The sequence below is a fragment of the Uranotaenia lowii genome, chromosome 2 (assembly GCF_029784155.1).
Source record: "Uranotaenia lowii strain MFRU-FL chromosome 2, ASM2978415v1, whole genome shotgun sequence".
Classification (NCBI taxonomy): Eukaryota; Metazoa; Arthropoda; class Insecta; order Diptera; family Culicidae; genus Uranotaenia; species Uranotaenia lowii.
The window spans coordinates 350,519,253-350,663,431 of NC_073692.1; the positions used below are offsets into that span (position 1 = coordinate 350,519,253).

At 39.4% G+C, this 144,179-nt stretch overlaps 10 protein-coding genes and 1 long non-coding RNA gene across 15 annotated transcripts in view; 4 read left to right on the forward strand and 7 right to left on the reverse strand.

The window, feature by feature from the left end:
- The first annotated feature begins 20,417 nt into the window (after positions 1 to 20,417).
- Positions 20,418 to 55,737, forward strand: LOC129741761 (ubiquitin carboxyl-terminal hydrolase-like). 4 transcript variants are annotated; one of them, XM_055733546.1, is made up of 5 exons: positions 20,418 to 20,548; positions 20,618 to 20,735; positions 20,819 to 21,035; positions 54,897 to 55,037; positions 55,096 to 55,737. In XM_055733546.1, exons 4-5 carry the CDS (start codon positions 54,993 to 54,995, stop codon positions 55,606 to 55,608), a joined length of 558 nt encoding a protein of 185 aa, XP_055589521.1. In that variant the 5' UTR covers positions 20,418 to 20,548; positions 20,618 to 20,735; positions 20,819 to 21,035; positions 54,897 to 54,992; the 3' UTR covers positions 55,609 to 55,737. The 4 variants fall into 4 exon arrangements, with proteins under 4 accessions (XP_055589521.1, XP_055589520.1, XP_055589522.1 ...); XM_055733545.1 differs by lacking the exon at positions 20,418 to 20,548 and having other exon boundaries at positions 20,566 to 20,735; XM_055733547.1 differs by lacking the exons at positions 20,418 to 20,548; positions 20,618 to 20,735; positions 20,819 to 21,035 and adding exons at positions 53,794 to 54,500; positions 54,601 to 54,756.
- Positions 30,821 to 32,642, forward strand: LOC129741759 (sphingolipid delta(4)-desaturase DES1-like). The gene has a single exon (XM_055733542.1). It carries the CDS (start codon positions 31,174 to 31,176, stop codon positions 32,137 to 32,139), a length of 966 nt encoding a protein of 321 aa, XP_055589517.1. The 5' UTR covers positions 30,821 to 31,173; the 3' UTR covers positions 32,140 to 32,642.
- Positions 38,219 to 44,358, reverse strand: LOC129743063 (uncharacterized). Its single transcript, XM_055735004.1, has 2 exons — positions 44,259 to 44,358; positions 38,219 to 44,199 (listed from the first exon to the last, which is right to left on the reverse strand). The coding sequence occupies exon 2, from the start codon at positions 43,841 to 43,843 to the stop codon at positions 38,219 to 38,221; it is 5,625 nt and encodes a 1,874-aa protein (XP_055590979.1). The 5' UTR covers positions 43,844 to 44,199; positions 44,259 to 44,358.
- On the reverse strand, positions 52,905 to 54,388 carry LOC129741760 (ubiquitin carboxyl-terminal hydrolase). The gene is made up of 3 exons (XM_055733543.1): positions 54,135 to 54,388; positions 53,930 to 54,070; positions 52,905 to 53,649 (listed from the first exon to the last, which is right to left on the reverse strand). The coding sequence occupies exons 1-3, from the start codon at positions 54,174 to 54,176 to the stop codon at positions 53,140 to 53,142; spliced, it is 693 nt and encodes a 230-aa protein (XP_055589518.1). The 5' UTR covers positions 54,177 to 54,388; the 3' UTR covers positions 52,905 to 53,139.
- LOC129741758 (glucose dehydrogenase [FAD, quinone]-like) lies at positions 55,662 to 57,886 on the reverse strand. Its single transcript, XM_055733540.1, has 2 exons — positions 57,477 to 57,886; positions 55,662 to 57,417 (listed from the first exon to the last, which is right to left on the reverse strand). The coding sequence occupies exons 1-2, from the start codon at positions 57,756 to 57,758 to the stop codon at positions 55,981 to 55,983; spliced, it is 1,719 nt and encodes a 572-aa protein (XP_055589515.1). The 5' UTR covers positions 57,759 to 57,886; the 3' UTR covers positions 55,662 to 55,980.
- A 784-nt stretch (positions 57,887 to 58,670) lies between these two features.
- LOC129745257 (sphingolipid delta(4)-desaturase DES1-like) lies at positions 58,671 to 89,326 on the forward strand. The gene is made up of 2 exons (XM_055738212.1): positions 58,671 to 59,952; positions 88,286 to 89,326. The coding sequence occupies exon 1, from the start codon at positions 58,940 to 58,942 to the stop codon at positions 59,903 to 59,905; it is 966 nt and encodes a 321-aa protein (XP_055594187.1). The 5' UTR covers positions 58,671 to 58,939; the 3' UTR covers positions 59,906 to 59,952; positions 88,286 to 89,326.
- LOC129745258 (uncharacterized) lies at positions 75,361 to 76,301 on the reverse strand. The gene is made up of 4 exons (XR_008737106.1): positions 76,175 to 76,301; positions 76,050 to 76,104; positions 75,520 to 75,684; positions 75,361 to 75,462 (listed from the first exon to the last, which is right to left on the reverse strand). It is a non-coding gene; the product is annotated as an uncharacterized LOC129745258 (long non-coding RNA).
- On the reverse strand, positions 88,806 to 91,171 carry LOC129745256 (zinc finger protein 235-like). Of its 2 annotated transcripts, XM_055738210.1 has the most exons (5): positions 91,052 to 91,171; positions 90,811 to 90,949; positions 90,012 to 90,658; positions 89,664 to 89,954; positions 88,806 to 89,559 (listed from the first exon to the last, which is right to left on the reverse strand). In XM_055738210.1, the coding sequence occupies exons 1-5, from the start codon at positions 91,165 to 91,167 to the stop codon at positions 89,373 to 89,375; spliced, it is 1,380 nt and encodes a 459-aa protein (XP_055594185.1). In that variant the 5' UTR covers positions 91,168 to 91,171; the 3' UTR covers positions 88,806 to 89,372. The 2 variants fall into 2 exon arrangements, with proteins under 2 accessions (XP_055594185.1, XP_055594186.1); XM_055738211.1 differs by having other exon boundaries at positions 88,807 to 89,559; positions 90,811 to 91,079.
- Positions 91,172 to 94,950: 3,779 nt separating this feature from the next.
- LOC129745212 (peptide chain release factor 1-like, mitochondrial) lies at positions 94,951 to 96,517 on the forward strand. The gene is made up of 2 exons (XM_055738147.1): positions 94,951 to 95,547; positions 95,613 to 96,517. Exons 1-2 carry the CDS (start codon positions 95,116 to 95,118, stop codon positions 96,468 to 96,470), a joined length of 1,290 nt encoding a protein of 429 aa, XP_055594122.1. The 5' UTR covers positions 94,951 to 95,115; the 3' UTR covers positions 96,471 to 96,517.
- A 67-nt stretch (positions 96,518 to 96,584) lies between these two features.
- Positions 96,585 to 97,379, reverse strand: LOC129745213 (exosome complex component RRP41). The gene has a single exon (XM_055738148.1). It carries the CDS (start codon positions 97,346 to 97,348, stop codon positions 96,611 to 96,613), a length of 738 nt encoding a protein of 245 aa, XP_055594123.1. The 5' UTR covers positions 97,349 to 97,379; the 3' UTR covers positions 96,585 to 96,610.
- Positions 97,380 to 117,807: 20,428 nt separating this feature from the next.
- The window catches only part of LOC129746387 (centrosomal protein of 83 kDa), a 59,453-nt gene continuing 33,081 nt past the window's right edge, over positions 117,808 to 144,179 (reverse strand). The window contains exons 2-5 of the mRNA XM_055740023.1: positions 120,997 to 121,139; positions 118,640 to 120,925; positions 118,431 to 118,577; positions 117,808 to 118,369 (exon numbers count right to left, since the gene is read on the reverse strand). Coding sequence (XP_055595998.1) covers positions 118,115 to 118,369; positions 118,431 to 118,577; positions 118,640 to 120,925; positions 120,997 to 121,139 — 2,831 coding nt within the window. The 3' untranslated portion in view covers positions 117,808 to 118,114. The remainder of the gene's footprint in view (positions 118,370 to 118,430; positions 118,578 to 118,639; positions 120,926 to 120,996; positions 121,140 to 144,179) is intronic.

Genomic DNA, 144,179 nt, shown 5'->3' on the forward strand with positions numbered 1-144,179 from the left:
GTCGACTGCAGCGGCCGGCTGCTCGAAAGATTCAAGCGGTACCATCGGATTCGGGAACATCGTTTGAGTTCGATTACTTGGAGATTCGGAACCGTCGCTTTGGAGATTATGTTCGTTCTGATTCGGAAAACCTAGGAAGTCGTTCGTTTCGTCGGGATCTGTTCTGGCGGAACCTTTCGGGGGCGTTCTGTTGAGCGGCATCTTTCCTTCGGTTCAAATCCGGTTCGAAACAGGACCAATGTTCGGGCGGTGAACAAAATGCGGGTGGACTGTATAAGGTTGGAATTGGCGTGGGCGTCGGATGATCGGATCGGAAAATTCTTCAGACGGATGCGGGTCGAATTGTTTTTGGTTTCCTTTTAACGGGAAGGACGGTTCCACTTTGGACTAAATAAAACTGGTAATCTAACTCAAACAACTTAACTTTATTAATAAGAGAAATACGAGATTTCGATGTTGATCGTATGCACATTTTTCTCTAACTGACCGTTAATTTTCACTCGTGTTGCCAGTATTTTTCAACGGTCATTTATGTTGACTTCTTCCGTGCTGGCAGATTGTCAGAAACGGAACAGAAGGGATATCTCCAAGGCGGGGTTCTTTCATCGTTGTTGTGGTCCTTGATAGTAAACGACGTCCTGAACAAACTTGTATCCATGGGATTCGAAGTTATTGGCTTTTCAGACGGCGTAGACACCTATTATAGTTCGGGGAAAACATCAGAATGTATTTTCTAATAGAATGCAAACTGCACTCAACTACGCACTATTTTGGTGCAGGGAAGAGGTACTGAACAAAAACTCTTCCAAAACAACTTTATAGCCTTCACTACGAGACGGAAATTATACTAAAACCTCTAACATTAGATGGGGAAGTGTTAAACTTCGAATCTCAAGTGAAGTATTTAGGCATAGTACTGGACTCAAAACTATCATGGAACCCTCAAATTATGCAAATTACGGCCCAGAAATTACTAGCGAAGCTGCAAAGACTAGCAACGCTATCTATAGGTGTGGCAATCCTTTCAACTATACCCAAGCTTTTCGAAAGCATTGTCTATGACCAGATGTACCCATGGATCGAAACAAAAATTTCAGATGTTCAACATGGCTTCCTTAAAAGGCGGTCAACCGTCACGAATTTAACGGAGATTGTCTCAAGAGTCTCACAATGGATGATGGAAGGTCTACAAGTCGATGCTCTATACACCGACATGTCCAAAGCCTTCGATGTGATCAACATAGACGCACTTCTGTCGGCGCTGTGCAAAAATGTAATAAGCGGCACTTGCCTACAATGGATTCGCTCATACTTAATCGAAAGAACGCAATACGTTAAGCTGGAGAACGTGAGATCCAGGACTTACTCGGTAAACAGTGGTGTACCACAAGGGAGTCACTTGGGACCCTTTTTTTCACCACTGTTATGAACGAGTTTCCTGGAGTGCTGTCTGATGTGTTCGTGCTTGTGTATGCCGATGATTTAAAGATGTTTCTGCCAATTCGTCACCCAAAAGATTGCACGACTCTGCAAAATGCTCTATACAGGTTTACGAAATGCTGCAGCAGATTTGGATTAAAAGTCAACGACTCTAAATGCAATGTGGTTACTTTTTCTCGGAAAATGAGCAACATCATGTACGAATACCGCCTAGGAAATGATTTGATTGCTGCACGGCAAGCTTCAATAAAAGAGTTGGGAGTTGAGTTGGACTCAGAGCTAAACTTTTCGAAGCACATAGAACAAGTTGTAGCAAAGGCTAATTCAATGTTCGGAATGGTTAGCAGAATTAGTCAAGAGTTGAGTGATCCCTATACGATTGTATCAATTTACGTCGGATTGGTTCGGACCGCAATGGAGTACGCGATTTTTTGACGTCCATACTTTAACATTCATATCAACGGACTAGAGAGAGTTCAAAAGAAGTTCCTGAGATACGCCTTGAGAAACCTTGGATGGCAAGCAGAAAGGCCGGAGTATCAAGTGTTGTGCATGCTGGTAGGATTAGACTCCCTGGAAACCCGCAGAAAATCGATTGACGCAGTGTTTTTTTAAAGATCTGACCAGTGGAAGATGTTATTCACCGTATTTAACATCTCAAATATGTTATAACGAAGGCCGCAGTAGTTTGCGTAGCGTAAGGCCATTCCAATTAGCTAAACGGATTCAAAATAATGCTAGAAATGAGCCTATGTACCGAATCATGACACTTTATAATGCAAACGTTGATATTATTAAATTAAATATGGCCAGAGAACAAATCAAGATTAGAAGTAAGCAGTGTTAATTTATATTAATTATTCGTGTTGTTCATAATATTAATTATACTCTAGATTAAGATAAAGGGCTGAAGCCTAGGATCTAAATAAATGAATAAATAATATAATTGGCACTAAGCGAAGCACAGCGAATGAGGCTTTAAATGCACTACTTAATATTCTGCATGTCTCTATATCAATTCATTGAGTAAGAAGCAGAATGTAGATGGTGTCCACGATGAAATTGTCACACTATGAAATTGCTCTAATTTTTTAACCGTTGGGTGGAATTTAATGAAAATTTGGATAATTTTTTTTCATAGTGCATTGTTTACATCCTGCAAGTTTTAAAATCCTGTGATCAAAACTCGCGAAAATAAAATCGAAAGAACAGCTCGTGTGTGATAAAATATTGCGCATTCATCACGAGAACAAAGATCTCTCGCATCGTTTTATCGCTAAAACGACGGAAATCGCGAATTCCACGGTGTGGCGAGTGATTAAGCGGTTCGAGGAACGATTGACCACCGAAGTGAAGGAAAAAGTATTCCGTACAACACCAAAATCGCTAGCAGATCGTGGCCTAGAGATAGCATACTTGTCTTCTAAGCCAACGTTCATGAGATCGAATCCCGGTCGTGACATAACCTGGCACACATAATATGATGAAGGTTAGCGGTTTAGCATTAGCGAAATGCTAGCCGGGTATACCTTGGAATTGTACGCCTCAATGATACAGCACATGCATGTTGATGGATGTTTTGAAGAGAACTTAGATTGCACTTGGAGATCCTACCTAGTTATGTGTGTGCTCGTAGTGCTACCTGTAAACAACTGCAACTTCAACCAATAGTGCAGGGGTATCAAGAAGCATAGCAAAGTAAAAATTATAACGCGGAGTAGATCAACTTAATGGTCGCAGTGGACAACAGGAAAAAAACACCAAAAATCACAACCACGTAGTGGGCCTTCACCCAAAAACCGAACGCCTCCGTTCGGGATGTGGCTAAGAAGCTGTACAAGCTGAAGTTTTGTCCAGAAGGCCAAAACTAAGGCTGGTCTTCGAACGTTCAAGGTATAAAAGGCCCATAATCGCGACGAGAAGCAGAACAAGTCCGTCAAAACCCGTGCCAGGAAGTTGTACCTCAACATGTTGACGAAAGTTGAGTGTTGAATCATGGCCGACTTCAAACAGATTCCCGGCAACCTGTTTTTCACGGGCAAGGATAAGTTTAGCGTTCCGGAACATGTCCGCTCTCAGAAGATGTCCAAATTAGCGAATAAATTCCTGGTTTCGCAAGCCATCTACACTTGCGGGAAGCGGAGTGCACCTTTCGTGGCCCAGGACAGGTGTACATGAAGAGTGGCTCCAGAAGTGGCTGCTTCCTTTCCTGAAGGCCCACAACGTCCCAACAGTCTTCTGGCCGGATTTGGTCTCATGCCACTACTCCAAGGACGTGCTGGGGTGGTATGCGGACAATAACGTCAATTTTGTGCCGAAAATGTTCAACCCTCCCAACACTCCGGAGATCCGCCCCATCGAGAAGTACTGGGCGATTGAAGCAGCACCTTCTTAAACGACCTAAGATAGGAAAGACAGTCGAGACAGTCAAGAAAGTATGGGTTTACATGCAAAAAACGGTTGATTCACAGGTTGTACAGAATCTTATGACCGGGGTTATGGCCAAGGTGCGGGCATTTGCGTATGGACTGTAAATAAAATACGAGTAAAGTGGTAAAATGAAGTTTAGTAGTTATTTTTAAATCCCTAAAAATTTGATGGCAATCCGATAAAAACTCGAATTTTGCGAATCAATTTTGTGTGGCAATTGCATCGGGGACACCCTTTAGTGCCCTGAGACTTTCCAAATAAAAAATTCTCTACGAGAGTGATCTTACAGGACACCCCAAAATCCTAAAGAAATTTAAAACAAATTTAAATGAAATTCCTCCGAAAATGCCGTGATAATAAAGTCTCTACGCACTCATTCATCGAATTCACAGCCGCATACGACACGATCGACCGCAATGGAAAATCATGTACGAGAACAGCTTGTCCGGAAAGCTGACCAGATTGATAAAGGAAACGATTGTTGGAACCCAGTGTTGTGTCAGGTTTCGGGTGAAACATCGAGGCATTCCGTTCGGGCATTCGATTCGCACAGGTGTTTTTCGATGAGCGGGCGAAATGCGGGGCACAATTTTCAACAGATTCAGCCAACTTGTTTGATTTGTCGATGACTTAGACACAGTCGGCAGATTATCTGCGGCGATGGAGGAGATCAGCCGTAAACTGGAACTCACTGGTGACTGTAGACAGCCGTGAGATCCGGAGGCGAATGGTCAGCGGAAATCGTGTCTAGTATGGATTCCACAAGCAACTTCATTTGAGAAGACTTAGCCTTTGCCCGCCTCCCACACAAGTACACCTGGAGATCAACGAACCAAACGCAATCACAGATCGACCACGTTTTGATTGACAGCCAGCAATTCTCGGACATCATCGATGTCAGATCCTGTCGAGGCGCCAACATCGAGTCAGACCACTATCTGGTGATGGTGAAGAAACCGACGCCCGCCTCGGTTAAATATCGCACGACTGAAGCAACCTGAGGTCGCGGTACACGCAATCGCTCGAAGCAGCGCTGCCCGCAGAGGGCGAGCTTGGTGAAGCCCCTTTCGAGGACTGTTGGGATACCATCAAGACAGCCATCAACAGTGCTGCGGAGAATATCATCGGTCATGTGGAACGAACTCGACGGAACGACTGAACTCATTAAAATGGGCCCGGGCAAGTTGGCCGATTGCATACACCAATTGATGGTCCGGACCTGGGACATAAAATAGCTACCGGAGGAGTGGAAGGAGGGGGTAATATGACCCATCTACAAGAAGGGCGACAAACTGGACTGTGAGAACTACCGAGCGATCACTGTCTTGAATGCATATTGTCTATCTCGACTCACTGGTGACCGCAGACAATGACACCAGCCATGAGATCCGGCGGCAAATGATCAGCTGAAGTCGTGCCTAGTATGGACTCCACAAGCAACTTCATCCGAGAAGACTTAGCCCTCGTCCTAACTGTAACCTGTGTATAATGTTCTTTAGACCGGTTGTCCTCTACGGGCATGAAACATGGATATTGCTCGAGGGAGGACCTGCGTACACTCGGAGTATTCGAGCGACGAGTGTTAAGAACCATTTTTGGCGATGTGCAGAAGATCAGAGTGTGAAGGCAAAGGATGAATAACGTACTATCGCTACTCTACGACGAACCCAGTATCCAGAAGTTGGCGAAGACTGGACTGCCTTTCTGAGGTCATATTGGGTTCTAGCTGAAAATAAGGTGAACCGTTGAAAGGAAAACCGGTGTTCATGGGAATGGAGGCTTCTAAATTTTTCCATACTATTACCATTAGTAAGTAAAAAACCTCTTTAAACGAGAAACAAGAACTTCTCCATGTACAAGAGGAATTGTTGTAGAAAAAACGAGTCAGGCGAAGCTGGACTATCGAGCTCAATAATTAACAACAATAAACCAAGACACTTTAAAACGTACAGCGATTACCAGGCGATCCGTTATAGCGTAGAAGGTCGAAATGCTGTGGTTACATTACAAGACAGCCAGCAGCGACACAAACTTCCCCCCTACGTAACAAATTCCTTTCAGATTTACACCTAATAGACAGTATAAAATCCCACAGAAAAAGGATTCTTCGCCGTTTGGTAAAAGTCATTTGGCATCCCGATCAGGACAGCATATCAAAATAATAACCCAAACGTATCTCACCGAGATATTTACATCTGATTCAGTTATAATTACCTAAGTACTCAAAATTTTTGATTTTAAGATTCTCCAATCTGAATTATATCTTATTCTGATTGACAGACTTGAATGGGGTTGAGTTCATTTTGAATGATAGATTTTTTTTTTGGATTGTCCTAAAATAAAATGATTATATCATATTTTGATATACGTGCAACTTTTTATGAAACACGGACATCGAAGACAACGGCCCAAACCGTGCATTAATGAATTTCGCTCAACAGATCCATAACATTGAATCCAATTTTCGGGAAACCAAAAATGGAGCATGGTTTTAGCATATAATGTGGTTTATTGACATTCCACTAGAAATTTTGCTCGAAGCACTCATATCTTGATAAGTTATAATTTTGATAGATTTTGTTCTGCCCAATATCAAACTATGCTATCTGAACGAGATATAATCTTGAAAGGAGCATATCTAAAATTGATATAATTTAGCTATGCTCGCATAGATTTTTTGATATAATTTAAGATATTTTAACATCCTACGAGTACTGAATAATAACTCATTTAGATAGGAAATAGTTTTATTCAAAGCTCTAGGAAGGCACATTGTTTCTAATTTTACCCAAAATTTATTATAAGTCAATTTTGTCTTTATTTTGGTATTTAGTAAGATTTTATCCAAGCATGCCAAAAGTAAAAGCATCATCTTTTATTTTATGCCAAACGACCATTAAGCCATACGTCCACAATCTATATACTTATATAAAAATGAATTTCTGTCTGTCTGTCTGTCTTTCTGTCTGTTCCCTCACTCCCCTGTTCCCCACTCAAAAACTACTGAACCGATTTACGTAAAACTTGACAGATGGGGGTATTGGAGGCCGGGGAAGGTTCCTATAATGGTTTGGGACCCCTCCCCCTAACAGGAAGGGGGAGAGGGGCCTCCCAAACAAAAGACAATTTTTTGCATAACTCGAAAACCAATCAAGCAAATGGTATCAAATTTGGCATTGGGTGGTATTTGGGAACGAGGAATATTTCAATGAATATTAAGTACCCCTCCCTCCTCTCAGTGGGGTGATAGGAAGGGGGGAGGGGAACTACCTTACAATTTTTCATATAACTCGAAAACTAATCAAGATATTGGAACCAAATTTGGGATGGGAAGGTATTTTGATTCAAAAAATATTTCAATGATTATTTGAGACCCCTCCCTCTTTGCAGTTGAAAGGGGGAGGGGCTTCTTTCATAGTTTTTTACATAACTCAAAAGCTAATAAAGCAAATGGAACCAAATTTGGCATGGGAACATATTTGGATACGAAAAATATTTCTACGATTATTTGAGACCCATCCCTTTTACCAGTAGGTAGATATAAAGGGGGGAGGGGCCTTCTTTTTAATTTTTTACATAACTTAAAAACTAATCAAGCAAATGGAACCAAAATTAGCATGGGCGGATATTTGGGAACGTGACATGTTCTAATGATTGTTTGAGACCCCTTTCTTCTTCCAGCGGGTAGAAATGAAAGGGGGAGGGAAATTTCATATAATTTTTATTGCATAACTCAAGAACTGCAACAGCAAATGGAACCAAATTTGGCATGGAACGATATTTGGGTACGAGAAATACTTCTATGAATATTTGGTATCCCTTACACCTTCAAAGAGGTGGATGAAAAGGGAGAGAACCCTCCCCTTACAATTTTCAGTATAACTGGAGAGTTGATCGAGCAAATTGAACCATATCTACCATATCATGTGAGGGAATTTAGATACGAGAGATAACCCACCTTTTTTCAGCGGAAAGATATAAAGCGGGAAAGAGGGGCTTCCATACAATTTTTTGCATAACTCAAGAATTAATCGAGCAAATGAAACCATATTTGGCATCAAAAAGTATTTGAGTACCCTTTCTTGCAGTTAGATGATAGAATTGGGAATATATATAGGAACCTACAGACAGATTAAATTATCAGATCTTTAACACAAATTTATAGAGTAAGATTCAGAATATTTGTTTAAGTTATCTTTGTGTTGCAATTCGAAACTCCAGCTGCAGCTCTCATTTTGTAGTGGTTGCTTATGAAATATGTTAAAATTTGATTTAAAATAATGCCAACAAAACAATAAATTTGAATAATTTTTTAAAATTATCATTTGATTATGAAAGGTGTAGTAAAACACACCGGGTCAGCTAGTGCCATAATAAAGATAAGAAGGTTACTCAGCTTTTCAATGAAAAAAAACTCCAGGAATTCTAAAGTTAAACCATTTGAAAAAATAGTTAAAGATCCAACACCAGGGAAAGTGGTTCAGTTTAACAATAAAAGTCAAAGTTCCTAAGACAACCCAAAAACCCCATTTTTTTTCGATAATTCTAACATTAACCCAATAAAACCTCTAGGTAAATTTAATAGAAATCCAACTTACCTGATCCTCGACAAAGGGCGTATAAGACTCTTGCTGCTTTTGTGGTTGTTCTTGTTGTTCCAGGCAGCCTAATGAAGATTCGTCTCTAGCGACTCCACCTTCGTCCCGATACCGTTGTCTATCCTGCTGTGGAGCAGTGTGTTTTGAACCTTCTTCTTCAACCGAATTTCTAGCACTTAACGTTGGACTATCAATAGGGCTTTTCTGGTTTTCATTCGCGTTAGTTTCTGTTGGTTCGCCGTTTTGGCTCCCGTTTTGATCGGGTTCGTTTTGAATATCGTCTTGCTTCCGCTCGTCGTGTTGCGTTGCTCCAGCGTCGTACTTAGGTGACGAACTTCCTTCAGTGGCCGCCGTGTCGTCTGCCGTGGCAGTGGCTCACACGAAGAGTTGGCTATCTCACTAGCGCGTTTCACAAGGGAGGGTTTTTGTTTGTAAATGCAACCTCTCCCTACTCGATGATTCGATTCACGCTCAAACGTATTGATTCGAGTAGAGCGTTAAACTTGTTTTTATTACTTTTCAAGCTATCCTTTCCTTTGGAGATTTAGTACTGATTGACGACGATGAAGGAAATCATAGATCCGTGGACAGTACAGTACAATAGAGTTAAGTTTCGAGCAACATATTGAAAAATATGTCACGAGGACAACACGAGAGACAATCACAACAGATACGCATTCCAAGGAGGCAAGCAAGGGAGAGAAAGAAAAGAATGAGACAATTTGAAATATTTTCAGGATAAATTTGATGGTGCTTATAATAATAATCCCCCCTTTCTTAGACCATTCAAAGACGTCTCCTAGTTAATCTAGATCCGATTTTAACTCTAAAGGAAAAAGGTATGTAAGACCCGACCCTCTGATAATCTATTTAAACCGCTCTAGAGATCAGATCAGGCTCATGTAACAATTTTAAGAGAGAGTAATGGAAGCCAGCCTAACAAAGACATGAATGGTTACTTTTGATGAAATATTTTCAACATAAACCTAATTTAACTTCAGCCGATCTGGGCGACATGTAAAATGTCATTTTGTTTACGTCAATGCAGCAATGTAAGGAATCTATCATGGTATCGACATAATTTATACAATAAAGAAGGACTTCGATAAATCTTTCATAACTTGAACAATTGGTGAGAAAATTCCATAAAGAATGCATCATCCTTAAAGCACTACTTAAAGGATGAAAATCCCGGAAAAATAAGAAAATGCCACAGTGTTGCAAATCTTTCGCAAATTACTGTTCAAACTGTATATGTGAAGGGTATCCAATTCTATTCGTTTAGTAAATCAGTTCAACAAATGAATAAGCGAATTGATCTTTTTCAATCCACACCAACTTGCACTTTTGCCAGCCTGGTTAAGCGGATACTTGTCCATTTTTACTGAAAAAGAACGCTATGGCGGATAATGCCATTATCATTCGATCTAACAACACCCTAATGGCCCCCCAATACAGAGCAGAAACAATGGCGGAAGATACTTACCCACTCGCGGTAGCGGAGCGAAGGCGTTGTGTAGTACCTCGACACAGGCGCCAGTGGAGCGGTTTTCCAGGAACCGTACAGCTTGAAAGGAAACGGACACGGGACAATCCGTGCACCACAGGCGGAACAAATCGAGAAGTTGGTTGGAGGAAGGAGGCGTCCTCAATGAAACCTCGCGTTCGATTGCGCTGGCTGTCAAATTCGGAGCATCCGCTTTGCTCGTTTGCACACTTGGATATTTTTTCCACCGGAGAAAACACAGTCTCAGGGACGAGTTGAACAATCCGGGGTTGAGGTTCCTGGCCACCGAGAAACAAAAAGCCCGTACGAGAAGCAAGTTCTATCTGCTGCGAAGCCCGTCGAATTTCGGAGCCACTTTACGGCAGTTTTCCGCGAGGATTTTTCTTCTTTTTGCATAAATGAGTTACGCCACAGCATAAAAACATGGGGAACTCACGCGCGAGTAGTATGAACAGAGATGCCAATCTCAATCAAATTTGTATTAATTTGTTGAAAAGAATTTCTAATTTCTTTTTTTTTTAATAAAAAATCTAATTTTAGAAGTCCAAGAATATTTCTGCTAATTTTTATTTTTAAACTGCGACCCAGAGATGGGTCTTGACTCAAACATTCAGTAAGCGAAACTTTTTTTTTGTAGAGAAATGAATCCAACTGTGTTAGATGAAATTTTAGGGACTAGATAAGAGAAAATCGATGTTGAAAAAATTTCTGATAACTTAATTTCTTTTGAAAAAAAGTAATTTTTTTTAAACCAAAGAAAAATGTTTTCAACTTCAGAAATGGTTTCTCTAAATATAGACTTCAGCCTTCGATCAAAAATATTTTGAAACTAAAACTGAAAACTAATAGAGTATTTTTTTTCACCTGGTGGCAACCCAGGGGCAACCTATAGGTTCGCTCTAACTGCTGTCATCGTGCTCATTTATTGCTCGAGAGGCAACCTAGGTTCGCTCGAAAAAGGGACGGAGTCGCCCTGAGAAAAAAGTCAGTTTTGCGAGAAGCTCACCAATACTCTCAACGTTGTTGTCAAAACATTAAACAGCTGTTTTTGGCTGAAAACAAAACAGTTGAAATAATGAACGGGCAAATGATTATTGCCGCGATTTTGAACCTCTCAGCCAAGCAAAATCGTACTATCTGCAGTCCAGTGCAATCCGGACACGAAAAACGGCAATCCGGATGTGAAGAACCGAATGAAGGAATCCAGAAGGGAGGACAAAATGACAGCTGCATGTAAACATTGCGCTCGTTCTCACGCACACCTACGTATGAAATAACTCGAAACCCGAAACTCGCTTTTTTATTCTGACGGTTCCAGAGCCAAATCCGGAATCAAAAAAAAATACGCCATAAAATTCGAATAAAGTTTAACGGTCAGGCAAACCTGTATACATATCTCAGGTGGCGATGAAAATCCCGTGCTAACTGTTAGTAAACGTTTTTTTTACCTACTTGGTTTAAAATCCCTGAGAAAAAAGGAAAAAAAAAAGTAAACGTTTTTTTATAAACATTGTAACCATGACAATTCGTGACGTCAGTTGCATTCTCAACAAACAACCATCATCGCTGTACCAGCGAAAACTAGAGAAAAAAATCATTTCCAACTGCTGTTTATGATTCTCGCCTAGGATACATAAACATCCTAGCAAGTGACGTAGGCTTTGTTTACCTTTTTACTTTTTGAATAACGAGTTCTGGAATAGTGTGCGTGTTGGTTCGTCACCTTTCTTTGTACCTCATTGAGGTCAGTCAGATGCATTTGGCAGCACTTGATGAGTTACCTTTGTGAGGTTTGCAGGGGTGCCAGGTGGTTTCGTCAAAAATCAGGACAACGCGAAGTTAAAGTCAGGATTTTTCAGGACATCTCTCAGGCCGATGACATAGTGAGTGCGATGCTATGCGAATAGGCGGAAAATTTACGGACGCCGCCTATGCGAACTATAGAGCGGCGGAACAAACTGACATCTGCTTCGCCGCGTTCAGTATGTCAGGTTTAAGCGATTCACATACATTTTCATCAAATGTGGTTCACCGCATTGAATTGTATTCGCCGCATCACATCGCATCGCACTCACTATGTCATCGGCCTTTCTGATCGGATTTCTGCTTAGATTGCATAAATAAAGGCGTAATACATGTGCTGTAAACGCCTTGATTTATGCAACAACAATACGCAGCTTGTTCAGTCCCACTGTGCAATAAGATCTATCATTGTTGTACAGCTACATTAGCCTACGTCTTTTCGGAAATTCAAGTTTATCTCGTTTCGGTTAAATATTGTATCGGATAAATTTCGATTCCGGAACGCGCCAAGAACAGCATAAGCACCGGGTTTTCGAAAAAGGACCACCACAAAGGGAAATACCGGTGGGGCCAATTCGCAGTAGGTGACCCAAAGAGCATCTGGAATACGCCATATTGTTTCGCTGCTTCAATTGAACTAGTGACAAAAAACTTGCATGCAAGTTGAAAGTTGGATTGTTGTTGACAACGCTTATCACACAATCAATGCACTACTGGGGTAGGTAACAGGTGACTGTTACCACTTTACTTAGCTTATTTTTAATAGCTAAATCGTGCAAAACTTTCACACTTCTTTAGTGTTGAAACACTAAACAAGGATGGCTTCGGCCAGCGGAGGTCCCCCGCGTGGACCTTTAGGTAGTAGATTCCCATCCTTCATGGACAAAAACAACGAATTTGGACGCCTCATTATACTTCAAATGACTGGAGTTGACGGACACATTCTGCCTAAAAACCCGTTTATCATCGGGGAGTCAGTTGAGAAAGCAGTAGGTTACGTTGAATCGGCACACAGTGAAGCTCAAGGGACGAAATATATAATCAAGACAAGAAAACAAGATCAAGTTGACAAGCTGTTAACTCTTAAACTTCTCCTTGACGGAACAAAAATTATTGTCCAATACCACCCTACACTGAATTCATGTAAATGTGTCATTTCATCATATGACCTAGTTGAAATGAAAGAAGATGAAATCCAGGAACAGCTCAGTAACCAACAAGTTTCGGAAGTTCGCAGAATCAAGCGTGTACAAGATGGTTTGAAGATAAACACTCCCACACTTATACTCACTTTTAAACAGACAACATATCCCGAGTACGTTAAAGTAGGATTACTACGTATAGCAACCAGAACGTATTATCCCAACCCAATGCTTTGTTACGGATGCTTCGAATATGGTCATTCTTCAAAACACTGCAAAGGGCCGAAACGTTGCTACAACTGTTCCACAGAACACCCCATGGAGGAACAGAATGAAACCGAAAGCTCTAACGAATCAACCAGTTGTAAAAACCCTCAGTTCTGTCGCAACTGCAAAGGTGAACATAGGCCAGGAAACAGAAAATGCGAAGTATACATAAAAGAAGCCAACATAGTTAAAATCCGTATCGATTCCAACATTACATACGCCGAAGCTCGAAAACGAGTCGAGAGTGGACTCAACAGTTTTGCTCAAGCTACAGCTCAAAGCCGATTAGATTCGTTCAAATTGGGCGAATTGATTAAGGAGAATAACAGAAAAGATGAACTTATCGCAAGTTTAGTTGCACGAGGCAAGCAACAATCTGCACAGATTGAAAGACTTCTTGACGAAATCCAAAATCTAAGGCAAGATCTGAACGAACATTACGGAAACAACAAAATACAAACGATATCAAACGACAATCAAGAACAAAGATATAGGAGTCGATCACGCACCGTTAATCCTAATAAAGCTGACCAAAGAAGTGAGTATAAACGAAATAGAGGAATCTCACAGAGGCGTATAGCTACATCGATCAGCCCCCCGCTGAAAAAGACTTCACACATGGCTAAACAAGACCTAGACAGCAGAGAGACGGTCCCCCAGCAAACGGAAATGTACACTTCTGATACGGAAAACACTGAATCATCTTCTAGAATTCCTCATGTCGCACCAAACCGCAAACACTAACAACGAGCAATGTAAATACAAATTCCGTCAACCCGTTTCTGTCTGCGCATCTACATCCGACAATTCGCACAAACCTAGAAAACCTCAACAACTACAATCGGAAGCGCTTAAGGAAAGAAAATCCATCCGGGACGTCTTACCCCAACCCGTAGATGGTACTTCTTCCAAAAAAGCCAACCAAAACCGATTACTGGAAACATCTAAGCATAGCCCAATTCCGACCCCGACCAGGGAAGTGCCAGGCAGTCCTGAAGATCCTCTGGCGGTTGTCCGAATTGGGCAACCTGCCATCTCACAGGCAAGTAGCATATTTTCACATCTATCAGAACAACATACCAGTGCACTCAATTTTTCAGACTCGCTCATCGATGACAATCAACAACAGATCAACTCGAGTTCAGCATCGAACCTCCTCTACGGTATTCCAACGCAGAACGATTCCATCCAACATAGTCCTAAACGTCGATTGTGCCTGCAGTGGAACATCAATGGACTGGCAAATAACCTCAACGATCTCGCGCTTCTCACCTACCAAAATTCTCCAATGGTACTAGCACTCCAGGAGACACACACAAGACCCAACGAAAATCTTAATTCCTGGCTCGGAGGACGTTACGTTTGGTATACGAAACATGGATCGAATAGATGGCAGAATGCAAGTCTCGCCGTATTAAAAAACGTACCCCATTCGGAACTAATATTGGACACAACTTTATTGGCCACAGCTGTTAAATTGGCCACCAAAAACATAACAATTGTTTCGGTTTATATTCCCACATCAACTCATCAAACTAATTTTGAACAAACGTTCCGACACTTATTATCACAGCTGACCAAACCCTACCTTATACTGGGTGATTTAAATGCACACCACTCGGAATGGGGATCCCCCAGAAACGATAATAGGGGAATTTTGATAATTCGAACCATCGAAGAAGATAATGCTGTTATCCTGAATGATCCACTTTTCACCGAGGAAATCAAACCAGTCACATCGACGTTTCTATTGCTTCTTTTGATATACTGAACACCATTCGATGGGAAATTAGCCGGGACTCTCTAGGCAGCGATCACAATCCTATTGAAATCAGAACCAACGAATCAATCCCATCTACCAGCCGACGTCAAAGATGGATTTACAATGTAGCCGACTGGGAGAATTTCGAGTATGACGTTATGGATTTGCTAAATCCTGATCAAAACTACTCAATAATGGAGTTCACTAAACGGATCCAGGAAGCGGCAACAGCAAACATTCCTCGAACCAGTAGTAAACCTGGCTCTAAAGCCGTCCATTGGTGGAACAAAGAAGTTGAAAAGGCCATCAAAACTCGTAGGAAAGCTCTGAGAAAATTACAAAAAACGTCAAGAGATGATCCAAGACGCACGGAATTTCTTGAACGTTTCAAAAACGCAAGAATTGCAGCCCGAAAATTAATGCAGGAATCCAAACGAAAATCTTGGGAAGAATTTTTAGACGGGATCAGTCCAGAAAGCTCCATTTCTGAATTGTGGCGACGAGTCAACTGTCTAAGTGGGAAAAAACGTACACGAGGCATAACCTTGCAAGTCGATAATGAGCTGACCGATGATGCTCCAACTATTGCGAACGAATTTGGGAAATACTTCCAATCGCTGTCTTCTATCGATAACTACAGTGAACAATTCTTAAAACTTAAAAAGAAAATCGAATTCCAAATCAGCCCATTTCAAATCGCTAGTAACTCCGATGTAGATTTCAATCAACCATTCAATATTCAAGAGCTCTACTACGCCTTAGATCACGTCAAAGGACAATCAACAGGGTCAGATCTTATCGGGTATCCAATGCTTAAACGACTTCCATACACCGGGAAAAAAGTGCTTTTGAACTGTATTAACCAGATATGGATAACTGGATCTTTCCCCAACGAATGGCGCCAAAGCACCGTAATACCCATTCCAAAGAATGGTCAGGATCATGCGAGGGTAGATGGGTATCGTCCTATTAGTCTAACCAGCTGCGTCGGCAAAATAGCAGAGCGTATGGTCAATAGAAGATTAACTACCGTACTAGAAGAAAACGACTTGCTTGACAACCGTCAGTTTGCATTCCGGAAAGGCCGAGGATGTGGAACGTATCTCGCCTGTCTAGGGGAAGTCTTAGATGACGCGAGAGAATCGGGTCACCATATCGATATGGGCATTCTTGATCTGTCTAAAGCATATAACCGCGTCTGGAGAGATGCTATTCTAAAGCAACTAAGCCAATGGGGACTAAATGGGCGTTTATGTGTATTCATAGAAAATTTTCTTTTCAATCGTACCTTTCAAGTGGCAATTGGCGACTCACTTTCGCAATCATTTTGCGAAGAGACTGGAGTTCCCCAAGGATCAGTCCTTTCAGTAACCGTGTTCTTAATAGCTATGAATAACATTTTCAACAAATTACCTAAGGATATGTACGCTTTTGCTTACGCTGACGATATACTGCTTATCACAGCTGGTCAATCGTACGCCAGAACTCGCAGCAAACTTCAGAACGCTATCCGCTCTGTATCAAAATGGGCAGATGAGATTGGTTTTGTAATATCGGCCGATAAAAGTTGTATTTTTCATTGCTGTAATTCAAATCACAAAGCACATAACCGTACAGTGAAGATAAAACAAAATGTAATACCATTTAAAAGAGCTGTTAAAATTCTAGGTGTGACGTTCGACAGAAATCTAAGCTTTAAAAGGCATTTCGAAATCGTAAAAGAAGAGTGCCAAAGCCGAATAAGACTGTTGTCAGTAATAGGCAGTAGGCACAAAAACAATAACCGGCATACAATAATTCGCGTTGGAAACAGCATAGTAACATCGAAGCTTTTTTATGGTATCGAAATTACTTGTCGTGGATTTGACCTCCTTATCTCTACACTTGCGCCTACCTACAATTCTATTGTCAAGAAGGCATCAGGACATATGCCAAGCTCCCCTACCAACTCTTGCATGATCGAAGCAGGATGCATACCGTTTGTTCTGAAAGCAGCAATAACTTTAACCAATCGTACTATCGGATTTTTAGAGAAAACAAGTGGTAATGAAGCACACCTACAAGAATACACAAACAAAATACTTATGAAACACTTTACAACAAGCTTACCGAATATTGCCGAGATACCAAACATACGACATCGACGTTGGAATCATCCCACACCTAAAATCGATTGGAGTGTGAAAGAAAAAGTGCGTGCTGGCGATAATCAGCACAAAGTTCAAATGATTTTCAACGAACTAGTAAATCGCAAATATAAGGACCACGAGAAAATTTACACCGATGGATCGAAATCTACGAATGGGGTCGGCGCTGGAGTTTATTCTACCAGTAACGCAATATCTGTCAAACTTGAAAACTTTTGTTCTGTATTCTCAGCTGAAGTTGCCGCTTTGTATATCGCTGTGGATTCAATTCCGAATGATGCTTTAAAGGAATTTGTCATATTTACTGATTCGGCTAGCGCACTGAAAGCATTGGAATCCGGTAGATCGACACATCCTTGGGTGATCGCACTCGACTCAAAAGACCTTTCAAAAATAACATTCTGTTGGGTCCCAGGACATAGTGGAATTACGGGTAATGAAGAAGCCGACAAATTAGCTGGAACTGGCCATGAACATGATTTCTGGAGAAGAGATATCCCCGGGGACGATTTAAAACGATGGATAGAAAATGTAGCGAAGCATTTCTGGGAATCATCTTGGAACCAAGAGAGAAATTTATTTCTAAGGAAAATCAAAGGGTCAACTTCGAGATGGCAAGATCGTGGCGAAAGAAATGAGCAGCGTGTACTTTCAAGAATGCGTGTGGGTCATACGAGACTAACCCACAGTCATTATACAGGACCAAACCAACGACCGGAATGTGAAACTTGCGGTTCCTATCTAACTATCGAACATATACTAGCGGAATGTCCAGTTTATGAGTCTCAACGTACAGCGAATAATCTGCCCGTCGGAGTGCGTAACATCCTGGGAAACGAAGAGGAGATCGAGAACAATTTGTTAGAGTTTTTGCGAGTAACAGAATTATTTAAGCTTATTTAATGTACCATTTTGTATCAATCTTATATTTTGTTATTATCCTTTCAAAAGAGGCGAATGAACTAATTATTTAAAGCCTCTATAAATAAATCAATCAATCAATCAATCAATACGCAGCTTGTTGGCTGGCCGGTAGTTCATATCGAAAAACATCATTCAAATACCATCTGAACCGAAAATAACCATATGTTAAGGTGCATTTACAGTTCTTTCGAACGTGAAAATGAAAAAACTTATATTCTTCAAAAACTCGACTATGCTGCATTTCATGGCTGCGAAACTAGGTGGAATAGATGCGGAATGGTTGAACGATTATTTTTGAACTGATTTGCTTGTTCAAAACCCTTTAACATTAATTTTATTTCAATTCCCCCGATTTTCACTGCGGAATATTTTTTCCGCGTTCACTGACATTCCGCTCGAAGTGTAAACGCACTGAGCGAACGTGAAAACGGAAAACGAACAAGAATGGTGAATATAAATTCCGCGTTCATTTTCACGTCCGAATGGCAATGTGCATTCTGAAAAAAATTTCACCGATGACGGAAAAATTTTTGCTTCATAAAAATTAGTTTTTTAATTTGTAAGCAGATTTGAAGGCAATTAAAGGCTTAAAATACTACGAGTTTGAAATGAAACGCATACGATTTTTTTTTTAACTTTAAAAACCGCTTGGGCATCATTTAATTGTACCTGTTGGAAGAGTTTCTCGACGAATAAATGTACCTGTTGGAAGAGCTTCTCAACGAATAAATGTAAATGAAGATCATCGAATGGCCAGATTCCATTGAAATAAAAAAAAAATTAGATTCCGCTTTGTTCAAATGTGTGCTTTAGAAAAGGTATGGAAATAATTATAAAAATTTATGAAATCATTCAAAAATAATGTGTTTTAAGGAGAACTGAAAAGCAGAAAAATTAACAAACAAAAGAGTACTGATGCATTTTAATTAAACAAAAACCTTTTCAATTGTTTCACTAACTAAAAGTAATTTAGAAATATTTGTTTGTCAATTTTTAACAAGAACCAAAAATGGCTATTTTGTAGAAGTTATATTCATAACGTCCTTTCCATAAATTTTTCAAAAGAAACGAATCGCTAAAGCTCGTTACTCCTTGATCGATAAATACTTTTTGGGAGTACTTTAAATTCATAAAATTTAATTTAAATTCATTGTATTCAAAGATAAGAACTTTGGGATTATTTTATTAAATCAATCGTTTTCAAAGCTGAATATGTTTTGAAGAAAAACAATATGTTTTTTTGAGAAATTTGAATTTAAATTTGAGCATTGGTTAGACAAGTATCGATCAAAACATTGGTTGAATGATCTGTCATTTACCGATCGAAACCAATTTCTACCTGCAGTTGAACAAACCTCTTACGAATTTTGAAGATTTGACCGATTTGACATTTCACTGCGGAATATTTTTTCACTGTGGTGAGTTCACGTTCACGTTCGAGTTCACAAGAACTGTAAACCGGGCTTTAAATGTGATTAACTATTTTATAACCTATTTATTCGATTTTCTTATAGTTTTACTGAAAATTCGATCATATTTACGAGGTTTTATGAAAATCAGGATAAATCATGACATTTTAGGGACAAATTTTCAAAAATCATCACAACTCGAGGTTTTTTGAAAAATCAGGACGGTCTCTCGAAAATCAGGCCAAATCCTGATAAATCAGGACACCTGGCACCTCTGGAGGTTTGTGACAGAGGTGCCAGGTGTCCTGATTTTTCAGGAATTGTCCTGATTTTCGAGAGACCGTCCTGATTTTTCAAAAACTCTCGAGTTGTCCTGATTTTTTAAAATTTGTCCCTAAAATGTCCTGATTTTCAAAAGAACTTCTTAAATGTGATTGAATTTGTAGTTAAACTATGAGAAAATAGAATTAATAGGTTATAAAATAGTAAAACTAATTTAACAGATGATAATTTTCGGTTCAGATGATCTTCAAATGGTTTGTTTTTTCGATATGAACTACCGGCCAGCCAACAAGCTGTGTACTGTTGTTGCATAAATTAAGGCGTTTACAGCACCTGAATTGCGCCTTTATTTATGCAATCTAAGCAGAAATCCTTATTATTTTCATGAATCAAGAGGTGTCCCGGAAAAACTTCGCGTTGTCCTGATTTTTGACAAAACCACATGTGATCAAGGTGTGTATATATTCAGGAGGTGTTACCGAATATCGAATTCCCGATTCAGCCATTTTGGCTATGCAGGCTATGCAACTATACGGAACTCATGAAATTTGTTTACCAACAAACCACCGAAAAGCTGAGCAAAAAATAAACAAACTCATTGAGAGCCCCGCTCACTCCTTGCCTACTTACTGTGAAAGTTGGAGAACCTAGTGTATCAAAAGACCTTGCATGTGATGACCAGGGCTTATAGATTAGGGTGGTGTAAAATGCCAAATAGCCCAATCAGCCATGCTGTGACATATTGTTTACAAAACAAGAAGGAATCAAAGTGCATCAAGCACGCAGGTATCACGGTTTTAGATTATTGAGTGACGGAATAATATCGGTTCAGTGACAGTGAGTATTTAAAATTTGTTTTGGTTTCGTGAATTTTTCAGTAAATTTCTACATCTTTCTCCCCTACAGCGGAATCCGAGGAAAGTCTATTCCTCCTGTGGCTCTCCTGTGCAGTAACAAAAAGATGCGTGGCCACCACAATTTAGGTACAATGGGCAACATAATTAACAGGATAAGCAACACCACGGTAAGAATAAGATATTCCGATTTCCTTTTGCCGTATTAAGTTAAGTTTTTTTTTCTTCCTGGGCAACAACGATGCTGCTGCAGCAACAAAGTGCAAACACCAAACCGATTGTGTTTAGTCAGACATGCAATCAGTTGATGACGCCGCGAACACCCAACACGACTGGCGGTGCCCTGCAGGCCCAGAATGTAAGGCGAAGTTCCAGGCTTTTTAGCAACAACAACTATTCAGTGAAGGAGAACACCAAGAATGAATCGTCGCATACAACGTTTCCGATTTCCGTGAAGTATACCGAATCAGGTGGGTAGTAAGCTTATTTCATAATTTGGTTGTACCTCTGTCCGCGGTTTTCACATCAGCGGTATAGTGTTTGGCGGTATGCTATTTTGGCGGTTTACCATTTGGCAAAAGGACCTAAAACGCGGCATGACATTTGGCGGTTTGGTCGATTTGGCGGTTTACCATTTGGCAAATGGTCTTGTTTTGCGGTGTTATATTTTGCGGTACAAGTCTTTCCGCGGTTTGTCTTTTTGGCGATATGCAACATTTCGCGGTAAGATATTTGCTCAGAAATATAATGAGCAAATGTTGTACCCAAATCTTTTTTCTGGTTTCGAGACGTAAAGCGTACATACATCATTATAGTTCGAACACGCGCAGCGTGAGGAGGCGGCCTCTTGGTTTTGATCTAGGAAGGCTCCGTGTATCTAGGTTTACCCAAAGCTAGGGACAATCCCCTAGTCCGGTCCGCAACGCGAAGCGTAAGGACCATACTTCACCCTAGTTCGAACGCGCAGCGTGAGGAGGCGGCCTCTTGGTTTTGATCTACGTTTCTGAGACGACTCCGTTTTTCTAGGTCTACTGAATACCTAGAAAGGCCCCGTGTTTCTAGGTTTACCCAAAGCTAGGGACAATCCCCTAGCTCGGTCCGCAACGCGAAGCGTAAGGACCATACTTCACCCTAGTTCGAACGCGCAGCGTGAGGAGGCGGCCTCTTAGTTTTGAACTACGTTTCTGAGTCGGCCTCGTTTTTTTAGGTTTACTGAAAACCTAGGAAGGCCCCGTGTTTCTAGGTTTACCCAAAGCTAGGGACAATCCCCTAGCCCGGTCCGCAACGCGAAGCGTAAGGACCATACTTCACCCTAGTTCGAACGCGCAGCGTGAGGAGGCGGCCTCTTAGTTTTGAACTACGTTTCTGAGTCGGCCCCGTTTTTTTTAGGTTTACTGAAAACCTAGGAAGGCCCCGTGTTTCTAGGTTTACCCAAAGCTAGGGACGATCCTCGTAATTATATGATCCATGTATCTTGGCAGGACTTTTCAACATTTGAAACAGACCGCGAAGTGACTCAGTTGCCAACTATCCATACCGCCAAATAGTCTTATTCGCAAATTGGGAGACCGCGTAATGTTACAAACCGCTGAAAGGCAAACCGCCAAAAGGGCCATATGCCAAATGAGAAACCGCCAAGTGTTACAAACCGCCAAATGGTAAACCGCCAAACAGGTTCATACGCGAAATGTCATACCGCCAAAACGAATACCGCGAAATGGTTTACCGGGAGCTGTGATACAATCAAATTATGGATTCAACCCGTGAATCGGTTAGAATTCTGACGAGAAATCCAACCGATTTCCGACGAATTCAGTGCCCTGGTGAAACAACTTTCCTGACGACGATAAGTTTTTGCGAGTGAGCTGTCAAAACAACCGGGTCGTTTCAAGACGGAAATCGGTTAGATTTCCTACCAAAATCAGATGGTTTTCCCTTCAAAATTTGACGGTTTTCCGATCGAAATCGGACAAAAAATCCGAACGCTTTGCCCTGTTGTTTTTGTTGTTTTTCTGTTCTGATGTCAATTTTTGTTCGGATTAAAATTGCAAAAAAAACAACAAAATAATTTTTGTATATAATTTTAATAAGTTTTTTTGTGGCAATAAAAAATATATATGAAATACAATATATAATGTATTCTAATTGACGGGCGATTTGTTTGCGAGCTCCATATCTGGTCACTCCGTAGACTGTCGTCATTACAGTTTGTTTGATAACTTCGCGTTGAATAAATCGTTCCAAAATTTTCGCTACTTTTATATTGTTTTCGGCATGTTTGGCTCTACTTTCTCCAACCAGTGCAGCAACAGCGCTATAAAAGTCTTGTGGCTTTTCAGCGGGACCGAGATTCACGCTAATAGCGTCAAATCAGTCTGGGCCTAACGGTTTCTTTTCATGGAAAACCATTAGAAATCGGGCTTCGGGTAATAGGGTAATCGCGTCCTCGAAAATGTATATTTTGTGGAAGCCAGAATACCCGTTTGCGGAAATGATTGGCTAGCGAAAGTCTATAACGAGCATCGCACCACAAACTGTACATATCACCCTGCTTTCGTTCGTAGATTTTCTTGCGCAACATATCCAATTTGTCATAATTAGACATTTCGTTCCGTGGTTTCAACTCTTCTATCTGTGGTAGAGAACTTAATGGCTCAGGAACATCCAGTTTAGCATTACCACCATCATTGAAAACTTTCAGCATTACATTTAACATTCCTTAGTTTATTCTCCACGGAATACTGCCTAATTGGTTCAATGAATCTAAAGTTGGGTACATGTCTTGTTTTTTAACATTGGCAATCCTTTTTTTCCTGTACCCACCATTCTCTGGTGTCCTCCACGGCTGAGGAGGGCACAACATCGGAACTAAGTTGACATCGAATTTCAGAGTGTCCTGTTGTGATTTACGGAACAGCTTGACCAGCACTGGATGGGGCTCAATTTGTTTTTTTAGCAATTTTAGCCTCATAGCGGCACAACGAATAGAACGCAGGGTCATTTTTTATCTGTCGATTGACATGCATCACTCATCAACACTGAAATAAACTGTGTTCTTTAAAAGATACGAAACGTGTGCTATGATTTTTTTTTCAATTTGATTCTTTATTAAGTTTTTTGAATATATAAAATTATTGAAAAATTGACTTTTTGAACCTTATTCTGCAAGTTACGTGACATAAATCGCCAAATTTTATTCCTATTTCTCACTTTTTATGCGTTGCAGACTAGAAATGTCAGACCCAGATCGGTAGCGATTGTTCCATCGGACCGTTTATTGCCAAAAATAACAGTTTTCATTATACGATAAGGTGCGGATTTAATGCGATATCAATCAATTTTTCTATCTTGCTTTCGTTGTCCAAAAATATGTTTCGTTTTCGCACGAGTTCGCCAAAAACGGTAACCGATTTTGGACCAAAACACTGTTTTGAAAACAGTATCCTCTTTGAACCGATTTTCATCCCTTTTCCGATCTAGGGAGTTTTGGATGGTTTCTGTGATAGATTTAACGGAAGTTGAGGCTCGGAATATTAACCTTCCCATGCCGTTCGGGTCAATATGACCCGAAGCGCACATTTAAAATCTCTTTATCATCATTCCAATATACTGAAGAACTAGGAATTTTGACAGACCAAGTATGTTCTATGAAAATAATGATCAAATTAACGTCAAAAAATTGAAATTTGAGTTTTGAAAATCGGTTCATTGGGAAATGAAATACAGCTGAGCAAAGCAAAAATTGGATAACGTTTTTTTGAAGTTAGATTTTTTTCTACCGGAAGATCTGAGATAGCAGTCAAAACTTTCATTGGACCCCAACATATCTATACACTGTCGGATAGATGGATTCTTGACGATTTTAAACATCAACGAAACACTTAAATACAGAAAAGCTGTTAAAAGTTATGAGCATTTTAAAAATAAAATTAATTTTTCGGACTTTTTACTTTCTGAACCAGTTTCTGATAACTTGGTAATACATATCGACTTTATTTTAAAATTTTGAGTAAAATGAACAAATTACCTACACAATGAATATAATATCATCAAAATCGGTTAACATTTACAGCCAGGAGAACGAAATCAAACTACAACTCAAAATTTCCCCGAAACGGATATTTTGCGAACGGCATGTGAAGGTTAATAAAACGCGATAAAACTCGTAATCAATCGGAGTACAAAGTAAAGCACGCGGTACATTTTTATTGAAACTTCTTTGATGTATATGTATGTGTAAGGTAATAAAAACGAATACAATGCAAAGGCATGGTTGCCAGATAAAATAAAGTGTGATCAGTCAATGAGGGGAGTTACACTCTCAACACTCCTCCTTAAGTCCCGCTCGTTGACAACTGCTTCAATCCCATCATTGTAGAGAACATGGTGATCTTCGTTGGACCCAACGCCTTAGTCAAGGCATCAGCTAACATCTTTTCAGAGCACAGGTACCTTAGTTGGATGATATTTCGGTCACAGAGATCTCGCACAAACATCTCCTTTGTTTCGATGTGCTTGGACCTTTTGCTTATTCTTTCTGATCGGGCAAATGCTATGCACGATTGGTTGTCCTCATGGATGATCGTCGATCCTGTCTGCGCAATACCAAAATCAACCAGGAGACGTCGGAGCCAAAGAGTTTCCTGTGCCGCCTCGCAAAGTGCTATATATTCTGACTCCATTGAAGACAAAGACACAACGTTTTGCTGTCTGCTCATCCAGGAAATAGCGGCACCGTTCAACATAAAAACGAAACCAGAAGTTGATTTTCTTGTCGCGTGGTCGCCGGCCCAATCAGCGTCCACGTACCCTGCCAACTCCAGTGAATTACCATGATACTGAAGTTTCCAGTCCACTGTTCCTAAGAGATAACGAACCACTCTCTTTGCTGCTTGATAATCAGCTGTCGTTGGCTTACTAACTTTGCGACCTAAGATAGCGACAGCAGCCGCAATGTCAGGGCGTGCATTCACCGCGATATAGAGGAGAGCGCCAACCAAACTACGATAGGTTCCGTCTTCCTCCAACGATTCGCCAACAACGTCACCACGAGCGTATTCTTCATCCATTGGAGTTTTCGAAGATTTAGCTTCGCCCAAACCAAATCGTTTTGCCGTTTGACGAATGTAACTACTCAGACTCAAGCTGTAAGCACCATTAACACGTTCTACTTCTAGTCCAAGAAAGTATTTCAATACTCCAAGAGCAGTTATCTCAAAGTGTTTATTTAACTCACTGTGCACTGTGTCTATTTCAAGCTCATCTTCACAGCCCACCACTATGTCGTCAACATAAAGAACCACGTAAACTGTTTTTCCATTTCGGACCATTGTGTACATACAAGGATCTGCTGAGCTGGGTTTAAATCCAATTTCCTTCAACACTACATCAAACTGCTGATTCCAGCATCTGGCTGATTGTTTGAGCCCATATATACTTTTATGAAGACGACATACTAAGTTTTCCTTTCCTGGTTCCGAAAAACCAGGGGGCTGCCTCATATACACTTCTTCACTTAGTTTACCGTTCAAATAGGCGGTCTTAACATCCATATGTTTTAACACTATCCCACGACTGCTAGCCACGGCAAGAAGAGCACGTAGTGTCGCTTGTTTAGCGACCGGGGCATATACATCTTCGAAATCCACACCTTGCTTCTGCGCGTAACCCTGAGCTACTAGGCGTGCTTTATATTTCACTGTTTCACCGTTTGCATTTTTCTTCACTTTAAATATCCAACGGCTACCAATCGATCTTCGTTCCGCAGGTAGGGGGACGAGGCTCCATGTTTTCAGTTGTTCATGTGATTTCAGCTCTTCTTTCATTGCATTCAACCAAAAAACACTATTTTCACTCGACACTGCTTCTTTAAACGTGTCAGGCTCTATCTCCTCCTGAACTTGCACAGCGTTTGCTTCTTCGATGAGCCGTGCTGGTGGTCGTCCTTTGTTAACTCGCTTTGATCTTCGGTAAATTTCGTCGTTCGGGAACCCCTCGAAATCAGATTCGGCTGTCCCGTAATCCATCGAGACTTCTGCTTCACATTCTTCTGGTATATTAGGATCTTCAACCAATGGTATTTCTTCGATTTCTTCAACCGGTGAACGGTCAACACTAACACTGTTATCACTCTTTTTCTCTTCAGGTAGAACTTTCCGGATCATTTCAGCGCCGCCTACAGCCTCCAAAAACTTGGCATCTCGACTTATGGTCACTGTCTTCGATTCGGTGTTGAGAAAGCGATATGCTTTTCTACCTTCTGCATACCCTACGAAAATAAGACGCACACCTTTTTCGTCGAGCTTCCTTCTCCTTTCTTTCGGTACATGCACATATGCAGGAGATCCAAACACCTTCAAATGGCCGTAGCAAGGTTTCTTACCAAACCATAACTCGAATGGTGTGCGACCGGTTGCAGAAGCGGGCAACCGATTGAGAAGGTAATTCGCCGTGTTTACTGCCTCGCCCCAGTAACATTTCTCCAAACCAGATTCGATTAACAGGCAGCGAGCCATTTCGATAAGCGAGCGGTTCTTCCTTTCCGCTTGTCCGTTCTGTTGCGGGCTGTACGGAGCTGTCTGTTGGAGTACGACACCAAATTTCTTCAACATATTCTTAAACGACTCTCCGGAATACTCTCCGCCACCGTCGGCTCGTAAAACTTTCGGAGCCGAGCCAAATTGCGTTCTTACAAGCCGAAGGAATTCCTCAATCTTTTCAGATGTTTGTGATTTGCGGCTCAACAAATAGACTGTGCAATATCGAGAGTAATCGTCGATCAATGTTAGCACATAACGATTGCCGCTTGGAGTGGGTGTTTCCATTTGACCGCACAAATCAGAATGGATAATATCTAGAGGAGCGACAGTATCAGTTTCTGATCTTTTAGGAAACGGGAGTCTTGAAAGCTTACCTTCACAACAGGTCGTGCACACCGATCGGATACCGCAGTCAGAAATCTTCAGTTCCGTTCCTAACTCGCCACGTTCTATTGCACGGATGTCCTCCATGTTACGGTGGCCGAGGCGGCGATGCCACATATGTTGACAATTTTCATGATGGTTTACAGTGACCAGCAAGGAACTTTCAGAATGGCTTTTCACGAAATACAAGTTTCTTCTTCGTTCACACACAACTATCACTTTTCTATCCTTCCAAATTTCACAGCAGGATCTATCGAACGACACTTCGTAGCCTTCATCCACAATTTTGCTGATCGATAGCAAATTGTTCTTCAAAGCAGGTACAAATAAAACATTTTTTACAGTGAGTTTCACTAGTTTACCATCACGGTTCACGGCATTCATTTTGGCTGTTCCGATTCCTTGCGCAGTTACTCCTTTTCCATCAGCTAACCATACATGTTCACTATGCGTTTTCACGTCAACTAACTTCGAGACATCACCGGTCATATGAGATGTGCATCCGGAATCCAAATACCAGGCATCATCTTCTTCAGCGAACATGCCGAAACAAGCTTCTTCATCACTGAAAGTTTCTACTTTGTTCACTTTTTGCTTGAACTCGCTCTGTTTTCTGGTTCTTCTCGGTTGGTGCTCGCGTCGGTATTCCACACCTTGGCGCCGTTCCTGGTCTGCCTTGAGATCGGGACAATCTCGACGGTAATGCCCCTCTCTGTCGCAATAGTGACATTTGAATCTCGGTCTCACTTTTGTTACCATCGCTTTCTGCTGTGTGCTTCCGGTGGCTTCCTCGCAACGGCGCCGCCATTCATCGAGGAGACGCCCTTTTACGAAGTCAAGCGTTAATTCATCCTCGGGGCGTGATTCGAGCGACATAACCAGCATATTGTAAGATTCTGGAAGACTGGACAAAACTATTGCAACAAGCCAGTGGTCTGACATAACTTCTCCCAAGGCGAGCAAACGATTTGTCAACAACGCAATTTCCGACAAATGCTCAGCGAGATTTCCACCATCTTCCATCCGGATCGACATCAATCTTCTTAGCACATACACTTTACCGCACAAGGATCGCCGTTCATGATAACTTTCTAGCGATCTCCACATAGCGCTGGCGGATGCCTTTCCCATAACATGGCAGAGCTGTGTGTCCTCCAGCGACAAACCAATAACAGATTGCGCGACACCATCCCTTTGCAGCCATTCCTTGTTGGGATTTTCCGGAACATCACCTTTCACTATATCAGAAAGTCCTTTTTCACCAAGGACAAGGCCAACTTTATACTTCCAAAGTGCCCAATTGTGATCACTCAACTTTTCGATGGCAACTTTTTCAGCCATTTTGTTTCTACGCGAGTAGGCACTTGTGTCGTAATCAATCCAGGGGAAAATTCACCCGAAATCCGCGATTTATATTCCAATTCCGATTCTACCGTAACTGGGCCACATAACCTGATAGATTTAACGGAAGTTGAGGCTCGGAATATTAATAAAACGCGATAAAACTCGTAATTAATCGGAGTACAAAGTAAAGCACGCGGTACATTTTTATTGAAACTTCTTTGATGTATATGTATGTGTAAGGTAATAAAAACGAATACAATGCAAAGGCATGGTTGCCAGATAAAATAAAGTGTGATCAGTCAATGAGGGGAGTTACACTCTCAACATTCTGCAGTTTAAGAAAACTATATAATGGCGATTTAAACTTCGTTCCATCAGTCATGAAGAAAAAAAAGTAGGGGGTGAAAATACTCTTTCATTTATCCGATTAATTGATTTAAATTTTTTTAACACGTAGAAAACTTTCAAACACGACCTGAATATTTGTCCGGTGATGTGCTGGAATTCCCGGTTTCCCGGTGAGCGAATTATATGCCGAAGTTTTTCCCGGTATTCCCGGTTCTTGATTTTTTACTAAAATAACATTGAACCCACATGACATGAATGAAATGGTGATTTGGGCAGAGAGCTAAGCCGAGAGACGAAATAATGATGCGTGTCGTGCGTTGGAAATTTTCTATTGATGCTAGTCACGACACGCATCATTATTTCTTCTCTCGGCTTGTCTCTCTGCCCAAATCACCACCCACCGTAGGACTCGGAGAGCAAACAAACACGTTCTGCTGGACGCGCTGCTTGTGGTTCTAGAAATTCAGGAATGATTTTACGTTTATTATTTTTATATTTTTGTGAAATCTCACAGAGTGAATTGTGGCACTTCACTAGAATGTAGATTAAATTTGCTTTCCAATGAATATACTTTCTATTGGTCCAAACAAAGTAAAATCACTGAAAAGTCGGGTACAACCTGACGGTGGACCACAAAAACAGATGAAATTTCAATTTGTAAAAAAATCGCGCAAAGTAGTCAAATTTGAAAAATTCCAGTAAACTCAATTTTTGTTGCATTAAAAATCTAAAGACAATAAAAAGTTAGAATTAGAATAAATTTTGAAGTCATATTTTTTCAAAAACTTTACCATCGCTCAAACAGTTTTTACTAGCAATCGAATGAAGAGTAGGTGTTTCAGACCACTTTTTTGAACTTTTTGTGACCCTTTCATTAAAAAAAAATTCTTGGCTTCATGATGTAGAGATTGGCTGATATGAATAAAGCTCTAGTAATTACTTTTGCTATTTTCGAGCAGTTTTGTGAGTCAAATACTTCGAATGACATGCATATCATTTATCCGAAGCTGGTTGAAAGTAAATATTCTATTCTGCTTTTTCATATCTAGTTGAGAAAATGCTTTCAAATTTTGCAATTCTAAAGTTCGAGCTAAGTAAAAGCTATCGAAGCAATTGAAAATTTCTTATTCATACCACCTCTTAATTTCAGCTTTCATATGCATAAGGCAAATATTTTTTGGACGTGTAATATATGGACTTATCATCACATGATTGGCCTGGCCGTATAGTAATATCTGCAATGCAAAGGAATATGTAACACATAATACGCTTAGAAGAAAAATGTAAGACGCAAGTCTTTCATTTTCCAGGATGCCTACATGTTTTGGCCATGTTGATGTAAGAAGGAGAAGATATATGGACTACAGCAGTTTTCCTGAGGCATATTTTTTCGGATTTTTTTTTCTTTCATGCTGATTAACGAGAAAACTAGTAGCTTTAGCTATTTATAATGTTCTAAACATATTTCACTGACATAACAAGGTTTCTATCGTTATAAGTTTTGTTTAGATTGGTTAAACACGCCAAAAGTTATAACGATTTGAGCTTGTAGTGTCAAATTGACACGATCAGTGCTGATTAGGGTAACGAAATCTAATGCGGATAAGTGTTAACTGACCAGCACCTGACCTACAATCTGAATCGATTGCAAATGGTTTCGTTGCGATTTGTTTGCAGCATGACTTCCAGGTTGCAACCACATAAAAAACAAACAATTCCCATGTTTCGCCTAACTTTCGAGGTATCGCATACATCATGATAAAAAAAAACCATTTTTATCACCCCCCAAAAAAAGATAAGACCCTAATGTGAATTTCCGTTATCGATGATTGTATAGGTTATGTACAGATAGAAAATGAAGTATAGACTATGTGCTTTTAACACCTTGCGATATAGATTAGGATTTTTGGCTAGCTTACTAGTAGAGTTCAATCCATCGTCGTGTCCACATCTGCAGGGCTAATTGATTTCGGTTGAAAATCTTCTCTGTAAAATGGGTCAACGCGTTTCGCGAACCGACTTCGAGTGGGTATACGATGATCAACCGCACATTGGGCGTCGCGACGCTATGCTGAAGAAGTATCCCGAGATCAAGAAGTTGTATGGAGTGGATCCACGTTTCAAGTATATCGTATCCGGGATGGTGCTGACGCAGATTTTGATGCTGTATGTCATGCAGGACCAATCGTGGAAAATGATACTGCTTGTGGCGTACTGTTTCGGGGGAGTGATTAATCATTCTTTGATGTTGGCCAATCATGAAATTTCGCACAACATGGCGTTTGGCTACGGGCGACCGTTGGCCAATCGATACTTTGGTATGTGGTGCAATTTGCCGATTGGTTTTCCGATGTCGGTATCTTTTAAAAAATATCACACCTTGCATCACCGGTTTTTGGCCAATGAACGGTACGATCCGGATGTACCGAGCATTCTGGAAGCCAAACTATTCTGCAACACCTTCGGGAAGTTCATTTGGCTAATCCTTCAACCGCTTTTCTACGCGATCAGGCCACTGTTCGTGAATCCGTTACCGGTTGAGAGGCTGGAAGTGATCAACACCATTGTGCAGCTGGTTTTCAACGCATTGGTTGTTCAGTTCTTCGGATGGCGAATGTTGGCCTACCTCATGCTTGGATCGTTCTTGGCGATGGGAGTACATCCGGTGGCCGGCCATTTCATAGCTGAGCATTACATGTACGCCAAAGGATTCGAAACTTACTCCTATTATGGGCCATTCAATTGGATAACCTTCAATGTCGGCTATCATAATGAACATCACGATTTCCCGAACATTCCCGGCAGTCGGCTACCCGAGTTGAGGAAAATTGCGCCTGAATTCTACGAAACTATGCCGCACCACACATCATGGGTGCGCGTGATGTATGATTTCGTGATGGATCCCGCCATTGGACCGTACGCGCGTATCAAGCGTCGCCAGCTGGAAAGGGCCGGCTAGAATGCACTGGGTATTAAGGTACACTCGGGTCGCATGACTCAACGATCCGAGACATGCGGTGAACGTTAAGGTGAAAATAACTAGACAGTACGAAGAGAGATAAGCGATTGATTTCGAATCGAACTGATAAGACCCGTTAGCCGAGTGTAAGAAGGTCTGTCTTTCGCTATGTTTTACGTGCCATCGGTCGTCAATTTTATTAAATAATAATCCTTGTGTGGTTTTTGCCAAAATTTGTTTATCAATAAATTTGATGACTCAAACTCAGTGACTCCCGGTGAATGATTTCAGTTAAGCGTATTGAGAGTGGAAAAAAGATATATTTTATTATTTATTTGGAATGTTTCAAGCATATTTCTGATTTTTATCATTAATATTCTTATTATGAAGAACTAAAAATGAGATTTTTTTGCCGAGTTCAGTGAATTGATGATTGGATAGTGAAGTTTGAATAATATTGCGAAGGCTTAGTTTATACCTCTAATTAAACACAAGAATAACGTTATGCGTAGAAGTTAGAAATATAATAATTCGTGTTTTAATTGTACCAAATGATGAAAAATAAAATTATTTTCAAACCCTTAAGTGAACTATGTCTTGAAGGACCGATAAGAACATTCAATGAAAATGTAATCTTACAGTTGCTTATGTGTGATATTAATGCCTCTACAGATGTTGTTTTACATTCAGCCACGAACCATTCAACAAAATTGAATCGCCAAAAAAATAGTGGCTCCAGAGAGTCCAACTACGTTACAATATTATTTGCAATTTTATGAAGAGAATGATTACCGTTATTTAGGTTCGTTACTTAATTTATCGGCCTTATGGGTGAAAAGTGATGTCCTTTTTAGTAAGAACATCTTCAGATAAAGGGTGATACGGTCAAAATTTGGTCAAGGGAAAACGCGTAAATCGGTGAAATCGTTTATTTAAAAAATCAAATTAAATTTCTTTTTCAAGTTTAATTAGCATAAAATTAAGGAAAAATATTCAGTTAGGCTTCCGCTTTTCCAAATCCGAATTGCCGGGCTTTACGCTTAACCCCTGCCATCAGATTTTGTACAGCCACCTTGTCCACCTTCTTCGCCGCAGAAAGCCAGTTTGCCTTGAACTGCTGCTCGTTCTTAGCAGTTTTTTTGGTCTTCTTTAGGTTCCGCTTGACAATAGTCCAGTATTTCTCAATTGGGCGAAGCTCTGGCGTGTTGGGAGAGTTCTTGTCCTTGGGAACCACCTGCACGTTGTTGGCGGCATACCACTCCATGGCCTTTTTACCGTAATGGCAAGATGCCAAATCCGGCCAAAACAGTACGGAACAACCGTGTTTCTTCAGGAAAGGCAGCAGACGTTTATTCAAACACTCTTTCACGTAAATTTCTTGGTTGACAGTCCCGGAAGCTATGAAAATGCTGTTTTTCAAGCCACAGGTACAGATGGCTTGCCAAACCAGATATTTCTTCGCGAACTTTGACAGTTTCATGTGCTTGAAAAAATCTACTACCTTTCCCCTTCCTTTTGCCGTATAAAACTCCTGTCCCGGAAGCTGCTTACAGTCGGCTTTGACGTAGGTTTCGTCGTCCATTACCACGCAGTCAAACTTCGTCAGCATCGTCGTGTACAGCCTCCGGGATCGCGCTTTAGCCGTCGTATTTTGTTTATCATCGCGATTTGGAGTCACTACCTTCATTTAAGTCGACAATCCGGCTCGTTTTTTGGCTCGATGCACGGTTGTAGACGATACACCCAGCTTATTTGCGGCATCTCGGAAAGAGAGGTTAGGATTTCGCTTGAAACTACCGGCAACTCTCTTTGTCGTCTCAGCGGCTTTCGGTTTTCGATTTCCCCCCGATCCAGACTTCCTGTCTGTCGACAAACGTTCCCCAAACACTTTTATTACATTTGTAACGGTTGATCCACGCCATCCAAGGAAGGGAGAGACCGGATAGAGTATTTATCAATTGAAGGATCGCCCATTTATCGTGAATCAGTTCACCTGTAGATAGCTCAAATCGTTAATGTCGAATTAGCATATTCTCAACTTTTTGGAGAAATATTTACGAATTGACTAAATTGCTATCCGATTCAACTTTTTTTTGGCAAAGCTTTCGTAAATGGATGATAGAAAATCACTCAATACCAACGTGTTTACGATGGTTATTGAAAATGTCCTTATAGTCGATTTCGATTATCATTTCGAATACGATTTCACGTTAGCTGGGATTTTTACAACCTCTTCTATTTGTGTATCGGAAAATCCACAGGCAATGAGAAAATGATTAAAATTTTGAAATAAAAGGTAAATATCGTAATGTTTTCGGAATGCAATTGAAAAATTAGTTTGGAAAAATGGTTTTAAAAAGTCAACATGCTCTTATGTTTTAGATTTTTCCATCTCCGAGAGTTCCATTTTCAAAAACTCCAAATTGCTATCAAAATTCAATTCAAATAACTTAATTAAGCTTAGTTTATTTAGAGATGGGACAGTTACGAATGCGTGTATCTCAAAAACCATTCGTTTGAACGGAAAACTTTCTATGAAGGAAATAAAGGTAATGTTATGATTATTCATGAAAAAAATTGTTTATCGTATTTTATTAGAAAAGTTTCTACTTTATTCTTGGTATCTCCCATCGACCGGCGTACAATTTTTTCAGTCATGTTATTGATCAGTTTTTCCCACTTATACTTCGACTCCGCTACTGTTTAGCCCAATACTTTTCTCTAGAAAGAAACTGAGGGCAATTTGGTGGATTCAGCTGGATTTTTGTGCAACTAAAAACGTTTTACTGGAATGACAGTCGGCAAAATCTGAGAAAAACAAAACAACTCTATCATGAGATTGAACTTTATGCTGCTTTAAGGATAATCGGTTAGTTAGCGAAAACCAAAGTTTTTGCTTTGAAATTTTTTTTCCACAGGAGCAGCGTCTTGGCAAATCATTATATTTTTTACAAAACAACCAGGAAATACATACTTTAATCACCTTTAATCTGCAAGGGAGATATAGGGAGATATAAGTTTTGTCGTCTTTCAGAAATAACCTGTCTCATTGCCTCGTTACTAGCTATACAGCTTACGAGCTCTGGAACGAGCAAAAATTTATTGTTGGATGTTAGGTTTGAATGACTCATAGCTAAGCAACACTTTTAGCTTATCGTAGAAAAATTTGCGCGACATTTCAACGATTTATACCTAATCAGTTTGTCGTTTATTAAAAATTATTATATTATATCTTCTATGAGCCTTGACTTCCCTGATTACCCTTAAGGGGGGAGTAGGGTCTAACACTTTCAAAAAATCGATTTTTTTTTCTTATTGTTAAATATTTTAAGAATGTTGTGTCAAATTTTCAAGTCAATCGACGCAAAACTGTAGAAATTATTGGCCTTTATTTCCTCTTATCTAATACTGCATCATTTTAGAGCAGAAACTTCAAACGCGTTTTTCTCGAAAGCACATTTTAAAGTCAGTGGACATCGTCATTTGAAAACTACTTCACCGATTCTTCTCAAATTTGGAACATATTTTCTACATATAAAATACCAAACCCCAACGATTTTCTTTTTTTTTACTTTGGGGAGATTTTACAGATCAAAAATGGCGAATTTTTGTGTGAAAAATCGTAGTTTTTACTTCAAACAGCCACATAAATTTCATAAATTTTTTTTCAAGTTAAATAAAATCGTTGGGGTCCAGGAAAATATCTATTAAAAATGTTTTGCTCTGATTTTTTGACTTCAGATGATTCTGTGCAGATACAGTGTCCACCGCAAATCCTGTTTTCTAAAAAGCATCCTCGAAAGTCCTTCGTCATTTTTCTACGAAAAAATTACTAAATGTTCTTTTAACAATGCTTTATATAATGCAAAAAATTTGAATACATTTGTTTTAACGATAGCTCTAAAAAAAATCGTGAAAATGGTGGTTTTTTTACCCTACTCCCCCCTTAACCGTAGTTGTCGAGCATGTGCTTCACTTAAACGCTTGATTTCAACTTTGTAGACATTTTTGACAGTGGTCGCATACTTTTCCAACACTCATGCAAAACATTTTTTGAATAATCACCGGTTTTTATTTATCTTTTGCACCGTGAATAGCTTAGCTTAGCTTGATTGACTACTCACATCCACCTTGAATCATTGAACCCGAAATGCTCCTTAAGATGTCTGGATGAAGAATTTCTAAGTATTCTAGTATACTCTGTGATTGATTTCTTAATTTGGTTTAAATACAAGTCAATACATTTCGGATTCCAAGTTCGCAGGTGTTGGAACGATTTTCGGACCCTTTTAAGCAACTCCGTTTTTTGCTGGGTGTAGCTAAAAGCTAAAAGTTTCTTTTAATTAACAGAATTCTCGCTAGACTTAACAATAAACTTACATCGAGTGTCCTACTTATTTCTCCGCAGTTCCAAATAATCACGCGATCGCACGACTTCCTGAGTGAACTAAATTTCGGAATTACTATTTCATTTCGCAAGGTAAGTTAAATATGATTCAAATTACTCACTACTAATTTAATAATTTTCCTTTGTTTTTCTTCAACAGGTTTTCAGACGCCCAGCCGAGGAACGCCGAGGAAGGATCTATATGGGGCACAATTCAATCATCGCACAAACTACAATCGATTTTGTTTGCTACTTACAACTTATTGTGACCAAAATGTAATTCAACGCACAATAAAAATGGAAAATAAACTTTTAAGATTTCACTCAACCGGTTTCCCGCTTCTAAGGATGACAAAGTATATTTTTCATAATCCGGTTATCTGCTGTTCATCACCTCTCTCTTTCTCGTTGACGTTTCGCTGTCATCGTGACAACAGTGTGCGGCGAGTTAGCCCCTATGGGCCAGTCGAAGTCGCGGCAACATTCCCCCTTCCGTAAGGCGAGTCTGCTTCCGAAGCCTTACAACCATCAACGTCCAGTAGCGCAATCTTCGACGCTGGTCTAGTCATCGGACCCGATGAAGTCTGTACCACCGCTCGGCGAACTCGTCCATCAGCACCTTCGATCGTCTTCATGATTCGGCCTCGAAGCCATCCGTTTCGAACCGCCTCGTCGACTATCACCACCAGGTCTCCGGGTTGTAATGATCTCGATTCTGCAAACCACTTCGTGCGTTGAGCGATGACCGGGAGGTATTCCTTGATCCAACGATGCCAAAAGATATCAGTAAGATGACGACTGTGTTTGTAATCATCGCGCGTAGCAAGTCTGGAGTCAACTGCTTCTGTAGGCGGCTGCACCACACCACTGGAGCTCAGAAGAATGAAATGGTTCGGTGTCAGCGCCTCTTGATCCTCCGACTCCAACGAAACAAAGGTTAAGGGTCTGGAGTTAACCATCGATTCCGCTTCGACCATCAGCGTTCCAAATGTCTCCTCGTTCGGGTTCTTCGAAGTGGACATGGCGTAGAATGCTGTCTTCACTGACCTAACTAGCCGCTCCCAGGCTCCACCCATGTGGGGTGCCGAAGGAGGATTGAACTTCCACTGCGTAGCGGAGTTGGTGAAGATTGTTCCCAGTTATTTTAAGAGGAGAAATCACCGTGAATTTGTTTTATGAAATGAATTTGCGGCTTTATCGGTGAGGGTTAAAGAGTTGAAATGAAAGACGGATAGAAGATCAGAAGAAAATTCTAAGGTGGTGAAAAGAGCGAAGAGCATTTGAAATAGAAGCTTGACCACATACTAAATTCTTTGTCCCACACCAATTAACTGTATTGAAGAAGTAGTACCCAATAGAGAAGGCACTACATTTTTCGATACAGTTAATTATGGATGGTTCGACCGCCATGTGAGTGTGCACATGTGCCGTTTTGTCCGTTCGGCACATGTGCACACTCACATGGCGGTCGAACCATCCATAATTAACTGTATCGAAAAATGTAGTGCCTTCTCTATTGGGTACTACTTCTTCAATACAGTTAATTGGTGTGGGACAAAGAATTTAGTATGTGGTCAAGCTTCTATTTCAAATGCTCTTCGCTCTTTTCACCACCTTAGAATTTTCTTCTGATCTTCTATCCGTCTTTCATTTCAACTCTTTAACCCTCACCGATAAAGCCGCAAATTCATTTCATAAAATTGTTCCCAGTTTTCGGTTGATGTCCTCGATTTCCCGAACTAGCTCGTTCCGAGCGCCCCAGAAGTTCGTCCCGTTGTCCGAGTATATTTCGATCGGAGATCCTCGTCGACCGATGAAACGCCGCACTGCCATCTGGCAGGAAACCGTTGTAAGCGAGTGTACTACCTCCAGATGAACCGCCCGCACAGTCAAACATGTGAAAAGCGCCACCCATCTCTTCACGGTGCTGCGACCCACTCGAATAAGCATTGGCCCGAAATAATCGAGTCCGACGTAGGAAAAAGGGCGACAAAATGATTTGAGTCTCGCCGCAGGAAGAGGGCTCATCCGAGGGACGACTGGTTTGGCATCGTAGACTTTACAATGCGCACATTCCTTCGCAATCCGACGCACGACCGATTTCAATTGCGATACGTGGTATTTCTGTCGCAGCTCGTTGACCACTGTGCTAAAATTACGGTGCAAATATTTCTCGTGGTACCACTGTACCAGGAGTTCCGTCAGTCGATGTTTCGGGGGAAGAATGATAGGGTTCCGAGCGTCATACGATACGAAAGCTGCTGCGCTGATCCTTGACTCCATCCTGATGACCCCGTGCTCATCGACGAAAGGTGAAAGCTTTATCAATTTGCTGCTGCGTTTCAGGTTCTTCTTTCCAGCTCGGTTCGACTCCAATATGGCCATTTCCTCAGGATACTCCTCCCTCTGCGCCGTCCGATAAATCAGCCTCTCAGCCGCAACCAGTTCATTTTGTTCCAGTGAATCGATCAAGAGGTCGAGACCCCTAGCTTCTCTGCCGAGATTTCCCACGTAGCGGTATACATAAGCGAATGTGTGAACCAGCCTGTTCCACCGAGAGAAATTCGCCCAATCGATTCGCCAGGTCCAACTGTCTACTTCACGATGCGCTCCCACAACTTCTCTCTTCGATACGCGAAGCTCCTCCGTCGGTTCTTGAGATTTCGTTTCCTGAGCCGGCCAATTCTCTTCGGTCTCATAGAGAAACTTCGGTCCTGACCACCATCTGCTAGCTGCGGCCAAATCCGGTCCTGCGCCCCACTTCGTTGCATCGTCCGCCACGTTCAGCTTGCTGGGAATCCACCTCCACTCCGAAGGGTTTGTTTTCTCGATGATTTCCCCTATGCGACACGATACGAACTGATTGTAACGCCTAAGATCAGAAGTAATCCACGCCAGAACGGTGCGCGAATCGGTCCAAATTACTCGTCGGGTGATTTCCAAAGAGTGGTCCTTGACAATGTTGTCGATCAAACGACTTCCTATGAGTGCTGCCATCAGCTCCGCCCGTGGTATCGTCAGTGTTTTCAACGGTGTCACTTTCGCTTTCGCCGATATAAGCGCACACTCGACTATCCCATCTACTTCTGCCCGCAAGTATACGGCGCATGCGTAAGCGGATTCGCTGGCGTCTACAAATGCATGTAATTGCAATGCTCCAAGATCGCGGGAAGTCCAACTGGGGAAATATGCACGGGGTATGCGGATCTCGTTCAGTTGCGGGAATAAAGCAATCCATTTCTCCCAACGCTTGTGGATATCCTCCGGAATTAGTTCATCCCAGGACTTTCCGCTTCTCCAAATGTCCTGGATGAGGATCTTTCCATGGATGGTGAAGTGGGACAGGAGACCTAGGGGGTCGTAGATGCTCATAACTATGCGTAAAACCTCTCGTTTTGTGGGCCACACTGGTACACGCCCGAGGCTGGAAGAGAATGTGAATGCATCTTCCGACCGGACCCAAAACATGCCCAAGATTCTTTCAGTAGAAACGGACTCAGTAGTATCGAAAAACTTCACAGAGGAAGGGTCGGATTCTCCAACAGCTCGCAAAACTTCATCGTTGTTCGAAGACCAAGAATGAATTTCGAACCCTGCTTGGGAATGCACGAATCGGACTTGTAAAGCAGTCTCCGCTTCTTCTTCTGGACTATCAAAGCTCTGGAGGTAGTCGTCCATGTAATGGTGATGAATGATCGATTCTGCTGCTCGTGGGAATCTTTCTTCATGCTCTCGGGCGTTCGCGTTTTTGACGTACTGTGCGGAACACGGAGAGCAAGAAGCACCAAAGGTGGCCACTTTCATCAGCAGTATCTCAGGCTCCTGCTCGGGATGCGATCTCCAGAGAATCCTTTGTGCGTGGATGTCTTCGTCGTGAATGAGGACTCGGTGAAACATCTCACGGATATCGGCACACACCGCGATCCGCTTTTCTCGGAACCCGCACAACACCTTCGGCAGCGACACCAACAGATCCGGACCTTTCATCAGCATAGTGTTCAAACAAATGCCGTCAACCTTCGCCGCCGCGTCGCAAAAGATTCTCACCTTGCCGGGCTTTTTGGGATTGACGACAACGCCCAGTGGCAAGTACCACGTCCGTCGAGGATCCGCCGCTTCCAACTCCGCCTTCGTCGCTTTGATCAGGTACCCCTTCTCTTGGTATTCCGCAATCTGCTTCCTGACACTCTCGCCGATGATAGAATCTGCTGCCATGCGTCGCTCTAAACAAGACATTCGTTTCACCGCCATCGCAAAGTTATCCGGGAATTCGAAATAGTCGTGTTTCCATAGGAGGCCCGTCTCGTAACGTCCGGCTACTCGCTTGGTGGTCTCTATCAGGATTCGGCGCGCTCTTCGATCTTCGTCGGATTCTGGACTCGGGCACACGGCAATTCCTAAATTGTCCACGGCAAACGACTGCTTCACCATCTCGTGCAGGCTACTCATCTGGGAAGAACATTCACAAATATGGAAACTGTAGGTGACGAGAGTTTCTCCAGGCTTCGACCAAGTTCCATGGATGGACCATCCAAGGCGGGATTTCGTTGCAATCGGGGAGTGAGGCTCGCCTTCGCGCTTCCGAAGAGCTACCGACAAATGAGCATTGTCATTTCCAATGAGAATCTGGGGAACAGCATCTTCGTAGTCGCATATCGGTAGACCAGCTAAATGGGGAAAACGGGACGACAATCGACGATATTCGAGTGATTGGACCGGCAAAGAAAGTTTCTCCACCGTCCGGATATTCGTTAGGGGGAAACACCTGGAGCTGCCTTGTCCCGAAACATCCAGCGATACCCATTTCGAATTGGGCTCCTCTCGGGTGACGTCCGCTGTCCAAGACATACACAAAACGTCGCTTTTTCCTTCGAGTCCCAGTTGTTCCGCTATGCCATTCTCCATCAACGTGATAGACGACCCATCGTCCAGGAAAGCATATACGTCGATCGAGCGTCCGCGGCTGTGCAGGGTTACTGGCAGAATCCGGAACAAAGCTTTCGGGTTTTCGTTTCGGTGGCTGTTCACACTAGCAGGTACATTCGGCTGATTTTTCTTCGGGTTATGCAGTAGTGGATGATGTTTGTAATCGCAACCCTGCACACCGCACGCTTTCTTCTCCTTGCAGGGACGCCGACCGTGTTGAAAGAGGCAGGTTCTACATAGCGGCAACTCTTTCACGATCCTCCATCGCTCCTCCAAGTCCTTGCGCTTGAATACGTCGCAATCTCGAACCTTGTGATCGGCTTGCTTACAAACCTTGCAGTTTCTGCTATCTACGGCTTCCGAATTGCGATCTCGTTGCGGTACTGGCGGCTCTTCCGAATACGGTCGCACTTCGGAATGAGCATGAACGAAATTCCGCTCACTGCTCCTTCCAGCTTTGGCGCCTCTCTGATCGGGCTTGACACGCGCGGGCAAGGTGACGTCTGAAGCGGCTTTCACTAGCACCGACATGAACCGGGCAAAGGTTCGCAGGTTGACCTCCACAAACTGATCTTTAAACATTGACCAATCCATTTGGAGTTGGGTGGGCAATTTGGCAATCAGCTCGAACAGCAGCGTCGGGTTATTCAGGTGTGCTTCTTGTTGTCCAGCTTCCAGATGATCACAAAGATTTCCAACCACCGTGCCGAACGTTATCAGCTTCTCTAATTTGTCCGGCTTTGGAGCAGGAGTCTCCTTCACCTTCCTCAGCAGCGAAAAGATCATTATTTCCGGCCTCCCGTACATCTGCCTCAGCGTCTCGATGATCATCGGCACGGCAGACGGTATCAGCAGCTTACTCCGCACCGCATCCAGCGCATCCCCTCGAAGACATCGTTGCAGCCGTGTCAAATTCTCGACGTCCGAATAACCACAAGCATGAGAGGTGTTGTTGTAGATCCCGAAGAATAACGGCCAATCCTCTGGATTGCCAGAAAAGATGGGTAAATCTTTCGACATCAGCTGACGCGCCGCAATATGCTCCGAAGTCAAGCTCCTCATCGACTGGTACGGGTTAAAATTCACATCAGTGCTGCTCCGATTCACATTCACTGGATTCACTCTGTAGGCACTCTGGTTGTTCACATTCCAGGAAGACGAGTTCGTTACAGGCAGCAGGGGGAACGGAGGGGGAGGATAGGATTCTCGCATAGGGTTCACACACTGCTCACTGACTGGTCCGGACACCACAGCACCAACGGTGGGATTATGAAACGTTGAATTAAACTGGTTGACTGATACAGGCTCACGCGCCTGCGTTTGCTGACTAATAATGTATGGTAACATTCGGCTAGGCAATTGGCCATAGCTTGAAGGCACAGTATTTTGCGGCACTGAACTTGAAGAAGTGCTAATCGATAAACCGGGAACAAAACTTGGGGCTGACACATTGTAATTTCCCTCAAAATTCGAAAGAATTGGATTCGAAACTAAAATCGATTCTGCTTCCGGAAGCTGACCTTGAGATGATCGAAATTGCTCACTATTCTTTGGCCTAGCGCCAGTGGATAACAAAGGTTTAGTAATAGTATCCGAAACAAAAGTGTTGGCCGTACTCGTATTCACCGTAGCAGCAGTTCTCGAACCGCCGGAAAATATCACCTGTCGGTCAGGTTGAGAAAGATAGGACGTACCTGTTTGTGCAGGGAAAAGTTTGGGGGTGGAGCTTGAAGAAGTCTGGATGTTCAAGTTCGGGAAGGCGGAAGCTAAACCTTCAGGATCAGAATTCACGACGCCAGATGTGATCCCCGTCGTTGCTGCAGACACCGGAGTAGACGCTGTTTCCGGAGCGATGAATACGGTCGTTGAATCCGTTGCTTTGCCCAGAAGTCGGTCCATCTTCCATCGAAGTGTTCTATTGCTGCAACTGTTGTTCGATCTCCTGCTTTGTCGGTCATCCTCGCTGTCAACTTCCTCCTCTAGTATACGAAATTTCTCCTCAACGTACAATTTTTCCAGCTCCAGCTTCTTTTTGTTGATATAAGCTGTTTTCTGCAATTTTTGCAGCTCGCTGATTCGTTCCTGATCGCGCTGCTCCTGCTCGAGTTCGCGCTCATGAAGCGCTTTTATTTCCTCCAACTTTTGGAGGTTAAGTTTGGCACGTTGAGCATGTCGCTTCGTTGAACTCACCGTCGAGATAGAAATGTTGTCATTTCCCGTCGGTAGTGGTGCTTCTTTGGATTTGGTGCACTTGGGGCAGACGAAATCCTTCTCTGCGATGCTGTCACCAACTCCCACGCACCCGTAATGCCACCACAAGTCGCAAACATCGCATTGCACCATGCGATCATCATCCGGCAACTGGCAACCGGCTCCGCAGCTGGAAGTCATGGCTCGATGGGTCGATCTTTTAGATTTGTTGGAACGATTTTCGGACCCTTTTAAGCAACTCCGTTTTTTGCTGGGTGTAGCTAAAAGCTAAAAGTTTCTTTTAATTAACAGAATTCTCGCTAGACTTAACAATAAACTTACATCGAGTGTCCTACTTATTTCTCCGCAGTTCCAAATAATCACGCGATCGCACGACTTCCTGAGTGAACTAAATTTCGGAATTACTATTTCATTTCGCAAGGTAAGTTAAATATGATTCAAATTACTCACTACTAATTTAATAATTTTCCTTTGTTTTTCTTCAACAGGTTTTCAGACGCCCAGCCGAGGAACGCCGAGGAACGCCGAGGAAGGATCTATATGGGGCACAATTCAATCATCGCACAAACTATAATCGATTTTGTTTGCTACTTACAACTTATTGTGACCAAAATGTAATTCAACGCACAATAAAAATGGAAAATAAACTTTTAAGATTTCACTCAACCGGTTTCCCGCTTCTAAGGATGACAAAGTATATTTTTCATAATCCGGTTATCTGCTGTTCTGGGGGAGGAAGACTGAATAAAAAGAGAAAAAAAAAATTTCAAACGTCAAATTTCTCTCATCAATCTACCGACCAGTGCGAAGGTTCAAAATTTTACTTTCTTATTTAGTAATTTTTAATAAAAAAATTTTTCATGCTGAAAAGCACTTGTTTTTTTGGTCATTCGTCTCCCATCAGTCAGTGAACACGGTCGTGGTTTTGCGAGCCTCGTGTGTGAAAAAAGTGTTCTTTGTTCGGTTGCTACCAAAGTGGAGAAGTGCCCTCGCTAGAATAGGAAAAGTGATACGTTGACTTCCCCGAAACTTGGCCTGTCGAGTGCTGGTGGCCTGCAGTTTTTTATTCCGTTGTTCCCCGTGAAAAGGATTTGGCCCCCGCTGGAAGTGTTTGGAGGTGCGGGTGAAGGTCGTCGTCATCGTTTGACAAACGGCCTAATCATCTTCGTCAGACTAGTTCCCCGCTCATTGACGTTCGTGGCAGCCATCTTCAATCAACGAAAGAAGACCACGTGGTTGGAGCCATCGTTAGACACTGGACCAAATATACGACTTTCCAATTGGCCGAATAGTCGTGGATTACGAAAAAATCAATCAAGTTTGTAATATCTTTTATTTTTTTCACTGTTTCTCCCCTATCTTGTTTCCCTTTTTTTTTATATTTCGATCATTGAGTGCTTTGCTCATATTTTTAAAACGGAGGCATTAGTGGCTCCGTTGAAAAAATATGAACGAAGGCGGGGGGTTAAACCCCTCAGTTATGGATGATGAGAGTCCAACCTACGAGAATGAGGAGCATCTGGAGGACCCAGATGCTGCTGGTCCCTCAAATGCTAGTCTTTCTCAGATGGATGATGCCTCTTCATCATCCCCAGCTGAGAGTAGAACAACCCGACTCCGAGCATATGCAGAGGGCTCATCTTCCTCTGGGCCATGGGTGGTTTTCATCCGGCCCAAAAAAAACGGTAAGCCTCTTAACGTGGTACAGATCACCAAAGATCTGGCGAGGTGGCCCTCTGTAACCAGTGTTACAAAACAGCGTTCAAACAAGCTGCGCGTTGTTGTGGCTAACTCGAAAGCTGCAAACGAGATTGTAGCAAGTAATTTTCTGAACCTAGAGTATCACGTTTACATCCCGTCTCGAGACGTAGAGATAGAGGGCGTGATCACAGAAATGAGTCTGGATGCGAAATACGTTAAATCTAACGGCGTTGGCAAGTTCAAGAGCCTCGATTCGACTTCTGTCGAAATCGTGGATTGCCGTCAACTCAACACTGCCAACGTCGTAAATGGAGTTACAAAGTATTCGCCTTCAGCTTCATTTCGTGTGACCTTCGCGGGTACCGCCCTCCCTCACTACGTCTTGATTGACGGAGTTTTAAGGCTTCCTGTGCGACTCTTCGTGCCTCGACCCATGCATTGTAAAAATTGCATCAAGTTGGGGCACACAGCGTCGCACTGTTGCAATAAGCCACGCTGTCCCCAATGCGGGGAGAATCATGGGGATGGAGCATGCTCAGCAATAGAGCAGAAATGTGTTTATTGCGGGGGCTCACCCCATGAAATCTCTTCGTGCGAGGCATTCAAGAGTTGCTGGGATAAACAGAAGCGCTCTTTAAAGGAACGATCGCGTCGTTCTTATGCCTCTATCTTAAAGAGCGCTTCTCCACTGGACCAACCTCATTCAAGTAACATCTTTTCTGTGTTGCCAGTTGACAACGAAGAAACAACGGATGAGGAAAACCCTTTTGTTTTCGTTGCAAACTCCCGGAAACGTGCTAAAACAACTCCCAAGACACCCAAAATACCCAAGAAAATCCCTGCAATGAGCCCTCCAACCAGTGTCCCTAAAAAGCCGAATGCTGCAGAACAACAAAAACAAAATCCTCCTGGATTCCGCACGATTTTTTCACCACAGAACGATTCAACACCAGCAGGGACCTCAAAGGCCCCTTTGACGAATGCAGTTTTTTCAGAATCAACTTCCCAGCCAGGATTGTTTAAGTTGACTGACATTCTGAATGGAATTTTTTCGTTTTTCAACGTTTCTGAATCCATCAAAAGCATAGTAACAACAATGCTTCCTGTAGTAAAGACATTTTTGAAGCAATTGATGCAAACTTGGCCCCTCATTTCAATGTTTATCTCTCTCGATGGCTAATTTACGCCGAGAGGTCGGAGATATCACTGTTATACAGTGGAATTGTCGTAGTTTAGTTCCTAAACTGGATCCGTTCAAATTTCTTCTTCATGAAACTAGTTGCGATATTTTTGCACCTTTACAAGATACTTTGAACAGATTGTCTTCCTGGGCTTTGGGGCTTGGGATTGAGTTTTCCCCTCAGAAAACGGAGATGGTTGTTTTTTCTAAGAAACATAGACCTGCTCAACCTAAGCTCCAACTCCTGGGCAGAACGATCACTCAATCGAGGTGTTTTAAGTATCTTGGGGTTTGGTTTGATTCCAAGTGTACCTGGAGGGCCCATATTGAGTATCTGAAAGGAAAATGCCAACAAAGAATCAATTTTCTCCGATCAATCACTGGCACCTGGTGGGGAGCCCATCCAGAAGATCTTTTAAAATTGTATCGAACAACTATTCTCTCAGTGATGGAATATGGTAGCTTCTGTTTCCAGTCAGCTGCCAAAACTCACCTCATTAAACTCGAGCGTATCCAATATCGTTGTCTCCGCATCGCTTTGGGCTGTATGCCCTCAACGCATAACATGAGTCTCGAAGTTTTGGCAGGAATACTCCCACTAAAAGATCGATTCAATTTACTATCACTCCGGTTCCTCATCAGGTGTGAGGTCATGAACCCATTGGTTATTGTAAATTTTGAAAGGCTTCTTGAGCAAAATTTTCAAACCAGATTTATGTCTATATACCATGTCCTCATGTCAATGCAGGTAAACCCTTCTTCGTATTCTCCCGCTCGTGTTTGTAGCCCAGACTACGATGATTCTTCTGTCCAGTTTGATTTGTCTATGCAGCAGGAAATTCGTGGAATCCCGGATCCGCATCGTCCACTTCTGATTCCAAGAATTTTCGAAACTAAATATAGACACGTCGATGCTGATAAAATGTACTTTACTGATGGATCACTTATAGATGAATCAACAGGATTTGGAGTGTTCAACGAAATATCTAGCGCCTCTTACAGCCTCGAGTCACCATGCTCTGTGTATATAGCAGAGTTAGCAGCAATTCATTGGGCTTTGGACAGTATCGCTTCAAGGCCAGTTGGGCACTACTTTATTGTAACGGATAGTCTGAGTTCTGTTCAAGCAATTCACTCAATAAAACCGGGAAAGCACTCACCATACTTCTTCGAGAAGATACGGGATAGTTTGAGTGCTTTATCAAAACGTCGCTTTACCATCACCTTTGTTTGGGTTCCCTCCCATTGCTCGATAGAGGGTAATGAGAAGGCAGACTCTCTGGCAAAGGTGGGGGCGATGGAAGGTGACACGTATCAGCGTGAAATCGCCTTCAACGAATTTTACTTTTTAGTTCGAAGAAACTCTCTTGTCAACTGGCAACGCAAATGGGACGAGGATGAGGATGGTCGGTGGCTCCACTCGATTATCCCAAGGGTAAGGGCAGAAACACAGTGCACGCGAGCGAGCGAGCGAGCGATTTTTGAATGAACCTGAAATGAATTTCGCGCGAACATTTTTCAGGATCGTTCACAGTGTACGCGACGAACGGGATGCGATTTACACTGAGAAAAAACTTCATGGATAGGAAAGAAAATAATATTTATGTAAATCAATTTAAAGGGAATTGAAAGAATAATTTTTAAGAGGTTATTTTTGTTTAAATCATTATGAAATAATTCGTATGTGACATTCAATTAAAATTTTTAACAGCGTCATAATACCATTCAATTATTTTTATTGCCGAATTCACAAACCGAAGTTTTCATCGCTATAAGCGCCGGCGACTTTCACTGACGTAAAATCATGTTGACCCAACAAATCCATGTCACGTGACTCGCAGAATAAGCACCTAAGATTTTATTTCAAAAGCACTTTAATGTAAGATAAATTTGTTCTAGAGTCATATTTATTATTTAATCCTTGCTCATGTTACAGATTGAACGAGTAAAATTTACCTTTTTCTGGATATAAATGTTCTGTGCTCAGCAGTTGAGTGTTTTCTTTGGTTACAGATGTTAGAGCACCTGTATCCGTGGTCCAAACAGCCGGTTTAGACCCAAATTCCGACCCGAGCAACTGTATTGGTGATCGTTTATACCAGTTTCAACTCAACTTTTTTTAGAGCTGGTATAAGGATTGATCCAAAACTGATGAGATTTGGATCCAATTTGACGCAGTTCTAAACCGTTTGACAGTTAATGGAACACGAGTGCAGTTGCCAGTTTTTTCATTGGATCGGATCTAATTTCTTTGGTTCAATTCTTGTATAAATTAGACCCAAGAATAGACCACGAATACAGATGCCCTTAGGATGCTATAAATTTTTCTAGGAGTTTTCACTGTGAGTCCAAGCAACTGATTTTGATCTGTCAGCTGCGTTTCTTTTCCAGTCGACATATTTTGAACTGTATAATCATGATTATTGTAATTTAAGATGAAGGGAAATGATAAATAACTATTTTTGCAGCTAGTACTTTAAATATTTTTCAGCTAATCTACTCTTGTTTTAAATATTTAAAACAATATCCATATATCAATTTCTCTAGGAGAAGTTATTTTATTTGTTCTTAAAGAAAAGGAGCATTTGTTCTTCGAAGAAAATTATTTTTTATAAACCATCTTATTTATTTTGGCATCAAAACTTCACGTTCTTAAAATATTCAAGCAATTAAAAATGGAATAAAAAAATTTTGGATCGTGCGAGACCTGATGACCACGCAATTTGTTTTTTTTTTGTTGTTATAAATAATTAGAGAAAAAAACGCGCGCCGGTTTATGGAATATGCATCTTATGCAGCTTGGCGAAAAAAATAAATTCGCAATGTTTAAATTTTCTCCCGAAGTAATGTGTTTTTACAGCACAAAGAGCACAAATTCACCGTGCCGCAAAATAATACGAATTTCTCTTCAGAATTTGCTGGTCTCCATTTCGTCCATATACTGGACAAACGACAGGTATATGCTGCAAAAACTTTGTCATAATTGAAATTGACCTCTGCTTCGAATTTATTTAAAAAGTTAGTCGAGGAAAATCGTTTTTTATTTAAAAATAACGCGATATATTTTCAAATAAAACTGCCGAGAAATAATCTCAGTGCAGGTTCATATGAAGTTTGGGTGAACCAAAACAAAGTATTCACGCGACTGCTGCGACGGATAATTTTCCGAATGGTATTTCGCGCGATAGTACGAATCGCGTCGCTTGCACTGTGAACGGTCTCACATTTTTCAACGTGTTCAAATGAGGTGCGATTCTTCGCGCGAATCGCTCGCTCGCTCGCTCGCGTGCACTGTGTTTCTGCCCTAAGCCTTAAACCATGGTTTAATAGATTGGACCTGAGTCGGGATTTTATTCGTATATTTTCCCGTCTCATGTCCAATCATTGTTCCTTAGACGCGGTACTCTATCGTTTTGATATTGCTGGCAGCAATTTGTGTAGTTGCGGCCAAGGTTACCACGACATCGAGCATATTGTTTGGTCGTGCGAGGTTCATCTTGTCGCTAGAACGAATTTGATAGAATCCCTTCGGGCCCGAGGAAAACCACCCTATGTTCCAGTGAGAGATGTGCTGGCTGTTATAGACTTGGACTACATGTTTGAAATATACCTTTTCCTAAAAGCTATTGATCTTCGTCTATAATTCTTTTTATTTTCATATTTCCCTATCTATCTTCTTTTTTCTTTAAAAGTGAACTAGATATAAGCACACAATTGTAATCAAACAAAACGAGTTTGGCTCCTTAAAGCCTAAAGGTACGAGCCGTTTCAAATAAAGAATTTACAAAAAAAAGCACTTGTTTTGCATAAAACAATGATTTAATTAGGTTTTGTTTAGCTCTGGCAAATTCCTGCATGATCAGGCGTATTATGTCGCTCAAATTTCGTCAAAGTTTTGAAGCTTATAAATAAAATTGGCATGATTAATGGTTGTTCTAAAAATATAGCTAAATCTAAATTTAGCACCTAAACAACTGAGTTACATGACTCACTACACGAAACTGATCATCTAAAGTTAAAATTTGAACGATTACAAATCTTTTCAACAATTGCTGGCTTTTTACCGAACAGTAAAAAAACGATGCAGAAAACGATGCAGCAAATTTCAGTCTTCCTCCCCCAGCTGCTGTTCATCACCTCTCTCTTTCTCGTTGACGTTTCGCTGTCATCGTGACAACAGTGTGCGGCGAGTTAGCCCCTATGGGCCAGTCGAAGTCGCGGCAACAGCAGGCGTGGCTCAGTATAGAACAAGTTCCACATCGCCAATGGTTGCTACTCCGTGTTTGACCGAGGCCACCAATTTTGCTCAGAGGTCAAATGAACGGAACCTGGGATTGGCTACACATTCACAATGCACAAAACTGATGCTCTCTCTTTAAACATCAATAACGGCGCCGGCCACGTCCTAGTCAATTGATAGGATAGCAAAAATGAGAAAGGGATAAAAGAACAACTTTGTGCTTAAGGACCGAGGTCACCTCTGCATCCTTGAAAAAAATTTTTGTAGGGAATGTGGGGGAAAGGAAATAATAAGGAAACACTTTTGACTAGTGTTATGCTGATAGCTTTTTCTCCTGAAATATAATTTATATTTATCAAAACATTTGAACCAGGTAAGAAACATTTTTGAAAGGTGATAATGACTAAAAAAACACATTAGAAGTCAATCTATCAACTTGATTTCCATTTTCATATCTGTAATAGTTGTTGTTCAATTATACGAAAAGTTCGAAATGATATTCGAACTGGTGTTCTAATTCATATTAGTAGGAATTTTTTTCCGGGATTTTCATCCCTTAGGATGATTCATCCCTTGGTGAATTTAAAAACCAATAAAAATGTAAAAGTTTTAATATTTTGGAGAAAAATTCCGAAAAAGATTGTAATAAGTAAAATGTTGAATAGAATCGTATTGAAGAAAACAAGTCCAAATAGAACGTTTTACCACTTTTTTCAAGAGAAATGGAGAGAATGTGATCACATATAAAAACATTAAATGTTGATTATTTTAAACAATTTCAATTGAAAAATTTAGGTAACAATTTTCCGCATTTGATCAGAAACATTAGGATTTAACGTGTTCCCTGTTTATGATTTAATCATGATATGAATTAGTATCGATGAGTTTCAAAATTTTGAACATTTGAACAAAGAAAAACTGAAGAGAAATGAAGAAATTCTAAAGAAGTTATTTAACAAGTCAATCCATATTTTAAACATTAAAAAAACCAATTTTGTTGAAAACATAATTTGAATAGCGATTGGTTTGAAAACATTGAAAATTATTTTATCATTATTTTTTTTTTGTGAATAGCTTTCCGCATTAAAAACATTGTAGTATTTAAACATTTAAGGTTAATTTACAGTTTTGACTAACTGATTATTAAAAAAAATGAGAATACTTAGCTTTAACGTTTTCCGGATACCAAACATGAATAGATGACTTCGAATGTTTTAATCCTCGATAAGTATGATTTTCCGACCGCATTCCAGAAAGACAGGACAAATAAACTTTTGAAATAAGGGTTTGAGAGCACATGACATTTTTTCCACGAAAACAAAACACATCCGTTATCGACGGTCACAGCCTACCGAGGCCTATTTATCTTTTGCACCGTGAATATCTCATAAACTAGTAAATTTTAAAATTAAAGAAAAATAGATTGAATAGTACTTTTTTCTGCTATTGGATTATTAGCGCCGTATATTTATGATTCGAAATTTTAGATGGCATGTTCGGCGGGAAGAAACTCTAAGCTTTCTTCTATTGGCGCTGTTTTGGCCATGAAAATCCATTGGACTGTAGGGCGGCGCTTGGCAAAACAACCACTGATGGGACTCACTCCCCCTGCGGGAGCGAGCCTCTTCTAGACAACCCCTAATGGTTGTCGCAATACAGTGGAGGCAGGTCCTCGGACTTTCTGCCTGGAGACCAAAGCCGATCGCTAGAACTGTTCGCGCATAAGGAAAGCTCTCTGGAGCCACTACTGTCATTTGTTCATCTCGGGAAATAACACATTTGGTACACACTTTCAGGTTTTAATTGGTACTTATCTCTGAATCCTAAAAATCAAATTTTTATTGTTAACTTCGAAGCAAGCACGTGGTGCTTCTGAGAGTGGACTGGAAACCCCGCGTGCGGTGATTGAGGTGCACATTGCTTCTGTGTTGGTTTTCTATGGAATGAGGTTTTGAATTTCAGTTGTCATATAAACATTCCTGGAACAAAAGCCGAAATGTGTAGTGTTATGTAATAATTCCCCCTCCTCTTTATTTTACTATTTCAAGTAATAGTTCTACCTTCACATAAAAAAACTGATTCCAAGATGTGTCAGGGCTTTCAGATAAAAACGGACTGTGTTTTAAGAAATTTCTTCTTTATTTGTATACATATTTAAAGCAATCACATCGACAATGCAGACTTTCAAGTGTTTTTAACGTTTACTTACAAAAAGCAACAGATTGTTCATCTATTCTGAAGTGACTTCAGCGAGATCTTTCACAATTTTAGCGGTGATTTTTGAAGATGGCCATGGCTAAGCTATCGAGAAGCGGATATGCGAGCTCACACAATCATGGTCTCCAGACTAGCTTTTTACTGAGCAGGAGCCAATCCCATCAGTGTGAAGCGGACCTCGTTGGGATCGCGAGCAATGTACTGCTTACAAACGGCCACAGCGTCTTTCAGTAGCGTTTCCGGTGTAGTGTTACCATGCTCAATCGGGAAATTCTTGCGTCCATCCAGCTCGTACAACTTGCCACCGAAATGCACGAACGCAATGAAATGATGGTAAACTTTTTCGTTGATATCCGGTGCCGCTGTTTGACCCTCGGTAGCAATGGTTTCGTGTGCCCCACTGATACCGGCATCGTTAAGTAGCAACTTTCCACGTTCCTCGGGAGTGGCATCCTTAGCCGATTCGCGGAAATTGTAGATGGTGCTTCCCTTCTCGATTTCGATGTCTGGATTGTTGAGTATTGCGTGCAACAGCGCAATAGTTCCACACGCATTGTGAATGTATTGACGCATGTAGAACAGATCCTTAGGATGTTGCAGATTTTTGGCCTTCAGTTCTTCATCTTCTTTGGCACGAAATTCTTCGTACTGTAGCAAGGCCGGTCGGCAAAAATTGGAGTTCAGTTTCGAAATCCAATTGTGGAAAATTAGTTTTTGAGCAAATTTAATTATGAAAATTTTAACACAGATTTCTCATTAATCTAAGAACAGGTATTCGGAAAAAGCTTCTTAAAATTCTTGTGAAGGATAAGAATGTTGGACTAAGAATCAAAAACAAATTCATAGAGAAAGGAAGGTTTAACCACTAACTATGACCCCATGCTTCATGAGAAAATCTGAAGTATTCGAAAAGTCAACGATTACTTACGGCATTCGAGACGGGAAACAGGAAAATCAGGGACTTGAGGGGGGCGGGAACCATGCCCAGTAGTTCATCGTCCATGCCATAGATGTCCACGATGTTCCACAGAGGAGACACGCCCATTTGGGCCATGAATTTATTCAGAACCTGAAAGATTTTTATAAATTTAGCGATTTCTATCACAGCTTTGAGAACGAATATCGGTTCTTACATCCGGATTGGATTCCAGCGGTAACCAGGTGGCTTCACTCATTTTGGAGGTTTTCTCACTCGTGAATTTTTAGAACCCGAACGAATACCTGCTTGCACTACCGAATGCAAAATCAAATTACCAGCTAGCTAGGTTACCAACAAGTTAATTCAATTTCTTCCGATAATCCTATTATTTATGACTCAGCTCCAGCGAGAGGAAAAATTATCAATGCAACATGCACAGCAAATCGCACCACAAAACTGCAAAAACGGCAAAAACGAAAGGGCGCTTGGACGATGACAATTCAAAATTGAAAATGCCGGCCGGCATGTTTTCGAGCAGTCTCAAGGAGATTCGAGCAGATTGGTGTCGACCACAAAATAGGTGACAAAATTGAAATCTTTGTTTGTTAACATTTTGTGTGATTTTTACGAAACGTTAAAGCAATTCTTGAACACATAACTAATATGTATCTTTTTATCAGATTTAGAGACCTCTGTTCCAAAATCCTCTGAAATCGAATTATTTATGAAAATTATCCAATTTTTGTGCCACATTTTGTTCAAGTGTTTGATCGGGAATTTGAAAATCTGGCGCAGCATCGGCGAGTAGAAATAATAAGAAGAAGTCCACTTCCATCGTATAGGCGATAATTCCGGAAAATGACTAACTGGGGTCCCCTGGAATCAAATCCGGATGTAACTTTTATTAGTTTATTATATTAGAGTTTTACAATAACACCACAAGTTTTAGGACTCATAATAATTGTATAAATTGTAGGTCTTCAACAAATTCCTCGCCAGAATTGGTGTGTCTCCGCTGTGGAACATCGAAGACATCTACGGGATAGACGAAGTACTGCTGGCCGCAGTTTCCATGCCGCTTAAAGCCCTTATTTTCCTGTTCCCATGTTCGGAATCGGTAAGTGATTCGATCATAAAATACAAGGCAAATGTAAATAAGAAATTTTCTATTTCAGTACGAAGCGTACGTTGCTAGTCAGAATGCGGAACCGGATGCACACAACACCGGTCATCCGGCAGGCTTATTCTACATGCGTCAGTACGCACGCAATGCCTGTGGAACAGTGGCTCTGGTCCATGCGGTTCTTAATAATCCAGATATCGAACTAGAACCGGGCAGCCCACTTTATAGTTTTTTGGAACGTGCCAAAGCTGCCAACCCCGAAGACAGGGGCAAAATGTTTGAAAGTGATGCTGCTATCCGAGAGATTCATCAAGTACTAGCAACCGAAGGTCAAACGGCTGCTCCCCATCCTGACGATGAGGTTTATCATCATTTTATTGCATTCGTGCATGCGGAAGGCAGATTGTACGAACTGGACGGAAGCAAACGACGCGGTCCGATAGAACATGGACCGACAACGCCGGAAAACCTGCTTCACGATGCTGTGGCCGTGTGTAAACAGTACATTGAGCGAGACCCGGGAGAGGTTGGGTTTAGCATGATGGGATTGGTGCCTACCCAATAAAAATGAAGGAACTTTTCGGTAAGATTCTCATCAGATGACGGACAACACTCGGATTGAACTTTGTAACTTTTCATTTTATTCATGTATTTATAAAAATTTTAAATTTAAATGATATCAAATATCACAGAACATGCTTTGTCAATTTTCTTTACGTATTCGAAACTTAAATGTTTTGATTAAAACCCGATTTTGAGTAATTTTCAATAATTTTGTTAAGAATTTCGTGCCAGATATTTGTTTCTTAACAGGTTAACGTTGATATACCTTTTTACCTTCTTTTTTTTCTTAAAAATATATCTATAAATAAGGTAAAAGTTTAATTTTATATTGATCTTTTAAACATCAAACACTTTCACTATTCGGTTTTTTAACCTAAACCTTAACAGAAAACTTAACATTGAGAAAATATTTGGCCAATGCTACAATAACGGAATTAGGATTACCACTTGGAAGATTTGGCAAAATTGACCCGTCTATCACGAAAAGCCGTTGAAGTTTGTGCACAGAAAAATCTCTGTTAGAAACAACGGCTTCGTCGTCATCGACCGGACCCATCCGACAAGTGCCAATCGGGTGATACACGGTGAGTGTTAGTTGCTTCACGTAACATTCCCAATATGGATTTGTACCAAATGACAGGGTTTCACAACCCGGAAATGGTTTGGGGTTGAGTTCAGCGCCCAATTGTTGCAGTGCTGGTTGTGATAAAAGTTTTTCTAGAATTTTTATTCCCTTTATTAGAGTTTGAACGTCCGATTCAGCCTGAAGGTAGTTCGGCTGGATTATTGGATTGGAATGCGGATCTTTGGATTGTAGTCGGACAAATCCTTTGCTTGCTGGACTCAGAAGAATAGGAAGAACCGTTACGGACTGTTGATTGTTGTCGATCAATGGTTGGTAATATTTTTGCCAAACGTCCTGGCGCAGATTTATCATTTTGTAAAGGTTTCGTCCGGAGTCGATTGTCAGGCCAACCGGGAGAACCATGTAACCTAAATTTAGGGACCTTAAGCTAATTAAACTTTCACATCCTCCAAAGGATATGGAAGAATCGTTTCCTTCTTTGAATATATAGTTGATCAGATTGAACGGACTTAGTATGCTTAACGGATCCAACGGAAGTTTTTTCGATAGTAAAACCAAGTCCATGCCAGTGGAAACATGATCTTGTAGGTTTTCTCCCACCGGTAAATCAACAATCGATTTAGTGCCAATCGTTTCAAGATGTCCTTTTGGTCCTATTCCACTTTGGAGTAATATTTTGGAACTACCAATTGTTCCTGCCGATAAAATTACGCCCTTGGTTGCCCGTATTTCATGAATACGGCCTTCTTTCTCAAAAACGACTCCAACAGCAATTTCTTTTTCGATCAACACCTTCAAGACCAAAGCATTAAATATCAATTCGTGTGCTTCACGTTTCTGTTGCTCGTAAAAATGACTTGTAGTCCATCTATCTCCCTTCCTGGTAGTAACATTAGGTCTGTAGAAAGATCCTTCCTTCAATCCTAGAGAAGCGCCAGCAAGACTGAAAGCTTCCCCTAAACTAGTCCCAAATTTTGTGTCTTCCATTTGAAGCAGTTCATCTTCACCCCATCGTTGGAAATATTCCATAAACTGGTTCAATTGATTATCACCCGAGAACCATCCTTCGAAATCCTCTCTCTGAGCCCGATAGTGTACCATATTGTTGAAGACGTGGGATCCACCGAAAACTTTCCCTGAGGGCCAGAAACTTTTCTTACCAACCATGGCTCCACAAGCACTTTTTTGTGACTCAGTACGGTACTGCCAATCGTAGGCGGTTTTCTAAAATAAAAATAGATCCCTTCACCCATTAACCTAAAACACATTTATGACCAACTCACCTGTAGCAAGGGCTGCATTAGGGGGATATCCATCAGCCCCGCTCTCATGGAACCAGCTTCCAGGACCAAAACATCCGACGAGGGAATGCCGGCAGCTACAATCGACCCAGCCGTACCGGTTCCCACGATGATGTACTCATATTGCACCCTTGAGGGAACGGTCCATCGGTGCCAGAGACGATTCCAGTGATAGGAACCGTTCAAAAACCAGTACAGCACCGTTGTGGCGAACAAATAAAACAGGAAAGTCACCCAAGCGGACAGTTTGACCAGGAACATCATCAATGGCCACCGGTTTATGATAACGGTATCATGTGTACTACTGCTGAGCGCGCTGGGTGACCTGGGTGAGTGAGTGAGTGCGTGGTTGAGTTGAGAGCCGCTGTTGTTTTGATTTTTGAACACTGGAAAAAAATGTCATTTAGAATTTGGTTAAGCACGGAAAGAATCATTGGTAGATAAATTCTTGCTCTGTGAGCGCCACCTCTGTCAAATCGTGTAAAATCTGTCGGAATTCTATAGAAGCTAAGCACTTTTCGGACAACTTTTGTACGGGAAACAGCAAAACATTGCATCAAATCTAACTTTCAATAGACCTATTTGCCGCTAGTCGTATTCTTGTCACAATTCAGGGCGGTTCACTAACACTTTTTCATTTTGGGAACATTAACCTAAAAAACGACCGTGTTCGTCGACCGGCTGTTCGATTTTTGCACTGGAATTTTTGAATTTTTGGAGGTTAATTGTCCCGTTCTTGTCCGTGTGGGACGCCAGTTGATAAGCGTGAGAAATGTAAAAAAAAACTATTAAAGGGATATAATCTTTAAAAATGCAAAAATTTCTGAAGAAAGGCAGAAAAAGTTATTTTGCAGTCAACTTTTAACTTCTCCCTATTGCCTGCAATTAAACTTGATTAAGCGAGAAACATCATCCACCTGTTGTCATTCAGTCAATTATAGTCAAAAATATCTTGCAGTGAAAAGGCGTTGCTAAATTAATAAAACACAACAAAAAACATTTTTTATTAAAAAAAAAAAGTTTGGATCTTATTGTTTCGGCGTTTTAAATTTTCCATTGAACAGTGTTACATATTGAGTTTTTTTTATCAGCACTCATGAGTGATTATATGAATGTGTGCGAAACGAAAGTGCCGCGTGTAGTGATATTTGTAATTTGTGATGTGATGTGATCAGTCAGTCGCAGAGTCAAGTTGAGTCAGTCGGTCGCCTTTGAGACTGCTGCAATTCGGATTCGGGAAGCAGCCAGAATATTTGGTTCCGTTCGGTGATTCCGTCCGTCAGCGAAAATAACGGATTGTGTGGTTTCGGGTGAAATATTTACGGGTCTGTTGCTTTAGTTCACTTGGTTCATGTTTCCGTTCTCCGAGTTTGGCTTGATTTGACATTTTTACGCCGTTTCGAGCAAGTTCAAGTTGCCGGTATCGCGTTAAGTTTTGAGAAGCAATGGGGCAACACGTATCGCGTACGGATTTCGAATGGGCCTACACGGAGGAGCCGCACGCAAGCCGCAGGAAGATGATTCTGGCGAAATACCCACAGATAAAGAAACTGTTTGGATATGATCCGCAGTTCAAGTGGGTAGCAAGCTCCATGGTTCTGATGCAGCTGGTGACGTTGTTCGTGATAAAGGATCTTTCGTGGAAGATGATTTTCCTGCTTGCTTATTGTTGGGGTGGAGTCATTAACCATTCGCTAATGTTGGCGTGTCATGAAATTGCTCACAATTTAGCTTTCGGCCATTCACGGCCGATGGCTAATCGGTTGTTTGGATTTTTCTGCAACCTCCCCATCGGATTGCCCATGTCTGTGAGCTTCAAAAAGTATCACCTCGAACACCATCGCTATCAGGGGGACGAAGTAATCGATACCGACCTGCCGACTCTTCTGGAAGCTAAGCTTTTCTGCAACACATTTGGAAAATTCATATGGGTTTGCCTGCAACCTTTGTTTTACATTTTCCGTCCACTTATTGTGAACCCGAAACCACCGCAAAGGTTGGAGATCGTAAATGCCATCATCCAGCTTACATTCAACACAATCGTGGTGTATTACTTTGGATGGAAGATTATGGTTTATCTGATTGTCGGATCTCTACTGGCAATGGGATTGCATCCGGTTGCGGGTCATTTCATATCCGAACATTACATGTTTGCCAAAGGCTTTGAGACCTATTCCTACTATGGGCCGCTCAACTGGATCACGTTCAATGTTGGGTACCACAATGAGCATCATGATTTTCCGGCCGTTCCGGGACGACTGCTACCGGAAGTGAAACGAATTGCTCCGGAATTCTACGACACCATCCCGCAGCACAGCTCCTGGACCCGGGTGCTGTTCGATTTCATCACCGATCCGGCGGTCGGTCCATACGCTCGCATCAAGAGGAAGGCGCGTGGGCTAGATTCGTAAGGAAAAGTCAACAACAAACACAAAATCAAAGCACGGAAGCGCTATAGGTAAGTTTCCCGAAATCACTTCCCGTTCGGCTGATCAGATCGAATCAATGAATTAAAAAAAAACGGAGATAATGATTGTCTCGATTCATAACACCTGGGGATTTGTTTTATGGTTGCCGAAATAACCTTTTTCTCGGTACCTAATCAATTATTTGTCTTGTTCAGCTGATAACGAGTCAATTATTGGAGGTTGTTGGGTTTAGGCTGGAACCAACAACTTTGAGATAACGGGCGGGTGGCGTTTCATTATGAGTAAAGATAACGACTGCAAAGTCAGTCAGAGGTTTTAGCTTTATCTAATAAAGCACTGCAGAGACGATTTATTACTTTAAATCTTAACAGTTTTGAACTGAAAACATCCATTTTATAGTTGGATAATTTACATACATAATGAATACCGGATAGAACGTCCAGATTTACCAATTAAGTTGAAAAAGGTTAATGGAAATTTTGACAGAAAAAAATAACATATATTAAAACAATGACAATCTGTTCTATTATTAGTTATCACCATCAGCACAGTGGATATCTGACGATGAGTTGTTTTTTTATCATTGGATTTGATTTTATTTTATTTTATCGAATTTAGACATCCGCTGATAAAAGACAACAACAACAACGAAATTCTATAGATGATTTATATTAAAACTTTTATTTTCTCGAAATTTCGGATCCAAATCACAAGTTCATGATTTGAAACTAACACGATATTTGCAACATGATTTTCAATAGTCGGTTTAAAAAAAACTATAGGAAAAAAGGGCTGTGTTGCGTGTTACTAATTGCTTGTAACGAAGCAATAATGTCTTTGTTATCGCAATTTTATTACCTGGTGTTGATACCTACGTTCTCCTAGACATGGTAGACATGAATCAGACAGAACGGAAGTGATTGATGGTAAAATAGTAAGATTATATTTTAAAGGGCAAAATATGATGAAACAATTCTTCTGAAACACAGTTTTTTTTTCAGAAATATAATGTGATTTTTAACAGTTCATGTTGGTTCCTGAGTACAAATTAGTTTCCGAGTATAAATAAATCCTACCTTAAACTGATTGTAGGAAAAATTGTTTGCTCTAAATTTTTTCCTGGATTTTTTTCTGCAAAGATGATTCATGACTAACAATTTGGATTTCCTATTACCTACCTCGGAATAACTCGCGACTTTGACATAATAATATTTGGCATTATTTGCCTATCGCATGCAATTTATCAGTTAAGAAAAGCTTTTGAAACAAAACAATGATCACGTTCAATTCTCATGACAGATATGGTTACTTATATCAATAGGTATTTTTGAAGCAATTGCACCGATAACTGATTAAATGACATTTTTCATTTGCTTCTCAACGTACAACTGTTATTTTCCACCAAATCCACCAAAATTAAACTGTGCTAATTTTCACCAGTTCTATGAAATATATTTCAGGACAAAATAACGGGCTTGCATACATTCATTGATCCCGTTGATTAATGAGATCGATGGCCAAATAACTTATTTTATCTAAAATCAAATCGCCTGCAATTCCATTTCTAGTGAATCGGATGAACCAAAAACGTTTTGCTCTATACGGTATCGATATCTTAAGTAGAATTACCTACTTGTTTATTTTCACCATCATGCGAGTGGCAGAAGGGTAAACAGTGGCCAAAGTCAGTCATACAAACAACAACGACGACCAAATACACGAGAAAGACGACGCCTTATCATTAAAAAAAAAACTATATTCCCCTCGGATGCTCGGTGGACTTTACACCTATACCAAAATTGTCCCATCGCGACAAGCGTTCAAACTTGTTGTATGATATTGGTACCGACCGCCTTTCTGGAATTATCTAGCGCTACAATACACATATCATAGTCTGTTAATTAACATGCTGGTCAAGTCGCCCCTCGTTCATACGTAGGAATACAATTCTTTTTTCGTTTGTTACGAATAATTTGAATGACCAATCAATAGCTGTTGTAGCGGTAGGTAGTTTAACAAATGGGTAAATGGGTTTGCATTTCGATAGGAAATTTATAACCAACAGTCTAAATTGAATTAGCTACGGCCGGTTTGATGATGAGCAGCAGCGAACCTGCCCCAAATTTGGCTGCGTGCTCTTCTAGTTGGGACAGAAAAAAGTTTCACATTATGACGAAATCGCGTTATTGGACACATAATGAAATCGATGTACACAGTCGGTTTGAAAAGTAAATCCCGTAACGATTTTATTTAAATTACTCATCGAGTGGAATAGCACAAGAAGATTATATAACAGTAAAATATCAATAGCAGTTTAGGTTAGCAAACAGTTTGTGAGAAATCACACTCCCCCGGATTGGCAGCGAACACCTGTTTTTAAGGACAGTCGTCCGGCATTCTTGCAACATGTCATATCCAGCGTATCCGTCTAGCCTTCACCACCTTTTCGATACTGGGTTCGCAAGTTCGTGTTTCTTCCTTCACATCCACACTTCGTTCGCCTGCACGCCGCCAAAGATGGTTCTTATAACACTCATCGCTCGAATACTCCGAGTGTGCGCAGGTCCTCCTCGAGCAATATCCACGTCTCGTGCCCGTAGAGGACAACTGGTCTGATAAGCGTCATTTACAGGTTACACTTTGTGCGGGGGCTAAGTCTTCTCGACCGCAGTTACTTGTGGAGTCCATAGTAGGCACGAATTCCGCTGATAATTCGCCGCCGAATCTCACGGCTGGTATCATTGTCTGCGGTCACCAGTGAGCCGAGGAGAAGTGCCGGCTGTCTATAAAAATGTGGTCGATCTGTGATTGCGTTTGGTACGGTGATCTCCAGGTGGAGCTGGAAGAAGGTACTACGTACGGCCATTCGTTAAGAGGCGGCAAAATCTACGAGTCTTAGGCCGTTATCGTTTGTCAGCTGGTGCGCGCTGAACCTTCAAATTGTCTGTTTGAATTCTCCTCCTGGCCAACCTGAGCATTGAAATCCCCGATGACGATCTTGATATCATGTTTTGGGTAACGGTCCTATTCACGCTCCAGCTGCGCGTAAAATTCGTCTTTGTCGTCACCGGTACTTCCGAGGTGAGGGCTGTGCACGTTGATGATGCTGATGTTGAAGAACCGGCCCTTGATTCTCAACCGGCACATTCGTGAGTTGATCGGCCACCACCCAATCACGCGCTTTTGCATCTTTCCCATCACTATAAAAGCTGTTCCAAGCTCGTGTGTGTTGCCGCTGCTCTGGTTGATGGCATGACCATCTTGGAACGTTCGTATCCTGGAGCCCTTCCAGCATACCTCCTGCAGCGCTGCGATGTCGAATTTGCGGCTCTCCAGCACGTCGGAGAGCACGTGGGTACTGCCCATGGAATTTAGAGATCGGCAGTTACATGTTCCGAGTTACCAATCGCTAGTCGCTTTCCTTCGCGCGGGTCTTTGCCGGTGTCAATTGAATTTATTGTTTATCCATGGCAACAGACATACCACCGTTAAACAGCTCATTACTTACGAAGTTATGGTCTTCAACAAAGTTGTTCAGCGGAAAATTTCCTTTAAAGAATTTATAAATTGGCACAAAAACCATTAGCAGGCTCGGTTACACAGAAGAAACAAAAATGATGATGATTTTTCAGCACAAAATATTCATTTTTCCCATACAAACCTACAAGTTTTTTTTTTTTTGCTTAACTATTTATTGGCTTCACCTCTATTACATAACCGGCCAAGTGTTGTAAAAAAATTGTTTTTTTAAAGATCTATGTTACATGTAATAATCAAATCAGCTATCACTTTATATAATTCAAAATCTTTGTGTTTCAGAATAATTTCTAAGTCCGGAATAATACGTTTATCAATCAAGCTTCTCCAAAGTGGTCTACGATGAGTTTCATATTGACTGCATAGAAAAATAATGTGATTTGGATCTGCAAAACCTTCACCGCACGTACACGTTGCATCTGCGATGATTTGATTCCGAGCCAGATGAGCAGGAACTCGAGAATGGTTAGTGATGAGCTTGGACAGGATAACAATTTGCCTTCTTTCATGTTCGCCGTGTAGAACCATGGTTGTAACGTTACACGAGAGCAAATTCCGAAGCAAAAACGGCCCTTATTCGCTGTATTCCAAGAATTTTGCCAAGATTGCAGTACCATTTGACGAGCCGGAAAAGCGATGTCGAAAGTTGTGAATTCGTAGTCTCCTGAAGATCCATTGATGCAAGCTGACTTGGCCTCCTGATCAGCTAATTCATTGATTGGTATACCTCGGTGAGATGGTACCCATACAAGATGAACATGTGAACCCAGCATTTCGATTTGGTTTATGGTATGTTTAATTTCGTACCAAGCTACAGGGTTTGAAGGCTTAATACTTTTTGCTTGAAGACTCGAAAGACAGCTTAGACTGTCTGATAGAATGACAAATACTCCATTTGGCGACGAACTAAGAATAGCTTTGACTGCTTCTCTGATAGCTAGTAATTCCGCCATGTAAATCGACGCTGACACCGGAATTTTTATGCTGGCAATTCGGTCACCAGATTGATTGACTACCGCATAACCAGTTGAAGTGATATCCTTAGAGCCATCAGTCCCAAGATAGTTTGCGTTGCTGTACGTTTCCTCAAGGTATCTGGTTACTACCTCTGCAGTGGATCCCTCACGATCTTCCGCTAGTATGTTGCGAACCGCAGTATCAACTGAAATATATTTTTTGCGAACCTCTGGACTAAATAAGAAGCACGGAAGGTTGCGAAGAGTTTTGATTGGGAAGAATTCATTGTGTTTTTTAATTGCTCGATGGAGACCGTTGGTTTCAATTCCACAGCTCAAAACGGGTGTTACATATTGCTGATTCCAGCTTTCCAAAGACGCTCTCTTATTCACAAACCGCATAGTCATCATCTCTCGTCTGTTACGTAAAGGCATCAGTCCAGCTACAACTTCAAGGGAACCAGTGTGAGTTGTTTTAGTGGATCCCAAACAAGTTCGAATGGCAGCCCATTGGATTCTGTCCAGAACCAGTGCGTCTTTTTGAGTGATATCGGTCATAAAAATACAACCATAATCTAGTATCGATCGGATGCAGGTCTTTAGGATACATATCATGGATGTTGGGTGTGCTCCCCAATATTGCCCAGATATACTGCGCAAAAAGTTTAAATATGGTGTTACCCGTACGTGGTAAGACCATGTCAAATTTCTTGTGAAATGCATCCCAAGTAATTTCAAAGATCTGACATATTCTACTGTGTTTCCATCAACAGAAACGTCAGGTGGTGGATCTGGTTGATTTTTAGAAAGAAGAAGGCACTTACATTTTGTAGGAGATAGATCTAAACCCAAACTTTTGATTTGGGAAGCGAATATGTCAACTGCTGTCTGGAGTCTTTCGCAGCTTCGATCTAGCAGTTTGCCTCGTACAGCGAGAGTTGTGTCATCGGCGTAATTAATTTTAATAACTCCGGCAGGAACAGCTTGTATTGCGCGACTGATCACGACGTTAAAGCAAATTGGGCTTAATGGAGAACCTTGGGGCAAGCCTTTCCACGTTGTCCGTGAGATAGTTTGAGAGTCCGTGTACGCATGAAGGATCCGTTCTTCAAACAGATGAAAAATACTACTTACAATGCATTCGGGAATCGCCATTGCTCTAAGTTCGCTGATTAGAACATCTATTTCCACATTGTCGTACGCACTCTTTATATCTAAGCTGCATAAGACAACATGTTCTCTTTTCGTTAAAGCTTCCGAAGCATTGTTTACTAGCGGAAGAAGAGCATCCATCGTGCCTCGATCCTTTCGAAAACCATTGATTTCGTCTGGGAATAACAGGTTACTTTCAATATAGTGCTCCAGCCTTTCCTTGATAATCAATTCATAGATTTTCCTAAAACAAGATGCTAGTGATATAGGACGAATTGCATTTACTGAGGTTGGTTGTTGTCCTGATTTGGGAATAGCTACGATTTTGAATGTTTTCCAGATAGTGGGAACCCTACCAGTGTTGAAAATGTGGTTGTATATCAGTAGGAGTTGACGTGCAGCTACCAAAGGTAAGTTTGCAATCACGGAATACGGAACACCGTCTACACCAGGACTCGAGTCTTTTCCAGACTTCAAAACGGCCTTCATGTCATTCATAGTGATGTTGGATATTGATGGATCACAGCATAGACATCTTTGAAATATTGGCGTTGATTTTTGGGCAGTTGAAGGTGCCAATTTTTCCATGAGCTGGTTTATAACATTCTCGGGTATACATTGGTTACTGTTCGAGTTACTGCGACCAGTAAATTTTCTGGCCATTCTCCAAAGCGTGGTTAAAGTCGTGGTACTATCACAGGAGTCACAAAATGTTTTCCAACTTTTCGACTTCTTTGCTTTCACCATCGTTCTGAAGTCGCGTTCAGCTTTTGCGTACACTTCATACGCGTCAGCTGAAAGCTCCCGTTTCCATGTGCGGAATGCATTCCTCGTCGCACGTTTTGCTTCGGACAATTCTTCGTCCCAGTAAGGTTGCGGGATTTTGTTTTCCAACGGGGGTTTGTTTTCCGGTGTCGATCTAAGAAGAGCTTGCCAAATTTTATCAAAAAAGACGTCGAATGATGGTGGTGCTGGCATATCCACCATGGAGGATTAAATAATTTCGGCAAAACACTCCCAGTTGGTTTTTCGAACGTTGATTCCAGTATACGGTTTTGACGATCCTGTTGCATTCCATTGAACCAATATTGGAAAGTGATCACTTCCGTTCGGAGAGTCCAAAACTTTCCAGTCAAAGCACAAACTAAGATCTGATGAAACAAGCGTGATATCGATAGCGCCCCACGACCTGTTAACATCATACCTAGTTGGCTGACCGTTGTTCAGAACTACAAGATTCGCAGCTTCAATTGCCTGGTACAAACGATGACCACGGGTGTTCTCGCTTTCACCTCCCCAGAGATGATGCTTGGCGTTAAAATCACCTCCTATGATACAAGGTTTTGGGACCGATCGCAAAAATTGTTCCAGTTGTTCAGCTGTGACGTCAGATTGCGGGTGAATGTAAACGGATACGACTGTGATAGTTCCTATGCTACTGCGGAACTGACAAGCAACATGGTGCAATTCACGATGTGACGGTATTTCATCATATGCAAGCGGTTGGAAGTCAGATCGAACTGCAAGTGCAACGCCCATTGCATTTCTTCTGACATCTTTTCGAAAAACGGTATGATGCGGGATATTAAAGTGCAAAGAGTGATCGAGATGCGTTTCACTAAGTAATATTACATTACTTTCGTGGGTGTTAATTAGATGTATTAGTGTTGGGCGTTTACTAATCAAGCCTCTGCAGTTCCATTGTAAACAACGGAGCGGTGTTATGTTTGATGTATTATTGCTCTACGTGGCAGTTATCATAAACGTAATTCACCCAAAAAACTGCGTATTTTTTCGTTTAAAATAGCGCCTATTTTCGGGAGAACCATATCTTGAATTTTGGATATTTGTTCCACATCTGCTTCGTCGATTTGCATAGCCTTTACCACGACTTCGATGACTTCTTCGGATTCGATGTTTGATTGGATCGATTCGCAAACCCCTTCCGAAATATTTACCTCGAGTTGGGGAAGCTCCTCGTCCGAATCATTTCCTAAGCGGCGTTTACTCGGCGGACCATTAACGTGTTGAGTGGTTTGGCAGGAAACATCAATCGTTGGTTTGGGTAGTGTTGTGAGTGGAGCAGAATTTGATTCTTGGATTTGAGAGTTGTTTGTTGTTGTTGGTGTTGCACAAAACCAATCAATCCTTCCTTGTGAGAAAGTGTTTTCGCGTTCTTTATCGTTTTTCTTTTTTTGTAGAATCTTGGGGCATGACTTGAAATCGTTTGCCCGATGCGGGCCTAGACAATTAACACAACGCGGGGAGGCTGTAGAGCATTCGTGTGTGTTATCTTCTTCTTCTTCCACTGCGCTCAAGCAACTGTTGCATCGTCGAGAGCTTTTACACGTTTTCTTGTCGTGTCCTAAACGCCAACAATTTCCGCATTGGCGCACTGGGTAAACATATTGTTTAACCGGATATAGGACTCGATTCACTTCTACATGTTGCGGCAGGATTTTACCTGCAAATGTTAATATCACCGTACCCAAGGCAATATCGGTTCCGTCGTCCGATTTTTTCACAATACGACGAAATTGCACTATATCCGGGTTACCAGATTGAAACAATTTGCACTTGTCGTACACTTTCGCAGTATTCAGTTCCTCATCTGTAACCTCAGGTTTGATGTAGGCTACTCCGAGGCATTCCACCAAACGTTGGGGTATGAAGAATCTAATATCTTTCCCTTTTGCTTCTGCCATTCTGTTGGCCACATCTCTTGTTCGCACCAGAATTTTCATCCGGGTTTTTGAGACCGGCATTGCCCTGATGAAATCGGTACCAAACTTCCGTATCATTCCTTTGGCGATTTTCGATGCGATGATATTGCCGTTCAGAGATTCAGCCATAACCAGGTACGAACTTGCATTATCATCGTGATATTTGCGAATTCGATCATTGGTCGTGGATGACCTTGAGTTTTTTTCTTCGGTCATTGCACGACTCAACCCAAGTGATATGACGTGTGGAGAGAAAAAGCAAAACAATTAGCATCAACTTCTGCACAGTCTAACACAATGATGTGATACGTACCGCAGCACAAGAGAGTTAAAAGTTTAAATTTACTAAACGTTCCTTGAAATTTTCGCGAAAAATCATGGATCAGTTTTGAGCGAAAACGATGGTTTTTAGACTCAGGGTTTGAGAAATTTAAAAACGACTCCAAATCGACTCAGTCTACTTAACATACATGACACCGTTTGACGCTACTCGTGACTCGAGGCCCACATTCGGCCTCTTGTCACAATTTGAGGCGATAGGTCCGACGCCTCTCCCCGTGATTCGAGATCCTCTTACACTGCGTCCTCTCGACCCAATTCAAGATGAGAACAACTCGCCTCTCCTCGTGTCTTGAGGGCCCTCTTTCGATCCGTCTCTTGACCCACGAGAACAACTCGCCTCTCGTCGAGTCTGGAGATACTCACATCACCTAACGTGTTCTCCGTCTCAACTCTTTAAGACTAAATCTGAGGCCCAACCACTGGGCACTACATGTTTACGGCACAAGGCCCTCTGTCCGTCGCGAGTCAATCCCAGGAAGTCCAGAAACACAAAGCGAGTTGTCGACGACACTTTCTCTGGTCGCACACGCGGGTCAGGAGACAAGGCCCCCTGAATCCTCTATTGTGTTGACTTTAGTCACCACTCAGCGCAACTACCCGATTTGCAAGTCGCGTGCTTTACTCCCCGAAGCGCAAATCGAGCTGTTGAAGACCGCCCTCATCATGTCGCACTCGTGGTTCGGGCGCATCAATTCCCGAAGCGCGTGTCAAACCCTGACTGTGCTTCACTGACACCTCTTGTGTCTGACACGTCTCTAAGTTTTGACGCAGCATATTCACCACTGTGCGCATCTACTCATTTTGAGAGTCGGGTCTTGACTCTCCGAAACGCAAAACGACTTGATGATCGATCTCCCTCCGGTCGCATCCGCAGTTCAGGGACATGACCCCCTCACCCTCACAACCGAGTACTGGTACCTAAATACCCGGATGCACAGACTTTTGAATGCATGGATGGAAAATAATGAAATTTTCAGTAAAGCTACATGTAAAGTGTACGTATACAAAACTTGGTAACAATCTGTCAAGTGGTTTTTGAAATAGCGTCCAATATTGAAGTTCATTGACAATTATTTTTGGGCAGGATCGAGAAAAATCCAGAAAAATCCCGGTAGAAGACTTAAAAACAGCTGGAAATCAACCATTCGACCAAAGTTCACATAATAAATCGTTTGAAGTCCTCCTAGAGGATCCAATAGTGAGCTAAAATTTTAATAAAAGTGAAGATTATTGATTCCAAATATCAATAGAGAAAGTGGTGAAAAAATCATATTTTTCTGACTGGTTCGTCTGGCTGACTTATTAATAGGTCGGCCTTCATTTGTACAAGATAGAAAAGCTGCCCACCGGTAAAATAAACAAAATACGGTGGTCAAATCGTGCGCAAAATATTTGTACTGCTTGTGGGGAGATATTATGTAAAATTTTGTAAAGGACAGCAAAACGAACTCTTTAGCGGTCACCTGGCAGGTTTCCAAACAAAAACTTTTCGTTGACAAGTCTTGCCTGTATTTCCCAGAGATAAACAAGGAAAAAAAGTGAAAAATTTAATGTTTAGTACTTGAGGAGACTAACTATCTGTAAAAACTGCAAACTACTCAGTCATTCATAACGATCGACACGATGAATGAGAAAAAAAACTGCATCCAAATGCGATCGTTTTCTCTGCAAAGCTCTTCAACAGGTCCCACAAAGTTTATTCTCTGTTTTAGTTGGATCTGGAATCGTGTCATACGCAAAAACGGTGGTGGAGTAATAAAAAGTGAAACATGTTGTTTTTGTACCGAAGGAGGACCGGCTAAAATTGTTATAACTTCGACCAAATTCAATATTTTGAGTTATTTTGATGGTCAAACTTCAGGAAACAGTTAACGTAATCAAAAATAGCATTGATTTGAAAAAAGGTGGTTCATAGTATGCATTGAAGATGGCGCACGTGTTGCCCAAAAATTGAAGTCGAAAAATTTCTGCATTGGACACTATCTTAAAAATCACTTGATAGATGATCACAAAAATTTGCATAAACATGTAAACATTACATTACCAGGTAACTTCGCTGAAAGTTCCATCAACTTACATCCATGCATTCAAAAGTTATTCACAAAACAAAGTGTTGCATTTTTTTCGAATACAATCCTTAGTTGGCCCGTACTGAACAAAAATTTGATATGTGATGATAATGCTTCTAAATAAATTCTACTAGCTTATTTTCATCATCTTTCATTTCTTCAAACTTTCTATCCATCTATAAAATTTCATAATCTTAAGACGATCCTACTAAAAAAGACATCACTTTTCACCGATAAGGCCGATAAATTAAGGAAAAAATTAGTTTCTTTAACAAAATACTTAACTTTTTCGAAAAATATATACACTGCCGGCCAAAAGTTTGGGATCACCCGCTAAAAAACATGCAAATTTTGATCGTTCATATCTCAGCCGTCTTAGGGCATATTGCAAATCTTCTGATCTCATTTGAAAGATAATGAGCAATAGCTATTTCGGAGGTATTTTGCCAATAAATAATGTTTTAGTTTTGCACCTAAAACTCAACCTAAAGTTAAAACATTTTCAAAAAGTCGCACTCAATACTCAAAGCCATACATCTCGCGATAGGGTGAACCAAATTTCAAAATTTGAGTTGCATTAGAATCCTTATTCTATACTTCTCAAAACTCAATCAAAAAATTGTGTGCAAAAATTTAAGAATGTACTATTAATTAATAAAATAGACACTTAAGTTATCGTCCAAAAGTTTGGGATCACCCCTAGTAGGGTGTACCGGCCAAAAGTTTGGGATCATTCTTTTAAAAACATACAAATTTATTTCATTCATATCTTTCTCATCTAACATCGTATTGCAGATCTGGAGGGTGCATTTGAAAGCCTAGAAATTGTTGTTTTTTCATAAATTCATTAAAAAATTATATTTTAAATCCTTAACCATAAAAAATTCACAATCATAAGTATGAATTTTCAAAAAACAATTAATTTCAGGTAAATTTTGTATGGTTATCACTTTAAAATATTTTTTTTAATGAATTTATGATAAAACAACAATTCCTAAGCCTTCAAATGCACCCTTCAGATCTGCAATACGATGTTAGATGAGAAAGATACGAATGAGATAAATTTACATGTTTTTGGCCGATACACCATACTGAGGGATGATCCCAAACTTTTGGACGATAACTTAAGTGTCTATTTTATTAATTAATAGTACATTCTTAAATTTTTGCACACAATTTTTTGATTGAGTTTTGAGAAGTATAGAATAAGGATTCTAATGCAACTCAAATTTTGAAATTTGGTTCACCCTATCGCGAGATGATTGGCTTTGAGTATTGAGTGCGATTTTTTGAAAATGTTCTAGCTTTAGGTTAAGTTTTAGGTGCAAAACTAAAACATTATTTATTGGCAAAATACCTCCGAAATAGCTATTGCTCATTATCTTTCACCCAAAATAATCTGCACGTAGTGGCTACGTGAAAAACTACATAGTTTTTATCCAATTGATTTTCACGTAGATGCTACGAAATAAATATGTAAACGCGCTTCTATAAGAATCGGTGTAGAATGATCATCAACTAAAATTTACGTGATTTTATAATGAATACGACATGATGAGATAATGAAAGATTTGTGAAATTCGTTTGGTTTTGAAATGCAATTTATATGATCGTAGATTTTGTTATTCTTTTTATTTTGATTAAGAAAACAAAATTTCTTTTTTCTTTTATTTTAAACTTGTTGCGCAACATAAACAGAATAAAACTTTGTTACAAAAAATCTGCAACAATCCGCAGTCTTGGCCTGTTTCGATTGGGTCCCCCTGTAGAAGTATAAAAAAAGTTGAATAAATAAAAATGAATTTCCTGAAAAGTAAATAAACTATAGTTACCTTTCTCGAATCAGTCGAGAATTCGTATCCTTTTGATCCCTGGAAGACACTCGGATTTACTTGATTCGTGAGGATGTTTGGAAACCTAATTCCAAGCTACCGTGAAGGAATGTTCCGTGGCCTGAGAAAATAAAACAATTCATTGGTCACAAATTTGGTTCTGCCCAATCAACGGTTAATCTATTCGAATCCCGAATATTGTGACCACTCACCTCCCAATAAACATTTCCAAATATTCCTGAGGCATCAGACAGAAATCGCTGTTTTCAGTGTAGTCCTAGGTCAGTGTATCACAACTTTCTCAAACAGAACGATCAAAGTCACCAAACTAATCTTTCCTTATAAGAATTTGAATAAAAACAATTCTCGAAATCGATTTGAAGCATCCACTTAGATTTTACGTGAATTTAATGTGGCAATTATGTGGAGCTACTGTAGTTACTACCTGGACGCACTTGAAACACTGTAGTTACTAAAGATTCACGTAGAAACGATATGATGCAACAAAATTATAGTTTACGTGAAAAATCCCGTAAAAATAATTTCTAAATTCTTTTGGGTGTTCAAATGAGATCAGAAGATTTGCAATATGCCCTAAGACGGCTGAGATATAAACGATCAAAATTTGCATGTTTTTTAGCGGGTGATCCCAAACTTTTGGCCGGCAGTGTAGGTACTTTTAGATTAAATGCTTCATCACTGCAATATGGAGTCAAAAACCTTTCGCGCGCAAGGAAAATAATGAGCAAAAACAAAAGGTTGTGAATTCTGTATAAAAAATAACTCATTTCCAGCGTATGGTACTAGTGGTCCACTGTCCTTCTTTCCATTTGTTCCTGTCGTCTTGGGACAAACCAAAAAAATGTCTGATGACAGCATAACCTGTTAAATAAAAAATTAGATTGATACCAACTGTGTAACACTGAAAGGACTATTAGGTACGTCTGTTTAGGTCACTGGTTGAGAAAAGACTGACTTGACAGAACTACAGAACCAGACGGGGGCAGTGGGTTGACATTGTTACGAACACATGCACAATTGCTGGAAGGGTTGCCAGAAATAAAGTCAAGAAAATAAATTATAGGGTTAGGCTTTATTGAATCTTAACATACTCCCCCCCACGCAAACTATTCAACGGGTAAAGGGCACAACTTGGCAATCGATCTTTTGATTTCACCTCTAGGTGTTTTTAAAGAGGCCACACGTACATGTCCATCTGGTCCAGGATGTACCTTTGTGACTCGCCCGGTGATCCAAACACATGGTGGCAGGTTTTCCTCTTTAACAAGACATAATTGACCAACTAACAAATCTGGTTTGGCCGTTGATAACCCTTTTGTTCTTTGCTGTAAATTGTTGAGGTATTCCATCTGCCAACGTTTCCAAAATAGTTGAACACCTCGTTGCACTTGTTCAAAGCGATTGAGTAATTTTGGTGGATCGGTTATTAAATCTTCCTCTGGCATAGCAGTTATCGGTTCACCTATCAGAAAGTGTCCTGGTGTCAAAGGAATGGGATCACTAGACTCCGAAGATATTGGAGAGATAGGCCTTGAGTTAAGACACCCCTCGATCTGCTTCATTAAAGTTAACATTTCTTCGTATGTGGGTGTTGAAGAACCCAGAACACGCCGCAAGTGGTATTTCACACTCTTGATACCCGCTTCCCAAATACCACCAAATGCCGGAGATCTCGGGGGAATGAACTTCCAATCAACGCCTTCATTCGTGCAAAAGTCTTGAATGTCTGGTTCTACTTGGCATTTGAAATTGGTTTTTAATGATTTGATTTCATTTTTGGACCCAGTAAAATTAGTCGCATTGTCGCAATAAATTATCGCACTACGACTCCGAACTCCGGAAAATCGTCTTAAAGCTGCGATGAATGATGCGCTGGTCAGGCTACTGACGAGTTCCAGATGAACTGCCCGAGTTTTAAGACAAATGAACAATGCCACATAAACCTTCAATGTTTTTTGAGTTCTTACAAAGTTCTCTTTAATGATAAAAGGTCCACCAAAATCGACACCACACTCTTTAAAGGGTTTTCCCGGATTCAATCTTACTTCCGGAATTTCTCCCATGATTTGGTTCAGTGGTTTGGGTTTGTTGCGAAAACATGTCATACACTGATGAATTATTTTTCGTGTTAATGATTTTCCCTTTGGAACCCAGTATTTTAATCTAACCGTGTATCACAGCGATTGAGGTCCAATGTGAAGGTACGATAAGTGATAATTTCTTACAACCACTTGTGTAAAGTTTGACTTGGGAGGAAGAATGATTGGATGTTGCTGATCAAATGAGATTCCAGCTGCTTGAATTCGACCACCAACACGCATTAATCCGTCGACATCTATGAAAGGATTCAGTGTGAGCAGAACGCTTTTACCGGAGAGTGGTTTCTTTTTCTTTATACAGCTTATTTCTTCCGCGTAAAAACGTTGTTGTGTTGTTTTGATGATAGTTTTGTGAGCTCGCCGAATTTCCCAAATGGTACACACAAAATTTTCGAGGCCAAAATTTAGCAAAATTTTGCTCAAATTTGACCAGCTAGAAAGTTAGCAATGAAATTAGCAAAAAAAAATTACAGAAAATTTAGCAAAATAGCAAGAAGTGTCCTGACTTAATGTTTACTAATTTTATAGTAAAAAAAAACTGTGTTTGCTAAAATGTTAGCAAAAAAATTTTACCCCAAAAATGTGCTGGAATTTTAGTAAAAATAATGTTTTTGAAATATCCGTTGATGGCTTATTGTGATCTTTCAACTAAGAAATTAAAAATATTATTTGATTTATTTACTTTTTATTTATTATCTTAACTTTACGCTGATTGAAGAGGGTGGATGGGATGCCTTTAAGTCGGAATTACTCGCCGAAACAGTCAAAGATGGTGTTCTCTGAAAAATCTGCTTCGGTTCACGGTACCCTAAAAATAAAAACATAAATAAATATAATTAAATAACCTAAAAATCACACTTCTTACTTTTGTCTTCGTTTTCAATTGAGTGTCAGGTTGTCCACCGTTAAACTCCGCACAACCCGCTTGTTATTATTTCAGCCCCAACCGAGGCACAAGACCGAATCATTAAGGTGCTTGCCTGTATTATGATTGCCGCTACAAATAGCATTTTTGCGTTCGGCGATAAAGCTGAAAATTTAAAAAAGAAGTATTGATTTTTAGTAAAGATTTCTAAACAATATTGAAGTATCCGAATTGTGCTTCAAATTTATAAACCAGAAATTATGTTTTAGATTTAATCAAAAATCTATTTTCAGAGGAAATACTTATTTCATATTTCAGGTTATTTTTTTCGAAATAACTAAGTTAAAATTTGAAAGATTTCGGCGTGCATAAATATATATTTTGGTCGAAGTGATTTTTTGTATCGAATCATCCAACAAAAAATCGTTTTACGAACGCCCTGTTATTTAAAATCATCGTATCAAATGATGAAAAATTTAATATTCTATTCATTTTTTTCTAAATCGATATTGGCACATTGCTCAACTCACCTTACAGTCAGTCCACCAAAACTATCTGAAAACCTGGGTCTTTAAATTCGAAAACCTGAAAACATTAGAAAAAAATGTTTCTTTCATATTTATTTTTATTTTTAAGTTCTTTCGAAATTACTTACCGATATCAAACGCTGTTCGATATCTGAGCGAGTCGAAATTCAAAGAAGCTTCTTTACATGGCTGCTTCGGAGTTGGTTCTTGAAAAAAGAGGTTTCGGAAGAGATACTTTCGTTCCGTAGGCGCAGCTGTAATTAAACAAAAAAAAACTTAAAATAAACAAGAAACTTTGAAACCCTCTAAAACACTATTTTTGTATGTTTTTTTTTTGCATCGAGCAATTTCGCAAAACTGTATGGGCCAAAAGAATTTTGAACACGAACGCAGATCGAAAAGAAATTAAAAAAAAAAACAGGGACTTTATCTAAAGTTTAGTGGTACTCACTGCAAAATCATTTGTTTTCACGATCCCGGGTCCAGTGGTTTCTATTCAGCTGCACTCGAAACAACATTCTGCCGGCCTTATCCAAAAACATGCGTCTTTCCGGCTTCAATCTGAGCATGAATCAGCTCCGGATCAGGCTACCGCTTTTTCGGTTTTGGATTTTCCGAGCAAACATGCGCCCTTAACAACCGGACAGTTGTACTCATAGTCAAGCGGTCTGCGTACAGAACAATCGGAAGCCATTCTATTCCACGGTGCTTCTCAATTTTTTTCAACAGGTAAACTCTTCCAATTTAAATAGGCCACAACCGGTTACAAATAGTAAAGTCTAAAAAAAAAACAAACAAAAACCCATAATTTTATAACGTTCAAACTTTTTCAACTTTAAAACTTACCAACAATTATTGCGAGATCGGGCAAACTTTTCTCGCTTGCTCAACGCTTCTCGACTAAAGTGGAATTGCCTGTTTCCAGCTGTGCTGTGCTCTTTACCGCAGGCAGATATCACAGAACGTTGACCGGAACACACACTTGGTTCATACCGGAAGATTTCAAATTTTCCTTTTTTTTAAGGCACATCTTGGAACAAGCTGGGATGAACACCCCATGGACATAATCCACGTCGGCACATAAACAACATGTTGACCGACGAGGCGATGCAACAATCGATGGAGTTTTGCAAATTTTATCTCGTTTTTTAACTAGAATAACGGAATCCAAATAAAACATATTTTTAGTTTTTTCTCGCTCCGAAGCGACCGAACGAATAACACCCGAAACCCGAAAACTGTCAAACGAACGTGGTTCCAGCACAGACTAAAAGTTTGTGTCCTTGCTACTAACGTACTGAAATAAATAGCAAAGCAAATTTATCGACGAAATGCGATATTGCTAACTCATTAGTTAAAAAAAATTTTTGCTAACGGAAAGTAATGGCCTCTTTTTGCTAAGTGGAGCCTCGAAAGTTTTGTGTGTAATTTTTCCTGTGAGACGATCACCTGGTTTGGATTTGGATCGACAATTTTGGACGAAACGCAAACAGTAAGCAGCGATTCTTTGGAGTTTTCCTAGGTTTGATACTTTTTCAATGAAAGCAAACGGTGAGTCAATATCATTTGTGGGCCTTTGTATCTGAACAGTTGTTTTTAAACTTAATGTTGATTCAAAGTTCCATTTCTTATTGTCTTCTCGTAGGTAAATTGGTCCATTCCACCACAGTTGGTTGTTTATCAGTTTCTTGGCAGAGCTTCCCCGGGATATTAGATCCGCTGGATTGTCCTTTGAGCGGACATGGTGCCATGCTTCTAACTTAGTTTTTTCATTAATAATCTTCACCCGGTTGCTTACAAATTGCGGCCGCGATCTGTTTGGGTTGGCAATCCAATCTAGTGTTACCATCGAGTCCGTCCAGTAATGAATGCCTTGTATTGGGATAGTCAAAGCACTTCGGACCTTATCCATCAATTCTACCAATGATACAGCTGCTCTTAATTCGAGTCTAGGGATGGTTAAGTCGTTGTTATTATTATTCGCACTTTGTGGAGTTACTCTTGACTTAGCACACATTAGATGAACCGTTACTTTTCCATCAAATGCAACAGTACGAACATATATAGCAGCTCCATATGCCCGTTTGGCTGCATCAGAAAATCCATGGAGTTCTGTAAACTGTCCCGAAGAAGACGTATACCTGTAATTGTATTTAATTAATTACCAATTCCATAATATGGACTATTAAGAATATGAATAATCTCACAATACCTTGGAAATTGGATGTACTTCAAATCACATATCTGCTTGCAAAACCAAGTCCATTCAGAAATGATATCGTTTGGTAGTTTTTCATCCCATTGCAGCTTATGGGACCAAATATTTTGCATAAGAATCTTCCCTTGTACTACAACAGGACTAATCACTCCAAGGGGCTCGAATATTTTCTGCACTTCTGCAAGAATGTTGCGTTTCGTGGTTCCCGCTTCTATGTCGATTTCGTTCGTAATGCTTAACAGATCTTTGAAGGTGTTCCACTGGAGGCCGAGGATTTTCGTTGACGTATTTTGTTCTTCTATAACCGTCGTTGGGTCATTACACTTCCACTTGTGGAGTTCGAAACCTGCACTTTTAAGTATACGGGTAAGCTGTCCCTTTAGTAGGATCAGTTTTTGTTCATCTTCATGGCCAAATAGAACGTCGTCCATGTAGAAATCTTTCTCAATGATTTTACAAGCTTCAGGGAACTCAGATTGGAATTCAATTGCTAGTTGTTTTAGGCAGCGAGCAGCAGTAAATGGAGCTGAGCAAGTTCCATACGTTACGGTGTTCAATTGATACGTACTTATAGGTTCTTCCAATGAAAATCGCCACAGTATGAGTTGAAACCTTCTGTCTTCTTCGTGAACTAAAATTTGTCGGAACATTTTTTGAATGTCTCCCGTGATTCCATAGCGATAGCATCTGAACCTCAATAATATACTGAAAATGTCTTGTTGTATGGTAGGGCCGGTTAACAAAACGTCATTTAATGATAATCCGCTAGACGTTTGGGCTGATCCATTAAAAACAGTTCGTAGTTTGGTCGTCGCACTATCAGGTCTTAAGACAGGATGATGAGGGAAGTAGAAATGTGCCTGATTCTCTGCTATCTGTTCCTCATTGATCTTTTCCATATGACCTAGATCCAAATAATTAAGCATGAATTCTCTATACTGTTCATGTAACAGGGGATCGCGTTCAAATCTACGTTCCAATTTGAGAAATCTGTCCAATGCCAAATTCTTGGATTGACCCAATAAAGCGTAAGTTTCTTTCAAGGGTAAACGTACCACGAACCTCCCCTCTTTATTTCTCAAAGTTGTTTCAAGGAACAGTTGCTCAAAAACAGATTCTTCTTCGGTCCATGATAGAGTGTTGTAAGCTTGGATATTTTCTTGCATAAACTGAGTTAATTTGCGATTTTCGTTCATTTTTGTAAATGAACCTCCTACTATCCATCCCAAACTAGTGTTCTGCATAAACGGTAAGCATGGTCCAACTCGATGGTTCCCACTTCTTAAAACGTCCAGTACTATTGAAATACCAAGCAATAAATCGACTGGCCTTGATTTATTGAATTCAGGGTCAGCCAAAAGTAGTTCGGGTAAATCCCATTCATCTATTGCAATGTCGTTGTTGGGAACGGAATCTGTTATGCTGTCCGTAATAAGTACCGTGATTGACCTTTGATAATCACTTATACGAGACTTGATCGAAATAGTGGCTTTTTCTTGTACTATTGTGTTAGTGTTACCAAATCCTTGGACGTTTACCCGGGTGGTTTTCGTTGATATTCCTGTTTTCTGTATAAACGACTTGGTAGCAAAACTAGTTTGAGACCCGGAGTCTAGCAATGCTCGACAGATTACCATCTTTTCCTTTAAATGTACTAAAATTGATGCTGTGGGGAGGATAGCTGTGTCTGGTGATTGATTACACTTGCTGTTATTTTCTGTAAATTTTTATTCAACAAATTTCAATGTGAAACAATAAAACATTTCATAGATTTACTCACGCTTGGTATCATAGATTCGATGATTGTCCCGATGAAGTGAGGTATGATGCCGACCGTTGCATCTTCTACAGTTACCACCACGACATTGATCCACTGTGTGATTAGCATTTAGACAGTTGAAGCACAACGACAATCTCTTGATCAGCCTAAATCTTTCGTCCACAGATTTCGTCAGATATTGCTTACAAAATGCCATGGAATGGTCACCGTTGCACGCTCCGCATTTTCCGTTCTTTGTTGTCTTGGATAAGAATGATCGAGTTTCGGTTTTTACACGCTTCAAAGGGCCTGCAGTGTTTTCATAAGGATTTTTGCGTTTGACCGGGATAGCTTCAATTACCTGGCATCGGTCCAATACAAAAGATTCCAATTGTTCGTAGGTGGGCGGTGTTACTCCGGACGCTGCTGTTTCCCATTGCCTGCGAGTGTACGCGTCTAGTTTGTTGGACATCATATGGATCAACATAGCATCCCAGCTTTGAACTGGTTGTTCCAATATTTGCAGGCATCTGATGTGTTTTCTTGCGCTGTCAAATAACACTCTCAGATTAGCTGCTGACTCAGTTTCCACGGGTTTGAGTTCGAATAATTCCCGGACGTGTTGTTGGATCAACTGTTTCGGGTTGTTATATCTTCGCGTCAGTAAGTCGTAAGCGATTTGATAGTTGTTCTCAGTTGTCGGAAGAGAATCAATAATGGCGAGCGCTGGACCACGTAGAGATACTTTTAAATATTCCAATTTTTGTATTCCTGGTATTGCCCTTGAATGAATCAACGAATTAAATTTATCGTGCCATTCAAGCCATTGTTCGCTTGAACCAGTGAACTTTGGCAAATCGATCGTAGGTAGTCGTATAGCGTCCTTGGATATTGGGGGCACATCGGTCTTCTTTTGGTTGTTGATAGTTTTTTCGAAGGCTGCCATACCCGCAATGTATTTTAATTCCACTGCGTCCCTTGTTGAGATCTCGTCAGGCATCAGTTGTTCGAGAGAATTTTGAACGGCATCGTAAGCAGTGTATGCTTGCTTTAGCATGTCGCGTCGCGTTTCGATCATCATCACATCATTTTGGAAAGCCTCCATTGTTTCGATGATATGGGAAATCCTATTGCTGGCATGGTTCCGTTGGTTCGTAAGTCGATCCATATCAGACTGCAAGACGTATACCAGTTGAACATTGGACGGTTCCGGGACTGTTGGTTGTATTTCTTGCTCCTCCTCCATATTGACGAATGGCTCCACCAATTGTATTTGATCTTCATCCGACATTGCTGAGAATTGATGGAAATTACCGGTTTAGGTAATTATGTGTATCGAAGAAACTCAATATTATTAAATGGAATCACCATTAAACTGAATAAAACTATCAATGTCATGCTAACTATCGATCTTGTATTTTGAATTCCAACATGGCCGTCTAAATACCGGAGTGGTAATTGATTATGCTTGTGAAAGATGGAGTACCGGCCTTACATCGGATTTTCAATATGTCCGACCAAAAGTTAAACTTGAAACTATTTTTCAACATGGAGGACCCAGTTTAAATCTTTCATCGGTAAAACCATACAACCGATCCAATATCGGGCTAGTGTCCAATTTCCAATATGGCCGACCTATAATCGCATTTCGAAACATTTCAACATGGCCGACTTTGTACAAAGACGGGTACGAATCAAGCTCGAGCGTGGTTTTTTTTTTTAACAATTCTTTATTTGAAACGGCTCATACCTTTAGGCTTTAAGGAGCCAAAATCGATTTTGTTGTTTACAATTGTTTTCTTAACTTAACACTTTGTGAGAGGAGAAAGGAAGATAGAAAGGGAAATATGAAAATAAAAAAGAAATTATAGACGAAGATCGATAGCTTTTAGAAAAAGGTAGATTTCGAACATGTAGTCCAAATCTAGCACAGCTAGTACATCTCTAACTGGAACATTAGGTGGTTTTCCTCGGGCCCTAAGGGAGTCTATTAAATTCGTTCTGGCGACAAGATGGACCTCACACGACCAAACAATATGCTCGATGTCATGGTAACCTTGGCCGCAACTACACAAATTGCTGCCAGCAATGTCAAAACGATAGAGTACCGCGTCTAAGGAACAATGATTGGACATGAGACGGGAAAATATACGAATAAAATCCCGACTCAAGTTCAATCTATTGAACCATGGTTTAAGGCTTACCTTTGGGATAATCGAGTGGAGCCACCGACCATCCTCATCCTCGTCCCATTTGCGCTGCCAGTTGACAAGAGAGTTCCCTCGTACCAAGAAGTAGAATTCGTTGAAGACGATTTCACGTGGATACGTGTCGCCTTCCGTCGCCCCCACCTTTGCCAGAGAGTCTGCCTTCTCATTGCCCACTATCGAGCAATGAGAGGGAACCCAAACAAAGGTAATGGGAAAGCGACGTCTTGTTAAAGCACTCAAAGTATCCCGTATCTTCTCTAGGAAGAACGGCGAGTGCTTTCCCGGTCGTATTGATCGTATTGCGTCAACTGAGCTTAGACTATCCGTTACAATGTAGTAGTGCCCAACAGGCCGTGAGGCGATGCTGTCCAAGGCCCAGTGAATAGCAGCTAACTCTGCTATATACACAGAGCATGGAGACTGGAGGTTATAAGAGGCGCTAGTTGTTTCGTTGAACACTCCGAATCCCGTTGATTCCTCAATTAGAGACCCATCGGTAAAGTACATTTTGTCAGCATCGACGTGTCTATATTTAGCTTCGAAAATTCTTGGAATCAGAAGTGGGCGATGCGAATCCGGGATTCCACGAATTTCCTGCTGCATAGACAAATCAAACTGGACAGAAGAATTATCGTAGTGTGGGCTGAAAACACGAGTTGGAGAGTACGAAGAAGGGTTTACCTGCATTGACATGAGGACATAGTATACAGACATAAATCTTGTTCGAAAATTTTGCTCAAGTAACCTTTCAAAATTAACGATCACCAATGGGTTCATGACCTCACACCTGATGAGGAACCGAAGTGATAGTAGATTGTATCGATCTTTCAAAGGGAGTATTCCTGCCAAAACTTCAAGACTCATGTTGTGCGTTGAGGGCATAGAGCCCATTGCGATGCGGAGACAACGGTATTGGATACGCTCGAGTTTGATGAGGTGAGATTTGGCAGCTGACTGGAAACAGAAGCTACCATATTCCATCACTGAAAGAATGGTTGTTCGATACAATTTTAAAAGATCTTCTGGGTGGGCTCCCCACCAGGTGCCTGTGATTGATCGGAGAAAATTTATTCTTTGTTGGCATTTTCCTTTCAGATACTCAATGTGGGCTCTCCAGGTACACTTGGAGTCAAACCAAACCCCAAGATACTTAAAACACCTCGATTGAGTGATCGTTCTGCCTAGGAGTTGAAGCTTCGGTTGAGCAGGTCTATGTTTCTTAGAGAAAACAACCATCTCCGTTTTCTGAGGGGAAAACTCAATCCCAAGCCCCAACGCCCAGGAAGACAATCTGTCTAAAGTATCTTGTAAAGGTCTGTGCAGATGAGACTCGGAAGATCCTGTGACAGACACCACGCCGTCATCTGCAAGTTGTCTTAGAGTGCAGCCTTCAGAGAGACAAGTATCGATGTCACTTACGTAAAAGTTGTACAAAAGTGGACTTAAACATGAACCCTGTGGGAGGCCCATGTAGGAGGTTCTTCTAATTGCAATATCTCCGTGAGCAAAGTTCAGATGTTTCTCACAAAGCAAGCTGTATAAGATGTTGTTCAATAGTGGAGGCAGACCCCGGGAGTGCAACTTGTCTGACAACACCTCTATTGAGACTGCATCAAAAGCTCCCTTTATGTCTAGAAACACTGAAGCCATTTGCTCACGTTTTGCGTACGCCATTTGTATCTCTGAAGACAGCAAAGCAAGACAATCGTTTGTTCCTTTGCCCCTTCGAAACCCAAATTGAGTATCTGAAAGGAGGCCATTTGTTTCTACCCATTTATCCAAACGAAACAAAATCATTTTCTCCATCAATTTGCGTATACAAGACAACATCGCTATTGGACGGTACGAATTCGCATCGGACGCTGGTTTTCCGGGCTTTTGGATAGCGATAACTCTCACTTGTCTCCACTCTTGGGGAACAATGTTATGCTCCAAGAATTGATTAAATAAATTTAACAAGCGAAATTTGGCGGCGTCCGGAAGGTTTTTCAACAAGTTAAATCTAATTTTATCAATACCCGGAGCTGAATTGTTGCAAGAGAGGAGGGCAAGTGAGAATTCGACCATCGAAAAACTGGAATCCAGACCACACCTTTCAGGAAGCACATCCCGGATTATTTTTTGTACAGGCGTAGAATCTGGACAGACTTTCCGTGCGAAGTTAAATATCCATCTATGTGAATATTCCTCACTTTCATTCGTAGATGATCTATTACGCATGCTTCGTGCCACTCTCCACAAGGTACTCAAGGATGTTTCTCTTGATAAGCCACCCACAAAATTCCTCCAATACGCCTTTTTCTTCCCCTTGACCAATTTTTTAAACTGATTTTCAAGGGAAACATATACTTCAAAAAGGGCGAGAGTTCCATATTTCCGAAAATCTTTGAATGCTTTTGATTTGTCCTTATAAAGCTTGGAACACTGCTGGTCCCACCATGGGTTTGGAGGCCTTCGGGGAACTGATGAATCTGGGATGGGTTTTGTTTGAGCGCAAAGTGCACTTTCATGTATTAAACGTGAAAGAAAGTGGTACTCCTCTGCAGGAGGTAAAACATTCGTAGAACCGATTGCTGATGTTATTTCGTCCGAGTATTTTTTCCAGTCGATGTGTCTTGTAAGGTCATATGTCATATTTATTGTGTTTGAAGAGCTAACCCCATTGGTGATTGTAATTTTGATTGGCAAGTGATCACTACCATTGAGATCAGGGATTACCTTCCACTGGCAATCCAATGATAGTGAGTTTGAGCAGAGTGAGAGGTCAATTGCACTTTGTCTTGCAGGAGGTTTAGGTACTCGTGTTTTTTCACCCGTGTTCAAAATTGTTAAATTGAAACTGTCGCAAATGTCATAGATAAGAGTAGAACGACTATCGTCAATTTGTTCTCCCCAGACAGTTCCATGCGAATTAAAGTCACCCAGGATCAACCTTGGCTCAGGGAGCACTGAGCACAGGTCCTCTAGGTGACGTCGATCCACTGCAACTCTATGAGGCCAGTACAAACTGACAACGCATAAGTCCTTACCTCTTATAGTTGTATGACATGCAACAGCTTCAATTCCTCCTGATAAAGGGAGATGGATTCTATAGAAGGAGTGGTGCTTATTGATCCCCAAAAGCACCCCTCCATAAGAATCGTCGCGGTCTAGACGTATGACATTAAAATCGTGGAATGAGATGTTAGATTGTGAAGAAAGCCAAGTTTCGGACAACGCAAAAATATCGCAACTAGTTTCATGAAGTAAAAATTTGAACGGGTCCAGTTTAGGGACGAGACTACGACAATTCCACTGTAAAACAGTGATATCTCCGACCTCTCGGCGTAAATTAGCCATCGAGAGAGATAAACACTGAAAGAAGGGGCCAAGTTTGCATCAATTGCTTCAAAAATGTCTTAACCATAGGAAGCATTGCACTAACAATACTTCTTATGGATTCAGAAACGTTAAAAAACGTGAAAATTCCATTAAGTATGTCAGAAAACTTGAAAAGTCCCGGTTGATGAGTTGATTCTGACAAATCCGCATTAGTAACGGGAGCTTTTGAAGTCCCAGCTGCTGTTGAATTATTCTGTGGAGAAAAGGTCGCGCGGAATCCAGGAGGAACTTGTTTTTTCTTGTCTGTAGCAATCACTTTTTTGGTGATGTTGATTGGAGGGCTGATTGTCGGGATTTTATTCGGAATCTTAGGGGTCTTAGTAGTTGGTTTTGAACGTTTTACAAAAATAAACGGGTTCTCCTCATCTGTTGTGTCCTCGTTGTCAACTGGCAGCACTGTGAAAATGTTACTGGACTGCGGTTGGATCGGAGGCGCCGCGCCCTTTAGTATGGCGGCATAGGAACGTTTTGACCGTTCCTTCAAAGAGCGCCTTTGACTATCCCAGCGGCTCTTAAACGCCTCGCACAAGGAGATGTCATGAGGTGAGCCTCCGCAATAGATACATTTCTGTTCTATTGCTGAGCATGCTCCATCCCCATGAACCTCCCCGCATTTGGGGCAACGCTTCTTGCTACAACAATGGGAAGCTGTATGCCCCAATTTAATGCAATTTTTGCATTCCATCGGGCGAGGCACGAAGAGCCGCACAGGAAGCCTCAAAACTCCGTCAATCAAGACGTAGTGAGGGAGGGCGGTACCCGCAAAGGTCACTCGAAATGAAGCTGAAGGCGAGTACTTTTTAACTCCTTCTACGACGGTGGTAGTATTGAGTTGGCGGCAATCCAAGATTTCGACCGAAGTCGAATCAAGGCTCTTAAATTTACCAACGCCGTGGGATTTAACGTACCCAGCCTCCAGACTCATTTCTGAGATCACGCCCTCTATCTCTACGTTTCGAGACGGAATGTAGACGTGGTACTCTAAATTAATGAATTTGCTGGCAACAATTTCATTAGCGGATTTATGATTGTCCACGACAACGCGCAACTTGTTTGGTCGCACCTTAGTAACGCAGGTTACGGAGGGCCACCTCGCCAGATCTTTAGTGATCTGCACTACGTTTAGCTGTTTGCCGTTAGCTTTGGGCCGGATGAAAACCACCCATGGCCCAGAAAAAGACGAACCATCTGTGTAGGTTCGGAGTCGAGGAGCTACACTGTCATCTGTGGGTGATGAAGAATTATTGGACGTACGAGAATGATTAGCACTTGAGGGACCAGCATCGTCTGAATCCTCCAAATGCTCTTCATTCTCGTACATGGCTTCCTTTTCGTCCACCGATGACGAGTTTAACCCCCCGCCTTCGTTCATATTTTTGCACGGGAACACGAATGTCGCCCGTGTTTAAAATATGACCGAAGCAACCAAAATTCAAAATATGTACAGGGAAATAAATAGACGAGAGAATAGTGAAAAAATGAAAAAAGAGACTTACAAAGGTTCTTGCACTTTTCAATTGCATGTATCTTCTTTTGTTCAGCAACCACGTGGTCCTTGGAAGAAGATGGCGACCAAGTTGAGTCTTTGCTGCTGATGACGCTCTTGAACGCAAACGACCGATCCACCGAGACGTCCTGTATCCTGCTACCCACGGCAAACAGCACCGGAACCAACGGTAACAGCTCCCACGTTATCCACACTCGGGTTTGTCGGGGGAACAATCAACACTTCCCCGATGGCGACAACACTCGCACCGATGATGATGGCCAGATAAAACTCACGCCAATTTCAATTTCGTGTCTCTGGAATTCGGCAAACGATTTGGTCGGTAGAAAAACAAACCACCACGTTCGGACTAACTGCACTGTCCGATTTCACAAAAGCAGCGAGTTATAATAAAACACACTCCGATCGAAACGTTGGGAGAACACAACCGTTCAGCTTGAGCGATTGAGTTGGAATCTCGAGCGTGGTTGTTGAATTGGAATATGGCCGACCCAATATCGGTTTTTCCAATGTGTTGAACAAGGTCCGACCCAATATCGGACTTGATTTTCGATAAGATTGAACCGACCCAATATCGGATTTCATTGATTGGTTGTCAATGGCCGACCCAAAATCGGACTTCAATGTTAAGGTAATGTAGAACCGACCCAAAATCGGATATGCATTTTATATGACCGATCCAATATCGGATTTTATTCTCATTGACTGTGAGTCAATGGCCGACCCAATATCGGACTTAAGAATCGCTACCTTTATTCAGTTGGTAATAATGGCGTCCATTAGCAATTGAACATTAAAAATTACCTTCTTTTATCATCCGGTTCGAAGGACCACTTTTATGTGTAACACTGAAAGGACTATTAGGTACGTCTGTTTAGGTCACTGGTTGAGAAAAGACTGACTTGACAGAACCAGACGGGGGCAGTGGGTTGACATTGTTACGAACACATGCACAATTGCTGGAAGGGTTGCCAGAAATAAAGTCAAGAAAATAAATTATAGGGTTAGGCTTTATTGAATCTTAACATCAACAATGAATTTAAAAAACCAATAAAGTTGAAGAAGTTTAAAACATTGACTTTGGGTGTGCTGTCATGATTTTAAAGAGAGAAAAATACTCTGTTGATTATTCGTCTAATGTATATATTCTCTTCTATTTTTCAGATTTAAAATGTTTTCAAAACTCGTCCCTTCCGGAGGTGTTCTAGCCTTGATATACACAGGTAAGAGCTATGTTGCGTTAATTTTCCGACCAACTTTCAATCGGAAACCAGTCAGATCAATTTTCGCGTTAAGAGTATAAGTTAGAGGATTCTTTTTTTTGCGAAAAAAAAAAAAACTAAAGACGAACTACCTATATAATAGTTATCAAAAACTAACAGATTGTTAACACGGAGTAAGTACACATCCAAATGAATGCCATCACAGAGTTTTTTATAGCAAACTATTGAATATACAAAGATGCATCGTTATTTTGCGCAGATATAAGCAGCTGACGGCCACATTTGCTGATCACTATTAGATAAACTAGATAGTTTCTTACACATGAAGCATTGAAATATTTCCTATTATCCTTACGCTGTAAAACAGGATCTATGAGGCATCTGCTCTGCAAAATTCAAGATATTATAATAATTTCCTACACCTTTAAAGAAACAGTTTCATGAACAATCTGGGAAGCGAAAATAGGCAACATTGTTTTGTCCGAGTAAAAGAAAACTGACTCAAAAGCTCAACGCAATTGGCGTTGTTAATCGTTATGAACTAAACTTAACAATTATAGGTATTTAACAGACAAGCAACAGAAACGCAGCGAGCAGTGCTCGCTTCGTTCATTTGAGCGAAGTAATTGTACTATTGTATAGATAGTATATTATATTATGTGTATTCTTACAGTGACCAAGTCAAATCAAGTCAATGGGTGTATTAGCTTTTCTACGAACGCTCGTGTAAATTTGATGTTAACCGACCATAGAACTGAACAGGATTGTATAACTAATTGAGATGGATGAACTTTTACCGTGGCAGGGCAGAATTGAGGCAGTGTAAAATGTCTTTATTTAAAATGAAACAAAACTAAATGTTGCTTAAAAAACGCTGTATATTTAAACTGAAAGATATGCTGTTTGTTGTTTCTGAATATTTGGACAGAAAAAAACTCTCAAATTAACGTGAAAGAATTCGATTTAAGTATAAAACTGACAACTGATATTTTTATCGTAGACGGAGAAAAGAAAGCCAGCGGGGTTTCCTAAGTATCGGGGTGGCTCACATCCACAAAGGATTCGATTTTTAGAGTGGTCAACGTTTTCGATTTTGCCTGGTGGGTTTTCATATGGGTTTTGAGGTTATCTTTCCGGCTAAAACCTCGTTTACAGATGTCGCAGTTAAACGGTTTTTCTTCCAGATGTTTGGAGAAATGTTTTTTCAAATCGGCACTGGAAGTAGAAAAAAAGTCTTGCGTTAAGAAATTTTATAAATAAAAATTTGAACTACGATTCAAAAAGGAGACATATGATCTCTAAAATTTAGCCCAACTTACTTCGTCAGGAACATCTTATCGCACTTTGAACATTTGATCTTGGGTTCCTCGAAATGCGACCGTTTGTGTCGGGCCAATCCCGTGGGCTGATAGTACGCCTTCCCGCAAACCGGACACAGATAGATTCGCTCCTTGAAGTGCGTGATCCGATGCTGTTTGAGACTATTCAACATGGTGTACTGCTTCTCGCACAGGTCACACTTGTACATTTTGGCCCGGGTGTGGATGTTCACATGCGAGTTATAATTCGACGCACTCACGAATGCCTTCGGACAGTACGGACATTGATGCCTGTAAAAGAAGTTTCAATCTTAAGGATAGGATTAAATTTGGATTATTGTTCAATACCTTCTTTCGTTGTTATGAATTCTCATATGTTCAGTCATATTTTTAATGAACTTTCCGCAAATGGAACACACATCCGTTCTTTTCTCACCTTTGCTTAGATCTTTCTTGGAATTTCTTTTCCTACCTTTACTGGAAACGGTATCGTCTCCATTGGTATCATCTTCAGAATATTCTCTATCAGATTCTTCCTTCAGCTGAACTTGATTTCGGTTGTCAACTTCCACCTTGAGTCTCATTCGCTTTTTCAATGGAATGTTTGAATTGCATTCTATTTTATCCGAAATCTGTGGTTCCTTCTCGTCGGTATGAACAATGAACTGTTTTTCCTCCTCAGGGTACTCCTCTGCATCGGAGTAATCAATCGTTTCCAGAATTAAATATTCTTCCTCCCCCTCCGGAGGTTTGGGACTAGCAGAGGTTGGCTCTTCGTTGCAGTCTGCAGCTATAAGGCCACCTTCTAGTTTCACAATAGCTAGGTTCGAATGTGCTTCGTTTTCGACGACCGCGTTTGAGGTCGCTTTGCAAACCATGTCATGATAGATTTCATCATTCCTAAGGCAGTATTCACGAAAGTGGTGCCACTCTTCGATTGTCGTTCGACAGGACCCACAAATGGAGCAATTTTTTGATATTTCCGATTTGGTTATCTGAACAGAAAGAATCGTAAATTAGTGTTGGTTTTTTAAATTATCCATACCTGATTGTAAAGTTCAGATTGAAGACTCATGTACGTAATGAGAGGTTTTAAGACACTACTTCAATAAGAATAAAACTTGTTAAGCTTGATAACATTAATTACCTGTATAGTAAGATACTGTTCTACGAGCCCTATCAAGCCGCCTTTTTCGATTTCAGTCGCGACATCTTCGGCATCATGCAGTGGCTCTAGAGCTGAGTTTTGCTGTAAACACAACCGGCATATCTGCTCCATAACAATACTGTTTAGTGAGGAAGAGTGAAAACAATAAGATATTTTCCGGAGACTATGTTCAAATCTTCTAAAACATATTTAGGTACTGCGTACAAAAACTATACGTTACCACAATATAAATTGAAAAAAAAAACCGAAACTGTATAGCGTAGAGAAAAGTTGAAGTGTATTTCTGCTGCTCCGTTTTGTTGTTAAGTTTCTAAATAAAACTCGGGGTCGAGTCATATATGACGTAATATATTTTTGCGTAAAACCGTTTTTTTGTTTGTTGGGCTAAGACACAGATCAAAAGATTTATGTAGCTTTTTATTTAATGCTGGCTGAACTACAACTGAAGCGTCCATACACATCCAGCTGAGAAAGTTTTACCGGGTTCATTTTCGACCTTTGCAAGACCTTCAAAAGTTCAAAATGGCACTTCACTTAAATACATACCTATACGTGCTTTTTATGTGATGCCCAAATCGAGGCTGAACTGACTTAGACCAAAAATAAGATATAAATAGGAAATTGAGACCATCCTTTGCTGTCAATTTATTATTAGGATAGCATAATTAGGCATCCTTATGATTTGAATGATTTTAATTGACGTGAAGATCAAAACTGGCTATGAACAGCAAACTGATAGCACAAATTGATTGTATGATAGCAAAATAAGATATCAATAAAGCTGCGTTATTTTAAAGAAACAAATCTCTATGACCGAAACGATAACGTTATAAATTATTCTCCGTTATTTGTATCTGTTACTTCACTTGTCGGCCTGATCGGTGAAAAGTTATGTCCTTTATAGTAAGAACATTTGAGGATTGTGAAATTTTCATAGACGGCTAGAAAGTTAGTAAAAATGAAGGGTGATGAAAATGAGGGAATAGAATTTTATTTAGGAGCATTTTTAATCACATACCAAATTTCCAAGTCAACTACTAAGAAGTGGTAGGTACAAACAGAGTTGCACCAAATTCCACATTAGGGTGGTGGTAGATGCAACTCCATCTATGCCAAAGATGGTTTTAACACTCGTCGCTCGAATACTCCGAGTGTACGCAGGTCCTCCTCGAGCAATATCCATGTCTCGTGCCCGTAGAGAACCGGTCTAATGAGCGTCATGTACAGGTTACACTTCGGAAGTCGTTACACACGACTTCCCCTGATCATTCGCCGCCGGATCTCACGGCTGTGTCATTATCTGCAGTCACCGATGAGCCGAGATAGACAAAGTCTTTGATTATTTCCAGTTCCTCGCCGTCAATCGTGACCTTGTTATTACTGATCAAGCGGGCTCGGTCGGTGTCGGATCTGCAGGCCGTATATGCGGGTCGTCTTGGACGTATTAATCATCAACCTAATCTTTCCTACTTAACATCTTCTAGCGCCACGTTGAACATCATGATGGACCACATCACCTTGCGCTTCTCGTCGATAATTTTTCATAGCTCGTCACGGTCGAACGTTTCGTATGCGGCTTTGAAGTCGATGAATAGATGGTGCGTAGGGACTTGTTGCCCACGGCGTTATTGGAGGATTTGCCGTAATGTAAAAATAAGGTCCTTCGTAGACCGTCCCTCTATGAAGCCGGCCAGATGACTGTTAGTGTTAGTCGGTGAAGTAGGATTCGGGATAGCATTTTGTAGGCGGCATTGAGGAGAGTGATCGCTAGGTAGTTCTCACAGTCCAATTTGTCGCTTTTCTTGTAGATTGGGCATATTACCCCCTCCTTTCACTCCTCCGGTAGCTGTTCTGTGTTCCAGATCCGAACCATCAATAGATGTCGACCAACTTGTCTGGGCCCATTTTGATGAGTTCAGCTGCGATGCCATCCTTCCCAGCCGACTTGTTGCTATTCAGCTGGCGAATGGCTTCCTGAACTTCACTTATCATTGGGAGTGGCTCTACCTCGTCGTTGGCTACGCCGACGATGTACCTTCCACCATGCTATTTATTTATTTATTTATTATTAAATCAACAGATCATATATTGATCCAAATGATATTTTAAAATTAAAAACTAACAACAAATACAAATCTACACTGAACTTAGAACACTAAGAATTCTTCTTCGGAATAAAACCTTCGAAACGTCAAAATCAAAATGTTCTGAGAAGCGGTTAAAAGTCTTGATGACGCCAATTATTGCAGAGTTGGTCCCGTAATTGTTTAGTCTAACAGGAACGAAGAGCTGAAGATCCCGATTCCTCAAACCACGAGGTCGGACGCTAAGTGGAAGAAATTCCAAAAGTGCAGGAGAGTCGATTCTTGATGAAAGCAGATCAGCGACGAAAGAAGCACGAGTGGCGGTCCTGCGGGCTTGCAGCGTGTCGATGTCGATCAGGCGGCAGCGGCTTTCGTAGCTGGGAAGTCGAAAAGGGTCTTGCCAGTTTAAGTGTCGAAGGGCATACCTCAAAAAACGTCGTTGGATGGCTTCGATGCGATCAGAGCCGTTTTGATAATATGGGCACCAAACCGCAGAAGCATATTCAAGGATCGATCGAACCAGACTGCAGTAAAGACTCTTCAGGCAGAAGATGTCCTTAAAGTCCTTCGTCATACGGAAAAGAAGACCCAGGCTTCTGGAGGCTTTGTCAACGATATAGTTGGTGTGATTCTTAAAATCCAGCCGCGCGTCGAGGATCACACCAAGATCTTTCACGTGTTGAGCTCGAGAGATTGCATCGTTTCCAAGGAAATAAACGGCTGAGAGCGGGCGTCGTTTGCGGGAAAATGATATTTCTACACATTTATCACGGTTTAAAGGTAGGCGATTGGCATCACACCAGGAGGCAAAGAGGTTAAACTGGTTCTGCAGGAAGTTCACATCCTCGGAGCCATTGATAGAGTAGTACAGTTTCAAGTCGTCGGCATACGCCAATTTTGGTCCATCGAGGAGTTGCAGCACGTCATTGAAGTAAATTAGGAATACTAACGGCCCTAAGTGACTTCCCTGAGGTACGCCTGATGAAGCTGAGAACTGCCTGGAAAAACAGTTACCCGTACGAACTGTCAATTTACGTCCCGTAAGGTAACTGCGGAACCAGCCAATGAGAGATCCACAGAATCCTAAACGCGCGAGCTTTCCGATGGCAATATCATGGTTCACCTTGTCGAATGCGGCAGACAGATCGGTATAGATGGCATCAGTTTGGGATTTCTTTGCAAAACTTTCATGCACATACGAGGTAAAGGTTAGTAAGTTAGTTGTAGTTGAGCGTTGAGGCATAAATCCATGCTGGTCGTTGGAGAGGTTGTGCTTGCAGAACATGAAAATGGGATCTAAAACCACCAATTCGAAAAGTTTGGCAATAGCACACAGAGCTGAAATTCCTCGGTAATTATTAACATCTTTCCTATCTCCCTTTTCGACCAATTAAATTAAACTGATTGCTTCGATTGGTAGGCAAATCCCGGCATATAAATTTAGGATAAACATACCAAATATCCAATAGTTTTAATTTTCAAGGCCTCAAGTCTTATGTCTCATGTTTCATGTCTTAAGTCTCGATTCGCATATCTCAGGTCCCATGTCTATAGTCGCATTTCATTGGTTAAATGGTTCATGTGTCTTGTCTCATGTCCCGGGTTTGAGGTCTCAAGTCTCAGGTCTCAAGCTATCTTGTCTAATGTCACCTATCTCAGATCTCAAGTCTTAGGTCTCAGGTCTCATGTCTCAGATCTCATGACTCATGTCTTAGGTCTGAGATCTCAAGGACTCAAAACTCAGATCTAAGATATCTTGTCTCATAAATCTCAGGTCTCAAGTGTTTCCCTCATGTCTCATGTCACCTATCTCAGGTCTTAACTCTAATATCTTTGAAAAGATCATTAAAAAAAAATTCTCTCAGATATTCATAGTACTCCGTGTACTCTAGAGCTCTTTTTTCGATAAGAACATTATTCATATAGAAACGACAACACAACCACCAATGCTATAGTAAAAATGAAAACGGGCATACCTGCAGCTTGCTCTGAATACCTTGTCGTTTTTCCACAAAAATACATCAGATGATTTTGACAGATTCTGTTTTGTGATCCAGATTCCAAAAGTTTTTAGTGGCCTTGAGATTTTTCAGTTTTTATTTGAGTCGATTCCCCAGGGAAACCACGCACGGGGGTTTGTTACGTGAAAAAGGGCGATGAAAAGTTAAGTGATTTCGGCTCCGCATCGAAATTAGGAGGAATGTTTCTCCGACGCTTTTGTTGTTTGCGAAGTTTCCTCCCGGTAACGGGACCTAGAGTGCTGGCACGCTGCAGTTTCGAACCGCACCAGAAATATAGCCGGTCAATTTCCACGGTAATAACACGATTTCCAACTTTGAGCCAGCAGAATGCTTCCAACAATCAACAGAGCGGCAGCAAAAATGGGGACACTTTTCCTAGCAGCATTGACGATCGGATTCTAAGGTATCTGGAAAGTCTACGCACCGAGTACTATGCGCTTAAGGTAGCCGACAAGGTAGAGGACAAGGACTGCCGACGTATGATGGCAATGTCCCAAGTTGTCGAAATGTACGAGCAACGTAAAATCATCGTGGACAATCTGAGCTCGCTGAACGAGATGAGCTCGGAGAAAGACGACGATATGCTGCAATTGATGCGTGAAGAAAAGGAGGTAATCAATTTGATTTTTACAATCATGAATGATTAAATTTAATTAATTTAAACTTGAAAAAATAGGCCTATTCCGGCATACTGGCCCGTTTGGACTCAGAAATTATGCACTGCATCATGGAAATGGACGAGGAACAGGATTACAGTTCGCTGGTCTTGGAAGTGGCGGCCGGCGTTGGTGGTCAGGAAGCAATGTTGTTTGCCCGGGAGCTCCTGGACATGTACGCTTGTTTTGCCGATTATAAAGAGTGGGAAATCGAGGTGTACCAAACCGAAGACACCGAGCTGGGCGGCATCAGGCACGCCTTTATGATCATCAACGGGCGAGATGCGTACAAATTCCTCAAGTTCGAAGCCGGAGTACACCGGGTGCAGCGTGTTCCTTCGACGGAAAAATCGGGCCGGATTCACACGAGTACGGCCACCGTTTCAGTTATTCCCAGGCTGGACGATGCTTCGATTGAGCTGAATGAAAAAGATTTGAAAATTGAAACCAAACGAGCGAGCGGGGCTGGCGGACAGCATGTTAACACCACGGACAGTGCCGTTAGAATTGTCCATTTACCCACTGGTATTTCGGTAGAATGTCAAACTGAACGTTCACAAATCAAAAACAAGGAAATTGCCAAGCAAAAGTTGATAGCTAAATTGACACAAATTCAGATGGACAGTAGGATGAATACAACTCAGTCAATGAAAAAATCTCAAGTAGGCACGAGCTTGAGGAACGAAAAAATTCGTACGTACAACTACAACCAGGATCGGATAACCGATCATAGAATCGAAGGCGGTACAACACATAATTTAAAAGGATTCCTGCAAGGTAATGATCAATTGGAGGGTATGATTCGAAACGTTCAATACCAGCATCGTAAAAAGCAATTGATGGAAATTATTAATCGAAATGTCGAAACCTGTAAATGAAGCGATTCGATGTCACAATGATTCAAATATATTTGACGTTACTTCAACTACTGATTAGGGCTCATTCGAAATTGTGAAATTTCCTTATCCACGATAATCGAACATTAAAAAAGCCATTCTTAGTAAGAAATGAAATTAGTTTATTTGGCCACACTCCCCCAATCTCCGGCCTGTCCCAACTGGGTCACATGTTCCCTAACGGTTTGATCGATGATTTTTTGCACTTCGCGGCATCCTTGAAGAGCAGTCTCCAGAACGTTCGGCAGATGGTCCAGATGGAAACGTTGGGACATTTCCATGAATGCAATTTTTCCGCTGCTAGGTAGAGAAGCCACTGTCAGTGTTGGTCCTCCGCTCATTTCTTCCAAGTTTGATACATCCATCAGAGGAACTTTACCGGCCAACGAAGCCGTACAGGCACAAACGTACTCTTTCAAACAAATGCCGGCATCGATCAGGGCCAGCGTCGCAGCATTCACCGAGGCACAATAATTTCCACCATCGGCCATCAGCACTTCAATGTACACATCAATTTGTGATTTTGGGTAAAGTTCCGTTTTGATAGCAGCACTCAGAGCCTGTTGCAAATGTATCGTCATCTCCTGGCTTTTCCTATCACCTCGTGGGCGTTTCTTTCTTTCTCCGGTTGAAAAAGTGGCCATACTGTACTGACAGTTAACGATTACCTCCTCGTGGCTACTCTTCTTGGCCGGGGCCTGATGTGGACCGTAGACTGCGGCCAGCACCTTAGTGTTACCTTGCTCGATATAGGCGCTGCCATCGGGTTGACTGAATACGCCTAGTTTGCACTGGATGCGCCGCAGTTCCGTCGGCCTACGTCCGTCCAGTCGGAGACCTTCGTCGGAAAGTAGATCCATCGCCGAGAGGTTTTGTTGAATTGTAGGAATTAAGTTTGATGAAAATTATTAATTATTCTGTTAATAATTAATTAATTCTGTTCATTTAAAGGTAACGTAAAAAACGTAAAACCGCGCTTCGCACGAGGAACTTTCTGTTTACGATTACCCGGAGCAAAAGAGAATTTGTTCTACACTGAAACAAATAACTCTTTTCAATACACTGAACCTCGAAAATACCCAAACTTGAGAACTTTCCCCGCCAACCCGAATGAAACTCCCTCCCTACAGGTTTGGCTTATGGTGGCTTAGCCCAAAGTTAAGCTCTTAAAGGAGAACTCATCCCCCAAAATCTGATACCGCAATAAAATGGAAATAAAAAAAAATTACTGCAGGTACGGGAATCACACCCATACCTGCAATGGCACTGCGATTACCATCACAGGATGCTAACCGCTCGGCCATCGAAGATTTGATGAGAGAGGCAGTTACATCATCGTATATGCGAGACTTTCTGCGAACGAAGCGGGAATAAAAGTAATCCCCCAAAAAAAACAGTTCTCCGCTTTGAACTTACCCCCCAAACCTAAATCTGCCACGATGGAGGTAATAGAATCAGATTCGCCTACAACTAAAACCCCCCAAAAAAACAGTTCTCCGCTTGAAGGACAAGTTTGGCTTATTTTCAAGCTGTGATTTTTTCACAAACTTGAGTTGTCAATATCGAACTCAGGTTTGGCGGGTGGCAGTTCTCAATTTTGGGTATTTTTGATTTTCAGTGTAAGAGACGTGTTTCCTTCAACACGAGCAGGGATGCCAGGTGTTGAGGAGTAAAAATCTGGGCAATTTCGAAAAAAAGTCTGTGTTTGTCTGTGCACAGGGAAGACCACAAATTTGATACTAAATAAGACATTTGACGGTGCGTGTGAGCGGGGGGGGGGGGGAGGGGGGGGGGGGTTTCCTGTGGTATTCAGGTTATTATCGCGCTAAGAAAACTGTTTCCTACCACGTATCATGTTCATCTTATTAAAAAAAGAATTGGTAATGAATGCTTGGTGAAATACCAATGAATACAAGCGAGATTTCAGTCTAATCTGGCACTTACGGATCAAATCCGATGCATAAATCTTGGTTTCATCACTCAATTTTGAAAATCTGTAAAATCTGGGTACTCTCAGCAAAAATCTGGGCAAAATCTGTGTCTGACCAATATCTGGACGAAGGGTCAAAAGTCTTGGTTTTACAGACAAATCTGGGCACCTGGCAACCCAGAACACGAGTCCAAAATAACATATCGAAAAGTGCTATATAAGAAAACTAAATTCTAGAGTTTGTTTTGATTAGGTCGTATGAGCCACTTGACTAGTTCTGAGAAAATCGCTGTTGAAATTTTGAATCGCCTTTTAAATTCCCGTTTTATGGATTCTGCTAGAATTCGTTCGGAAATTTGAAAGTTATAGTTAAAATTGCAGGAGAACATTCAGATGTACTGGAAAAAAAGTGTCAGTACCAGGGATGGAAACGAAAGGATTTTGATCCGACAAACGTTTAGTCGTCAAGTGTACAAGTCGCGATCTGTACAAACCGAGAGCAAAATCATATCCCCTCGATAGAAGATTTTTATTGAAACGATGATGGTTGAATACCGACAAACACATTTTGAGACTGTGTGTAGCTCGGGGAGAAGAGCTACCCTTTTTGCTAGCTAACTTTAACCAATCGCAAAGTACGCTTGGCTCGCTGAGAGTGAGTGTCTTACATACACAGATCCATGTGGATCCGAATCGGATGGCGCAAACGAAGCAACAACATATCTGTACCAACACGTGAAAAGGATGTATCTCCATATATGGCGAATCGAGAAAAACGCGTTTGAAAAAAATACAACCAATTTTAAATCGCTAATTAAAAATCACTTGAAATTTTTACTTGTTATGAAAGACAAACGATTTTTAGAAGCATCCCCCACATGTTAGAATAGAGGGATATCCATTTTCATGAAAATACAACGCGCTGTCGTAGATAGAACCTTGCTCACGTAATATTTTGTCTAACCTGTTTATACACCCTTTGCTATTTTCTCATTTCTAGCTGCAGTTTTAAGCTCGCGTTCATTTGCAACTATGTTTTTATGTTGAATAAAGTGTTAAATCTTTACCAACACATAAAAAGGATCAATCTCCATTTATGGCGTATCGAGAAAAACGCGTTTGAAAAAACTACAACCTATTTTAAATCCCTAATTAAAAGTCACTAGAAATTTTTGCTTTTTATGCAAGACAAACGATTTTTAGAAGCATTTTCTATGTGTTTGAATAGAGGAATATCAATTTTCATGAAAAAACAACGCGCTATCGTAGATAGAACCTTGCTCACGTATTATTTTATCTCCCGTGTTTATACACCCTTTGCTATTTTTTTATTTTTAGCTTTAGTTATAAGCTCGCATTCATTTGCAACTATGTTTTTATGTTGAATAAAGAGTCAAATTGATTATTTTGAGTTTGTTTGCGGAGTAGTAGCGAAAAATTGTTTCGGAGTAAAGGATGTATATCCATGTAATGGCAGTTCTGGTTTAAGAATGTTTATAGATCCTTTACTCAAATTGAGTTTTCAATGTAACGGAATATTATTCTCTCAAAAGGGTTTTACCGTTAAGTAGAGCAACTGTTGGCCTATCATGAGGTGCTGAAAATGGGTTTTGTTTACTTTTGGAGATAGATCCTTTTTACGTGTTGGTACAGATATGACAGACGACGTGGATAGAAGTTCAACCGTCGGCCGGCACATGTTGAAGAATTTTTTTGGCTTAGCGCACGGGCATGGGAGTTTTTAACTGATTTATTCAAAATTTATTACTTTGTTTTAGATCACCATAGCGCTTATATTAATAATTAGTTTGAATTGGTATTAATATGATTTTTTTAACTTATGTATTGAAAGCTATGCTATGCTGATAAAACTGGAATAAACTCCAATTGGCTAAAAGGAGGTGCTTGGGAATAAGGAAAAATCCGGAAAATTTCTGGATTTTCTAAGCTTTGCCAGGAAGCTGAAAGTTTCCACAAATCACCGGGAAAGTGTTCTTTTTTTTAATGTTCATTTAATTGATATTTAATGATATTTCATTAAATCTTTGAACAGGTATCACCACCAGTTCAGTACATATGAACATAAAGATAAAGTTTTGCTCATTTTGTTGTAAACTGTTTACAGTTTGAAAACTCAATTAAACTTTTCTGATTTAAATTAGGATGGTTTAATGATTCCGTGATACGAAGTGATATTAAACGTCTAAACTTGAAGAACATATTCGTTTTTTGACGTAGAATTACGTCTTACGGCAACACTATAGGGGGGCAAATTGAAATTTGCGAACAGATCTCGCGTCACGAAAACTTTCCATCTCACAGACATCCTACACTCAGAGGAAATCTTATTATAAATTTCATAAGATACATCTTATGAACCACTTTTTTGCGTCCAAACTAATTTTTCATAAGAGACTTATGAAATTCTTTCAATTTTCATACGATGTTCTTATGAAAAATAGAAGAAACGGCATTGTGAAAAAATGATGAACACATTCATTCATAGCATCAGTTTTTTTCATCATCTAACAGTACGAAGCAATCGCCAGTTCATAGTTATTATAGTTTTCCTTCAATGTTAAATGTTATTGTTATCTCCGGAATGGTAAGTTCGATTTGATGTTTTTGGTGTGAACGTTGAATATATTAGTAAACCAAAATACATTATTTGTTTACTTTTCAGCAAGCTGATCGGCAAAAAACGAAAGGTCGAAGATTAAGATGCGGCAAAAAAAAACTTTGATGGAGCCGTCTGTTGATGCGCTGCTGATGGTGACCATGAAGGATTTAATTTTAAACAAATTTGGCAAACAATAAAGTGAATGTTTTCAGCATGAAATATCGAGAATTTTTCTTATTAGAAAGTGATTTACTGTTTCCATAAGAATCTCTTATGAAAAGCAACAACCTCTCAATGAAGTAGGCGTTCATCTTCAGAATTCATTCGCGTCATAAGACAATCTTATGAATTTCATTAATTTTTCTTATGGCGCCACTTCATAATAGAATCTTATGGCATACATAATAGTATTTTTCTGAGTGTATCTAAAGGATTATGACGTCATCACCAACGCCTGCTTTGATGGGTTTTGTTTTTCCCTACCTACGAAAGGTATAAAACAAAGGGCCCGTCGGTCGACTCGGTTTCTTTCTCTGTTTGCCGTCAAGCTGAACAGACCGTTGCTGCGCTTCGATCTGAGTGTGGACCCCACCAGTGGTAATCCGACTCAGATATCGATTTGCAGTAGTTCAGTGGCAACCGTGGACCAGTGAGCAACGATGACGGTGAGCAGCGATGACGGCCACCACACCAGCGTAGACAGCCAGCGGCGGAGGCGTTCAGTGGCGGAGGACTCCAGTGGCAGTGGCAGGGATCCTACAGGTCATCGCAAGTGGCGTTGCATGGTCGAATTATGTCACATGGTCAATTTATGTTGCATGGGCGATTATGTTGCGTAGTTGGATTTTGTTACATGGTCGGATTATGTTGCATGGTCGGATTATGTCACATGGTCGATGGTTGGATTTCGTCACATGGTCGGATTATGTTGCAAGGTCGGATTATGTCACATAGTCCGATTATGTTGCATGGTTAGATTTCGTCACATGGTCGATTTATATTGCATGGTCGGATTGTGTCATGGTCCGATTATGTTGCGTGATCGATTTATGTCACATGGTCGATAATGTTGTATGGTCGGATTATGTCACATGGTCCGATCATGTTGCATGGTCGGATTATGTCACATGGTCTGATTATGTTGCATGATCGATTATGCTGCATGGTTGGATTATGTTGCATGGTCGGATTATGTCACATTGTCCATTTATGTTGCATGGGCGATTATGTCACATGGTCGATAATGTTGCATGGTCAGATTATGTCACAGGGTCCATTTAAGTTGCATGGGCGATTATGTCACATAGTCCGATTATGTTGCATGATCGGATTATGTCTCATGGTCGGATTATGTCACATGGTCCGATTATGTTGCATGATCGATTTATGTCACATGGTCGATAATGTTGCATGAGCGATTATGTCACATGGTCCGATTATGTCGCATGGTTTAATTTTGTCACATGGTCCGATTATGTTGCATGGTCGATTATGTTGCATGGTTAGAATTCGTCACATGGTCGGATTATGTAGCATGGTCGGATTATGTTACATGGTCAAATTATGTCACATGGTCCGATTATGTTGCATGGTCGGATTATGTCACATGGTCAATTTATGTTGCATGGGAGATTATGTTGCATATATAGATTTTGTTACATGGTCGGGTTATGATGCATGGTCGGATTATGTTGCATGATTGATTTATGTCACGTGGTTGATAATGTTGCATGGTCAGATTTTGTCACAGGGTCTATTTATGTTGCATGGGCGATTATGTCACATGGTCCGATTATGTTGCATGATCGGATTATGTCTCATGGTCGGACTATGTTGCATGATCGGATTATGTCACATGGTCCGATTATGTTGCATGATTCGATTATGTTGCATGATCGATTTATGTCACATGATCGATAATGTTGCATGGTCGGATTTTGGCACAGGGTCCATTTATGTTGCATGATCGATTATGTCACATAGTTCGATGATGTTGCATGATCGGATTATGTCTCATGGTCGGATTATGTTGCATGATCGGATTATGTCACATGGTCCGATTATTTTGCATGAACGATTTATGTCACATGGTCGATAATGTTGCATGGGCGATTATGTCACATGGTCTGATTCTGTTGCATAGTTTAATTTTGTCACATGGTCGGATTATGTTGCATGGTCGGATTATGTCACATGGTCCGATTATGTTGCATGGTCGGATTTTGTCACATGGTCGATTATGTCACATGGTCCCATTATGTTAAATGGTTGGATTTCGTCACATGGTCGGATTATGTTGCATGGTCGGATTATGTCACATGGTCCGATTTTGTCGCATGGTCGGATTATGTTGCATGATCAGATTCTGTCACATGGTCCGATTATGTTGCATGGTCGGATTATGTTGCATGATTCGATTATGTCACATGGTCGATTTTGTTGCATGATCGAATTATGTCACATGGTCGATTATGTTCATGGTCGGATTATTTCACATGGTCGATAATGTTGCATGGTTGGATTATGTCACATGGTCCGATTTTGTTACATAATCGGATTATGTCACATGGTCTGGTTATCTTGCATGCTCCGATTATGTCACATAGTCCGATTATGTCACATGGTCGGATTATGTCACATATTTGTTGCATGGTCGATTATGTCACTGGATCGGATTATGTCACATGGTCGGATTATGTTGCATGATTCGATTATGTTGAATGGTTGGATTTTGTCACATGGTCGGATTATGTTGCATGATCGAGTTATGTAGCATGGTCGGATTTTGTCACATGATCAAAATATGTTGCATGGTCGAAAATGTTGCATGATCAGATAATGTCACATCTTCGATTTAACTGCATGATCGGATATTGTCACATGGTTGATTATATTGCATAATCAGATTGTGCCACATGGTCGATTATGTTGCATGGTCGGATTATCTCAGATGGTCGATTTTATTGCATAGTTGAATTAGGTCACCTGGTCGAATTATGTTACATGATCTGATTATGTTGCATGATCCGATTATGTCACATGTACTGCATGCTCAGATTATTTCTGGCGATAGGTTTATGTCACATGGTTAAATTCTGTTAAATGATTGAAATTTGTCACGTCATATTGCCATTTTGACTTTCATATGTTGGTCATTTCAAAAATGCACTATAAGTTTATATTATTCTATACATTGACAAAAAACAATTGCGTAATTCTACGTTTAGCGGTCGTAGCCAAATTACTACCTCCCCCACTTTTTTTTTCGAAACGCAGTTTGTGTTTGATATTTTTAGTTTTTCTTTATTAAAACCTTGATTTGATACTTCAAATATACAACTGTTTGACTTTGATATTTTCAGTATGGCATGTTCTTTTTAATTTTCATTCCGAATTTCCTACGACCACGACACTTCTTCTTCTGAAACGAATTACTTTTAATGTAGGATTTACATTTTTGGTCCATCAAAATTTTAAATCAATTCAAATTCAAATAAATGTTTAAATTTTCAATATTGAAAGTTTACATTAAAGTGATTTTTGGGCTACAATATGTCTACATGCCTGTATCTGATTTTCTTTCTTAGTGAATTCGCCAAGACTTCGTGATTTTCAAGATTCTCCGATATATGATTTTAAAGAAAGGTCCAATACGGACCTACATACATATGTCCACATAAAAAATAAGATTTTTTCTATAAATAATCTGAAATTGCTAAAAAGTCGTTTATTCTGTTTTATGTTTTATGTTAGGTTAAATTTTGATTCAATTTAAACAATTCAATTCTAATGACATTCAGAAGTTCATATTGCAAGTTGATATTCGAGTATGAGAACTCGTCTTACAAAATTGGTAAACAAAAGTTCGAAAAAATGAATAATCTAAATCTGCAAAAACCAAAATTATCAAATTAAAAATTGTATTAGTCTTTTTTTGTTTAAATACAAACACATCAATTTCGAAGAATCCTTTAAGTTATTATTCATTTCTTTTAAATATGCATTTTAATTCATTATTCTAGCATAAAAGATTCAAAATCTTGTCTGATTATGAATTATACAATTAAATTGAGATATTCCATATTGATTTTTAATCCTCGCACAAACAAGGGCACAATTTTAATTGCTTGATTGGTTCCTAACTCTTTTTTTGTGGAAATATCTCCGTTTATTTTACGACATTCAGTCGAAATTACCTTTAACTGATAAAACCCAAAAATCAGCTCAAACCGATTCAGATATGTTATTATATAGAATTAAAATGAGATACACAACGCTACCAAATTCTCCTTCCTTCGAAGTGTCAAGAATAATTAAAAAGCGCTGAATGGACAATTAGTTTTTTTTACTAGATCTGGAATCTGGAATTCAAAGTTCAACACTTAAAAAAAACAAGTAAAATCATTTAAATTTCATTTGCACTTTTTGGTAAAACTATAGAATAATTCGAAGAAGCTCAAATAAAAGGTTTTAATTGAATTATAAAATTTTTCTAAGAACGCGGGTAATTTTGACTTCTTAAAAAAAAGTTGGAAAGGGTCTCTCTTGCATGATTTTTCATAGTTTGGTTTATATTTTAATGTTGAAAGAATGTTCAACCACGCTTATTTTAAATCATAAATCAAAATATTCGTAGTTCTTTACTTGTTCTGAAAATTAAAAAGCTATGCAGAATTTAAATTCTATTTTAAATTAAGTACAACTACTTAGTTTGAATTTATTTCATGTTTTTTTAAAGATTGTTGTTTCATAAGTTATTATTGATTGATTTTATCAATATCCCACACATGATTTGGATTCAGGATGCAAAATTCTTCCAATATCAGGTTTTTAACATAGACACTGCTAATGTTGTTCCCATGTATTATTTAAATGGAACAGAATTTAATACATTTACAATAAAATCCAACATCGAAGTGTTAAATTAAAAACTGCAGTTTTAAAGATTTACAAACAACAGTTTTTAACAATTACTAAAAATATCCTGGAGCGTATAACATATAACCAGTCAATACTTATGATTACATATGGAAAAAAGCAGTGTTGAAAAGAAGTACTTTTCACCACTGTTTTTAGCTAAATTTTACTAATTAAAAAAATGCCTCTGAAATCTTTAAACAGAATGATGTAACTAACATTCTGCCCCTAAGCCAACGTAAATGTGTAGTTCAGAAATTGAAATCTCAATGATTTTTTCAAATAGTTATATCTTTTTTTTATTTATGCTATAAGTTGCGAAAAGTAGATTTTCCAGCACGAGTCGAGGATTTATCTAACGAGGGTTACCGTGTGGTGAAAAATTCGATTTTTGCAACGAGTTGCATACAATTTTATTCTTGCAATTTCGTCGGTAACCATCGAGCATCAAACAGAAAGGAAGTTTAAAAACAGTGCTGAAAATTAGCACACCGTTTCGACACATAATATGAAAAAAGTCAATAAAGTCAATAGATTCTGAATGACAATTTTTTTAAAACTATTTCAATTTTTTTCGAAATTTCTTTAATTTTTGTGGATTTTTTTACTTCTTGCAACAGTTTCCCCCCAGTTTTCCACCACAACCTTCCGCCAAGCCCCCCCCCCCCCCCCCCTTCCCTCCCCTCATCGTTTAAATTGTTTTTCATCTTTTACTATATTACATTCCAAGGCTTACCATCTAATTGATTGCCGTTGCGCACTATTCCAAACAAACGACCAAGCAACACACAAATGTTGTTGCGAGCAAGAGCTACTCTTTGAATCTTCCGAAAAATCACAATCCTAACGCTATGATGGGATCCGATCGCATGTTGTACATATCGCGATCTGTGCTAAGTCAGGATCTGTACGTTTAGGGATTCGCATTTTGTTGCAACCACTCACAACAATCCGTATGAACGATATTGGAAGGCATAGCGAGTGCGCTCATCAAGGACTTTCTTTTTATCTTGCTTTTTTAAGATTGTGGTAACTCGCCACTCTCGGAGATCTCCCCACATAACAGTAACAGAGCAGAGAGTATCGCTTGCTAGGGCGATTTGAATGTGTCCTACGGTTGTTCGCTCCCTGCTCAAAAGTCGTTAGAAGAGATTTTTTTCCATCCCTGGTCAGCAGTGATGCCACATTTTTATCGGTATTATGAAAGCCAAAAAAATCTTTTATCGGTATGGAAATCCTAAAAATCGGTATGAAAATCGGTATTTAAGTTGGATATTCAAAAATGCTTACATTATCAACTTCCTAACGTATTTTTCTTTAAATGGAAACTTGCAATAAAAAGCAAGTCTAGGAACTCTTATGACTGTTCATTTTTAATTGTATACTAGCTGACTAAGTGTGTTTTAGCATATATTATTGCTTTTTTTCCGTAACTTGGTTATAGGTTACAGTTTGATAAGAAAAATAAGGGCATGGCGAGCTTCTTCAGGTTACACGTGGTCTAGGCATATAAATTAAGTAAAAACTTGAGACTTTATGATGTTTTGCTAAAGTGGGATGTAAATTTGATAAATTCGATAAGGCAATAAAACCAGGTCAACCTAAAGGAAATTTTAATCCAATAAGCACTTACTAATCCAATGGCTTTTTGACGTTCGAGGTAAACATGGGCCCAAGTTGATGTTCTTCGTTTGATTGATGGTTTTTGCCAAACTGGTCGTTTCAGCTTTCAAAGCTTTTAGTATTAGATATGAGTTCTAGCAATTAAAAAATGAAATGATTGCAGAAAGTTGAGAGAGTTGTTGCTTCATTTTTTTGTCAGCTAATGGTTTTTTTTTTTTGAAAAATCATGCATTAGTCATATGAAAACCATAGAATTTGATGCGAAAATCAATGAGAAATGTGCTCTAAAAGGAGGTGTTCTTACGAAAAGATTTAAAAACTCATAGTTTTACTAGAACTGAAAGTACCCATATTGCCTGGCGTGGCCTTTAATTGTGCGATCCCTGCAGTCAGGTACATTTGAAATCATTTTTTTTTTGCTAACAAGATGGAGAGGGATGGAAGATTATACCGTGACAAACCGTGTATCTTATTACACTACAAGTCTCGACATACTACATCTGGCGACGAGTTCAACAAGGATTATATTCAAACGGTGTATATTTTTCCTTGAAAAGTGAGCATATCAGAAGACAAAAGCATTGTCAATCGAGATTGATCTTTCGAAACTTCTACTGGCAGTCGCAGAAAGTCAAATATCAGCCTTGAGTTGAGTTCATTGGCTTTGAGGTTGAGTACCATAATAGTGCATCATTTGACAGAACATAGGAACAAAACAGCGCGAACAACTGAACGAATTATGAGAGTGAGCCGTGGAGATCTTTGCAGGGTACTTTAAAAGTTGTACAGATGAAAGTCACGCCACGCGAGCTACCGCACTTCGTCTTCTTTCTACAGGACCTTTACGAGAATAGCTTGAATGAATTAGGAATGTGGAAATGGAATGAAGTTTGAGTTAAAATCTTAAAAATCGGTATGAAATCGGTATGTTTTGCCAAAAATCGGTAATCGGTATATACCGATTCTTGGTCAAAATTTTGCTCAAAAATCGGTATAAATACCGGAAAATCGGTATGTGTGGCATCGCTGCTGGTCAGTACAGTGCTTACATGTGAAAATGTACTTACGTCCTATTGCATTTCTTGTTTGGTGCCAACGACATTTTGCCGATCGACAATTTTCATTCCCGAAACAGATTCCATTCGCCTAATACTTTGCTAGGTAATGCAAAATTGATTGGAGGAGCCTTAGTAACTATAATCCACTCAATTAAGGCACGAAAGTTGCCGCCAAAAGGCATCCGGAATTGTTGCTTCCTACACACAAAATTTTCGAGGCCGGAATTTAGCAAAATTTTGCTCAAATTTGACCAGCTAGAAACTTAGCAATCAATTTAGCAATATTTTTTAACTGAAATTTTAGTAAACGAGAAAAAAAGTTAGCCGCCGCTGTTTTTACTCATATTTTTAGCAAAAACCGGAGAAAAAGATTGCCCGGATCCGTAATTTCATGTTCTGTTATTTTTTCTCTGGAGAATCAGGGGAATGTTTGATTATTGAGTAGAATACACAAATTTCATTCACTTATAATTTATTTTTAACATAAAAAAAATCACACTTTTTGTAAAACGGAAATTCCGATCCTGGGAACGCACCTACTGGCTGGCGAAATCCCATGCCATCTTCAATAAAGAAAGCACCGGGGTGTTTGCCGGATGCAGCTTGTTTCCAGTTGTGCTCCTTCTTTATTGCCGGACTGTTGCGGGTTTCGTGTTGCAGTTTTAACCTGGTAGAAAAAAAACAAACACACAAATTTGAAATTTAAAAATTGGACAATCTAAACATTTTAAGATCGGACCTTACCTGTAAGCATCCGGTGTCGATTCAGATACCATTTAGTCGTGGAGTTGGCCACCACAAGAACCACCACCAACGAACATCCGGAACCGCACTTAATCGCGACAGCTTTTTGTTTTTCTCCCAACTGGCGCGGCGGCTGCTGTCTGTGAACAAAGCGGCTGAAAAACCTTCGTTTTACTAAAATCTAGTAAAATGACCTTTTTTATTACTAAAATTAAGTAAATGTAGCTTTTTGCTAACTGAACAGTAAAAAAATATTTTTGCTAACGGAAAGTAACAGCGAAATTTTGCTAAGTGGAGCCCCGAAAGTTTTGTGTGTAGGATTGTCTGTTTGGGGATTCACTAGGAAATTTCAGGCCACTACCTGTAACCAGGGCCGTAGGAAGAACCGACTCATGGGGGGGGTTTTGGTGACAGATTTTTACCTATGATTATTTGCCCAAAAACGCACAAAAAAAAATTAAAACAAATTATGTTTGTAACTATGTACATATATGAATATTAATTTTTAAGTACTCATTATTAGTATTCGCATTAAATAGTAACTTTAGAAAAGTGGTACTTAGCCTAAACAGTGAGCTGAATTTTTAAATGCACTTTAAAACAAGATATGGAATTTTCTTTCATCGATGTTTAAATTTTTTATTTGTTTAAGAGTCTGATATATCAAATTTATTGGATTTGAGCATAGAATAAGTTCTTTTTAGAGTAGCTTTGAATTTCTTATGAAAAAAACAAATCAAACAAGCCCAATCTTGCAAACTCTTTTGCAAATTCTAAGATTCATACTTTTGATGAAAATTAATAAAATCTAAAAAAAAACAGTAAGAGATAAAAAATTTTCGGATCAAACATTCATGATGCAAACTTGAACTAAATTTATGATTTTGATTTGGAATTTGGCTTTAAAAACACTGCAATATTTATAATGTTAAACAAAACTCCGGGAAAATATTAAATTTTGAGCAGATTTTTTGGGTGAAGATCAGGTTTTTTTGACAGCAAATATTTTTCATAAAGAATTAATTCTATAATGAAAATCTTGTGGATGATTTTTTTAAATATAATTTTAATATTTTGCATAAAACAAAATGAGAACATTAACCAATTTCTACTTTATATTTGTAATTTTCAGCTGAATTGTTTGTCCAACTAATTCTGATAAAGTATTTGAAATCTGGTAATTGAATTGACAAGCTTATGTTCTTTTCAATTCCTCAACAATTCTATAAAAAACTCATTCAAAAGCTATACCTTTTGCAAATTTTCAATCATAATTCTGATCCTGAATTCTGAACCTGGATTCGAAAATTGAACTTTGAATCTGTTTCTGAATTTCTATACGATTTTTTAAATGTAGAAAGATACTTTTTCCGTTTCTTTATTCCAGATCAGAATTTTTTAAGGCAAGTTTGGAGCCATCATTAATGAATCTATTATTTAAATTCTGTAGTGATGGTTTAACCTTATTTCATATTTCAATTATTTATTTTGAAACTATTTTGTGAATCTCAATTAAAATGAGAATTTCAAATGTTGGATCCGAGTTTTCCATTTTGGATTGTCACTTAGAAGATTTGAATGTTTAAATTTTGTGTTAGAATAAAGTTAAAGAACTTCGAATTTCAATATAAAGCAAAATTATTACTTTTATCATACTCGGGAAACTATTATCAAAATATTGAATATGCATATGATATTCGAAAAACATGATTAAAATTTGATATGAAATGCAAAACCAAATTTGAACCAGGATTTCAAAGCAGCTTTTCATTCCTAATTAATAATGATTATTCGAACTGAAAAAATCAAGAATCCTTAAGTTGATACAGAATCAGAAATTCGAAAATATGTAGAAATACAGTTTTGGTTATGAGAATATGGAACCAGAACCTTCAAAATTGGATTAATTTCAAATTTAATATTCAGACCTGAGTATCAATGATAAGGTTGCCAGATTGCCCGATTAACCGAGTTCGCCCGGATATTTAAAAAAAAATTAAGTAAAAAGTTCGGTTCATTCTGTTTGCCTGGATTTCATTGGAAAAGCCCGGATTTTGCCGGGTTTATTCTCATCCTCATTCTTAAATCAAACTTTAAAAAACAAATTGTGTGGCAAATTTCAAAATAATAATCATGAAATGTTTAATCAAGTTATTTTTTTATTGATTTTAATGAGTAATTCCTAGTTTTTGACCACAATTGTCTGGATATTGTCCGGATTTTGGTCGACAATTTTGAAATCAAATATCCGGATTTTGCCTGGTTTTTTTTAAATAAAACAACCCAGATTTGTCTATTTATTCTATGAAGAAGTGAGTAAATTTTGAAAAACAGTATCAGAATTTTGAACTTGGGATAGGTTTTTGAGGTTTTGGCATTAGTTTTTAATCTAGATTTTTATTTTTGAACAACTTTGATCTATTATCATAATTCGATTATGAATTTAAAATTTTGAATGTAGAGTAGAATACCTCGCTTGCTTTTTTGGACCCTCATGGGGGGGGTTTAACCCCCAAAACCCCCCCCGTTCCTACGGCCATGCCTGTAACGCCGATGATCGTTCGAAGAATGCGATAGTTATCCATTGCTTCAAATTGTTTTGGATGTATCTGGAAAAGAAACAGATAAATGGCTTTTTGCACTTTCAAAAGTAAAGTTTTGTAATACTTACCCAACAATAAATTATGCCATCCATTCCGAATTAGATACAACTGAAATCACTCCTGCAGGCAGTTTTCTTTGATTTTTTGTATTAGACCGTAAAGTTCCATCAATTGCCAAAGCAATTTCCGCGGCGATGCACAAACGACGCAAAAACCAACTCGACGAAGCGTCCTTTTGCATGCACGGCAAAAAACAGTGATGCAAAAAGTCGCAAAAACCAATATGCACTCGAAAATAAAAAAGTTCGGATACGTCTTAAATTCAAATCATTTTGTAAAAGTTATTCATTGATCAAACTTAGCCAAATTTTTATCAAACACAGAACGCATGATTCTCAATCGTTTGCAGCCAATAACTCAGTTTTGTTTATATTGGTTCATACGACCAAATCAAAACAAACTCTAGAATTGACATTTTTCCCATTTTTCCAATTAAGATGAGCAGCCTAAAGGGTGTTCGGATGAATAAGTGGTCAAACTGAATTGCATGTAAATCGATTTGTTTATTATAAAAATCAAAGTATCTTTCTTTTTGAAGTTCAATCTGCTAAGATTCTGGTCGACCTATTATCCTATTCCAAATTGGCGAGACTTTCGTTAGACGCCTGCCATATGATTATGTACAGTCACCTTTCCACTTTCTTCGGCGCAGAACGCCAGTTTGCTTTGAACTGCTTTTGCTTAACTATCGTCCAATATTTTTGGACTGGGAGAAGTTCTGGTGTGTTGGGAGGGTTCTTATTCTATATAGGGCATTATCTTTTTTTTATTAGTTGATCACCCAGGTGGTAAATCCTTTTTACGGATTCCATTCCAAGGCACGGAGAGCCACTGCGTCCCACCAGTTTGTTACTCTGGGTTCATGGGTGCAATTGGTCGACTCTATAGATACTATGTACCCCTACGCCAAAAAGTTCACCTGGACCTCTGGTAATAATTCCCATCCGGACCAGCATCGAAGGCTATACCCGAGATAGGAGACCAAGTCCATGCTTAAGCGCTCATCGGCTTAATCAATTTAAAGATAAAACTCCAACATATATACCCTGCCTCTTGTAACGATTCAAGACTAAGGACCTCTACCCTGGCGACTCGAGGTCCGGCCTTTACTCGTAACTCGAGGCTCGCTTAGTTTGCACGACTATCGTACGCTCCGCATCTGTTAGAGACCACTGCAAGAGATCAAAGACCTCTCCTCTAACGATTCAAGATCTTGGCTCTGCTTGTTTTGGCTTGAGGGGCTCTTTGCTCGTCCGTGTGCCGAATCGAGAGCAGCTTATCCGCGCCTGCACAGCACACGTTCGAGGCTTTACGAAACTACCCGGATGATTCCTGCGAAAACGCTCTCCTACACCGACTCGAGGGACTCACCTGCCGACGACGTGTTAATACTCTTGTCTTGTCTTATTCCCACAGTCTCCGTAGCAAAGGTCGCGTTCAACTCGGATACTCCGCGACGGTAACGGTGGAGGTATCCTACATTTTGGCCATGGCAATGGCATTTTGGCATACGCAAATAGACTTTACTTATCTTGGTATGCTTAACTGCCAGGTTCAACGAAGGAGTCAAACTACACAGACTGGTGCTGTCCAAATCGACGTAGTACTGCATGAAACATCCGTGACCAGTCAAGAACTGTGTCATGCAGAAATCCACCTCTCCACGTCTCCGATCCATCCAAAATCCGACGATAGATCTTGAAGCGATGGGTCCACCGGCCACGTTCCGAGTTGTCCCACTGGTGCTGCCAGCTGGACATCGAGGCCTCTCTGGCATGTTTCCGCACATCGGGCATGTGCCTGTGCTCGTAGCAGATGATATCTTCCTCATGACTCCTGCCACAACATCAGTTGCTACCGAGGACACCATTCGGTATGCGCTGATAACTCACAGGTCCATCAGCCGCTGCACACTGCAGAGCTTTTGCAGATTACACTTTCTGCTCAAGGCTGCCGTTCCGTACCGCAAAATGAACGAGATCACACTCGCCAGGACCCTCTTTCTGCTGCAGCAAATCGCCGAGTTGTTCGACATGGCCGGTAAGAGCAGCTGTCGGGGCACAATACAACCTGAATGTAGTTAGCGGCATACCACTCCATGGCCTTTTTTTCATAACAGCAGGATGCCAAATCCGGCCAAGCCAGCACAGACTCAAGGCCGTGCGAAGAGGGTGGGGGGAGGGGGACTGGGTTAGGGATTTAACCTCCCCCATGACGATTTTTTCAAATAAAATTAAATGAAACTACCATAACCCAGAAAGGTGTTTTAAAGTAGATGTTACAAAATTATCAGAAAATTTACTTTAGTTTTATCCCATATCACTACAGTTTGGACTCAGGGCTTTTCATTATACGATAAAATATGATATAGACAAATCGTAACTAATTATTATAGTAAATTTAGAATTCCCATTCCATTATATGCATCGTCACGGGTGACTATTTTGCTTGTTTATAAAATTAAGGTTTGCTTCTGTGTCAGTGAAAAAAATGCAATAAATGTTGTCTTAAAAAACCCTTAAAAGGTGTTTTGCCCTCAAAAGCAGTTTTTTTAAAAAGTGTTCACTAGTTCAGAATTGCAAAGCAACTGATTTAACTTTACAATTCATTAATGAAATCCTAATTTAACGTATCGACAATGTTACATTCATGTGGCAGATATTGAATACTTGGGACTCCATAAACCCCAACATTCACTTCGATCAATTAAAGTAATGAAAAAAAAAATGCATGTCATAAAAAAATATTCTGCAGATAAATAACATTCGTCGAAAAATCAATTTCAATCTCAAACTTTTTATTTATGTTTTATGTCCACATTTAAGGTTTTTAATAAAATATAAACTTAATTTGATAAATAAGTATTTTCAATTTCATAATATTTGTATTCAGAAAATTCCTATTTTAATGGTAGGTACAATTATAATCTTTTTAAATCATATTAATAATAAATCATTTTGATTTTTTAAGAAAAAATGAGATTTTTATTTTTAAATATTCAGATTTATTTAAGAAAAATTTTCATCTAGAGGATTAAAATTATGATGAGCCAGAGATTCAAAATATAAATAAGTTTTAATTATTTTTATATTTTTAAATCTTCTTTTTCGAATCGATCATAATTTTGAAAATCATCTATGAAAAGTGAGAAAACTTTTCGAAGAACATAGCGACTTCTAAGCTTAATAAAAAAAATTGTTTGCACTTTATGTTGATACACCTTAACACCGTAAAAATAGAAAAGAATTATCATTCTTTGCAATTTAAAATCGATTGTACAAGGCAACAAAATTAACATTTTTCCTATATGCAATGAATTTAAGAGCCAATTTTGAGTATTTCCCCGGCGCTGATCCCAAATAAATATGCATTTTTTTCTATCAGTTCATGTTTCGAGATAACTTCTGAAAAAAGCTTAAAAATGTATTAAATAAATTTGTGAACATAACGAAGCTTTCGAAAACAAAAGCTTAAATTAAATGATCAAGTTTCCTGAACACCGCAAGTTATTTTGACTTCTAAGAAAAGCATTCGTCCCACGCCACGTTCTGCTAAAATTCTATTTTGCCTTCATACATTCTCATTTATATTATTTGATCGCCATATGGGGAAGGGCATCTTTGTCCCTTTTGTCACGTCTACAATCCCTACAAAACCGATGCCTAAAGACTATCTTTAATCTTCCCCTAATCTAATCTATTCTAACAGGTCACACAATATATTACCTCTAAATCAACTTTGCGATTTACAAACAATAATTTATGTATTTGATAATTTGCACTCTTCGAACAGTAGTCAAAGCCTGAGATTTACAACAGGAGTTAGAATCCATAACACCCGCTTTTCTCATCACTTAGTACGCAGCACATCTTCAACTTCTCGTGGCCAACGCCGAATTTCTTTTATTGGTCCAACCAAATTCAACGTTCTTCCTGAAGATATAAAAAATTCAACGAATAGAAACTGTTTCAAAACCAAACTTATACATTATTTCAAAGAAAATTTAAGCCGTTGAACATCCAACCACTATTCAGAAGTTATTTATTATTTGTCTTGTATTTTTCTTAGCTGTACATTTAGTATAATTAAATGTAGTTTAATAAATTTTTTGTAGTATTTCATATTAAATTTTAGTAATTAATATCAAAAAATGTACATGGATCTCTTAAAAGAAAATATTATTTCCACTGAGATTCATGTTGTAATTAAGTTTTGTAACGTAACATCTCCTCGCACTAAGTAACAATATTATTAAAGTTCTCAGCATGAGTAAATTTTTGTTCGCGTTTGTGTTTTTCCTTTTGCTGTCAGACATGCTGAGAACAGTTAGCGTCCATTACCAGGGGGCTCATTTGAGCTTCTTGGTGTGGGGGAGTGTGGCGGGCCGCTAAGAAAAAAAAAAGAAAATAGTTAGGTATTCAATGATTTCTTTTTGACAATTTCTTCCAATTCTGCATAATTCGAGAATTTTGACGATTTTGAATATTTTAACCGAATGGAATCTTTGAAGTTTTTTAAAGCATAAGTCAAATCGTTTTGTGTCTTCAACAAAGTTTTTAAATAGGTTTTCATATACTCGAAAAGATTTTCTTGAATGATTTCAGAAAAAGTTGTTATCTTATCCATTAAATTTTTTAAAAACCAGTAGAATTTGATTTTTTCAAAGCGTTGTATTTCGGGAACTAAAATATTTAGAAAAGATCTGAATTCTTGATTAGCTGATGAATAGTTAAAAAATTCAAAATCTGTATTTTTCTTATGCAGGTTGTTCAGTTGATCAGTTATCAAAGATTAAAACTGATCAATTTTAAATATGATATTTAAACCAAACCTAGGGTGATTTTTTTGATAGAAAAATTTTGATTTAAATCCTTAAAATTTCTGATGAAACGTGTAAACTTTGTTTAAATTTTTTGTTCTTAATTTTCAGCATTTAATTTAAATTTTGGTTTATATGAAATTTTAATTTTGATAATAATTTAGTTTTCGGAACGCCATGTTACTGAAATATTGTAATTTGTGTTGCCCAAAATGAATGTTTGAGTAATTTTCTATCTAAGCGAAAGATTATTATTTTGAATAGTGTTGAATAAATTGCCAAAAATAAAGATAGCTCCCCGAACGACATATTTCTTGGCATTTCTTTATTATTCCAATAATAACATAGAAATTTGGAACAACATGCTGTCAGATATTGTAAAAGACGACGAGTTGCTGAATTTGTCTCAAAAGATATGATAAAAATGGGATCCAGTCTCTTCATCCCCCTTACATATATTTTTTTTAAAATGTCAGAAGATTCTAAGAAATGTTCTCTAAGTGATCACATGAAATTTCTAATGCTCTTCTATCCTTCTATGACAAGAAGGAAAAAAGAAGACTACATTTTACATTTACCAATTGTTATCACTAGCTCTATACTTGAAATGGTATGTAAACGAAACGTGCTGACAATGGCTTACGTCTGAGTCATAAATAGCGGGAAAAATTGATATCACGTTTTTCACGACGCGTAATAGACACTCAACTCTGTATGGTTTTGTGATCTTATTTGTGCGTGTTAAATTTTTCGGATGCCTACACGGTTAAGAAAGACAAATATTCAAGGCAAAACTCTAGAGATTTTTCGTCAAGTATCGAAAAAGTAAAATAGTTTTTGATCCAATTTCATGAAACTTTCGGAATACGTAAGAAATACCTTCTAGGCGTGGAACATTCTAAACGTGGATTCTATGAGGATTTCACAGTTACAAGAGTTTTGGTGTAGTTTTTTATTATGTTTATTATAATTTAGTTCATATTTGACTATTTTCTCTGGGTGCATGTCTTAATGGTGTGCATAAAAGTATGTTTGTATGTGTATTTTCTTTTCATTACAATTATTAATTTGCCATGTGCATCGAATTTGCTATCACTTTTGGTCTTTCATTGTTCCCAATGGCTTAGTTTTTAGGCTTTTTTTTAGAATAAATATTAGATTCCAATCATAATCAACTACATGAAGAAATTTCTTTGAATATAAATCCGCTTCAGAAATTTAAACTATTTTTTAGACCAACAAATGTCCGAGCCTAATTGTTCCGTGGTCGAAGTGCATTTGCCCTGGGACTGTAAACCGCCGTATTTACTCCGGGAGCCGGTGAGCGATTTTCTTTGCCCGGATACGGGGAAGCGATCAGCTTCTTGGGAGTCTTCGGACTACCGATGCCGTACAGCTTGCCGGACATGTTTAGCTTCTGGGGTGAATCGTAGCTGGACAGCTGCTGCTGCAGACCCTGGATGGTATTCTCCTGCTTTTTGTTGATCTCCTGCAGTTTGGCAATTTTCTGGATAGAGAAAAAAAATTAATTTTTTTTTTAAATTTGATTTATAATTAAAATTTTTTACCGCTTTCAACTGCTGTTGATCTTTGTTGTTTTCGATGTTCTTCACCTTCTGTCGGTTGTTCTGGTTTTCCAAAAGTTCAGTGTACTTGTCTGAGGTTTCCTTGGAGAATTGCTCGACAATTCGTAGCTTCTCTTCGGTTTCCTTTAGCTGTTGAAAATAAAATATTACATTAGAAAAATTATCGTCATGATATAACTATCGTTTAGTACCTTTTCATTCAAGTCCTTCACCTTCGAGTCATCGGTAGCACCCGGGAATTCAATGACTTCCTGGAACAATTCGATGTGATCGCTGGACAGGGTTTTGCTTTCGCTCTCCTTCTCCAATTGGTTGATGATATTTTCGATGAGAAGATTCGAAACAATGTGGTCATCATCTTTGGTAGGGATTTCGGGCGACGATTGCGAGTGATGAGTTTCGCTTTGATACTTTTCAAATTGTTCACATTTGAAGCGGAAGGTCATATTCTCCAGCTTAATGTCTTTGTTCTCATTCTCCAGTTCGAAGATTTTCTTGTCCTTGGTGTCTAGTTCGATGCGCGCCAGCTCAATGCCGGTAGCGAATTCGTCCAACAGTGTCTTCATGTCTTGGATGTAAGCTTCCCGAGCGTCGTACTTCTTCTTGAGCTCATCGTACATATCCAGATAGCGTGATATGCTTTCCTCCATCTTTTCGTTGAAAAGTTTGCCGATTTGTGAAACGGTCAGAATAGCATCCTCTTCCGATGTCATAATCTTTTCGAAAATTTCTTCCTTTTCGCGCATTTCTTTTTCCAACTGACTAGACGAAAGCCGAAGTGCCGTCAGAACTCGTTTGTACTCCTCAAGTTCCTCCCGCAGTTTATTGTTCTCTGTTTCAATTTCTGCCTTGCTCTTTGAAATGGAATCAAGTTCGGATTTGAGCATTTCAACGTCTCCGTCCGATTTTTTGAGTCTTTCCATTAAAATGTTAACTGTCGAGCGAGTGTTATTCAACGTCAACTGATAGTTATATTTTTCTGTTTGTAGTTTGGTATTTTCTTTGGTTGCGTCTTTGAGTTCTCGTTCGTATTCCTCTTTCGTTTTGGTACTTCCTCCCATTTCAACTAGGAGTCTTCTCTCTAGTTCAGCGATTTTATTCTCGTGCTCTTTGATAACTTCGTTGGAAGCTTCCCACAGAGCCCTTAAATCACGTTTTTCAAACTCACACTGCATTATCTCAGTTTCAGCAATCTTCTGACATTTATCTAGCTCTTTCTTCCACAAAACCTTTTCATTAGCCAAGGCATTGTTGATCGAACTCTGGATAGACATCTCAAGTGCTTTCATTCTTTCCTCGCATTGGACTTCGGAAATTCTAATTTTCTCTTCAGCTTGTTCTCCAATGCGCTCAATCTCGTTCAGATGCTCCTTTTCCATTTTCTTGATTTTATCCGAATGTTCCTTGATTAATTTTGACTTTTCCAGCACGAAAATTGAATCGCATTCCTTAATCTTCATCTCGTTGACTTCCGTCATAGTTGCCAGCTGTTGTTCGTACTTCTTGATAACAGCGCTCAACTCTTGGTTGAACTCATTCCGGAGTTCATCTCGTATTTCATCCATTTCGAACTGATTTTCATTCAGCTCCTCTTGCATACCTTCCACAATGGTATTCTTCTCGGTCAGCTGGGCTAAAAGCTTCTCGTTCTCCTTCTTTAGCCTATCCATATCATGGATCGTAGAGCGGCTTTCTTCAACGTAACGCATCATATCTTCCTCCGCCTGCGACTTGAAATAGTTGACCTGCTCTTTCAAGTCTTTACCTTCCTTGATCAGCTGTTCCAAGCTTCGTTCCATCTCTTTGATATCATCCACCTTACGTTGCAGTTGCATATCATACGCCTCCAGAATATCCTTAACTTCCAGCAACTCCTCATTCAACAAATAATTCTCTCCCTCCGAAACATGATACTCATCTTGCAAACTGTAGTAACGCATCTCCAGCTCTTCGTATCTCATCTCCAGCTCTGTCTTCGCATCGTGCACTTCGTTCAACTGACGCTCATAATCTCTATGTAGCACCTTCACTACTTCCTCATTTTCCTTAACCTTCTCCAAGCATCCCTCAGCAATGCTTTGTAACAGTTCATCAGCCTTGCTAATACTGGTCAGCTCGCGTTCCAGCAGCATGATCTGATGTTCTCGCTCAGCCAAAACATTGCATCTCTCAACTTCGGCCTGCCGCTTCTCGGCTAGCAGTTCCTGTACCTTGGCCTTCAGCTCCTCGTTTTCCTCCCGGGCGCGTTGCAGCGCTTCCTTGTTGACATCGATCTTGTTATACAGCTGGACGATTGCCGGCACCTTACTGGAGGAGCTTGTCGCCGATGGGCAATCGACACCCTTTTCCAGTGGTTTGGCGTCCAGTTCCAGATCTAGCGGACGCATCTTTTCGCTGATGACCGGTTCCTTGTTGGAGGATTTCTTCGGCGTTAGATCGGAGATGTGCTTAAACTTGAGGCGCTTTGGCAGTGAGGGCTGTGTTCGATAAATAATACAATTATAAGAGAGTGATGATAATTTTAAATAAGAAAAAACTTGCATCTTACCGTTCGGAAAAGGCTGAGCGCACTTTTGGTGGTCTTGATCGATTCGGCGTCCATGCTGCCCGATTTGATCTTCTCCTCTTTCTTCGATTTTTTGGTGCAATCCTTCTCCTTCGGTTCCACGAATGGCGAAGGAGAGGTGACGACTGAAAGTGAAAAAGAAAAAAAAGTGTAATGTTTAAGATATGATTACGAATGTAATATAAATTTGAAAGATGTAATTTGTTCATAACAATCAAACTTTATCTTTTCTTGAAAATCATCAACATGAAGTAGGTTGGAAACTATAGTTTTTTAGTTTTAATTTAACTCTGTGAGCAATGTTCACTGAATCATACTCAGTGAAATTTTGCATAATTTCATCTGTTCTATTTTCAAAAATTGCAATTACGATAGCAATTACGATATGTTAAACTCAACACATTAAAATATTGTTTTCATAAAGAATTTAATAACCGTTAGTTATGTTTGTTAATCATTAATCAATTTAAAGTTTAAATCTGGACGCACTGTATATTATACCACAGCGCTCCTAGTGGTCGCTGAAAATTTCATTACGAATCGTTTTTTTCAAAAAAGTTACTCGTGCACACTAAGTTTGCAAATATTCCCCTCGGGATATTGATTCTTCGAATCACAGGGGAATGGTTTAATTTTCCCGAAATTCGAATGAACATCCACCCGATTCACGCGACACATCATTGTTCCTGTGATTTTTGATGAAACTTCTACGTGCCCACAGGAACTCCAACAAACGCCATTAATTCAGGACAGTGTTTTCCTGAATCACGTTAAACATATTGGTTGTCAAATCTCCTTTCTCTTTTCCGCCACTGCAGAAAATTTTAACCGCGTATAATTTTCAACCCTTAATCCATTTTACGGTTGCCGTTTTTTATTGTTCGTATTGTTCGGCGGACGCTATTCGCGCAAAGAGAAAATAATTTCGATTGAGTTCGTTTTGTTTATTTCAAATGAAGTTGATGCCTGCCCGATTCCAGCAAAACTCGTGATGGAACCCATAGATAGTTTGATGACTTATTTTTGGACGAGCCGTTTGTCCCGGTTTGGTTCGTGTTTGGCCGGTTCGACTTGCATCAGTTAGCTGACATGACCACGAAACGCAAGGATTCAAAAACCAAATTCGCATAAAGCATCGGTAAGTTTCACTGCCATCCAGTGCTTCATTGAAAATAATTTAATTTGTTTTTTTTTTTATTAACAGATCACCTGTTTCGAATGTGTGGTGTAAATTGTGATGGTGAAAATGTGTTTACTTTGCGAGAAAAAGTGCTTTTTTTATTTATCTAATGAAAATAAATTCATGTTGTTCTGAACGCTATGAACGTTTCTTTTATTTAACCGATTTGGTTGAATTTAAAAATTAAAAGAGAAAGGGGAGAGGATAGCAGAATTCATTTAAAATCACAGGGGAAAATCCTTTCGAACTTACAGGAGTTTTGCTAAACTCCCTGCAAATTACAGGATAATACTGTTTCGCACCTACAGGTGCATTTGACAGTTGTTTTCCTGAGCTGTTTTTGTGTCCTGAAATCGTCCTGTAATTTCAGCTGTTGAAAATACAGGGCAAAATTTTCCCGACCACAGGAGAAAAGATTAAGTGTGTGGATGGAAGCGAAAATTAATTTTGGACACTCACGTCAAAAATCCGACGTAGTCAGGTTCAAGAATCGCGAAATCGTTGAAAATGGTCAAATCGTTCTCAAACGTTTCCGTGAGATGCATATTATCGATTGGCAGGTTCATACCACGCGTCATAGCGGAACTAAGGATCGGAAACTGCATTTGAAGGTGTTGAGGACGATCAAGGCAGAGCAGTCGGACTACGACATCGCCAAGAAATTCAATGCCTACCGGTGCACCGTTAGAAAGATTCCTCTGCGCGAAGGAATATGATCTCATCGGGCCAGTAAGCAACCAAACCGGACATTGAAGCAGAATATAGCAGCCAAAGGACGTGTCCAGAAGTTATACAACAAGGTTCTAACGAAGTACGAAGATGCATCCTCATGGATGACGAAACGTACCTGCTGCTTCCTGGCCAAATATTTTATAAAGCCTCTGGTCGGAGTGATGTCCCCGGCAAGTTCAAATTTGTTTCTGCCGATAAGTTTGCAAGAAAGTGTTTGATCTGGCAAGGTATTTGCAGCTGCAAACGAAAAACCCCGAACCATGGACTCAAAATTTACAAGGAGGAGTGCCTGAGAGAACGTATTCTTCCGTACATTAGATCTCACAAAGTACCAATAAAGTTTTGGCCAGAATTGACAGCTGCCACTACAGCAAAGAGTGTACAGTGGTATCTAGACAACAGGGTGGATTTTGTTGAAAAGGATATCAGTCTTTTTAGTAGTGCAATTCGATGTTGAAGCAACGTATTGAGATGATAGACCAAACATGTCCACAAAAATATTTAGTGGAGAGCTTGGATTGGTGGTGTCTTGAATACCGTTGAGCCGAGGTTTCAATTGATTGACATGGGAGCGAATCAGCTTTCGCCGGCCATGCCAGGAGTCCAGGAGCACGTTGTTGGAGGGATGCGATTATGGAATCTTCATCCGGCTTGGTGTGGCTACAGATCAGACGGGATAGAATGTCTGCATATCCGAATTGATTGGTGGATATGTACTGGATGTCAATATCATAGCACAGGAGAGAGTGCCCAACGTTGGAGACGATTCGCTGTATGTAGTGGAATGCCTTTTTGGAACCAAAAATTCGGAGCAGGGGCTGGTGATCCGTCTGCAAAGTGAACCGTCGACCGAACAGCATGCGATGAAAGAAACAAGGCTGAGTCCTTCCTTTTGATCTGACTGTACCCGACCTCAGCTGACGTAAGCGTTCGGGAAGCATGAGCTATTGCCTTGAGAGAACCATCCGGAAATCGATGCATAATGACGGTAACAATTCCGGATTTCGACGCATCAGCAGCAACAATGATGTCCAAGCTCGGATCGTAAAGGGGAAACAGCAAATCTGATTGCTGCATTCGTCTTGAATTTCTCGAAAGCTTGTTGTCATTCTTGAGACCAGAAAAACTTGACGTCCTTCTTCAATAGTGCGTCAAGAGGGCGTTTAAGTTGGTGCATACCCGAGCAGACTTTGATGGCCAAAACGCTAGCAAACTTAGACCAAAATGAGCTGTCAACAGCAAAATGAGAGCAACATTTGCTGTTGACTTTTGTGTGAAAGCAAAATTAGGCATCATTTAGGCGTCAAAAAATTTCGTTCAATAGCTTGCTGAGACCAGAATGAGCTGTCAGCAGCAAAATGAGAGCAGCATTTGCTGTTGACTTTATTATGATAGCAAACTTGGGCATAAATAAGGCGTCAACATTTTTTTTAGACAATTGCATGCTGAAGCTACACAACAGCAAGCTGTTAGCATTATCTTATGGTGATTTTTTTATTTCAAAACCAGATGTGAATTAGCTTTCAGTTTTTTAAAGTACAAATCTGAGACCTAAGTGGTAGCATCCTTTGATATAAAATTTTCTTAATTGCAAAATTTGACTTCTTTTTTTTGTTTTAATCATAACCAAGTTTTCTTTGATACCAACAATAAAAATCTGAGTTGCATTTAAGAATTGAAATAGAAATAAAAATACCATTTTTAGGCTTAACCATTATCATTATCATAAAGCTGAATGTCACTAAAAGATAAACATTTGGTACTTAAATTTGGTTCTAACATTGTGTTCTAAACATTTATGAATATCAGCGAAATCACTTAATCTGACGCCCTGTTATGTTATCAGAAATTTTATTGAAAATTTGGTTAAAGAAGTATTTAAAAAATTGTTTGAAATAAATCAAAGTTTGGGATTAAATTTTATTTTTATCTTGAAGTTTAGCAACTTTTCTATTGCAGTATTACAGTTTTCTTCGGATATGTTAATTCAAATATTTAAATTATAATGTTATAGAAATCTTACAATATATAAGCCGAGTTTTATTATGTTGTTGATGAGAGTTTTGTTGATGTACTAAATTTTCGCAAAATTTCTCATTTCTTCGAAATCAGTTTTACGATAGTAAAAAGAAGAACTCGGAAACATTTTAAACATCCTATAATAAATGCTTAAAAATTGTTCTACGACGAGAACCTATATTCTAAAAGAAGCTACATCTGATTCCGTTAAAAAAAGATGTATGGCCAGTGAACGCTTAATAAATCGAACATAAAACAGTTGATTTTATGTTTTAAATTTGGATAAAATCCATGCATATTTTCTCACTACGAATACGATCCACCTAAGCAGTGAGAAAAACTGTTCCTTTTAATAAATGTATATAGATCTATAAAAATAGTCGGCCGATTTACAACAGCAATCATAATACCTGCCTTTGTTGAATTCTGAATTTGGAAGCAAACAGCTTTAGTGTGAAAGTTATCACACAAAACTTTCGAGGTTCCACTTAGAAAAAATTTGCTTTTACTTTCCGTTAGCAAAAAATTTGTTTTACTGCCGAGTTAGCACTTCCCCAAATTGTCATGACTTTTGCTTAATTTGCGTAAAAAAAACCCATTGCTACTGAATTTAGTATTTACAGTAGCATGGACTCAAACTATTAGACAGTGTGGTTCAATGTGGTGGAAAGAGAGGTGATTAGAAAGAAACGTTGCAAAGGTAGTAGTAAAGTTTTTTCCTCGAAAACATGTTACCATGACAGAAGTGACGTCACTACCGACCATTTTCGCGACGCATTTTGCCTAGAATAAATTGAGCTCCCTGACAACGACGCGTCGCGACGTAGGCTTTGTTTATGTTTATTTTCCTTTTTCTCTCCTACGTGCAATAGTGTGCGTTCTTTTGCGCCACCTTAGTAAAAGTATACCTCATTGAGTGCGGTTAGCATGTGCTCAAACCATGGTCGTTTTGACTGTTTTATTTTTTGCGTGTTCATTCAGTCAGTCGGGAATTGTTTGTTTTCGTTGCCACAGACTGGAATCCAGAATAAAAGATTTCGTTCAGTAAGTGCTTTTGAACCGATGAAAATAGGAATATTAAACTTGAAATACTTTATTACAGCTAAGAGGAAGAAGATAGTTTGCTCCTCCGACGAAAACCCTCAGTCGAAAGGCAACTCACAAGTCAAAATAGCAGCCGACAACGCGCGGAATCTTGTAATGCTTTCGGAAACAATGGCTCAGCAAAAACGGTTTGCTTGGCTTCCGGCGAGGAGGATTTCAGACCACCAATCTAACCAAGTGGTCCTGAAAATGATAGACAGCAGGGTACCTCCACTTCCAGAAGATCAGTTGATTAAACGAAAATCAAACTCGACCATCTCCCTGGAATATACTTGAAACAGTTGGAACATGGTTTTGTTTGGTTTCATGAAGAGATTCCAGCACCCGGCTGGTAGGTTGCATTGTCGTGGAGGTGGGAAGGTGTCTGAAAAAGTAAGCATTTGGGGGAGTCAAAAATATACAATGTTTGTTAATTATTGCAAATTTCAGTTTCAGAGTTTGACCACCGCGAACTAAGAATTGATGAACGTCGCCAGCCAGTAAATTTCAACGAGCCACAAAGATATAAGCTGCTTCTGGGACTGTGGTAGGTGGATAACATGAATTGGTGGATTCGTGAAGGAACTGGCCCCGGTTGATCAGTACCACAAAACCGAATCATGGCCGAATAACGAAGTGGTAAAAAATCTTAAAATTGTTCATTATTATTTTTATTTTATGTTTCCTTCATTTGCAGGTTGACTAATTTTACTAGCTTCGGTAGCTTTGTTGGTATAGAAAACCAGGGCAGAGGTAGAACCGGGAGCGTTTGGTAAGTTCTTTTTTTAATTTAATTGAAAATCGATTTGAAAGAAAACATTTAATGGTATTTTTACCAGATTTTCGAATTCCTGCTGATAGATTCCGGTGAAGGAATTGATGATTCCGGTGAAGGCTCAAAGATTAAATTTTTAAATCCGGTTATTGTGTGTTGTATTCTTGGTTGGTCGATTATTTGAACCTAAATTGATTTGACATTTCAGATCTGAACTAATTTTGAAATATGAATCTTTAAAAAACTTAAAGTATGACCAGAAGTATTTTAACTAATTAAGAAAATGAAATCTGGCTGAATTATTATCTTAAAGCCCAATCTACTCTTTTTCCTTGGAAATCTAAATTAGAATTTCAAATCTAGACAGTTTAAAATTAAATTCTTAAATTTTGATAAGAAAAAACCTGAATGTGTTTACAGAAGTAAATCTGTAAGTAAGATCAGATTTTTTCAGAATCATGAATTAAAATAATTTTTTTCAAGTATTTACATGGAATTGCACATAATTAAAATTTATTTTTATTTGTTTTATTTTCAACTATGATCAGCGAAAGCGAACTTCACTCTAGGTCAGATCGAACTTTGTGAACTTCTATAAAAGTTGCTTATGAAATTAAAACCAAACATTCGTAAAAAAATAACCGACATGATAAACGTTATACACGTTGCATAAGTAAAGGCGATTTTTAAAAGGTTTAAACATTTACCTCATATTATAGCTAGAGTATTTCCTTATAATTGCATAAATACAGGCGTTTTTTCAGAGGGGATTATTCATCCCAATATAGGTGATTTCAGTTATTTTTTTCCGGAATTTTCATCCCTTAGGTATAATTTTGCCATAAAAGTCTGCTCGGGTTTACTAACGAGCCTTTAGTAAACAAAGAGACGAAATGTCACGGTTGGAATTTTCGATTTTTTGTCAGTGTCATTCCAATCGAGCAAAACCAAGCAGTCTTAAATGCAGCCCACAGCCAGGTTGCAAGATTATTATTTCAAAAGGGATCAGACTGCGCCTCTTTGTATGTAGTCTCTTTAGGGTTTACTATAGAAGCGCCTTTGTGAAGACAATTCAAGCATTTTAGACTACGTTAAACAAAAATTGTTTACTTTCGTGTACCTATATTTGCACGCGATGTCTGTACAAAGGTTCTTAGATGATTAGTATAATTTCAAACGTTTACTGCCTGGGGAGTCCCATCCCGAGCATACTTTTACGATAAAACGCTATCAGAAATTTTTTGCTATCACGCCTTATGCATCAAATTTTCGCTCATTTTGATTGGCTAAGGTGATACACAGCAAAAAATGAGAACCAAATTTTCATACGTGAACGTACTACGTCGTTTTTCAAAAGTTTGAGTTTGAAAGCATATTGACGCCAAATTTTGCTATAAAAGAAATTTATTTGATGCCTAAAATTGGCATGATTATGCTTTCTAAGCTCTCAGAAATCGAGGTGTAATTGAACTCTCAGTTTTAGCAAAATTAGGCATCACTTTGCTAACCATGTATGGAAATTTGTGCTCTCATTTTTGCTGTGTACCACATTATGTCAAGCAAAATGAGAGCAAGTTTGGCTCTCAGGGCGTGATAGCAAAATTTGCTATAATTTTGCCATAAAAGTCTGCTCGGGTAGCGCGTAGAAATTGACCGCACCAAGAAAGGAGCAAAGGGATGAGACGTCTGTTGGTGCTGGCATTCGGGCGATGGCTTCAATGTTCGAAGGATCTGGGCGTTTCCAACTTCCAGTCTCCTTCATCCGATTCCAGCTTGGAAAGTAGTCTGGTGCGGATATCGGAATCCTTCGACGATTGGAGGCCTCGGATAAAGATCAGCGTCTTGAATTGATCCGAGGTCACTTGTTTGTTTCTGGCCCAAAAATCTCACTAGCAAATTACGGCAACTGTAGCATGCCATCTAGCGACAGTTAACCGCGTGAAACTTTCTCTTCTTGATTGACAAATTCCACGAAAGCCGAAAGTAGAGGGCCTTCACGCAACATAAAAGTGGCAAAATCGGTCAAGACGAAAGTGAAGCGGAATCCAGTAAGACAATCTGGAAGCTGACTAAAGAAGCGCATATCTCGAATTCTTCCATGCTACGATTGGTCAAAGATGACTCAAATGCATCATATTTATTTGTTTAGAAACATCAATGGATCACATGTTGATCCTAATGATAACTTAATAAAATAATGAGTTAAAAATAGTTAAATCTAGTCAAAAAAATCTACAAAGTTCTCGAAACCCTCAAATTTTTTCTTCGGAAAGTAGCCCTTGAAACGTCGAAGTCGAAGTACTCGGCGAAGGGGTTAAAAGTTCTCCAAATTAATTCTCTTCCTTAATTCTCGGGGTCGCACACTAAGGGAAATAGCCTCCAGGGAGAGTCAATCCTCGGCGCAAGGAGATGCGCTACTACTAAAGCACGTGCAGCGTTACGTCGAATTTGAAGCGTGTCTAATTCAATTAGGTGGAAACGGTTTTCGTTACTGGGTAAACGAAACGGATCTAACCAGTTCAAGTGTTGCAGGGCATACCGTATGAAACGCCGCTGGATAGCCTCTATTCGTTCAGCTCCGTTCTGGTAAAATGGGCACCAAACTGCAGATTTATATTCAAGCGTTGTGCGAACTATGCTACAATACAGACTTTAGAGGCAATACACATCTTTAAACTCTTTTGTTACGCGAAATAAGAAGCCAAGACTTCTAGACGCTTTATCGACGATGTAATTCGTATGAGTCTTAAACTCCAGTCGATGGTCTAGGATAACGCCCAGATCGTTGATGTGGTCCACCCAGGCGAAGGTTGCGTTCCCGAGAGTGTACTCTGCGTGAAGAGGGTTCCGCTTGCGAGAAAAAGAAATAACCGCATATTTGCTGTGGTTCAGAGGCAAACAGATGGTGTCACACCAGTGAGCGAAGGTGTTGAACTGCCTTTGCAAGAGACCGATATCGTCTTGGCCATTTATGGTGTGGAAAAGTTTAAGGTCGTTGGCATACGCAAGTTTTGGGCCGTCCAAGAGAATGAGAACATCGTTTAAATAGATGACAAACATTATCGGTCCCAAGTGGCTTCCCTGGGGCACACCTGAACAAGCGGAGAATTGTCTTGAAAAGTAATTTCCAGTTTGCACTGATAACTTTCGTCCCGTTAAATAGCTTCGAAACCAGTCCAGTAGCCGAATCCTAAGCGTCCGAGTTTAGCAACAGAAATATCGTGATTAACTTTTATCGAAAGCAGCAGACAGATCAGTATAGATGGCGTCAGTTTGGGACTTCATGGTGAAGCTATCTTGCACGAACGATGTAAAAGTCAGCAAATTTGTTGTCGTGGATCGTTCTGGCAAAAATCTGTGCTGGTCGTTGGAAAAGTATTGCTTTTGGGACGAGAAAATCGAATCCATAACAACCAATTCCAACAGTTTGGCTATCGAACACAGAGCTGATATTCCGCGGTAGTTATTCCTATCTCTCTTATCTCCTTTTTTGTAAACAGGGAACATGTAAGCTTCTTTCTAGAGCGAGAGAAAGATTGCGAAGTCCAGCGAAGCTCGAAAAATATGTCTGATGAGAGTCAGCAAATTTTGCATGAAACGTTTCGAGAAGATAGCTGGTATCCCATCCGGACACGTAGATGATGAATTTTGAAGCTTTGCTGTCGCCTTTCAAATGGCTGCGTCATCGAAGGGAATACCGTTTAAGGAAGAATCTAGAGGCGCGATATTTCCTACAGCCATATCCAGTTGCTCTGAGGAAATGGACCCAGTTGTGAAAAAGCTAGAAAATTTCTCAGCAAAGAGATTGCATATTTAAAAATCGGTGTTCGCTGTATGACCGTTCAAAAACATTTGAGACGGAAGCCCGGATTCTTTCCGCTGGTTTTTGACGTCCTTTGAGAAAGATCTCGGGTTGGTCTTAAAATTACGCTGTAGCCGGTGGAGATAGTTCTGGTTCTCGAGACCAAGGCGTCGTGTTCTCAGACGAGAAACTTTGTTCTATTGATCTGTTGTCCAATTAACGCATGGATCGGTATTTTTCACTCATGAAGGCTAAGGATGTTCCAGAAAATGTGTTGCTTCGAATGGATTGAAGATGCTTCATATTTTCATAAAAGCTAGAGTAAAAGTTAGTATTGAAGTCCACATTAACATTTTGAAGAATCAGGTGCTTCCGTGAAATCGGGAAAACTTGGCGAAACCGAAAATGCTTCTTTTTCCAACAAAATGGAGCCCATGTCGTACCTCGGAACGAACTCAAACCAGGTTGGAGGAAAATATGAAATTTTAACCGATGGATCTTTGGCCTCCGAGCAGTTCTTATTTGAACTCCACCAACTATTTGATGTGGCGTATGTTCAAGCGAGGACCTGTGGATCCTCTCATCTATGTGTCTATTCTCTGAAGGCTTCCATCTCTGAAGACTGGGATTCAATGTCAGAGGGCTTATATTGCGAAGGTATGCTCCCGATTCGCTTGGAGAGAGTAGTTCAGAACGAAAGTTGACATATCGATTGATTTTTTCCCAGTATGTTTATCTACATGCCTGAATGAATAAAAAGGTTTTTTAATTATGTTAACATCAAGAGAAGTGTTTTTGAGCCATGATTGCAGATTTTCGTATTTTTATGGGTCATACTGTACAAATTATTACTGCAATATAGCGCTTTTCTTTAGTTTTAAATAGCTCAAATCAGGTTAAATTTGAATTTGTGACCGCATGTTTACATTCTTCTATGAGGAAATCATACAGGAAGTTGGTTCTCCTCTTTGAATATTATTAAAGTCACATACATATGCGAGAGTTATGATTTTCGGAAAGCGTGCACCTTTCATACGGGTATCGTGAATCAACTGCAATGCATAGCTTCCTCGTGGGGAAGGTTGAAAATATATAGATCTTATCAGTACGAACCAGAAGCAGCGTGCGCTTAAACCGTGCGACATGTGCCAACGTTTTTCCATTTCAATCCAAACGCGTTTAATGAAAATTGTCGTTACACAGGCAACATTCTTTAGCGGCCAGTAGGAAAACACAGACATGGCGAAAGGTGTTTCTTGAATTGGAAAAAATCAACCAACCGTAACAGGAACGGTTCTTTGTCTCGTGGTGTTCTCCCTACCGAATTTCGTCCACACACGCAGGTCGCTCCTTCTTGCATGATTTTTCTAATTAGTGCAGGAAACTTCAACCGACCCTTTGGCCCTTCTTTAAAAACATAGGAATAGGTACTTTTTGGTTTTAATTTCTACGGACCTCAACCGTTTGACCCTTCTGCTTCGGTCATAACCTGGCGAGGTAGTGTGGGCGTTCAACCATAACTTCCTCCGTAGGGTCACTCACTTTCAATGCACCCGGTAAGATGTCTCTCGAATTGCTGCCAAGGGAACGATTAATCATATTTTGAATGGGACCAAACGAAAAAAAAGTGAGGGATTCATTTTTTCAACGTTTGGCTTTGGTAATTTCCGGTACGGCTCTTCTATAGGTATGTGAAAGTTGAACGTTCATCTTTCATTAGAAACTAATTTTTAATCGTTTTCTCCTTCCGCTCGTCACACAAATGTATACGGCTTTGATTATCCGAGTCGAATCGAAGAGTTAGTCCCGTGGGATTCGAGTTTGAAAAATGAATAAAAAAAATATTAAAGGACAACAATTCACGCCAGGAGTCAAGACGTGCATCTGCCTTCTGGTTCTTAAAATTGATGAACTATGACAGAAAAAAAATCCGAGCCTCAAAGATAAGCACATTGAACTGACTCATTACATAGGGCACACGCATCTGTCCAAACAAACTCCTTTCTTTGTCCGTCTGCTGATTCAGTCTGGGTATGGCCCCGACAATTCCAAGGAGCTATTTCTTTGATCAAATGTAGCATAATGTTCAACAATTTCAATTTTGTTCTCTGTATCCTGTATAGGACGTGTAGGTCGCGTGCGGTTGCGCTCACAGCAGCGGGGCCCATCGACAGTTGTTGACGATAAGAGAGTCCCGCTGCTTTCTGTGTCCCTTTTCATTTTTCTTGTGAGGGTGCCAAAACGACATTCTTCATTAGAAAAAAATAGGGTAAGATGCAAGCTGCAACGACTTTTCTCGGGTTGATATTTTCTTGTTCAACACGCGTCTTTGTTTGGTGTTTCAAATCGGTGTAGATGTCTCGGTGTAGAAATGTCTTAGTTCAGTTTTTGTTCGGTATCGAAAATTTGCTTGATTTGCGAAATCAGAACTTAGGCCATACCGTTATAGTAAACTATTTGAGAGTTTGACAAATTCAATATTTTAGAATTGTCATATGCAAATCACTCACAATTCACTTCAAACTACGAGAAATAACACATTTTTAACTGTTTATGAGCTATCTCTAACCGTGGAATTGCAATTCTAATTGTGGAACAAATGATATGATTTCAATTGATGTATTTAGCGAAGCACAAATGCACGGGAAAATTACTGAATTTGAGTCAAAACGAGAGAGAAATGAGCTCTGAGAAGAAAAAATTGTGCGAATTGGGTAAAATGTGCCGAAAATGTGAATTTTCAATCAGTATCACACCAACCATAAAGGATTTCCTGTCGTCTCAAACGGGATTTTTCATCAAATCAGCTCCAACATGAGAAAAGGGTATAAAAGACAAAATAAACAAAACCCGTTTTCAGTAGATTCAAATAGCCCAATAGGAGCTCTACTTAACACAAAAACCGTTTTTAGCTTTTCAGTTTTCGTAAGATTTATATTGCAGTTTGAGCAAAGGATCTAAAAAATTTAGAGCCATAAAATGACATTATCCTCACACAGATTGTCTTTTACACCCTTTACTTTACAACAAAGCAAACGGTCTAGATGGTCTAGATGCAAAACATTAAAAGGGGAAAAATACGGAAAGCTATTCACTCACTCCTGTAGCGAGAACCATAGGCCTTTGTCAAAAATAGGGGAAATTTTATCTTCATCTCACTCACACATATGAGACATACAGTACAAAGCAAAGGGTGTAAAAAACAATTAGACGAATTTCATACTCCAGCTAGGGTCTATAAACAATTGCGAGCTACTTTTCCATGATAATACCGTCGTATCGATAAAAACATATTTAGAAGGATCCTACGCATCGTTTTGACCGCATATAGACTTGGAAGATTCCTCGTGAATTTTAATTAGCGATTAAAATGTATGTTATGGGTATAGTTGATCCCTGTAGTCCAAAAAGATACATTTTTCTTCTGAATGGATCGTGATCATTGGTTGTCATGAAGTTACTTACACTGAACCCAAATTCACTCTTAAAATACACATGATTTTTCACTTAAAAACAACGATCCAGTGATTTTCTTCCATTCAAGTGCGACATATACATTTCACTTGGCAGTCACTTAAATTTCAAGTGAATTCATCCACATTCACTTCAGGTGTCACTTGAATTTGAAGTGAGAAAAAATATTCACTTCCCCATCACTTGAATTTCAAGTGAATGTCGGGTTGTAATTGTGTTTATTTTCAGAGTTCAAAATGGCAAATTCTAAAGAGCAGCGTTTAAAGCTTATGCTGGATTTGGATTTTCCCAATTCTTTACTAGGCGATTTTGGCGGTAGTTTGTGTTAAACGTGATGTAAGAAAAAGTTATTTAAAGGTGTTATCATGTTTCAGTTTGTGGGTTGAACCGGACAGATTTTCCGGTTTGCAGCAGGGAAGATTTAGAAGTCGCACTATCCGCAGTAACCGATCTGCTTTGGGATAACGATGGAATTTTCCAATCAATAAATGTATGGCGAAAGCGTAATGTAAGTATTTGAAATCGAAGTGGTGTTTTATAAACGTTCTTTTATTTAAAAACGCAAGAGATAATCAACTAGAAACTTACTTAGAAATTCAGATAAATTTCACTCGAACGTCATAGTGTAATTCACTTGACCGGTCACTTAAGTGAATTCACTTGACCCATCACTTAAAATTCAAATGAAATTACGTATGGCGAGAATTTACTACAGATGTCACTTATTTTTTAAGTGAAAATTATTTTGGGTGTATATCTGTCTACACGGAAAAAAATTGAGTGGTTATCTCAAAGACGCTGTCATGATAATTTTACCATTTCAGCGCTATGGTATTTTCAACCACGAAAAGTTTAACATCGATTTTGTAAAAGTGCGCATGAAACAATATTGAAATTACTATGTACCTGGTAATTTTCGATGACTCTCAATGTTTGTTGTCGAAAATACTATGGTCATGATAATTTCACCATAATTTCTATTACAACTAGCGTCCGCATAGTAATTTAGACATTGTGGCACCAATTCATATCAACAAAATACTACGCACATGGTACTTTTGAGAACAAAACATATTTGACTCAAAAACATCAGTGCGTATGATAATTTTACCATGCAAAACATTCTTGTTGTTTACACTAATTCAGGATCATTAATCATCAAACCCGTGAGAAAAAAAACTAATTTTCAGCAGCTTTAATGTTTCATAACTTTGAAAATCATTACAGAGCATCGGGAGAACACACTAACATCGACCGACGTGTGTCGGAAGTGTGAATTTTAATGTTTCAAATAATGTCATAATGCATGCATGCAAATAAACAAACAAACATACATAGTAATTTTACTATTTAAATCAAGGTCCTCGCTCCTCCTAATCTTTATCATAACACATACTAGTTTCATCATGAAACATATTAATTTTACTATGGACGAAGTAAAACAATGCATCATTTCATTGACAATTTTACTAAAACGCAGTCGAATTTACTATGCGCAGCCAAATTGAGCACATAGTAAAATAGCTATGCGTAAGGTATTATAAACAACAAAACATATTTGACTCGAAAATATGGTTGCCTGTTGTTCATTTAAACCACGGATTTAGTAATTTTACTATGCTTTTTTTTTGTGTGTAATAACTAATGTTTAACCTGTAATAGTCTGATAAAAAGGACTTAAAATACTATATTTATCCAAAAACTAGAAAATTGCGCCTTAAAGTATGCAATGACTTTAAGGTAGTAAACAAACTTTCAGACTTCTCTGTCAGATACTTACAAACTGTGAAATGAGGACTCATATGGCCAAAAATAGTCAACGGACCTTTTATTTTCGGATTTTGATGAGTTTTGCCAAGGATGATGGCACTCTAATATCACAATTTTTTTCAGGCTCACGAAAATGTTTCTAGTTCATCTACGAGCTCATGTGTCATTCTAACTTTTGAAGCATATAAACTTGAAATTACACGCTGTCAGAAAATGCAAAAGACGGCGAGTTGCTAAATTTTCCCAAAAAGATATGATGAAAATAAGAAAAGGGAATCCAAGTATCCCCATTTCCCCTACTGTACTTTTACAAGCAAAAAAAAACAGTATCAAGAGAAAGCACTTTTCGAAACTGTTTTCAGTGTTGCAAAATTAACTGGATTAATTACACAGAGTTTTGCACAAAAAAGACATAAATCTACACAATGATTAAAACGACAAAAATGGCAAAAAAAATCAATCAAATATTTTATATTTGAACTAATCAATGCCATCATCTGAATCAAAACAATCGAAAGATTCCTTTTAATTCAACCACGGTGACGGTTTTACCGTGGTTGAATTAAAAGGAATCTTTCGATTGCTTTGATTCAGTTGAATCATTCAACCAAGTACGCCTACAACACAACAGAATGCCATCATAAAATTATTTGATTTTACATGAACGTCTAGAAGACATAAGAGGCCCTCAGAGCTAGAGAGGTTATGTGCAAAAATGATCGATTTTAAGATTATAATGCCAAACGATTCTTTATAATACAATAATACGAACTATTTTTAGTGATTTCTTATTTCAGATTTTTAGAATTTTATTTAAATACTGTTACGTTTGAAAGAAAATTGCCAAAAACAACAACAAAGTTCTTTTTCTCGAAATTAGCTTTTATGCACTTATATCTATTTGGCTACAAGGGTTTAATATTTATTGTTTATAGTAAGGAGTACGTGAGCTTGTCAGTTACAAACTAAAGTTCAGGTTAAGGATATGGGATCATAAAGTTAATTGTTATCAAGTCAGAGTTGGGGTGAGAACAATGAGGTAAGCAAAGTGTAGTTGGTTGAAAGGTAAGATGGAAAAGTATGTACAAATGTGTAACTTTTTATTCATTATATATTTAAAATAGCTTAACTCTATTCTTGGGGATTAGAGGGGGGTAGGACAGGGCATCAAACGAGCGGAAAACTGATATACAATGGATTGTGGATTTAAGCCAGCCGGAGTATCTCGGCAAATTTGGAATCATGAATAGACTACTTAGGTATCTTTTCAGAATTCTTTATTTGTTTCGAACAGTTTGAAGGGAGCGAGATGAGTCAAACCTGTCCCAAGCCAGTGGTAACGGACCCCTTGGTTGTGCTGCAAATATTGTTGATGAGTTAAGTATGAACAATATTTGAATGTGCGATCGAGACTTCCCGTACCGACTCGGGTCGAAAGACCTACCAGCCACTGGTGGGTCAAACATACATACATACATACATTATATCTATTTGGCTACAAGGGCTTCTGAGGACTGTTCACGGAAGAAATTGGACTCGGGGGGAGGTGGGGGCTTGTGTGGGGCTTTTAGTGACATGTTTATTTTTATGATATTTTGCTCAAACAGTGCATGAACTGTAGAAAAATAATGTAGTACTAAATATTTTATTATTTGTTTTTAAGTTCTTTTTTCAATATTAGTATATCTTGAAGTAAGATTTGAAAATACGTCTTATAGATTATAATATAATGATTTCAATTTGTATAATGAAACCTTCAGTAACAAATTAGGGAACTTTCTTTCGTCGATGGTTAAAATCTTTGGATAAGCTAAAAAAACTGGGAGATTTAAATTATTTCATCTGAACAAAAATAAGTTTTTTTTTAAAGAATCTCTAACATTTCCTTGAAAAAGATTAATCTACTAAACTCTTGAGCACATTATTTGTAGATAATTAAAAAAAATCATTTTTTCACTAAACAAACTTGCAACATGCATGCAACAACTTGCAAATAAACTCATGTATATTTTTTATTATTTACAGCTCAATTGTGTAAATTTGAATTTTAATTAATAGTTCTGAATCTGAATTTTGAGCCAGAATTCTGTAATGTACAAAAAAAAAAACGATTTCTGTATAAAAATTGCAGGTCAGAATTTTGAATGTGAGCAAAGAAGTGAATTTTGTTTCCGGGCCCTCAATCATGAATCTTTTTTTTTTTTAATTATTATGTTTTGGGATTGAATCTGAATTTATTGTTTTTTTTTATTTTTAATCCGGCTTGTAGATTCAAATTTAAAAAAAAATATTTCAAATGAGTAATCTGATTTTGAGTTTTTAGTTCTGGATCGCCTGTTAGAAGCTATTTTAATAACCTCATAAGAATTAAGTTTAACAATTTCGTATCTGAATGGTGAACAAAAGGTCAGGATGGTTTCTAAATTTCTTCTTTTTTTTCATATTCGGAGAACTATTATCTTAGTATTGAAAATGCATTTGGGTCGTAAATGGTTAATCACATTTTGAATGAAATGCAAAACCAAATGTGAAGCAGGATTGCAGAACAGTATTCCATTTCTTTTTTCTAATGATGATTTGTACTAAAAACCATTCCTAAGTAGATACAGAATCTGGAAAATGAAAACAAAAATCGAAATTTTATTTTGAAAGTATGGAACCAATACCTCCAAAACTAGTTATAATATTTCATTTCAATTTAATTTACCGAACGAAATTTATCAACAAGTGAAAAAAAATAAATTGAAAAGCTGTAGCAGAATTCTGAATTTGGGAAAAGTTTTTGAGTTTGGCATCAGTTCTGAACAGGTCCCTACAAGTTTGGCTATTGACAAAGTTAAGCTCTTTAAAAAGAACTCATCTCCAAAACTTTTCCCCCAAAAAAACAGTTCTTTGCTTTGAACTTACCCCTCAAACCTAAATCTGCCACGATGGAAGTTATAGAATCATATTTGCCTACAACAACCCCCCCTCCCCGTACTGGAATGATTCCATAGCTACCTGGTAGGACGAAAACTTATTGTACGAACAGGTGAATTATTTTCCAATTAATTCCATGCCTTTTCTGGAGTACCTCAACCCACCTAGAACCTATAATATTCATGATCTAATTCAACGACCTGCTGCTGCTTCTCGATGGACCAAAACTGGCGTATACCGACGACTTGAAATTGTTTCAACCCATCAACAGCCCCGAAGATGTCAATGTCTCGCAGAGCCAGTTTATAGTTCTTATAAAACTTGAATTTTGAAGTCCACTGTAAACCATGTCGGGTTTCTTGAGTTAAGAATACAATTACCATTTTTTTTAAAGCCCTCGGTTGCTCTAAAACGACTTTTTGCTATTCCACTATTCGAAGTCAATGAAAATTCTCTCGAACTTAATGCAAATTCTCTCGAGATTTGAAGATTGTGTTTTGTTTTCATGATTGGACTACAATATAAAATCTCAGCTGTTTGGTGTAAATGATTTTTTTTCACATTTCTTGAAGGAAAAATCTACCTTTGAACAGCTTTATCCTAGATTATAAAATGTAATGCGATGATATTTTATTTATTTATAAGGTTTCCCCAGTAATAGTTCAAACTACAAGGCTGCTTTAAAAAGCTCATTATAAAAAAAAAAACATTTAATTTCGCTAACGTTTATAAAAATTCGTGAATTACTTCTAAGTGTAGCTACTCTTTGAAAGGTTTTTTTAAGATTAAAAGTACCTTATAAAACCATAAGGTTTCAAATGCGTTTGTCAAGAGTTGATTTAAGTTTACGAATTCTCGTTGTGGAGAATAAATTCTAGCGTCGGGTAGGTAACTAATTTTTTTTCTTTAAAAGACTGGTTTGGAATTGTATATACTTAATCAATAAAAAATAATAGCCTAATAACCAAATAAACACAATGTTTTTACTCAGCCAAAGACTTAACAGTTACAGGTACTCAATTTTCAAACAATGTTGATGTATGAAGTAGGTATACACTAGAACGCTACAGAAATGAATTTTTCCTCACATATGTTTTTTCGATGTCTTTTGGCTCACCAAGTATCAGTTTAAAATTTTAGATGATTTGGTTGATTCCTGAATTGGCGCAACGCGTTTCAATTTTGTATGGAAACTTGTATGGAGGAAGAGATTTTTGCGCATTAAATCTTCCAGAAAATGAAAATGAGCTTAAATGGAGTTTGTTTTTATTCGTCGTATTCTTAAACTTCATTTTTTCTTATTAGAGACGAAGCTAAGTTTTTCTTGAAATAAGTTATAACCATTTTGAAATAAAACAACTGTGTTCAATAAAATTTATTAAAAAATGGCAGGTTTTGCTGGCTAGAGTCTATCAAGATTAAACAAGAGCAAACAAAGCAGTTTTTGCGCTTTTTTTATTTGCATTATCTGGTTTAACAGCTTAATGAGTAGTCAAGAACGCTAAAATTAAAGAAATGTATTCTGAAATATTTTTTTTGCATAACAATGAATATATTTTCTGGGTTAAAAGTGGGGTTTAAGGTTAATTTCCATGAAATGTACTGCAAGAACCAAGGAATATTTAAAGACCAAAGATATATTTGTTAAAACTTTCAATATATCTCTGGCTGTTTTTGAACGGAAAATTTTGTTTTCCCATACACATTTCCATACAAAATTAAAACTTGTTGCGCTAATTTAGGCCTGAATGAATCGTTTCAAATTTTTTTATTACTATTTGTGGCAGCAAAAACATCCAAAAAAAGTTATGAGAGGTGTAAAAATGTATAAACTTGAAATTTTCAAACAAAGCTTGCAGCGGTCTGGTATAAACCTACTTCAGCCTAGAGCAGAATAATTAAATCTTTTTTATAATTTAAAACGTTGAGAATCTATTTTAAATTTTATAAAAATGTGGTTAATTTGCTTCATAGTATACACTGCCGGCCAAAAGTTTGGGATCACCCGCTAAAAAAAATGCAAATTTTGATCGTTCATATCTCAGCCGTCTTAGGACATATTGCAAATCTTCTGATCTCATTTGAAAGATAATGAGCAATAGCTATTTCGGAGGTATTTTGCCAATAAATAATGTTTTAGTTCTGCACCTAAAACTTAACCTAAAGTTAGAATATTTTCAAAAAATCGCACTCAATATTCAAAGCCGATCATCTCGGGATAGGGTGGACCAAATTTCAAAATTTGAGTTGCATTAGAATCCTTATTGTAAACTTCTCAAAACACAATCAAAAAAATTTGTGCAAAAAATTAAGAATGTACTATTAATTAATAAAATAGACACTTAAGTTATCGTCCAAAAGTTTGGGATCACCCCTAGTATGGTGTATCGGCCAAAAGTTTGGGATCATTCTTTTAAAAACATGCAAATTTATGTCATTAATATCTTTCTCATCTAACATCGTATTGCAGATCTGAAGGGTGCATTTGAAAGCTTAGGAATTGTTGTTTTTTCATAAATTCATTAAAAAGTTATATTTTAAATCCATAACCATAAAAAATTCACAATCATAAGTGTGAATTTTCAAAAAACAATTAATTTCAGGTAAATTTTCTATGGTTATCACTTTAAAATATAATTTTTGTATGAATTTATGAAAAAACAACAATTCCTAAGCTTTCAAATGCACCCTTCAGATCTGCAATACGATGTTAGATGAGAAAGATATGAATGACATGAATTTGCATGTTTTTGGCCGATACACCATACTGAGGGGTGATCCCAAACTTTTGGACGATAACTTAAGTGTCTATTTTATCACTAATCACTAATCGTACTTCCACAGCCAGAACTTATGTCTGAGTCCCAAAGAACAATAAAAGGGAATTATTATTCTTCTTGTCTTTGTTCATGCTTTTCATCATTTTAACATAAAAACATTAAAATAATCAAAAACATAAAGTGGTTGGGCCTACCATGGAGCAGAGAACGCAGAGACATCTGGAACACAGGAACAGGAAGAAACGTGGACCACCAGTACCATACGATTCAAATGGGCAATATCGTTGGAAGCATGCTAAGAAAAATGCTCCTTGATGATATATCTATGCGTAATGTGATGCAACTTCATCGATAACTAGGACCTTTCTCCAGCGGCTGGAAATGATTCATTTTGTACACATCAATCACAAAACTTAAGAATAAATTAATTTTTTAAAAATATGGTGAGATAAATCAAAGGATTTTGAAATTATATTTTTTTCATTATTTCGTAATACTGTTTTGGATTTCAGTGTACAATCATTACTGGTCATCGACCAAGGATTAAGCGCCTTTACTCGCTCTTGAAAATAAAAAGAGAAACGGAGAACATTAGTAGAATAAAAAACCTTTCGAGGTTTATTTCCAGCTCGAAAGGTTTTTTTCAATTTAATCCATACAATAGAGATTATATTACCTTGAAAGCGCCCATTAATCATCTGCTTACAATTGTTACAAAAAATTACTAATAACTTTAAAGATATAATTTGTAATAGTTCGGTTTGCAAGAAAAATGTTATTAAAAATTAAAATCTCTATAGATTTGAAAACAAATTCGTTGAAAAAACGATCTCACTGCGCGAATCAGCAATTATTAAGAATAATTATCTTTGTGTAGATAGTCTCCTTTAGCCATTGGGAATGGGACTTGTGATGATTTTTTCGATGGACTAAAGATCGAATAGTGAAAGTAATACTAAACCATCGGTGTGCTGGAAGAAAGTAACTTAATGTACAGCTACTGTGAAGAAGTGTTGAAAAACTTAAACATTAGTTTGATTATCCAAATCGTGCGGAAAAGAGTTTGATGATCGATTTGGTTTATATTTCTGCGAGTAAGCAGAATGACTTTCCGAGGGTCGAGCTGCTAATTGGAAAGAAATTTGGAAAAATTCTAAAGATTTGTTTGTTCTGGTTCTGAGTTTAGAACGAAAAAGGTGGTTTTGATTGAAGTGGTGACGTGACGATTTCAAAATATATGTGCACGGATGGAATCATCACCCAATGTTAGCAGAAAGCTTATGTGTTTTCCATGAAGTTAAAAGAGTGTGAGGAAAATGGGCGGCTTTAAAGCGGTACACTATTCCCTGTTGTAATGGATCGATGGAAAAAGCTGATTTTCCGAGTGGAGTCGCCACCAGCGCTCAGAGCTGTCAAACCTCATGATCAAAGTGGCAGAGAAAACACAGAAAAATCAACAAAACATGGCACTGTGTTGTACTATGAGAAATCATGTGGACAAAAATCGGAAAAAAATTTCAATTAAATTTTTATTAGGAAGAAGACACTTTGTTTAAAAAAAGATCGTATTTCCGAACTCTTCCATTCTTAAGATATTGAAAAATGAGGAAAAATTTCAAAGATATATATGTTTGATAAAAAAGTAACAAGGCAAGCTTAAGATCACTGATTACAAAACAACTTCTACGTACAATGCATTGATGTAAACGTGAATCTCTATGGAAATACAGTGTTGAGATGCTTCAGAATCACTATTAAGAATATAAAGTATGCTAAAATGAAGGAAATCAGAAAAAATGAAATAATTAAAGTTTTCGGACGAGATCATTTAGATCCGGCTGATTTTTTCATGTTTTACGTGGATATTTAACAAGTTCTGAAAAGTTCAGTTCCGATCTCAAGATTTGAAGCTTTTTTAGAATTTCACCAGTCTCGGTTTTTTGGATCTATCCTCTATGAAAAGTAACTATGAAACTATCAGATCAATTTTCCAGATTCCCAGGTCACCCGTCTTTGACTTTTAAACTAGGTATCCTAACGGGCTACCTATATTGTTCGAACTTTTCAAACGTGTTTTTTTTACAATTTAGAGCTGGCTAGAAGAGTTTAAAATATACAAGGGCAGCAACTGAAAGGATAGCAGCCTGAGTTCCGCTCAAATACATGTAAATTTTTCCCCATTTTTCATTAAAAAATTATTTAAATTTTATTATTTAATTTCAAAGTTTGAACGTGAAATAAAACCTTTTGATCTTCCGATCGTAACCAAAAGAAATGACTGTCAAATTGTTAAAAACATTTCAATACATGTTCGAATTTCGAAATTTTTCGATGAATTTTAATATAAATCAAACAAAAGGTACTCTTCGAGTTGCTCGAAACGTATATACAACTAGTAAATTTTGTTTGATTATATTAATACTTACCAGTAGGATTGTTCGATCTTCTGGAAAAGATCGATTCACATGATCGATTCAGTTTAATGGTTCCAGGATCGATCCACCTAAAAAATCGAAGCAAAAGGATCGATTCCCGCGAGATCGATCTTTTGAATTTTAAAGCAGTTATGGACATGCATTTCCTCATACGACGTAATTAAAAGTTCAATTAAGAGGTGTGTTAGATAAGTCT

Excerpts from the sequence above, each read along its gene's own strand:
- LOC129741759 (XM_055733542.1), top strand. The coding sequence starts at position 31,174 with ATGGGTCAACGCGTTTCGCGAACCGACTTCGAGTGGGTATACGATGAT.
- LOC129743063 (XM_055735004.1), bottom strand. The coding sequence starts at position 43,843 with ATGACTTCCAGCTGCGGAGCCGGTTGCCAGTTGCCGGATGATGATCGC.
- LOC129745213 (XM_055738148.1), bottom strand. The coding sequence starts at position 97,348 with ATGGATCTACTTTCCGACGAAGGTCTCCGACTGGACGGACGTAGGCCG.
- LOC129741758 (XM_055733540.1), bottom strand. The coding sequence starts at position 57,758 with ATGATGTTCCTGGTCAAACTGTCCGCTTGGGTGACTTTCCTGTTTTAT. Across the intron at positions 57,418-57,476 it reads TAATGCAGCCCTTGCTACAG|AAAACCGCCTACGATTGGCA; the intron begins GTGAGTTGGTCA and ends TTTTTATTTTAG.
- LOC129745212 (XM_055738147.1), top strand. The coding sequence starts at position 95,116 with ATGTTTCTCCGACGCTTTTGTTGTTTGCGAAGTTTCCTCCCGGTAACG. Across the intron at positions 95,548-95,612 it reads TGATGCGTGAAGAAAAGGAG|GCCTATTCCGGCATACTGGC; the intron begins GTAATCAATTTG and ends TTGAAAAAATAG.
- LOC129745257 (XM_055738212.1), top strand. The coding sequence starts at position 58,940 with ATGGGGCAACACGTATCGCGTACGGATTTCGAATGGGCCTACACGGAG.
- LOC129741761 (XM_055733544.1), top strand. The coding sequence starts at position 54,779 with ATGACTAACTGGGGTCCCCTGGAATCAAATCCGGAT. Across the intron at positions 54,815-54,896 it reads CCCTGGAATCAAATCCGGAT|GTCTTCAACAAATTCCTCGC; the intron begins GTAACTTTTATT and ends TATAAATTGTAG. Across the intron at positions 55,038-55,095 it reads TGTTCCCATGTTCGGAATCG|TACGAAGCGTACGTTGCTAG; the intron begins GTAAGTGATTCG and ends TTTCTATTTCAG.
- LOC129741760 (XM_055733543.1), bottom strand. The coding sequence starts at position 54,176 with ATGAGTGAAGCCACCTGGTTACCGCTGGAATCCAATCCGGAT. Across the intron at positions 54,071-54,134 it reads CGCTGGAATCCAATCCGGAT|GTTCTGAATAAATTCATGGC; the intron begins GTAAGAACCGAT and ends AAAATCTTTCAG. Across the intron at positions 53,650-53,929 it reads TGTTTCCCGTCTCGAATGCC|TACGAAGAATTTCGTGCCAA; the intron begins GTAAGTAATCGT and ends GCCTTGCTACAG.
- LOC129745256 (XM_055738210.1), bottom strand. The coding sequence starts at position 91,167 with ATGACTCGACCCCGAGTTTTATTTAGAAACTTAACAACAAAACGGAGC. Across the intron at positions 90,950-91,051 it reads TTTTTTCAATTTATATTGTG|TATTGTTATGGAGCAGATAT; the intron begins GTAACGTATAGT and ends CTCACTAAACAG. Across the intron at positions 89,955-90,011 it reads ATTCATAACAACGAAAGAAG|GCATCAATGTCCGTACTGTC; the intron begins GTATTGAACAAT and ends CTTCTTTTACAG.